Source organism: Phacochoerus africanus, chromosome 2, assembly GCF_016906955.1.
Source record: "Phacochoerus africanus isolate WHEZ1 chromosome 2, ROS_Pafr_v1, whole genome shotgun sequence".
In the NCBI taxonomy this organism is placed as follows: Eukaryota; Metazoa; Chordata; class Mammalia; order Artiodactyla; family Suidae; genus Phacochoerus; species Phacochoerus africanus.
Window position 1 is genome coordinate 9,140,663 of NC_062545.1, and position 115,149 is coordinate 9,255,811.

At 45.4% G+C, this 115,149-nt stretch overlaps 1 protein-coding gene and 1 pseudogene across 2 annotated transcripts; one reads left to right on the forward strand and one right to left on the reverse strand.

Moving 5' to 3' along the window:
• Positions 1–7,692: 7,692 nt before the first annotated feature.
• SNX9 (sorting nexin 9) lies at positions 7,693–114,875 on the reverse strand. 2 transcript variants are annotated; one of them, XM_047769847.1, is made up of 19 exons: positions 114,698–114,847; positions 72,769–72,855; positions 70,080–70,154; positions 68,614–68,739; positions 54,415–54,498; positions 47,095–47,260; positions 45,103–45,253; positions 39,406–39,490; positions 36,056–36,181; positions 35,818–35,935; positions 30,290–30,420; positions 26,087–26,190; positions 24,310–24,413; positions 21,134–21,211; positions 16,378–16,454; positions 14,664–14,753; positions 12,677–12,791; positions 10,501–10,592; positions 7,693–9,255 (listed from the first exon to the last, which is right to left on the reverse strand). In XM_047769847.1, exons 1-19 carry the CDS (start codon positions 114,707–114,709, stop codon positions 9,208–9,210), a joined length of 1,869 nt encoding a protein of 622 aa, XP_047625803.1. In that variant the 5' UTR covers positions 114,710–114,847; the 3' UTR covers positions 7,693–9,207. The 2 variants fall into 2 exon arrangements, with proteins under 2 accessions (XP_047625803.1, XP_047625804.1); XM_047769848.1 differs by lacking the exon at positions 54,415–54,498 and having other exon boundaries at positions 114,698–114,875.
• LOC125120968 (GA-binding protein alpha chain-like) lies at positions 86,797–88,179 on the forward strand (annotated as a pseudogene).
• Positions 114,876–115,149: the final 274 nt, after the last annotated feature.

Genomic DNA, 115,149 nt, shown 5'->3' on the forward strand with positions numbered 1-115,149 from the left:
TGGAAGCACGTTAGAAGCAGCTGTTATTAAAAGTACCTCCTTAAAAAAAAAAAAAAGAAAAAAAGAGGGGGAGTTCTGGTGCATCGGGTTAAGGGTCCGGTGCCCTGTCTTTGCGGCAGTGAGGGTTCAATCCCCGGCCTGGCCTGGGAATGTCTGTAGGCTGCAGGTGCAGCCAAAAAAAAAAAGTATTCCTTAAAAGTTCTCATCACCATCACGGAGTTCCTGTCGTGGCTCAGTGGTGAACGAACCGGACTAGCATCCATGAGGACACAGGTTCAATCCCTGGCCTCGCTCAGTGGGTTAAGGATCTGGTATTGCTCTGACCTGTGGTGTAGGTCACAGACAGCTCAGATCCTGCCTTGCTGTGGCTGTGGTATAGGCCGGCAGCTGTACCTCTGATTCGGCCCTTAGCCTGGGAACCTCCGTAGGCTGCCGGTGTGGCCCTAAAAGAGAAAAACACGAAAAAAAAAATTCTCATCACAAGAAAAAGACATGTGATGGATGCTAATTAAATGTATTGGGTGATCACCTCGCAATATACACACGTATCAAGTCATTCTGCTGTGCACCTTAAGCTCATGACAACATGCAATGTCAATCACATCTCAATAAAACTCAGGGGAAGAAGCTCTACAGGCGGCTGGGAAATAAACCTTAACCACAAAGGCACTTCCTCCAACACTAAAAAATGCAAAGCTAACCTAGGTAAAAGAAGGGGACCCAGGACAGAGAGCGCCTCCCAGAAAAATTTTAATTCCCTGAGGGCACGTCTTGCCCCAAAGAGGGCAAGTGTAGACAAATACCTACTGTTTATGCTAATTCGGTTTCCATGCTGTTGAGGTTTGTGGCAAGGTCCCTTCAAACTCCTCTGAATTACAATGGATTGATCCATCTGGAAATGATTTAAATGCATCAATAAAAGAACAGCGTCTCACAAAACACAATTTGTTTACTTTGGTAAATTTTTGTTTGGTTTACCTTCTTCCTGCTCCTCGTTTTATGGTGAATTGATGGGCGGCCTGCCCTTCCCCTTCCCCCCTCAGTCGTATCTGACGGCCAAGAAATCAATGGAAAGCCACCGTCAGTATCTGACTGCCGAAAATATATGGGCGCCACTTGGAGAACAGAATTGATTTGAAGAATGACCTAAGCTAGGCCACAGGATGAGTTCTCCTGTGGCTCCATGAGTTAAGGATCCTTAGCTGTGTCATGGGTTCGAACCCTGGCTGGGGAACTTCTGCATGCTGCAGGCAGCGGCCAAAAAAAAAAAAGTCTTGAGCTGCTTGTTCAGCCCGGGGGAGGGAGTGGGCCCGGCCCCCAGAACTGGGGCTCGATTTCAACAAGGCCCCTGGCTTCACCCTGGGCCTGTCACATGCCTCAGGTTGGCTTTCCAGCCAAAGTGCATCACATGATATTGAATTTAATGTGCAAATAATAAATAAGCTCACAGGACACATGTTCCCACTTAATGACTTTGAATTGACTCTTGACTCAGAAGCAAACAATCTTCTCCCCGGAGGCTGGATGACCTTCGGACAAACTCGCCCATTGTTGGTCTTTGAACTGTCAACAGCATCCAGACACCCTCCTGTGTGGCACGCGGACTATGTGTTAACCACGGCATGTCTCTCAAATCAGTGAAGGAAAGATCTTTCTTTTTTTTTTCTCCCTTTCTTGGCTGCCCAGAGGCATATGGAATTCCTGGGCCGGGGATCAGATCTATCTGAGCAGCAGCTGTGACCTATGCTGTAGCTGCAGGAATGCCAGGTCCTTAACCCACTGTGCAGGGCCAGGGGTTGAACCGTTGTCTCAGGGCTGCAGAGATGCCACCCATCCTGTTGCGCCACAGTGGGAACTCCCAAGAGAGGAGATCTTAAAATGTCTCATTTCACACACACGAAATTCTAACTATGTGAGGTGATGGATGTGTTCACTAACCTTACTGTGGTACTTATTTTATTTTTTATTAATTTTTTTGGCTTTTGACTTTTTAGGGCCGCACCTGTGGCATGTGGAAGTTCCCAGGCTCAGGGTATAATCAGAGGTGTAGCTGCGGGCCTACACCACAGCCACAGCAACGTCAGATCTGAGCCTCATCTGCGACCTACACCACAGCTCACAGCAACGCCGGATCCTTAACCCACTGAGCAAGGCCAGGGATCGAACCCGGAACCTCCTGGTCCCTAGTCAGATTCGTTTCCATTGCGCCACGACGGGAACTCCGACGTTGCACATCTTAAACTCACACAAAGTTCTGTGTCAAGTACAGCTCAATAAAGCTGGGGAAAAAAACCTTTCTGCTTTGCTGCAACTCCAGTTTGTTTCCCTGGTTCTTTCACACTGTTTGCTGGGGGAATGTGAAAGAGTTTTCCTTATCCTTTTATGGTCTATGCTAGTGTGTATATGTTTTGGTAGCTTTATTCATTTTCTGATTATTTTTAAAAAATGTTTTCTTGGGAGTTCCTGCCGTGGCTTCAGTAGAAACGAATCCAACTAGCAACCATGAGGTTGGGGGTTTGATCCCTGGCCTCGCTCAGTGGGTTAACGATCTGGTGTTGCCGTAGGTCACAGACGCAGCTCGGATCCTGCGTTGCTGTGGCTCTGGTATAGGCCAGTGTCTACAGCTCCGATTATACCCCTAGCCTGGGAACCTCCACATGCCATGGGTGTGGCCCTAAAGCAACAAAAGACAAAAAATAAAAATAATGTTTTCTTACAGAAGTAACTGCTGTGTCTGGGATTTTTTTTTTTTTTTTTTGTCCTTTTAGAGCCACACCTGCAGCATATGTAAGTTCCCAGGAAGGGGTTGAATTGGAGCTGTAGCTGCCAGCCTACACCACAGCTCATAGGGCAACTCTGGATCCTTAACCCACTGAGAGAGGCCAGGGATAGAACCTGATTCCTCATGGATACTAGTTGGGTTCATTACTTTAGAGCCACAATGGGAACTCCTGGGTCTGAGATTTTATTTTGTTCTATTTAGCAAGTACATTTGTCTGTATGTTCCACAGACACCACAGGAAAATGAGACTCCTGAGTCTGGGAAAAGGGGTAACTCGATTACACCCCTACCTGCCCGTGGCCCCCTGCCCTCCCCCTGCTCTTGAAAGTCCATCAGGGGCAACCAGGGGGCCCCCGAGGGGTGCCTGCTCATGCAGTGGTTTCTATGACAGGCAAGGAACCCAGAGCCTGGGAAACCCGCATTTTCTAGCAAACAGTAAGCTCGCCTGCTCTTCTTCCCTGAAGACCTTACCCCATCCACCAAGGACGGTTGCTGCAGAGTCCTGAGAACGAGCCTGGATAATTTTTATTTACTTCTGTGAGGACTCTGCATTCATGGCACAGTCGGCAAATCCAGCTAGAGTCAAGAGACCCTTGGGAAAGGAATTCAAATTCTCTTTACTTTCTCGGAGAATAGGATTTTAAATCAAAGAGGCTGAAAAAATTAAACACACACAAGAAAAAGTACCTTCCTCATTAGTGTTACCAGTTGCATTCAGTAACGACTCAGCCATAAAAGCAGTTGCTTGAGTGCTTTTACTACTTTAAATAATAGACATTACCAGTTTGGATTCCCAGCCTTCAGACAGGACCTGCTGAGTCCCTCCACTGAGGCTGTGGACCAGGAGTGTGGGGAAGGGCAGTGTCACGGGCCCCCTCTTCCCACCTCCGCTCGGCCTCCAAAGAGGGAGCCCGGGGCATCCCCGCTCCCGGCGCTTAAGAGCCCCCCGGCCTGTGCGGGCCTGTGTCTTCACCGGGGAGTGTCTTACCCTGGTCCAGACTTGGTGTGTACTTCTTTCTTCTGCTTAAGCACCAGGTCAATCTCACTGCTTATTTGTTCTCGGCGAGGAGGGTTGGGGTCTCGTGCTGCAGGAGAAGGGTGGCTACAGACCATCTCCCACGGGCCGTGGGGCTCACTCACTGAAGCTGATCTTGCCCCACCTCTGTTCCATCCAATACCTGTGTGCGTTGTCTTTCTCGATGCGCCCACACCTGCCCACCCTGGACTTCCTGGACCTGCTACCTCTGGGGATGGGCAACCGGTGTCACATGCTTAAGTAGACTGGACTTTTCCTCCACCTGCCTTCACCTCTTTGATCTAGATCCTTTTCTAGTATTTTTACATTGTCAAGGTTCTTTTTTTTTTTTTATCTTTTGTCCTTTTTAGGGCTGTACCCGCAGCACATGGAAGTTCCCAGGCTAGGGGTCCAATTGGAGCTACAGCTGCTGGCCTGCACCACAGCCACAGCAACATCAGATCTGAGCCGCATCTGTGACCTATGCCACAGCTCACGGCAACACTGGATCCTTAACCCACTGAGCGAGGCCAGGGATCGAACCCACAACCTCATGGTTCCTAGTCGGATTCATTTCTGCTGCGTCATGACGGGAACACCAAGATTCTTAAAAATGATAAATTGTTCTATAACGAAAGCTCTTCTGTGGTAGCTAAAGGCTGATATAAATAGTTAAAAATCAGACTATCCCCATGTAGGTCTGACTCCACAGAGAGGGACGTATACATCAGTCACTACATTTTCATCAGCTGAGGGAGAATCTTCCAAATACCAACATCCAGTGGATGCATTTTCACTTCCTTTCAAGCTCCCTTTACGGTTCCTGGCTCCCTGTTATCTAACATTATTTCGATGCTCTCATGTCATCTCCTTTTCTTAGACTCCTTTTTCGTTTTCCTGGCCTCCTTCCTCAGACCGAGTGAATCAGGATAAATGGGAGGTGGACACTGTGTGGTTAATTTATGTCAACTTGACCAGGTCACCCGAGCCCAAATATTCTGAGTGGGCCCCAGAATACAAGGCTCCTCACAGGTCAGGTTGCCATGTGACCTGCTCTGCTGCCCAGGTCATGTGATCCAGCAGATCCAGCGATGCCTGAAGCATCACTGGCAGAAAAGGCTGCTGTCTGGAGCCTCTGGCAGATGAATCTCAGTGCAGCCCCTTAGGGCTTTCCAGCAAAGCCCTGCCATCCTCCCCAGACAGCTACTCCCCCTTCAGAAACAGCTCTTGGCCTGCTACTGGGCCTGAGGACAGACTGAAGGCTTAACCAGGGGCCAGCAAGTCACCGTGTGACCTCAGCTGCCCACTAGGACCTCGGTGTTCCCTGACCCATCAGCCACAACATTGGGGGTGCACAGTAACACACTGTCATCAAATGAAACCTATATGGTACATATGTGATCCAGCCCAAGCAGGTCATGAAAATCCAAGTTACACAAGGAAGTGGCCCAAATGCCATGGTCCCCACTCCCACTAAGCTGCCTTCTCCTCGCAGACACACCTACTGCCTCAGGGGAGCTCCTATGATAAACTGAAGAGGAAGGAAGGAAGCCTGGGCCTGGCTCACAGAGGGTTCTGCCTGGTATGCAGACACTGCCCCCAAGCGGTCAGAGGCAGCCCCACAGCCCCTCCCTGGACACCCTGAAGGACAAGGCCATCGAAATCCTCCCAGAGGGCGGAGCCTGGACCAGTGCACCTGGCTGCTCACTTTCCTTGCAAGCAGAAACGGCCTGACCTTGATTACTTACCAATTCCTTTAAAACATTCTTTTAATTAAAAAAATTTTTTTAGGGCTGCACGCACAGCATATGGAGGTTCCCAGGCTAGGGGTGGAACTGGAGCTGCAGCTGCCAGCCTACAGCACAGCCACAGCAACACAGGATCCGAGCTGCATCTGCGACCTACACCACAGCTCGCAGCAACGCTGGATCCCTGACCCACTGAATGAGGCCAGGGATCGAACCAGCATTCTCATGGATATGAGTCAGATTTGGTTCCTCTGGGGCCACAACTCCCTAAAAAAATTTTGTGACTGAATTACAGTGGATTTAAAATGTGTTAATTTCAGGTAGCACAGTGATTCATTTGCACATATATACACATGTACGTGTGTACACACACACGTCCTCAGATTCTTGTCTATTCTTTTCCATTAGAGGTTATTACAGGCTCTTGAGTTTAGTGCCCTATGCAGTACAATAGGCCCTGGCTGTTTGTTTTATGGAGGGTCATATATTCTAATTTACCCCTCCTCCCTCTTTCCTTTCTGGTAACCATGAGTTTGTGGGGTTTTCTGTAATTTTTTTTCTCTTTTTAGGGCCATATCCACAGCATATGCAAGTTCCCAGGCTAGGGGTTGAACTGGAGCCACAGCTGCCAGCCTACATCACAGCCACAGCAACATGGGATCCAAGCCGTGTATGCGACCCACACCACAGCTCACAGCAACGCCAGATCTTTACGCCACTGAGCGAGGCCAGGGATGGAACCCAAACCTCGTGGGTGCTAGTCAGGTTTGTTATCACTGAGCCACACCGGGAACTCCAAGTTTGTTTTTTGTGTCTGTTTTGTAAGTAAATTCATTTCTATCATTTTTTTAGACTACTCACATAAATGACATCATGTACTCCTTGTCTTCCTCTGTCTGCCTTCACAGCAGTCAGGGTGATAATCTCCATACTGTTCTCCGTAGAGGCTGCATCAGTTGACACTGCCACCTCGGGTGACGAACAAAATATCAATTCCTGTCCCTCTGCTGGTCTATAGGTATTCATTCTAAAGACAGAAACGCTCCCACCTGAAGGCACAGCAATGATTCCACTGAACTGGAAGCTGGCACGGCCACCCAGCCACTTTGGCTCTTGTGTCCTGGAATCAAGAGCAAAGAAGGGAGCTGCTGTGCTGGCTGGTGAGGCTGCTGCTGCCCAAGGGGAGAGTGGACCCCACTCCACCCTGGGGGAAAGGTCAGGGGAGCACGTCTAAGGAGATGCTTAGGGCATCTCTTCAGGTCCCAGCCCCTGAGACTAAGCTCAACAGAAACCACAACCCACTTCAGGCGGGAATATGTACAGTATGGGGCCTCTTGAAAAACTAAACAGTCACCACATGACCAGCAATCCCACTCCTGCGCATGTATCCAGAGAAAACTGACATGAAAAGACACGTGCACCTGGATGTTCACAGCAGCACTATTCACGACAGCCAAGACACGGAAGCCACCTAATGTCCACCCCCAGAGGGGTGGGTAAAGGTGTGACACACACACGCAGGAATATTACTCAGCCATGAAAGAGAGTGAAATAATGCCCCCTGCAGCAACAGGAATACAAACGGCCCAGTCTCTTCAGGAGAGAAGGTCTGGGTCATCCCTCCAGGGAAAGAACCACAACCGTCGGGCACTTGCCGAAGGCCAAGCGACCGTGGAAGGGGTCGTGGAGTAAGGTGGGTACAAACACCAGCCGTGACGTGACACACAGAAACGAGCACTCTGTCGTGAATATTTCCTTATTATGTTCAGCATGTGTATGTATGAAGCAAATACCTTTGTCTTTCCCCTTATTCTCTTACCTGTCATGTAAGGTTTTTACAGCACAGAACTGTTACAGGGTATCCAGAAGAGTAAGATCACTTGAGGCATGAAGACACACGCTCAGCCTGTAGGTCTGTAGGTCGTCTCTCTAGAGACCCTAACACGCTGGGCGTCGGTCTGTTTCCTCACAGCTCTTCAGGTGACTGGGACATGATTCCAGGATTGATAAGGAATTAGAATTATTAATTCATGTCAGGAGAAGTAAGTATTGGGGAAAAACTCACTACCTGGACTCTTTTCAGCAGCTGGCAACAAGAAACAACCATTCCCTCCTCCCCCCAAAAATCACACAAAAACACCAGCAAGTGTCTTGAAAAAGTGCTTGAGAATTTACTGTACAGTTTTTTTTTAACAATTTATTTATATATGTTGGCTTCTACATGCTCTTACATTTGTGTAAAACATTTATACATATTCTTTACAATTTGTACATATATTAAATGGCTGTATCATAAACACTGCTCTATGAGTTTTTATAAAAGAAAAATCAAGTGGGGAAAATTACTTATAAAACAGGAACAAAGACCCGTGATACTGAAGAACAAGACGTTCTCATTTGCTTTCCACTTCTACTTAGGTTTTGGTTTCACTTTTTTTGTGCTGGCCCAAAATTGCCATTTTCTAGAATATAACCATTCGGTCAGAAAAGTGAAAGCGGGGGGGGGGACGACGACGACGATGCAGTAAGGCCGCTGTGGAGGACGGGGCGTCCTCGGGAGGCGCGTGTCTGTGAGGTTTGCTTTGTGCCCCTTGGCGACGTCCTAGCGGTGGGGACGAGGGTCTGCCGCGTGGGACACAGTCGGGCGCCGACTCTGCGCTCCTTCTCCGACGCCAGGCTGGGGGCTGCTGCGCGCAGGGCAGGCCGGCAGCCTCCGCATCCGCCCCTCGACGCGCCTCCTGCTGGGGACGGGCGGCTCCTCTAACCCGCGCCTTGCTCTTCAGGCAAAGGCCGGCTCCTCGACAGTCACGAGCAAGCGCAAATCACCAACGGTGCTTTCCCCGCACTCCTCACCACGACTCGGCCACAGCGCCAAGACGAAAGCGAGTGGGGGGCAGTGGCCCCGAGGAGCAGGCTTCCAGCACGCAGGTCAAAGGCCGCTCCTGCCTTGGGAGCAGGGGCTCCCTGCAGGGAGTCTTCCAGCGCCCAGCACACCCTGCCCGGGCGCAGGCTGAGGCCCTTGAGAAACTCTGCGGGGTGGGAGGCGGGCAGTGGGCCGGGGATCTGATCCTGAGCTCCTGCCCAGCCAGGTCCTCTGAAGGGACATGTGCGGCCCACCCACTGGGACTTGGGGTGCCGGGCCCCAAGAGCCCCTCTGCTTCCTCCCTCCTGAGTCATAAATATGTCAGTGAAAGGCATGTGGGTTTTCCTAAATAGACAGGAATCCCAAAGGGCTAGAAAGAGTTATAAAAATATACAAACATATATTTTTTATTCTGCATATTTCATATTTTTAAGAAAGCAATTAGTAATCTGACATTGGGTAAGGACTAGAAGATCATGGGTGATTCATAAATTAAAATTTTATGTAAAATATCAGTGAGGGAAATCCCTAATTTTCCCTTCAAAATTCTGCTGACTTTAAGTACTTTCCAAAAATAGACAACTTCCACCGGCTTAGGCGATGGATGTGGAAGGAACAAAAGAAGAATATCCCTAAATAACTGATGCATTTAGGCTGGTTTACAAAGTAAATGCCATTTTTTCAACTGTTTCTTTTTGGTTTTCTTTTGTTTTTTGGATGAGGGAAAAAAGAATTACATTGCATTGCCCCAAGTCAGGAAGAAGCACTTTGGCGGCGTGTCTTCACGTGCCGTCCGCGCCTACATCACCGGGAAGCGGCCGAGGGCCTGCCTCAGCTTTTCCGCGATCTGGCGAGAAACACAACTGTGTCATTCCGGCTGTGACGTCAGCGACTCTCCTATTTCCATCTCTTATAAGTTAAACATTAGCAAAATTCCAATATTTTAACTGGTCTGGGCCCCCAGACCCTTCCAGCACCAGGCAGTGCAGAGACCCCCTCAACCCGGGGGGCGGGCTGCTGGCGGGGGCTCCCGGGTGGCAGGAAGGCCACTCCTTCCCGTGGCAGGCGACGGCCCTGGCCTCTCCCGGAGCAGCATCTGCAGCCCCTCCGCCTGCCCTCAGGGAGCTGGGGGACTGGGTCTCTGCGCTGGGCCCACTCCGCAGCCTTCCCGGGCATCTGTGCAGTCCTGAGCCTCGGGGGACCAGCAGCCCCCGACCAGGCTCCACCCCTGCCCCACAGCATGGAGACAGGTCGCACCCTCACCTTGTCCCCGAGACCAGCTGTTTCCAGCCACAACCGACAATGTGCACGGAGCAGGTCAGTGCGGCTCCCTGCTGAGGACGGGCGGTGAGCACCCAGAGACGACACAGGCGAGGGCCTATGTCTGGGGCTTGCCCAACTCTGTCCCTGAACACACAGGAGATGATACCACGGAAAGAGTGGGAAACTGCGGAAGCCGCTCGGCAGCCAGCACGTGGTCGATGGTAAAGCCACTGAACCCGTCTTGGGGTCCACGTTCCCATTTACACGCTACACACTCTGGCAAACGACAAACCGCTCTGCGGAGGCCATGTGTTTCCACTTTCATTGCCGGTTCCCGTATGAAACTAAGGTCTCCCTCTCCCTCTCCTTTTAGTTCTCTTTCTGCAGTTCCTTTGGTTCAACCGCAAAGACCCCACTCTCCAACAAAGCCGGCCTGTGCCGCCTGAGCGGTGCCAGGCTCCTTCCCCAGCTGGGAGCCTGTGGGCGGCAGGGTGACCTCATCTCATTCACAGTGTTCCTGAGCGCGGGGCGGGGGGACGGGACCACACAATAAGGGCTTCTTGGGGCCACACATCCAGCATCTAATACCCTTTCTTGTTAAAAAAACAAACAAACCCAAACATACCCTTTTTTAACCCAGTGTTGTTCAAAAGGAGAAGGCAGAGGTGATGAAGAGAGATTAGGAACCCCCCCTGCTGACTATTTAGCCTCCTTTGCTTTATTACTTGACTTCCCAGAGTCAAAGCAAGAGAGCAGGGATCCTGCTTCTCCCCCCCCTCCCCCCGCCACCCCATGTAGGCAGAGGCCTGGCGGCGGCTTGGCAACTCACCGTCTCGTAGAACTGCACCTGCTGCTCCAGGTACAGGCGGATGACACTGTTGTAGTCATAGATCCGGTTACTGTGGAAGTGATTCATCTCGGCTACAACCAAAGCAAGACAGCGATCAGCTCCCACCACCCCGTGGGACCGCCCTGTGTCTCTGCCCTGTTCTGACGGATCATCAACTGGGTTTAATCAGGTTGGCCTGTGGCATTTCCAGAAAAAATGTTATAAAGAGGCTAGATGAACAATGGGAATAGCTAATGGCAAACGACTTTCCAGGAGGTGGGTTATTAGTGCTGATTTGCATGTGAAATCCTCTAAAGCCCAACACAGATCGTCACCCCAAGAGCGACCACTGTTTGAGCAGGAAACCAGCTCAGTCCTGCCGTCTACACAGGACTGCAGTGCAGAAGGTGCAGAGTCTGTTTACAGGGACCTACTGAGGCTCCCGCTGGGCCCTGCCACATCCCGTTGCCCAGAGGCCGTCCAGGTGGCTTTATCAGGTGCCTTTGAAAGGCTGGGCAGAGGAGGGAGCCACACAGGAGGCCCTCCTTCGGAGTGGAGCTTCATGCCGCTGAGAAGCAGGGCTGCTGGAACTCAGCCTCTCACCAGGCAGGGGTCGGACGCCCCCCTCATCTTTGCAGAATACATGGATTCAGGAGATGAGGCCCTTCTCAAAATCCGCCTCTCAGCAGGCGCCCCCCCCCCCACTCCCAGTTGCCACTGGAGACCCCAGAGAGGCCCCAACAGTGCTCCACCCACTTTCCCCTTATTCTCTGCGCCTACAAAGCCAATGGCTGGCATAAATTCCTACAAAAAGCTCATTGTTTGGAGTTTTACGTTGTTATCTGAAGTTGTACAAAGCTTCTCATTTATCTGTTTGGATGACCTCAAGCACAAGTTCAAAACCAACTTCCCCATTTAAAACCCTTCAAAGCCCAAAGCTTCAATCAGGCGTCCCGGTCCGCCCCGGATCGCCCGAGTCGCCCTAGTCCTGGCAAAATCTTTCACCTTCTTCTCTTCTCCCACTACTTCCCTGGTCCTGACGGCTGTCCCTTGGAAAAGCCCCCACACAGCACCTCATCTTCTCTGGGCCCTCAAAAGCTCAGATGGCAGGAGCCAGGTCTCTGGTTGAGGGGGCTGATGTCAACCCCCGGTTTGCACCCCCCCCCACACCCCGCAAACCTTCTCCCTTGAGCAGTGTTTTTGGTTTTTCCATCAGCACCTTTTAATTGTCTTCTTAATGCCTACAGTAACTCTAGACTCTTGGCCTTCAAGGCCCCCCCACAATGACCAGAATCCCACCCCCACCCCCAACAACCTGCAAGTGTGTTTATTTCCAAAGGCCAATCATCCAATCTGGGGCCGTTGTCTGTGTGCATGTTTTGTGCCCTCTAGAAACAGCCGACCCCTCCTCCTCTGCCATGTATGTTGTAGCCACAGGACAACTCTGTTCATTGTCCCTGTCTGCCGGAAAACACTAAAAAAACCTGTCTTCTTTTTACTAACAGTCAAACTGTGCCCAAAATGCTATGTCCAAACTCCCTTCACATTCTATGACATCGGGGCCTGGAGGTTACGTGCTGCTCAAAGCTGAACTCTGGATCTAACACAGTGTTAGGATGGGGCTGCTGTTGAAGGTCATAAAAGGAATCTCCAAGTTCTCTGAGGTTTAATCGAGGTACAGGTTTTTGTTTTTGTTTTTTTTAGGGACAAACCCCTGGCATAGGAAGTTCCCAGGCTAGGGGTTGAATCGGAGATAGAGCCACTGGCCTACCCCACAGCCACAGCAACTTGGGATCTGAGCCATGTCTGCGACCTGCCTCACAGCTCATGGCAACGCCGGATCCTTAACCCACCGAGCAAGGCCAGGGATCAAACCTGCGTCCTCATGGAAACTAGTCAGATTCGTCTCCACTGAGCCACAACGGGAACTCCCAGGGTAAAGTCTAATCAAGCTGTCATTCACGGTTATGTCAGGTAAATGTGTGAAAAAGTAAATAAATACTAAAGCTTTTCATTAACACTGAGATCCTGCAAACAAGAGGTTTATGAAGATATTTTAAATCAGTTCTAATTAGTTTCACTGCTGTTCACATCTGAATTTCTCTCCAGCAAGGAAAACAGAAAACTTGCTAGGGAAAAAAATCTCCACTAGCTGCGCATGGACCTCTTGTCTTACCTTGCAATGCATAAGACATCGTGCCAACGCGTTTCACCATGTTCTGTTTGTCCTGTGGGGTGATCTTACTAGTTGCAACCAGCTTATCACTTTCTTTCACTTTTTCTATTGCTCCCTGTGAAATATAAAATTAGTGGCATTAATAAAACCTATCTAAAAGAATTAGTCATTAGTTTAAAATATAACAAAGCTACCATATTCTATAATTGACTTGTTACTAAATAGGAAAATGCTCCCACAAAATAAAAACAGAAGGAAAGCATGTAACTTCCTCTAAGTCACTCGGGAACAAAAAGGCTGCTATTCTCTCAAAATATAACTAAGGTAAAATCTCTAATTTTATGCCAAAACAAAGCAGAAAACTAACTAGCACTCTAATTCTGTAATATTTACAAGCCATTGCCATGATAAGAGCAGCACATAAGAGGAGAACAGGCACTAGGTTTAGGATGTCATTTTTTTTTTTTTTGGCTGCATTCCCAGCATATGGAAGTTCCCTGGCCAGGGACTGAATCCAACCTGCATTTTCAACCTAAACCACAGCTGTGGCAATACCAGATCCTTAACCCACTGTGCCAGCCTGGGGATTGAGTCACCAATGCCACAGAGACTGTGCCCCAGTGGGAACTCCCTGGGACATCATCGGAGACAGTCTAGCACACGTGCACAGGCACTGTGTCTATCACGGAGTATTTCATAGGCTGGTGCTTAAGTGCACTGACCCTAAGCTTCACTGTGATTTTGGTAAGAAGCCTGAACTAATCTAAAATCAACGCTTAGATGGAAACAGCTGTGAAAGTTGCCGACACGTCCACGGCCGCAGCATGACAAGGCGCAGCCACCGAGGCGGCCTGGATAGAAGACCTTGAAGCTCACGCCCAAGTCAGGCTGCCCGCCAGAGCTCCAACCGCAGACCCGAGCTCACTGTTCTGAATCTTTCAATAACTGAGATTTTAATGATTTTATCCACCTGGTTTTCCTGGGATATAACTGACAAACACCGCTCTTGTGAGTTTAAGGTGCACAGCAGAGCGAATGTGACATGTATTTGCATGTGTATCACGGAGCAGAGTGACTACTACGGCAAAAGCATGTTCACATCTATCCCCTGAGACTCACAGGCGTTCTTCTCTCATGATGAGAATTTTTAAGACCTACTCTCCCAGCAATTCCAATTCTCAGCAAGAAAGCAAAATCACTGTCTTGAAGAGACAGCTGCCCTCCCATGGCCACTGCAGCAGGAGTCACAACAGCCAGGCCAGGGAAACACGTGCGTGTCCATGCTGTGCCAGTGCGTAAAAAAGAGTCCTGAGTTTTATGCCAAGTTCTCTGAAGCTGCACAAAGCTTATTTCCCTCTGCTCCCCCTGCACCATGCCTCCACCATAAAGCTGGATGTTAGACTGCCCCCAAGCCAGGGTTATGAGGGTGGGAGACCGGCTTTGTAGGGATTCTCTCAATAAATCCAAGTATGTCACACCATCCTAGAGTACAATAGCCGATAAAATGCCCACGGGTCTGAGGCCATACAGATTTTGAAAGGAGAGAAAAATAAACCAGAGTCAAAATCTGAGGACACCTCAAACCAATCTTTTATTTAGTTTTAAAAAAACCCCTTGTGATGGGAACTATAGTTCCCTTCTTATGAATAGAAACATAGAAAATCAGTATTGACCATTTAAATTTTTTTTTTTGTCTTTTCTAGGGCCGAGCCCTAGGAAGTTCCCAGGCTAGGGGTCTAATCAGAGCTGTAGCCGCCAGCCTACACCACAGCCATAGCAACTCGGGATCCGAGCCCTGTCTGTGACCGACACCACAGCTCACGGCAACGCCGGATCCTTAACGGTTAACCCCTGAGCAAGGCCAGGGATCGAACCCGCAACCTCATGATTCTTAGTTGGATTCATTAACCACGGAGCCATGACGGGAACTCCAACCGCTTTAATTTAAATTAGGAACGTCGTCCGTGAACCTCAGGGATCGCGTTACCTTGTGAGTGCCGATGATGTCAGGGAAGCAGCCGAGGAACCCTTTATACTCATGGTTACATTCCATCAGGAAGTGGAGGTCTTTCTTGGGCTGTAACAAGACGCAGACTGGTTATTCCTGACAGAGGAATTGGGGCAAACAAGGACCCCTGCCCTGTCTGAGGACTGTACCAGCCAAATCCACCAGGCACTACGTTACACGACAGAGTGTCCAGCACTCAGCCTTGTTTCCCTATAAAATCATCCCCAAGACTTCTGTATTCTCATCATCAGTTGTGAAGAAAACAGTAAAATAATTTTTAGGTTGGTTGGCAAAATCAGATATTTTTGAGGTGGCCCAAAATACCACACTGTGAGGAAAAAAATTAGTTCATACTGTATGTTTACATATAAGCAACTAACGTGTTATAGTTTAATGTCTAAATTTCAGCAAGAATAAACATTAAAAATCTGATAATCACAAGTGGCAACTTTAAAATTTTTCCATTTTTCTGGATTATCTTTTTTGGATTATCATTTTTAACAGTTATGGTGTGTATGCAATTTTCAACATTCATCTTTAACAAGTATCGGGAGGGTAGTTTATGGCCACTTGAACGTACACGCACACAAACGTACTTCAAGAAGTCATCTGAAAAAGGTTTTTAAATTTAGGAATTTGAGACAGCTTAGATGGTTATTCCCCTTCAGGAAACTTCATTTGTTATCTATAAACGTAACTGAAATTCGGCTTCTAAGGACTCCAGTAAAATCCACGTGGCTGTAACAAAACCTGCTCTGTGCTGGGAACAGGACCGGGTGCTCTCCCTTTATCAGCTGTCGGGTCCTGAGGTCCTTGCGAGGTCGGGGCTACCACGGCCATTTACCAGACCAGGAAACCAAGGCTCACGGATACGCGAGGGTCCAAACGGGGGCATGAGCGAAGCCTCTTCCTGTGCGTTCTAGCCCCCTGGTGGCTAAAAATGGACCCAAACCTTCGACACTGGAAGGTACTTGCATTCCTTTGATGACTTTTTTATCCATCACTTTAACTTAGCCTAAGAAATACTATTATCAGATGTAATTAACAAAGATACACAGGGATAAAAGACAATAGCCATTTGAAAAGTCTGTCTTACAACAGGTTTTATTTTATTTATTTTTGCTTTTTAGGGCCTCATCGGTGACATATGGGGGTTCCCAAGCTAGGGGTCCAATCGGAGCTGCAGCTGCCAGCCTACGCCACAGCAACTCGGGATCTGAGCCCCACCTGCGAGCTACGCCACAGCTCACGGCAGCGCCAGAGCCTTAACCCACTGAGCAAGGTCAGGGATAGAACCCGTGTCCTCATGGATACTAGTTGGGTTCGCTACTGCTGAGCCACGGCAGGAACTCCTACAACAGGTTTTAAATTAGGTATATGGATTGGGTAGCATGAAAATCTTTTTTAAAAAAGTTTTATTGAAGTACATTTAATTTACAAGCCTGTTATAATTTCTTTGGTACAGCAAAGTGGCCCAGTCATGCATACACACACATATCCATTCTCCCTCAGATTCTTTTCCCACTAGATGATCACAGAACACTGGCCAAGTTCTCTGTGCTGTGCAGCAGGTCCCCGTTGGCCAATCTTTCTATGTCCCTCAGTGCGCATGTGCCAGTCCCCAACCCCAGCCCATCCCGCCCACCCTGGGTGGCACAAAATCTTCGTCGGAATTGTATGGTTCCATGAATACCTGCTCTGCCACTAGACTGGCAATTTCTTCGTAGGTCTTTCCTGCTTCTGTTATTGCATCATTGAGATCTGTTTCACCTGAAAATCATCAGAGGCATGTGAGTGGTTGTAATTTATGTTTCATTTATTTATTTAAAAATTTTATTATAGAAAACTTTAAACTTATAAAAAGTACAGAACAGTAGTGAGTCCTCGGCTACCCATCATCTGACGTCCCAATTAACAGCCCATCTGTTAGCTGACCCCCAACTCTCCCTTCACTGGTCATATAACATTTTGTCCATACATTTCACCTCAAAGACAAAGGTTCTGCAGATAGAAAGGACAATACCAATCTCACACCTAAGACAAGACAGCTGGTCCTGATTGAAGCTGTCCAGCTAGTGTGCAGCTGCCTCGTGTCTCCAAACAAGCTGGCTGCTTGAATCAGGATTCAAAGAGGGCCCACGGGGCACAGAGCTGACGTGTTCCCTGTATCTGAGGGTCCTTTCCCCCCATCCTTCCTTTTTTTCCCTGCACTCTTCTTTCTGGGAGGTGCTGAGGAAATCGGGTCATTTGTCTTGGTATGGCGTCTGTTGTGCCGCCCGAGTCTCTGGGGTGATGACGGCCCTCTGTCCCCTGTGTCATCTGGATCTCTTATTATAACAGGTTTGCAAAATGGTGCTATTCCACTTCTATCACTGCTTCATTAGCTAAAATACTTCTATACAGAGAAACTTCCTTTATCAACGTTTGGGTTACCCTGAGGTATCGGAACAGGAAGAGCAGGTTAAATACTTCTTTCTCTTTACAGTTTGCAGAATAACAAGTTGATCCTCTTCCAGTCTCCAAAGGTAACTGAGGTTAACTTTTTTTTAGAAAAGTGTCCTTGCAAGTCTGGATTTAAACATATTTGATATGCTTCAACCCACAATAATTTCTGTTTCCATTAGTGCTTCAATCTTCTCTGCATCGGACGGTGGAAGGCTCTTCAGATTGGCATCTGAGTTCTTTTGCTAGGAACTCTGCTTCATTTCAGGAGGACGTAAAGTTTAGAAATAGCCATGTGAGTGGTGCTGGGGGTGCTTCTTGCTATTGGACTAGAAAATTGTTTCCAGGCCTTTTCAGTGAACAGTGCAAGGCAAATTGTCTTTTTTAAAAAAAGAGGAAAATACAATAAACTCATTGATGTTTTGGAAAAACATTTAGGATTTTAGTGTTTTTCTTAATATATTTAAAGAATAAAAAAAATTTTTTTGGGCCCCGCCCATGGCATGCAGAAGTTCCTGGGCCAGGGAGCAAATCAAGCAGTGGGCTAAGCCACAGGAGTGACAGCAGCAGATCCCTAACCACTAGGCCAGCAGCGAAGTCCTAAGACTTCTGATTTTTATGTTTATCTGTCTCATTTAAAAAAATCTTAGTTCCTAATAACAGTAATAAAGTTACCTATTTGCTTTGCCCTACGATATGTAAAATAGTTTTAGGAGTTTTAGAATAACAACACCAAGATTACATTGCTAACTACGTGGTTATAGAAAACAAAATTTTAAGTTTTTCTGACCGTAAGACATCTGCTCCTCAGCCTAGATAGTCAGAATACAATTTTTAAAGGTGATCTGAAGTAACCCCTCTCTGTGCAGTCATCTTGGTGTACCATGTCATTTGTTCTATTTTGCTTTCCCTTTTTAGGAATATTTATTTTACACTGTGATTTAAATTTGCTTTCTAATAATTATGTAAAACAGTCACATGGTTCTAAAGTCAAATCTACGAAACAAGACATAACAATCACAAGTCGAGTTTCTATACCCACTCTTATCCTCTTCCACAGATAAACATTTACATATTTTACTCGATTATACTTCCACAATAATCTCTAAGAAATGCCTCTTGGACGTGTGCAGAGGCCATGCTAATAATCTCGGCATTGTTCCACGGACCAAGGGAGCATGGCAAGTCATACTTGACACAATCCGAAGCGTCCTTGGCCATGGAGACCCTCTGCGGTACTGAGAGATGGAAGAGCACGGCGCTGCCCCGAGCAGCATGTCCGAGCAAGGAAGGCGGGTCAGACCCGCCTCAGCACGCTGACCTTCATCCTCCTCGAAACGGGAGAAGGAGGAGGCTGGATGAAGAGCTGGTTCCCCTTGTGGACTATGGTGACAGTGGAAGTGAGAGTGAGACTTAAGGACAGAGACATCAGGTGAAGCTTAGGGAAGGTCTGGATTCAGCTGAGTTCTGACATGTAAGGACTCGACTGGAACCAACTAGATGTTTTCCCAGCATCTCCAGACCCCAATGCCTCATCCTGTCAAGACAGCACAGAACCACAGAGATGAAAGGACTCCTGGAGACTGACCAGTACCTGAGCAGTGGGTACGGTTCTAGCCTTGGGGGGCTCCTCCAGCAGCCACTGTGGAACCTCGCCAAGATGCTTATCTGTCTCTTTTTTTTTAACTGAAGTACAGCTGGTTTACAATGCTGTGTTAGTTTCAGATGCTAAGTGCATCAGCAAGGTGATTCAGTTATATAAATATAAAATGACACACACTCTTTTTGGGACTCCTTTCCACTAGAGGTTATTATGAGATACTGAATAATATTGAGTGTAGCTGCCTATACTGTACCGTAGGTCCTTGCTGGTTTCCAGTTTACATGTAGTCATGTGTATCTGCTAATCCCAAACTCCTAATTTATCCCTCCTGCTTTTCCCTTTGGTAACCACAACTTTGCTCTCTCTGTCTGTGCGTCTGTTTTGTAAATAAGTTCATTTGTGTCATTTTTTAAGATTCCACATACAAGTGATATCATATGATACTTGCCCTTCTTTGACTTCCTTCACTTAGTATGATAATCTCTAGGTCCATCAATGTTGCTGCAGATTTCGTTCTTTCTTACAGATGAGTAGTACTCCGCTGCATATTATGTATATACACATACACCACATCTTTATCCACTCATTCATTCTTTTTTTTTTCTTTTTAGGGCTGCACCCAAAGCATACGCAAGTTCCCAGGGTAGGGGTTGAACTGGAGCTGTAGCTGCTGGCCTTCACCACAGCCACAGCAACGCCAGATCTGAGCCGTGTCCGTGACCTACACTGCACCTTACAGCAACATCAGATCCTTTAACCCACTGAGAGAAGCCAGGGATTGAACCCGAATCCTCATGGATACTAGTCGGGTTCTTAACCTGCTGAGCCATGACTGCAACTCTCTGTCTATTGATTTGTGATGGATACTTGGGTTGCTTCTGTCTCTTGGCTATTGTAAATAGGCCGCTATGACACTGGAGGCGTGTATCTTTTCGAATTAAGAGTTTTTGTCTTTTCCACATATAAGCCCAGGAGTGGGATTGCTGGGTTATATGGCAACTGCAGTTTTAGTTTTTTAAGAAGCCTCCATACTGTTCTCCATTGTGGCTGTGCCAATTTACATTTGTGCCAATTTACATTTGCACCAACAGGGTGGGAAGCTTTGCTTTTCCTCACACCCTCTCCAGCATTTATTATTTGTAGACTTTTTTTTTTTTTTTTTTGCTTTTTAAGGCCATAACTGTGGCACAGGAAGTTCCCAAACTAGGGGTCAAATCGGAACTGCAGGTGCTGGCCTCCACCACAGCCACAGCAATGCCAGATCCAAGCCACATCTGTGACCTACACCACAGCTCACAGAAATGCTGGATTCTTTAATCCACTGAGTGAGGTCAGGGATTGACCCTGGGTCTTCATGGATGCTAGTTGGGTTCGTAACCTGTTAATCCGCAACAGGAACTCCTGTTATTTGTAGACTTTTTGATGCTGGCCATTCTGACTGGTGAGGGATACCTCACTGCTCATTTTGACTGGCATTTCTCTAACTAGTGATGTTGGGCATGTTTTCACGTGCCTGGTAGCCACCAGATGCTCGTCTCAAAAACGAGGAGGTCAGGCTAACGAGTCCTCAAAGCTCCCACCTAGATGAAAAGTTCTGACGACAGACCTAATTCAGCCAGGCCAACAGGAAAGACTCACATACGGGAGCCCCAGCTCTTACATTCTGGTGAGGGGCTAATTTCTTATTCCTGAAAATACTCAGACACTGACCTCCAAAGATGTACCCTCCCTGGGCATCACGACATGTATCACAAAGTACCAAGTCTGTCATTTCTGTAAGTGATAGGATGCTCTCAAATTCAAGAGGTGCCGCTCACCTCACCCATACTTTTTACTTCCTATCTGCTCCACAGGCCAAATGAGAAAAACAAACCAAAATATAAAGGAAAAAGCTAACTTGTTCTGAGAAACGTTGTCAATGCAAATGCACAAGGAACTCAAAATACCACAACGGAGGAGGACAACACGGGAGGAGCTGACAGCGGTGGCGAGGTATGGGGAGATGGGAGGCAAGGCAAACTTGTTACTCGGTCAACAATTTTTCCTCCAAGTGACCTTGATAAGGTCTGGCTTTTGACAGTCAGTCTTGACTTCAGAGTTTGGCAGAGAGATGAAAGCAGGGCACAGAGTCACTTACCATTACCGTCTGTTTTCCCAAAATGCAAGAGCTGTATCTGAGCACAAGAAAGGTGAAGAAGCCGGCAAGAAGATACAAATTACAACAACCCACTGATCTTCTCAAAAGTAATAAGGTGAGGTTGCAAAAGTCCTTGCAGCAGTGTAGCCCATTTACACACCAGTCACTGACTAGGGTGCTTAAGTGCAGTCACGGTTTGCAAGAGCCTGAAGAGGCTGGTCTGTTTGCATAAGACATTCAAGGCCCAAAGGATAGAGAAAGCTGTACCTTGATAGCCACTAGAACTGAAGACTGTTGCTAAACTCTGCAAGGCCTTGCCTATCTTCTGATATTCCTTGGGTAATGCTGCAAGAGAAGGAGAAATAAATCATTAACTAGGCCTCAGAGCAAAATGAGATGATCCAACTATTTTCCAAAAGCGATTACGTTTATAATAAAATTTTGAAATGACTCAAGAAGTCTATATTCTTTAATAAAATATTGACATAAAATAACTGTCTTTAAAAATTAATGACTGTTTCTTCAATTAACTTTTTTTTTCAAATTTTTGGGGGTCTTTTAGGGCTAAGCCTGTGGCATATGGAGGTTCCCAGGCTAGGGGTCAAATCGGGGCTGCAGCTGCCGGCCTACACCACAGCCACAGCAATGCCAGATCTGAGCCGCATCTGCAAACTTCACCACAGCTCACGGGAAGTGGGGATCCTTAACCCACTGAGGAAGGCCAGGGATCAAACCTGCATCCTCGTGGATGCTAGTCAGATTTGTTTCTGCTGAGTCATGATGAGAACTCCCAGTTTTAATTAATCTACTGTCCCATTAATGGTGGGTGCTATTATCATCAACACCACATTCTCATTTACTGAATGAAATCCAAGTGGACCAGAAGATGATGTCCAGCTTTGAGCCCCATCCCCACTGACTATCACAACCCCCGGTACCAGATGCCGATGCCCCAGCTCTGTGTCGTGGGTTAGGAGAATAAGGGTCATGTGAGTAAACCGACTTGCCCAGGGTCATGTGGCGAATAAATGGTGGATCTGGCACTTGTGATTCCTAAATACACTGCTTTTCTCACTCAGTTATATATGTAACAAATGACCATTTGCAAAACCAAACCAAACCAAACGCCACGGGCTGTGGAAAAAAATAAGGCAATGGGATGCCACAGGACTGGGGAGGAGGGATTTAGTTTTCTCATCTGTATAATAATACAATTAATGAAATCACCACTAAGACTCCTTCTGGTGCTAAAATTCTAGGCTTGAGGGTCCCTCTGGAGGACTTAACCCAGGGAAGAGTCTGTATTTCAGGACACGTTTTCTGCATTTGTACACAGTCCCCTTAGACATGTCTGCTGTCTCTCAAAAGAAACCATTTTCTGCATTTGAAGACAGTGCAGTTTAAAAAAAAAAACAAAAAAACAGGAAAACGATTCCAATGTTTAAAAAAAAAAAAAAAATCTAGGCCAGAGAAATCTGACATACGGTCCAAAAGCTGCAGTAATCAGGAAGCACACATTCAAACTCTATTAGCTTAGTTAATTTAAATAAACCGTTTACCCTTTTGTGACTCGGTTTTTGCCTCTATATTGGGGATTAAAAACACTCACCCTGGGCTTCACCATGTGGAGTGTGTGCTGGATTCCTTATTTCACAGATTAGGAATTTTAAAAAACTCTTTTGTTGAGAGAATAGAAATTATGCCTGAATCAAACTCTAAACAAAGCACTTCAGCTGCCTCTCCCCGCCAAAGACAGCAGCCCTAAGCTATTACCATTTCATAAATCTGGCCTATGGATTATAAAGGACACGGAGTTGACCAGATGTTAGACATACAGGATTTAATCCTTCAACTGAAACAATAGTTCTAGATTTTTGTGAGATCCCTAAAAAAACTTTATTGGAAGATGTGTACTCATTTTAATTTTTTTTTTTTTGGTCTTTTTCCCTTTTCTAAGGGCCGCTTCCACGGCATATAGAGGTTCCTGGGCTAGGGGTCTAATTGGGGCTGTAGCTGCCAGCCTATGCCAGAGCCACAGCAACTGGGGATCCGAGCCGCGTCTGCAGTCTACGCCACAGCTCACGGCAACACCAGATCCTTAATCCACTGAGCAAGGTCAGGAATCGAACCTGCAACCTCACAGTTCCTAGTCAGATTCGTTAACCACTGCGCCACGATGGGAACTCCTTAATTTTTCTTTAAAAAAGGGGGAAACAGCTGAGTTCATAGTTAAAATTATTTAAGGAAATGACCACATTTATGTTTTAGAGGAGCGTCACTCCCCCTTTTGCCCAAGAGCTACTCTCCGTGACCAAAGGCTTGAAGCAGAGTTTGTTTTCTGATGCTGCATTTGCAGAGGTTATTTTTTCAGGCTCCGTTCTATTTTTAGGATTTTTTGCCTTGGGAAAGAAGCAACTGTTATTACTCCCAATGTCTGCCCACCAAGCACAAACAGCTGGTACACTACAAATGGCTCTGCTGATATAAAATACCATGGGAACTGAGGAGGGCCATTCAGGCTAAGGTCTGGCTTTTTCCTGCAAAGGGCTGGAGTGTAAATATTTTAGGCTTTGTTGGGGCTACAGGTTTCTTCTGAAAAGCACTCAGCTCACCCCCCATTTACACAACAGCAGCAAAGACAATACACAAAGAGACGGGCAGGGCTGTGTTCCGGAACACCTCATTTACAGAAACCGGCAGCAGGCCGGCAGGCTGCAGCTCGCCACTCGCCACTCCCGAGGTGAGGCTTCAGCTCTGGACTCAGCAGGTCTAGTGCTCCCCCAGGCAGCCTCGCCAGGCAGCAAGTCCCTCCACATTCGGTTTCGTATTCATTAAAGTTATTTTTTGACTTCGGATTCTGATTCTTTCCCCTCGTGTAGAAGAATACCGCCTTAAAAAAATCTTCACAAAAGCAGATCATTAAGCTGCTTCCTATGCTGAGTCCAAAGTGAGTATGTATTACTTTCATAATTCAAACGAAGAGGCATTTTAATTTATTTTTTAAACAAGAGCTGAACGCAACTAGTGCTCTCGTAGGGTGTGAGCTGAAGGCCAGAGGGTTCCGAGTGACAGAAGAGAGGGTCACACGCGTGATCTGAAACCGGAGCCCCGTTTTCGCCCTGGGCCTCAGAAGGCAGGGAGGCAGGCAACTCGGGAAATACGCGCCCTCTGACCCGGGAGGAAAGGCCAGGTCCTGAGGGCGGTCAGAGGCGACCGTGTGAGTGACTGGGGGAGTCTGGCCTCTGCAGCAGCTGCGCCTTCGAGCCCCACAGCTGACGCCTGACCGCGTTTCTCCCCTGGGGTCCTGGACAGCTGAGCGGCGCGGGTTCGGGGATGCGGGAAAAGCAGTTCGCAGAATGACCGTCTGCAGACGGGGCGGGGGAGCGGTGGCGGGCGGTGGGGGGAAGGATGGGCAGCTCCCGGGGAAGCAGGACGGCACTTACGTCCTGTGCAGCGCTTCCAGTGCTCCTGGCCCACGGTCAGCAGCTCCTTGACGCCGTCATCCATGGCCTTGGTGAACTTGCCAACAGCCTCGCACTTCTGTTCTCTGCGGGGCAAAAACACAAGGGGTGTGTCCTTGACTCTCAAACGTCCACACGGCTTAAGGGTAGGGGAGAGAAGTGCACGTGGTCGGTTGGGCGAGCTCAAGGCCAACGCAAGCACAGGGGCCTGTTTCCTGCATTCTCACAACCGCCCCTGAACTAAATTAGTCTTAAAATTAGGCTTGATTCAGGTTTTTAAAGATTTACGTCAAAGTGTGCCATTTCTATTTTAACGCTGCTTCCTTTCCCCCCAATTCCTTGTACGTTTTAACTAAAATTATTCTAACGTAAATAAAATCTTCATTTCTGGACTATCTTCCTTGGTGAAATCCAATCTCTGGGGGCACTGGAATCTATAAAAATGCGGTGTGGGTGCTAACAGGAGTCGTTCATTCATTCCAACAAGTACCTGAATGAATCAAAAGAAGAGCCTAGATGCACAGCATCTAAGTGACACGGAGCACAACCAGCTCCTCGAGGACGCAACAAGCGTTTACTGACTTGGAAAGAACGTCACAACATAATTTTAAATGAAGAGAGCAGGTTATAAAAGCGAACACGGCAGCACGGATGGACCCAGAGACGATCACAGTAAGTGAAGTCAGAGAGCGAAAGACAAACATCATGCGGCATTGCTTCCATGCGGAATTCAAAAAAAGGACACAATGAGCCTTCTTTGTAGAACAGAATCAGACTCACAGACCTTGAAGACACACTTACAGTGACCACAGGGGACGGGTGAAGGGGGAGGGACGGGGGGTTGGGACTGGCATGTGCACACCCAGGTCTGACTCGCCGACGGGGCCTGCTGTCCAGCACAGGGAACTCTGCCCGGTATTATCTATGTGGGAAAAGAATCTGAAAGAGGATGGCTGTGTGGACGTGTGCAACTGAATCACTTTGTCGTACAGCAGAAATGATCACAACCTTGTAAACCAGCTCGACCTCAATAAAACTTTATAAAAAAAAAAAGCAAATGCATAATGTGAGGTCACTTGTGGTTAAACAAACAATTTTTCCTTTAGATGCCTGTGCACAGAGAAGGGTTTGGAAGACCACTGACCTAGGTCAACATACTAACACTGATTTTCTCTCTGGGTAGTTGGAAGACTTATTTGGTAACAAATAAGCAATGATTTTATGTTAAGAAAAAAGCTACTTAAAATAAAAAAACAAACAAAAACCGCAGCCAAGATTTCTTATTAGTCTTCATATAGAAAAAGAACTCCAGATCTTTGACCAAGCCTATGTTAAAAAGATTACAAGATTAAAAACACCAAATTAAAAACAAAACAAAACAGAAAAAGCAGGTTTGGGGCTGTTCCCCTCAAGGCAATGCTCAAAGAGATTTTTGCCTTGTGGACTATTACGTGGGTGTCGGCTGGCTCTGCGCCACCCTGTTTCATCATACTTTACTGGAAATAACTACTAACCACTAGGTCAACGAGGAAATCACTGACTTCAAGGTAAAGAGGAGGCAGACTTTAAAGGGTGTTAGGGTTAGAAAGACAGTGTTTCATGGACGAGGCTGTCCGTGCCACCCGGCTACAAACCCCACTCATTTCACACACTCTGCTCCGACGATCCCACTTCCAGCTGCGGTCGGCCTGGCCGAGACCCACAAGCCAAGGAGGCGGACACCGCGTGAGGAGGAGGAAAGTCTGGCAGTGTCGCTTACATCTCCACTAAGTCCAGGTCAGGCGCCTCTGGTTCCATGGTGGAAAATACCATCACTCCCACCAGCTCATCTTTTTCAGCCTTCCTCTTCCCAGTTTTCCACTCCTGTAAACAGGAACATTACAACATCACAGGGGAGAGCAGAGCCAAACGGGTCTTTCAAAATTCCCTGAGAGAACTGGCTCTCTGATCATCTCTAGCCTCCTAATTTTCAGGAAGCAGCTCCACGCCACCTCCCTCTGCACGTGGGCCAAATGCCCATACCTCTCAACGTCACTTTGTATTCCAACAGTGTCACTGCACGCAACGGTCCTGGGGGCCCAGGTCATTTTATTTTTCTAATTGTTTGTCTTTTTAGGACTGCACCTGTGGCACATGGAAGTTTCCAGGCTAGGGGGTGAATCGCAGCTGTAACCGATGGCCTACACCACAGCCACAGCAACACAGGATCCAAGCCACATTTGTGACCTATACCACAGCTGACAGCAACGCCAGATCCTTAACCCACTGAGTGAGGCCAGAGATTGAACCTGCATCCTCATGGATGCTGATAAGATGCGTTTCCACTGAGGAGCTATGACGGGAAGTCCTGAAGTCGTTCTGGAGTGAGGTGACTCCGACACTTTGCTTTGCCCAAGGCCTATCCATATAAGCGTAGTCTATGAATCGGACAAAGCGCCTCAAATGTTTAGGTTAGCTATTTTCTATGAAAGACTGAAGCTTTTCTAAAATGTAAGATATGAATATTATAAACTGTTAACACACACAGCAGTGTCTAAAGCAAAAATACACAGTGCAATAAATTCCCACAAGGTGAAATCCTGTGTAACCACCACCAAGACCAAGAGGGCAGAGCCAGCATTCCTGCGCCCCTTGGCTCTGTTCCCAGCCCGCCCGCACCCGCTCCTGCAAGGGTCACCGCGGTCCTCTCTTCTGTGGGTATCGTTTCCTCACTCTACGGAGTTTCACTGCCTGAGTCACCATACCATGATTTCTCTGTTTTGAACTAGCTCAGAACCCTACACCCAGTACTGAGTCTGGCTTTTTTTCCTTCTTAGGGAACGGCGTATGGAAATTCCTGGGCTAGGGGCTGAATCAGAGCTGTAGCTGCCACCCACACCAAGGTAACACGGGATCTGAGCCGAGCCGGCAACCTACACGGCAGCTTGCAGCAACACCGGACCCTCGCCCTACTGAGCAAGGCCAGGGGTTGAACCCACATCCTCAGGGACACTAAGTTGGGTACTTAACCCACTGAGCCATAACGGGAACTCCTTTATCTGGCTTCTTTTGCTCAACCTATGCCGACTGCTCCGCTGTGTCACACTCCATGGGCGGACGGTCCCCAGTTTATTTACCCATTCTCCTACTGGCAGCCACCCCCGGCCCTGGCCCAGCTGTGAATAAAGCTGCCATGTACAAGTCCCCTGGTGCGTCCGTGCCCGCGTTTCTGCAGGTATAAACCCAGCGTGGAAAGCTGTGCAAGTGTAAGTAGATAAGGCCAAACTGTTTACCAAACTGGTCTCACCAATTTTCTCACCAGCAGCACCACCTGCGGGAGTCCCAGAAACTCCTCATCTCACCAAGAAGACACTTGGGATAGACAGTCTTTCTAATTTCAGCCATCTGGGGGAGGGTATTCGCTGCGGTTTTCATCTGCATTTCTCATTACTAATGAGACGGAATACTTTTCTATGCATTTACCAATGACTCAGGTTTCCTTTGTGAAGCACCCCCCCCCACCCCCCGTCTCCCATTTTTCTACTGATTTATCTTTCCCATCTATGTGTATGGGTTTTCCCGCACCTTAAAATCCAGCTCTTTGTTCATTATATACGTTCATATCTTTGACTTGTTTTTCCTTTTTATGTAGTCTAATTTGTTGGTCTCTTCCCGAATGGTAAGTCAGTTTTGCACCTTCTTTCCGAAATCCTTCCCTACTCCAGGGGTATGAAGATTTTTCTGTTACCTTCTAGAAGCTCTATTGTGTGATCTTTCACATTTAGACTTGTGAACCATCCAGAATGAATTTTTTTTAAACCCGATACAATGGAAACTTTCAAACATACAAAAGTAAAAAAGAAAGTACTTTCATAAACCTCTATACACTCAGCTGCAACAATGATCGACCTTTTCCCGATTTTGTTTCATCTCTTCTCCTCCATCCTACTTTTTTCTTGCTCATTTCAACGGAAATCTGACATATCACTTCACCTGTAAATGCTTCATTACATCTTTAAGAGATAAGGCCATGTCTTAAACACGTAACTACAACACCAATATCAAACCTAGCAAAATCGACAGACTCTGGTGAGGCAGTGACCACGTTTCACTTCTCCCAGTGATTCCATCCCACGGGAAGAGCACTGCTGGCTGAAAGGACTGTCCTTCCCTCACTACACGCAGTACCACCTTTGTCAGAAATCAAGTGCCCATTCCATTCTGTTCTACTGGTCTGCTTTTCAAGGAATTTTAGCTTTACAATAAGCTTTTTTTTTTCTTTCTCTTTAGGGCCGCACTCACGGTACACGGAGGTTCCTAGGCTAGGGGGTCTCATTGGAACCACAGCTGCCCGCCTACACCACAGTCACAGCAACACCAGATCTGAGCTGCGTCTGTGACTTATACCACAGCTCATGGCAACGCTGGATCCTTAACCCACTGATGGAGGCCAGGGATCGAACCTGCAACTGCATGGCTCCTAGTCGGATTCGTTTCTGCTGTGCCACGACGGGAACTTCCAGTAATAAGTCTTAATATCCAATAAAGTTCTCTTCCCACTTAGTCCTTTTTAAAAAGAATTTTCTACTGATGACGTTTTTTCAGTTCTTTAATCCATGAAAAATAACTGGAATACTTATTTAGGTCTTTTATTTCTCATGAAAATGTTTCATAGTTTTGTTGTTTTTGGCCAAATCCATGGCATAGGGAAGTTTGTGGGCCAGGGATCGAATCTGAGCCACAGCTGTGGCAACGCTGGACTCTGAGCCCACTGCACTAGGTGGGGATTGAACCTGCACTGCCGCAGAGACAACCCCGGATCCTTAACCTGCTGCACCGCAATGGGAACTCCCTCACAGTGTGGATCTCACTCTTCCTAGGGAAGATTCTTTGGGATTTTCTATATCCTTCCATCGCTATGAGCTATTACTGCCCAAAGAAGGAGTGTTTTTAAAAGCAGCTTTCTAGTTTTACACTGCCAGTTAGCAGGCAAGGAAACTGTGGCCGAAAGAAATTAAATACTTTGATCAGGTCACAGAGATAGCTGGCAACAGAGCCAAGACCAAAACCAAGTGCCCTGGCCCCAAGTTCTTTCTTTTTTCATTTATATTAAAAACACCAAAAAGGCTTATTAGATTTATTATTTTTGACAGTAATATCCTGCATCAAACAAAACCTTCAGAAGTGCTTCCTAAATCGCACCCTTGACAAATCCGTCAAGTAAGCCCTCGTTAAAGCCCTGTGGCTAAGCAGGAAGGCACAAACTCAGAGAAGGTTCCATGTCGTTTTTGTAAATATGAAGCCTTTTCACATGTACTACTCACCACGAAATGCAAAAAGACTAGAAATACGTGAGTGGAATGAGCTCTAACCCTGAGATCACACTAGGTGCTACCAAACAAATCACACACATGGGAGACTAAAGTGACACTCGGCTCCTTCCAAGACAGATACGAACAGCAGGAAGACCAGCAGCCAGCTTCTTCCTGATTTTCAAAAAAGAAGAGATGACGCCAGCAGGATGACTGCCCACGGGGCAGGCAGAGACAGACCAGTGTTTACTCTGGGCTCACAACAATAGTTCTGGAAAAACAATGTGGCTTTGAGAAAGCTGGTGCAATTCTGAATCTCCTTTTCCTTTCGAACGCTGTTTACTCTGCAAGGTCAAAATGTGATGCTAAGAGATCATTCGCCCACTTCCCTACCTTCACGCTGAGAATGTCTGGCATGGTCTGGGGTCTGCGTTATTTTTAAAAGCATCCAGGAAAAAGCCCCTTATCCTATCATACCCTTCACACTGGGCCAAGCCACTCCCGGTTTATGGGAAACCATTCTGGCAGTTCCTCTCACACAGGCCGTGACTGACTTCCTATTACTTAGAAATAATCAACTAGCCAACATGATTTCACCCCTTTCAGACTCAAAACTGGGGGTGAACGTGACAATTCTTAACATTCTCTGAGATTACCATAATAAGTCCTACCTTTTCATCTCGGAAATTTAGAAACTGCTGGAAAACCTCACTTTCTGAGATTACTGGATGGCGACACATCCTGGACATCCACGCCTGAAGTCTCTCCATGCGCATTTTGATAAATTCTTCTTCAAAGCGACCTGCAAGAGAAACGCAGACACTGACACGCAACCTTGTCTCAGATGAGTCACTGTCACACAAATGAAACGCTGTTACAGAGCCACTGGTTACTCGGTAGCAAGTTATTTACTAGAAGGTAAACCAAGGTCATTTTTTCACTAACCTAAAAACAAGCAACACAGTGAATGTTATCTGACAGAGGACATGCTTCCAGAATAAAGAATCTTGTCTCAAAATTCAGTAATAAGAAAACAACCTAACCAAAAAATGGGTAAAAGATTTGAACACTTTACAGAAAAAAATATGTGGAAGGGAAATAAGCACATGAAAAGATGCTCACCGCCTCTAGTCCTTAAGGAAATGCAAATTAAAACCATGAAGAGACACCACGACATTAGCCTAGCAACGTGTTAAAATAAAGAGAAAAGGACACTCTCAGAAGTGCAAGTAGGATGGGGAGCTCCTGACGCTCCCATCCACTGCTGGCGGGGATTTCAAAATGGTACAGCCGCTTTGGGAAACAGCCAGACAATTTCCTTTTTTTTTTTTGCTTTTCAGGGCCGCATCTGCAGCAGATAGAGGTTCCCAGGCTAGGGGTCGAATCGGAATCACAGCCGTCAGCCTACACCACCGCCACAGCAACGTGGGATCTGAGCCGCCTCTGTGACCTACACCACAGCTCACGGCAACGCTGGATCTCTAACCCACTGAGTGAGGCCGGGAATCAAACCCGCAACTTTGTGATTCCTAGTCGGATTCGTTTCTGCTGCGCCATGATGGGAACTCCCACAGCCTGGCAATTTCTTAAACATTAAATATATACCTACCATACGGCCCAGTCATTTCACTCCTAGGTATTTACCCAAGAGAAACGAAAACTTATAATTATATAAAAACTTGAATGCAAATGTTTAGAGCAGATTTATAAATGCCCCAAACTGGAAACCTCCTTCAGTGAGTGAGTGGACAGAAACTATGTGGAGCGAGACAGTGAAATCCGGCTCAGCAGTGAACCTATCGCTGCAACAGGAGAGGTGACTCTCAAAGGCATTATGTTAAGTGACAGAAGCCAGACTCACAAGACTCTAAAGTCAGACCACACACACCCTATACGCTGCCATGCAAAACACGACTCTGGAAAAGACAACACCCCAGAGACAGAGACCCGATCAGTGCTCTGCGTTAGGGCTGGGGGAGGCACAGCAACGTCAGCACAAGGCAGTCTGGGGAGAGGGTGGAACATTCTGTATCTTTTTTTTTTTTTTTGTCTTTTTGCCATTTCTTGGGCTGCTTCCGTGGCATATGAAGGTTCCCAGGCTAGGGGTCTAATCAGAGCTGTAGCTGCCAGCCTGCGCCAGAGCCACAGCAACGCGGGATCCGAGCCGCGTCTGCAACCTACACCACAGCTCACGGCAACACCGGATCGTCAACCCACTGAGCAAGGTCAGGGATCGAACCCTCAACCTCATGGTTCCTAGTCGGATTCGTTAACCACTGCACCACGACGGGAACTCCGAACATTCTGTATCTTGATCGTAGTGGTGGTTGCTAGACTGTGTGATAGCTGTCAAAACTCTTAGAACCATACACTGAAAGGAGTGAATTTACCGCATATAAATTTTTTTAAAAAAAGCAGCCTGGACTTTCCTTAAGAAATTACAGGTACAAATAAGCACAGGTATCTTTTCTTTTTTTTTTTTGCTTTTGGCCATATCTGTGGCATGTGGAAGTTCCTGGGCCAGGGATCCAACCCAAGCCACAGGAGCGACAACACCAGATCCTTAATCCGCCGCAGCGTCTGGGCTCTCCTAAGAACAAGTTTCTGTTAATGAGAAGAGTATTACAAACCCATGCATCAAAACCTCCTTAAAAGTGGTCCCTGGAGAGCATGATGGATCTAGACATCCCCTGGATATTAAAACACTTCAGCTTTTGCACTTATTGGAAGTAGAGACTAAGTACTACATACGCTTAAGGCCACGCAAAAGATGCCCCAACTCAGAAAGGAGCCAGTAAAGTCAGCACGGACCTAAGGGTTATACTGAATGGCTCATTATGAGCAAGTGAAGTACACCAAGAGTTTATAACCTATTCACTGGCTGAAATTAATTAATGACTCTTATTCCTCCTGAAAAAATTTTCTGACATAGTTGGTTTACTCACAAACTGTGTCTTCATATGTTATCTTGTGCTCATTAAGATTTTCATATCAGGAGTTTCCATCATGGCGCAGCAGTTAATGAATCTGACTAGCATCCATGAGGAGGCAGGTTCGATCCCTGGCCTCGCTCAATGGGTTAAGTGGTGTAGGTTGCAGACACAGCTCAGATCCTGCATGGCTGTGGCTGTGGCGTAGGCCAGCAGTGAGGTCTCCAACTGGACCCCTAGACTGGGAACCTCCATCTGCCGCGGGTGTGGCCCTAAAAAAATAAAAAAATTCGTATCAGGTGCCAGAGAATTAAAAAAGGGAGAGGGGGGATTTTCATTTCCTTGTTTTCTACAACCCTTACCTAGGCTTTCACTAGGTATGTGATATACCAGTCTGGCACTCAGAAATAAAAACAAATTTGTTCAATATTATTGCACAAAGGACAAAAGCTATACACCAATAAAAACTCTTAGTTGTAAGCTTTTCATGGCTGGATTATCAAGCCCACAGAAATGTCATGACATCGTCCACTTGGTATTCCTTTTTCTTTTCCTCCAGGATTTAAGTGAGAGGGGAGTTTACATAATAAGGACCCAGTGGGCATCACAGGCAGCAGGCAAACAAGAGACGGAAGAAATAAAGTGGCTTCTGTGTTTTTCAGTTTCCTCGGCACACGTCCCAGTCACTGAAGCGAGGCTCAGCTTCCTTCGGACTGAGGGGCCACTGCTGTCTTGCTTTTCTGTGACATCTCCCTGACTTAAAAAAGAACCTCAGTATGGGAGAACGATGACTCTATGATGCTTTAAGATACCCATGAGTTATCTGACCCTGAATAAACAATGTATCATAAGCTAAAAGACAGGAGAATGCCCACGACCCTAAGACAGCTTATTAATCCATTTATTTATTTTTAAATTTTTTTTTCTTTTTAGGGCTGTACCTGCAGCATATGGAGGTTCCTGAGCTAGGGTTGAATCAGAGCTGCAGCTGTGGGCCTACACCACAGCCACAGCAATGCCAGATCCGAGCTGTATCTGTGACCTACACTGCAGCTTGAGGCAATGCTGGACCTTTAACCAACTGAGTGAGGCCAGAGATCAAGTCTGCATCCTCACGGTCACTAGTCAGGTTCTTAACCCGCTGAGCCACAATGGGAAGGCCAATCCATTTACTGAAACACCACCATATATACGCTAATATATTATGCTAATCAAGACCATATATTATTCTATGAGTAATAATAAAAAATAAAAAAATATATTAATTTCCTGCCTAAGGTGGGGGGGGGAAGACCATATATTACTCTAAACAAGTTGCTAGAGGAGAAGAGTCTGAAATGTGAAAATGTGGAGAAAAGGAGTTCCTGCTGTGGTGCAGCAGAAACGAATCCAACTAGGAACCATGAGGTTGGGGGTTTGATCCCTGGCCTCACTCAGTGGGTTAAGGATCCCGCGTTGTTTTGGCTGTGGTGTAGGCCGGCAGCTACAGCTCCGATGTAACCCCTAGCCTGGGAACCTCCATATGCTGCGGGTGTGGCCCTAAAAAAAAAGGACAAAAGACAAAAAAAAAAAGAAAAAAAAAGAAAATGTGGAGAAAGGAAGGCATCTACATTTTTAAAAACAAATCTGTGATTTAAAACAAGAAAGAAGACAGAAAGGAGGGATGTGAGTATCTGAACTGGGCACCGAAGTGGGGGTGCGGTGACACGTCTGAGTGGAAGGAAGCCACCGCTTACGCCAGCCCGGCCACCCTGACGTGGCTGTCACTCAACCGCCCCGGCTCCATGAGGGGCTGCCCGGGAGTCACCCCGAGTGAGGGCGAGGATGCAGCCCCACCCTCCTGCGCTGACGATTGGAAACTTTTGAAAAGTGTGCCAAGGGAAAAAAAAATTAAGATCCAAATCAAAACAACTTTTTTGGAAACAAAGTTTCCATCTGCTCAAATTTCACAGAAACAAACATAAAACAAAGTAAAGTGCAAGCACGATTTTAAGGAGAAGAGCTTTCCTCTCGGGAGGTCACTAAGGCGAGCTGCAGATGGGCTAGTCCACGCCGCATGACCCGAAGCCAGCACGCTTTGGAATCACATTGACATCTGTATCTCGGCACCAAGTGAGCAGGGCCGGGCATCCCTGAGCTGAGAGCGCGTGCGGGAAACGCCCGGGTGACGCGTGACGCCTGGCATGTAAGGGACACATGTCACCACATGGCTGACTCAGATGCTTGGTCCCTCTAACCCCCCCCCCCCCCCCCCCCGCAGGGTCTTGGCCGCCTCATGGGCTCGGCCGGCCTTTCCATGACCCTTCGCTTCTCTTAGAGGCTGTCCTAGCTCTGACCTTTTAAGTCTTACTCTCATCTTTGATCCTTTCCTCTCCAGAGGTATAGTTTCATTTATCTACACATTATCTAGCAACATACGTAAATTCTACGTGAAGCTCGGTTCCTTTACAGACTTGGATTCCAAGACAGATATACTGACTCCTCAGTGCTAACATACCAGTTTCTAGATTAGCTCGGAGATTAAAAAAAATCAGTGACAGTTCTCAAAACAGATGCAGGAACAAATACTCTCCAATTGCATATTTACAAGGGGCTCTGGGAGCACCATGGGTTATTTACTAGAAGATTATATGGGGTGGGAGGGCTGGGGGAAACATGACAATTTAAATACAGAAGAAGCAAGGAGAGGGCAGTAATCGTGCTAAATAAAAAATTTAAGTATCAGTAGTCCCCAAAATAATTGCATAGAAAACTTGGTAACTTCCTAAACTAACGTGTGTGTACGTATGCGTGTGTATAAAACAAATATATATATATAAACATATTTAGCTCTATGGCTTCTATTTTTTTTTACATGTTTCTAATGAAAAAGAGCACAATTGGACTGTATAATGCGTTTACATCATTCGGGTCATACATTTTAATTTCCATTTTAAGCTATTTGGATTGGATCATTTCTGTTTTCTCAGGTGTCATTTCTCACATTTTAAAAACGCATGTATTTCTTTTATGGGAAAGGGTGTAGCAATAAAGATACAGTGACTTTACCAGAACTGTATGCATGTATATGGGAACTGATAGAAAATTTCATGAAATGTTCTTGCTTGGTGTTGAGGGAACTTGCACAGACATATATATGTCTATTTGGCTGTATGTAGCCACTATCTCCAAACCCTACATCTTGTTCCACTGGAGGACGGATGTACACTGGATACTCTAATGGGAGTCCTGTGACTTGGCATCCGGAGTTCAGTATCACACGCACTCACCTGTGACTTGCTTATCTGGGAGAGAAGGGATCGGGATGGCTAACCCAAACTTCACCAGGAGGCGCTCATACAGCCAGTCAAAGTGCTTATACCTGTGGTTTACAGATCGATTCGTGTTCTACAAAATAAGGAAAGAGAAAAAAGTTACCAGTGCCAACTACAGAAAAGGAAGAGGCAAGTGCATTGTTTGTTGCTAGCCATGCAGGCACGATTCTGTCTTGATAACTGCGATACTTACAGTGGGTGTTAACTGATACTCAATGTAGCTCTTCAGTCCATACATTTTGGAGCCTTTCCTGGGATCTGCTACCACACAGTCAAATGTAGAAGTAGGATAAACCCACATTGGGCCATAATCTCCAACCTACACAACAACGCAAGAAGAGTTCATTTCGTGACATGGAAAAAGAGTAAATATAATTGACATAAGTCACCGAATGAATCTTTTTAGGCCCAGAAGTCCTTAGGAGGATCATTCTGGTTCTTCTCTGAGAAGGTACACAAATGCTCACTGTTCCTGCTAAGCTTCTATTTGAAGAACGCACTTAAGGGGACCAGCCGTCTGCTCCCAAGCGGGCACCTCAGGCCACGGACAGGTGAGCTCTGCTTCCTCCAAAGAGTGCTGGACGGAACACAAGTTCTCTCTCCCAAGTCCAGCCGTCTCAGGAACACGTAATGAAGTGACAGTTTAAAATTGCAAAACTACTGCGGACGGATAGTTCTGTGAAATGTAAAATGACACACTTGGCTATCTCAAGAATGCCATCAAGCTCTCTCGACACTTAGTCTCTTTTCTGTGTACTCTCACCTTTTTTTTTCTTTTTAGGCCGCAGGTGTGGCATATGGAAGTTCTAGGGTAGGGGTCAAATTGGAGCTGCAGCCGCTGGCCTACATCACAGCCACAGTAACGCCGAGCCCCATCTGCAACCTACACCCCAGCTCATGTCAACACCAGATCCTTAACCCATTGAGTGAGGCCTGGGATTGAACCTGTGTCCTCATGGATACCTGCTGAGCCACAATGGGAAATCCTGTATACCCTGATTCTCTTATATAGTCCTAATTCTTTTTAAAGGTGAAAGGAGAAAAAGTGAGATGGGGTATGAAGGTTAAGAGGCTATTAAGTTAGGACAGTGACTGGGGCACAGAGAAGTTCAGTCGAGGACCAAAGATCTCTGACAACGAGGGAATTTGGGGAGAAGATGGAACTTTCTGTATCTTTTTTTTTTTTTTTTGGCCAAATTGAATTTGTGAAAGTTGCAGCCATTATTTCTTTTCTTTCTTTTTCTTCTTTTGTCTTTTTTGCTATTTCTTGGGCCGCTTCCTCAGCACATGGAGGTTCCCAGGCTAGGGGTCTAATTGGAGCTGTAGCCACCAGCCTACGCCAGAGCCGCAGCAACGCGGGATCCGAGCCGCGTCTGCGACCTACACCACAGCTCACGGCAACGCCGGATCGTTAACCCACTGAGCAAGGGCAGGGACCGAACCCGCAACCTCATGGTTCCTAGTCGGATTCGTTAACCACTGCGCCACTATGGGAACTCCAACTTTCTGTATCTTGATCGTAGTGGTGGTTACTGGACTGTGGTGGTAGTTGTCAAAACTCTTAGAACTACACACCGAAAGGAGAGATTTACATATATTAGTAAAAAAAGAAAAATGCAGGCTGGACTTCCCTTAAGAAATTACAAGTACAGGGAGTTCCCACTGTGGCTCAGCGGTAAGGAACCCGACTAAGATCCATGAGGATTTGGGTTCAATCCCTGGCCTCACTCAGTGGGCTAAGGATCTGGCGTTGCCATGAGCTGTGGTGTAGGTTGCAGATGTGGCTTGGAGCCTGCGTTGCTGTGGCTGTGGTGTAGGCTGGCAGCTGCAGCTCTGATTCAACCCCTAGCCTGGGAACCTCCATATGCTGAGTGTGCCCCCCCCCAAAAAAAAACAAAATTAAGCACAAGTATCTTTTCTTTTCTTCTTTTTTTTCCCTGGCCATGCCTGTGGCAGGGGGAAGCTTGCTGGCCAGGGATCCCCCCGAGCCACAGTAGTGACAATGCCGGATCCTTAACATGCCGACCCATCAGGGCACGCCTAAGAACAAGGCTTCCTTTAATGAGAAGAGGATTATAAACTCATATATCAGCAACTTCTAACAAGTGGCCCTTGCAGACCATGACCGGTCTAGACACAAGGGGGAGCCTGGCTGCAGAAAGTGCGGTGAAAGCCGCGGAGCAGGAATCCTGGAGAGGAGGCTCTTGGGAACCTGCCTCAGGGGAGAGCTCGGTGGGACCCAGAGACCATGTGGACCTGACTCGGGCCCAGTACCCGCGGGTCATGTTTTATCAGTTGGCAGGGTTACTGCACCTTAAAAGCAAAGAACCGGGCCTCTGCTTTTTCTTGGTTTTCTCAAGACTGGATGGCTTTTGTCAGCTTACTTTTCCACAGAAGAAACCCACACAGGCAGGACTGCCGACAGGGCGCCCGGGCCCAGTTCCACCTAAAACACGTGGGACAGCTCAAGCGCTGGGGTCCTTTAGCTCTGCTCCAACACCGACATGCTTGTGACAACCCAGGGGGCAAGGCTATGGGCTCTCAATCCTGTGGAGTGTCAACTTTTATGAAAAGAACAAGGGTCCATATTCCGCATTTACAAAAAGAAGTCTGAAGGAAAACAAAAAACTCAAATAACCTTTAACCCAACCACTCAGAAAATAACTTCCCCAAGTTTGCTTTAAGGGAGAAGGAGCCCAGGGCTCTTGGTGGTCACCTTCTCTCTGGAGGTTTCCAGCATTTCAAGCTTTCCACAGAAGGAGGAGCAAGTGATACACAACCTTCAATAACATTCTTGCAATGCTGTCAAGTTTCCTAGGACCCAAAGATTCCAGGGTAAGACCAGAAAGGCTCCTGGCCCCTCAACTTATAGTTACGGGATGAAACCAACAGCGTCAGGAGACAGCTTGGTTCTCTTTCCCGGAATTTCATCTGGAGATACACAGCTTGATAACATTTAGAGGGAAAATCTATCAGCCATCAACATCTGGGTGAAACCACAGGGCCTGTGTCATGTTAGGTCATAAGCTGTTCAAAGACAGGTATTCTTCATGGTGTCAATAACCCCCAGCTCTTAGTTGCTGGCTCCTGACAGCTGGTTTACTAAAAGAAAGCCTATTACCCACAGCGTGGGAAGGGCAAGGTATCCTGACCACATGTATGTACTCTGCCATTGGGAACCTAAACATGTGAATTAGGCTTATGAGCTAAACATCATGCCTAGTAGGAAAACAGCATGTAAAAGATACTTCAAGACACTTTAGAGAAAGAAAAATTATTTAAAAAATACATATATATATACACACACTATGGGTGCTACTGATTCAATTGTTAACAGTCTGAAAGGTAAAAATAAAGACTAAACAATACGATAGGCATTAATTTAGGCCAATTATTTTTAGTACTCTCAAAACACTAACCACCATTGGCCATTACTTACTTGGAGCACTGATGTGTTTAAAAATACTTTCCAAATGACTACTAACCCTCTTTGCTTTAAGAACTTAATTAGAAACAGAGGGGAAAAAAAGTGAACAAACTTACAATGATAGGAATTTTCTCTTTGGGTTTTGCTAGCTGCTTGGCCAACAAATACTGTTCCATTCCAGGTTTGGCAAATCCAGGAAACCTAATCATGAAGACAAATGCTTGTGAGTCTTATGTCTTTCCTTATGAGAATTCTACAGCTCTCATCCACACTTCCTTAACACAGCAGTTAGAACGTGTCCTTTCAGATGTCCTAGACTTCGGAAACTGCAGCAAATGAAACCGAACGCAATCAGGTTGTTCAATGGCCAATTAGTCATTTAATTAAGCTTCTTCTGGTGAGAGAACCCTTTGCCTCCAGGAGGTGTGACATTTATGGACTATCTCCTTAACTGGACCCGAGACACTGTCACCACACGAGGAGTGAAGGACAGACTAGAAAACGTCCCCCAGGCCAAAGGGTTGAAGGTAATGACCATTCAGTCTGAATGGACCACAAGCCACAAGCAAAGGCCACACACTGGCATTTTTATACCCAAATTAAGGCTGCCTTTCAATATTCTCCCTCGGGAGGCCACAATTTCCCAACAAAACTGCCACTGTTCATAAGGATATGTGCCCTTTTCTTTCTGAACCAGTTAATGAGACACACACACCTCCTTAATAAAGAGACCCAAAACATAACAGACTTGGCTATTTCCAGAAATCTAATGTACATCCAAAGCAAAGTTCTAAAATTGAAGAAAAGCTGGATAAATGCAGAGCCCTTAAAAGGACTACTTCTGAAGAGGGTAAGATTAATTTGGGTTTTGGAATTTTTTTCCTTTTAATAAATAGGGGGTGAAAACCCTCGGGGCGGGGGGGGAACCTAAAATAGGAAAAGAAATCTTGTTCCTACAAAAACTAGCTGCATTACTTCCAACTGCATTCCTACGCCAAGTTAAAGGCCAAGGTGACGCTCTCAGGGCCCACAGCTCTTCCTTCCTTCTGGACTGATCTCTCTCCAGGCTCTTTTCCCAGGACGTGCGTTAACACACAGCACATCAGAGAAAGTAGACGAGGAGACGAGGAGCTGGGTGGCCTTGGGTGGAATTCCTACTCCAACACCCAACAGCTATGTGACCTTTGAGGCTTGTCTTCTTCTGTGAAGAAACGGGACTAATGTGATCTACCTTTCAAGATGATAAAGGAATTCAATAAAAAGATTTGAATAAGGATTTATGTATATAAATCGAAAGCCCTAGTATGTACTCATAAATTAAAATTACTTCTAATTATGTCATCATCTCTTTGGAAGTATTCCCTACAGCCTCAGGTAGAGCTTCCTCTGTGCTTATTCAACCTTCAAAGTATATTTTTGCTCTACAACTTACAGTGCCTATATTTTTTTTTTTTTTTTTTTTTAGGAGCTGCACCTGCAGCATATGGAATTTCCCAGGCTAGGGGTCGAATTGGAGCTGCAGCTGCCAGCCTAGCCACAGCCAGGCCAGACCTGAGCTGCTTCTTCCAACTATACCACAGCTCAGAGCAACACCAGATTCTTACCCCACTGAGCGAGGCCCGGGATCGAACCTGTATCCTCCTGGATACTAGTCAGGTTTGTTACCTGAGCCACAGGGGGAACTCCTACAGTGCCTAATTGCCCTTATTCGTTATAGCAGATCACAAGCACCTTCAAGAAAGTACTTCTAGGACCTGAGGGATTCAGGGAATATACTACATGTTTGATGAGTTACAGGCTCACCTGGAAGACTTTTATTAAAGAGCCTACATTTTTTGGCTAGAAAACGCTAATGGATAAATTGGAGGACTACACACAGCAACAATTCCCTGACTAGACTGTGAGCTCTTCTCTGGGTGCAGAGACCACATTTCCCGCTTCCTTGGGGATTTTTAAGGACCAGAGCAGAGCAAGACTCTAGGGCTGACTATGTACTCACTGAATACTGACTCAACAGCAATGTAATCTAGTAATTCTTTGAGTATCATCAAGATGTGGTCTTGTCATGCTCAAGTGTGCCTAGGTGTCCGATCTCCTTTTCTGGTGTAAGGTTTACGTTCCATGATTGGAACACAGCTGTCATATAAAATGGATTAACTGCTGAAAAAATGTTGATATTAAAAAAGTTTCTTACAACTGTTTTATTTATACATTAGTCTAGATAAATAAAAATGTGGGAGTTCCCATGGTGGAGCAGTGGTTAACGAATCCAACTAGGAACCATAAGGTTGCGGGTTCGATCCCTGGCCTTGCTCAGTGGGTTAAGGATCTGGCGTTGCCGTGAGCTGTGGTGTAGGTTGCAGATGCAGCTCAGATCCCGCATTGCTGTGCCTGTGGCATAGGCGGGTGGCTACAGCTTTGATTAGACCCCTAGTCTGGGAACCTCCATATGCCGTGGTAAGCAGCCCTAGAAAAAGTAAAAATAAATAAATAAATAAATAAATAAAAATGTGTAGGATTTTAAATGGCTCCCAGTGCCACAGAGAGAGAGGGACACCTTCAGAAATGCAGGTACAAATTAGGACTCCTTCTAGAAGTTTGGTTTCAACCTGGACTGAAATTTTAGAGCAGAAAAAATTCTTTTTCTTTTTTGGCCCCACCCATGCCATGTGGAAGTTCTTGGGCCAGGAACTGAACCCTTAAGAGCAGGGACCTGAGCCACTGCAGTGACAATGCCGTATCCTTAACCCACTGCACTACCAGGACCACCAGGGAACTACAGAAAAAATTCTTTTTTTTTTTTTTTTGCTTTTTTAGGGCAGCAGGTGTGGCATATGGAAGTTCCCAGGCTAGGGGTCCAACTCGGTATCCCAGTCGCATCTGCAACCAGCTCACGGCAACGCCGGATCCCTACGCTGAGCCCAGGGATCGAACCCGAATCCTCATGGACACTAGTTGGATTCATTTCCAGTGCACCACAGTGGAAACTACTGAAAAAATTCTTAATTAAAGTCAATTCCTACACTTTAGAGATGAGGAAACTGAACTTCAAACAGATGATGCAACTTGCCCACGATCAGCAAACCAGAAGGCAGGCGTGGAGCCCTGGGAAGCTGGAGAAAGTGGAGTCATGGACCAGCTACAAAACTCAAGAACTTGGCTAGTCTCTTGTCTAGTCTCTGCTTCCTTATTTTCAAAACTGGGCAGAGAGATACGTTATATTAAAGTGGGTTTCAAATGTCCTTTGTTTGCAGGCTTAAACAACAACTGAAGGTAAGGTACACTCCAGGCCATACTGAGAACTTCCAATCGGACTCTAGAAATGATACAGTCAGTACACACACAGTATGATTTTATTATGCATGCAACTGAGCAGGAAAATACACAATGGAATAAACTGGACCGACAGACAGGAGAAGTGTGAACTAAAAGGTAACTCATTTAACCACCAGATGCTATTTAATAAGCAGAACTTGTGGGGCTCATTAAACTTTATACATGTACTTCAAGACATGGAGCAAACATGTTTACAATTTTTTTCTGGACAAAGATAACATTCTTTGATGTCTGCTTGGAATCACAAATTTGAAACACTGAGAAAAACTTTTTTTTTTTTCTTTTTTGGTCTTTTTGCTATTTCTTGGGCCGCTCCCACGGCATATGGAGGTTCCCAGGCTAGGGGTCCAATCGGAGCCGTAGCCACCGGCCTACGTCAGAGCCACAGCAACTCGGGATCTGAGCCGCGTCTGCAACCTACACCACAGCTCACGGCAACGCCGGATCGTTAACCCACTGAGCAGGGGCAGGAACCGAACCCGCAACCTCATGGTTCCTAGTCGGATTGGTTAACCACTGCGCCATGACGGGAACTCCAGAAAAACTCTTTTTTTGGCCATAGCGTACAGTGGCCTGATGTGGGATCTCAGTTCCCAGACCAGGGACTGAAGCTGGGCCACGGGGGTCAAAGCGCAGAGTCCTAACCAAGACACCACCAGGGAACTTCCCTAGAAAAACTGTTTTTTTCTTTTTTTTTTCTTTTTTGTCTTCTGTCTTTTGAGGGCTGCACCCTCGGCATGTGGAGGTTCCCAGGCTAGGGATTAAATCGGAGCTGCAGCCACCGGCCTACACCACAACCACAGCAATGTGGGATCTGAGCCGCGTCTGCGACCTACACCACAGCTCACAGCTAGAAAACTTTTATTTATTTTTATTTATTTATTTATTTATTTTTTGTATTTTGTCTTTTTTGTTGTTGTTGTTGTTGTTGTTGCTATTTCTTGGGCCGCTCCTGCGGCATATGGAGGTTCCCAGGCTAGGGGTTGAATCGGAGCTGTAGCCACCGGCCTACGCCAGAGCCACAGCAACGCGGGATCCGAGCCGCGTCTGCAACCTACACCACAGCTCACAGCAACGCCGGATCGTTAACCCACTGAGCAAGGGCAGGGACCGAACCCGCAACCTCATGGTTCCTAGTCGGATTCGTTAACCACTGCGCCACGACGGGAACTCCTAGAAAACTTTTTAAATGTAAGAAGAGTATTTGAAGATAAATCGTCTGGAAGTCACAGATTCTATGTCCTTCAAGCTCCACTGGGTGTAAACTACAGACTCATCCGGAACTCTCTACCTGGGAATCCCACAGGGCTGTGTCCACAGCCATCCTCTTCCGCACGCTTTCCGCGAGGCAGCGTTTCTACAGGTACCATTCAAAACAGGACAAACCTAAGGATAACCTCAGGGAAAACAAAGTCTTAGGCACATTAGGCAGAGCAGTTGTGAGTGTGTGCTCAGGAGGTGAGGGGCTGGCCTGAGTCCCGAGGAAATCACTTCTACTTGTGTGAACCTGGGCAGTGACTTCACCTCTCTGGGCTTCGGCTGTTCCCAGAGTGAAACAGAGGGTCACATGAGAATGTGCACAAACTGCTCTGCACAAAGCCTGGCACGGGACAAAAGACCAATGAATAGTGAAACATTTATAAGAAAGTTAACATTATGTTTAGCTTTGCTGTACATCAGCAATGAGTTGATAAAGATAAAACCAATATTTAGCATATCATTACATGGAACAAATATTTCACTTTAAGATGAAAAAAAAAAAACCCAAAACTTTCAAACAAACTTCCAAGCAAAGAGCCACATAAACATGAACAAACCACACCCAAAACTTGGTAGACCACTGACAAGAGAAAAGTGCCTCTTTATATCATCATCTTATTTCTTTTTCTTTTCTTTTTATGGCTGCACCTGCGGCATATGGAAGTTCCTGGGCCAGGGGTTGAATCAGAGCTGCAGCTGCGGCCTATGCCACAGCCACAGCCACGCCAGATCTAAGTCACATCTATGACCTACACCACAGCTTGTGGCAACACTGGACCCTTAACCCACTGTGTGAGGCCAGGGCTCAAACCTGCATCCTCATGGACACGATGTCAGGTTCTTAGCCTGCTGAGCCACAATGGGATCTCCTTGTTGCATCTTACATCTGTCTCTTTCTTTCTTTTTTTTTTTTCGGTCTTTTTGTTTTTTCAGGGCCGCACCTGAAGCATATGGAGGTTCCCAGCCTAGGGGTCGATTTGGAGCCATAGCCGCCGACCTATGCCACAGCCACAGCAACTCAGGATCCAAGCCATGTCTGTGACCTACACCACAGCTCACGGCAATGCCGGATCCTTAACCCGCTGAGCAAGGCCAGGGATCAAACCCGCAACCTCATGGTTCCTAGTCAGATTCGTTTCCGCTGCGCCACGACAGGAACCCCATCTTCTATCTGTTTCTACAGAGAGTTCATGTTCCCCCAGTGCTCTGAAACCTACTTGTTAAGCGGCAGCTTCATGGAGGAGGAGCCCGCCCGGCTGTTTCCCCGCTGGGCTCCTCCGGCTTCGGCCGACTCTCCGTCCTTGAAGTAGGGAGACGACGACTTGGGCTCGTCCCAGTCTTCGTCCCAGTCGTCATCGTCCCCAGTGGCTGGAGGGAGGCAAAGAAGATCGTCAGCAAAGGAAAACAAGATAAAAACGGGATGACACTTTTCTGATAATAACCGTCAACCGGGTTAACCACGTACGAAAACTCGGAGAAAAGGGGGCGGGGTCAGGACCACACTGAAGACCTGACAAGTACACGCTCCGCAGTCAGTTCTGAGGCTGGACGATTTTTTTAGAGCAAAAGACAAGCTGGAGACAACTTAAAGCGGGTTGCCAGTCCCAGTACCTTCAGGTAGATGCCAACTATTAACACGCTCAGTGGGCCAGGGAAGGGCTTCCAAAGGCTGGCATGCTGATAGATCTGGCTTTATAAACTTGCCACCAGGCAGATCAAACACCCTTCAAACAGAGAAGACTGGAGGGGCCAAAGGGGACCCTAGGTCTCTGAAAAGCAGCTGTTCAACACTGATGATAATGCAGGTGAGAAGGGCGAGCTGGCGGAGGAGGGAGAGAGGAGAGGGACAGGCAGCAGCCAGCTGGCGCCAGGGGCCCAGCATTCCGGGAAGAGTCTGTGTCGGGTAAGGCGCTGCCAGCCTCGCTGCCCCCGCCCTTTCTCTTCCACTGCTCCGTGCCTCTGTCTCCCTGAGATGTCCCCTTAGCATCAGGCAGGAAACTGCCCTGGACTTCTGCCCAAAGAGTGCCATCGAGAGAAGCTGAGAGACGAATGGAGAAACAGAAAAGGAGGGGAAAGAAAGTATTAGAAGGATCTGAGCCAAGACGCCCGGGCCATGCCAAGCTACTCGAGGAGCAGGTGTCAGCAGTCTAGTCTCGCTGTTTCTGCTCCACCCACAGCTCCTGGGCCGGCCAGCAGCCAAGCTCCTGTCCACGACTGGGAGCTTGGAACCAGCACCTGGGCCCGTACGGCTCCTGCAGGCAAGTCCCCCGCCATTCAGCACATTCAATTCTTGGCACAATGTACTCATATGGGAATCATTAAAATTACTGGGTGGATCTCTCCTTGTTTTATTTAATCCCAGAACAGACATAAACAGCCTTTCCTGATTCCTCAAGTGTTTCTCCTTTTAGAAATTCTGCTTTTGCCTCAATTTCTGTTAAGAACCTGGGAGTCAGAGAGGTAAAGAAAAGACAGAACAGCCAAGTGAGAGGTCATAAACTGGCCGGTGATGACCATATTCAATCCGTGTGCACATTTCTGGAGCCAAGATTTAAAAACAAGTGTGTTAGCCGCTAAGATTTTAAAGTGGGAAGATGACATAAAAATTGAGATTTCCAGTCTCTGGAACTGTGGAGGCCCAGAAACACCAGCTCAGCTCTGCAATGGTGTCAATCCACTCACAGAGCAGGGCTGCCCACCTCCATCTTCCGCATGGGGTGGCTCTGTGGCTTTGCTTTATGAACCTGGGCCCACAAGCGTTTCTGTTTGTGACTCCATGACAGATAACTGAGAGTGGACTAAAGGTCATAACTGAAGACCACTGGGAATTCCCATTGTGGCTCCGTAGGTTAAGAGCCTGACCAGTATCCATGAGGATGCAGGTCTGATCCCCGGCCTCACTCAGGGGGTTAAGGATCCAGCATTGCCATGAGCTAGGGTGTAGGTTACAGATGTGGCTTGAATCCCGATTTGCTGAGGCTTGGTGCAGGCCTGCAGCTGCAGCTCCAATTTGACCCCTATCCTGGGAACTTCCATATGCCACAGGTGTGGCCCTAAAAAGCAAAAAAGAAAAAAAGGCCAAAAGGCAAAACAGAAAAGAATGCCTACATCTGGATCCAGATAAACAAGTCTGCTGTTAGTGAATGTGGGCCACTGAGAACAGTTCCTGAGATGAAACCTGTCCATCGACGGCAGAGCCTCCTCCTCACCTGGGCCTTGGTAGGCCTGGGGATGACCGAAGGCAGCGTCCCAGTTGTTGGAAGTGTTTCTCTGAGCTGCAGCCCCCTCTGGCTTGGCTCCCCAGCCATCTGTGTTATCCCAGTTTCCAGACTTGGAGGGATTCCAGGCTGACCAGGGGTCATTGCCACTGCTGACCTGTGGTCAAGGGTTAAAAAGGAGAAAGGATTCGTGACTTCTAGAAAGCATTACTCAATTCAGTAGGACTCACATAATAATTCAACAGGGATGCTGAAAAAATAGAAATCTATAACAGTTTAAAATTTAAATAATACATTTTCGAAAAGTAGGAAAGCACAAAAAGTAGCCATCAACCGAATTTTAGTGATGTTAAAAATGTGTCATGTGGAGTTCCCGTCGTGGCTCAGTGGTTAATGAATCCGACTAGGAACCATGAGGTTGTGGGTTCGATCCCTGGCCTTGCTCAGTGGGTTGAGAATCCGGCGTTGCCGTGAGCTGTGGTGTAGGTTGCAGACTTGGCTCAGATCCTGCATTGCTATGGCTCTGGTGAAGACCGGTGGCTACAGCTCCGATTCGACCCCTAGCCTGGGAACCTCCATATGCCGTGGGAGCGACCCTCAAAAGAAAAGGCAAAAAGGCAGAAAAGAAAAAAAAAAAGTGTCATGTTTGCCTGGGAACTTTAAAACCAGTAACAAAGAAACTCCCTTTTTTTTCTTCCCTCAAATAACTACTTTTCTGAACCCGGCAGGTTCTTACACTTCCCTGAGTATGTAATGGAATATGTACCACATTAAAAATACCAACTGTTTTCTATGTTAAAAACTGACCTGAAGGACACAGCCCTGTATGTGTCTCTTCTTTTTCTTTTTAGGGCCACACATGTGGCATATGGAAGTTCCTGCGCTAGGAGTGGAATCGGAGCTGCATCTGCAACCTACATTGCAGCTTGTGACAACGCCAGACCTTAATCCACTGATTGAGGCAGGGAAAGAACCCGCATGCTCACGCACACTATGTCAGGTTCTTCACCTGCTGAGCCACAACAGGAACTTCCTGCATGCATCTCTTTGCAATCTTTTTTTTTTTAAATGTAATATCATGTGTTTTGAGATCATAATGCTGATAATAATCTATCTTACTCAATTTAACTGCTTTATAGTAATTGGTTGTAGTTATTTTTAATTGTCTTAATTTTTATTTGTAAAGGTAATATGTCCCCAGTAAAAAATTCAAATAGTACGTATAAAGGATTTGAATTTTTTTTTTTAGGCAAGAAATAGATTTAAGATAGGACACTTGTGAGAGATGAGCAGGCAAGGAGGCTCTCAAAAGGATTTGAATTTTTGCTTATTTTTCAGTCTTTTGTCTTTTAGGGCCGCACCTGTGGCACATGGAGGTTCCCAGACTAGGGGCTGAATCGGAGCTGTAGCTGCTGGCCTACACCACAGCCACAGCAACGCAGGGTCCAAGTTGCGTCTGCAACCTACACCACAGCTCACGGCAACGCCAGATCCCTAACCCACCAAGCAAGGCCAGGGATTAAACCCACAACCTCATGGTTCCTAGTCAAATTTGCTAACCACCGAGCCACGATGGGAACTCCATCTACCTGTTTTTTTTACATTTTTTTTTTAAACGGTCACAGCCACGACAACACTGGATCTGAGCTATGTCTGTGACCTGTGCTTGAGGCAATGCTGGATGCTTAACTCACTGAGGGAGGCCAGGGATGGAACCTGCATCCTCACAGAGACAACATCAGGTCCTTAACCTGCTGAGCCACAATGGGAACTCCTTATCTGTTTATTTTTAACATGCGGAATTTAGCATTGGCTTTGTGTTTTGAAACTAATCTTTAGTTTTAGCATTAGCATGTCAAGTTTAAAAAATGTGATGAGTTTCATTTGAATCACCTTAAAGTTACAGATAAATTCACTGGAAACGAACAGTACCTTTTAAAAAGAATTTCAATATTGGATCTGTTTATTCCAGAACATAGTGTAGCACATCTTTCCCTTTTACTACACTCTTCCTTTTCACATAAAATCCGAAGTTAGTTAAGAGAGAGAGGAGAGAGAGATTTGAAAGAAAATTACCCAAACTGCCTCAAATGCCTAATAGTTTTTTGTTGTTGTTTCTATTTTTTGTTTGTTTTTGTCTTTTTAGGGTCACACCTGTGGCACATGGAGATTCCCAGGCTAGGGGTCTAACCGGAGCCTACGCCAGAGCCACAGGAACACAGGATCTGAGCCGCGTCTGCAACCTACGCCACAGCTCATGGCAACACCAGATCCTTAACCCACTGAGAGAGGCCAGGGATCGAACCTGAGTCCTCACGGATACTAGCAGGGTTGGTTTGTTAACCGCTGAGCCATGACGGGAAATCCTGCCTCTCTAGTGTTTTATTTTTTTGTTTGTTTTTTTTTTTTTTTTTTTTTTTTAGGGCTGTACCCATGGCCTGTGGAGGTTCCCAGGCTAGGGTCTAATCAGAACTGTAGCTGCCGGCATACACCACAGCCACAGCAACACCAGATCCGAGCCATGTCTGTGACCTACACCACAGCTCATGGCAATGCTGGATCCTTAACCCACTGAGTGAGGCCAGGGATCGAACCTGCAACATCATGGCTTCTAGTTGGATTCGTTTCAGCTGTGCCATAACGGGAACTCTGTGCCTCTCTAATGTTTTAGAATGCTCTTGTGGTTGGTCTTTTCTTTACTCTTCTTCAGTTGACACAGGAGGTGGATAACTGCCTGCCTGCCCACCCACTGGAAGCATCAACAACCGAGTATACATTTTATAAGGGGAAGTATGATTTCTTTCTAACATCTCTTATACCTTCAAGAAAAGTGAAGTGACTAGTGATTTTGCTCAATGTCAAATATCAACAGCAGAAAAACTCTTCTGATCACTGTGAATTTTTCGAATATATGGCTTACAAGGAGCCACACTCAGGCCACCCTAGTGGAGACTGGAAATGCAGGCTTCCTTTGAGAGAATCCTTCCTCCACAGTTTTCTTTAAGGGAGAGCGTTTTGTTCAGCAATATATACTCTGTGTCCCCCAAACATTAAACTATGAGGCTTTGTTTTTAGAATAAAAACTTCGAAAGCTACAAAAATTTTGGATAATAAGATGACAACAGGTGCAGATATTCATTTGTCTAGCATATCTATAAAGCACTGAGGAAAAGGAACAGAAGGTTATAAACTAGAACTACAGGATGAGTGAGAGTCCAGCATGGCCACGACAGTAAGGCAACGAGTGTGAACAAGCTGGCAGAGGTTTTTATCGGCACTGAGAAGAAACGGGACGTCAAACTCATAGGAGGTATTCCAAAATGAATCAGCTTTATTTATTGATTTATTTAGTCTTTTTAGGGCTGCACCCGAGGCACCTGGAAGTTCCCAGGCTAGAAGTCGAATCACAGCTACAGCTGCTGGCCTGCACCACAGCCACAGCAACGTGGGATCCTTAACCCACTGAACAAGGCCAGGGATCGAACGCGTGTCCTCATGGATACTAGCTGGGTTCTTTACTGCTAAGCCACGATCGGAACTCCCAAATAAGTTTTAATTAGGACATAAACACATAACATGATTAAAAACTACTCTGTGGAGTTTCTGTCGTGGCGCAGCAGAAACAAATCCGACTAGGAACCATGAGGTTGCAGGTTTGATCCCTGGCCTTGTTCAGTGGGTTAGGGAATCTGGTGTTGCTGTGAGCTGTGGTGTAGGTTGCAGACTCGGCTCGGATCTGATGTGGCTGTGGTTGTGGTGTAGGCTGGCAGCTGTGCTCCGATTGGACCCCTAAGCCTGGGAAAAAATGCAACAAAACAAAACAAAAAAACTACTTTGTTTATACATTGTTTATAATAATTACTATATTATGTGGTTATGTGTATAATCGTAGCTCCTTACCTAGGTTATTAAATCCTTGCTGGCAAATCTAATCACTGTTTGCTTCCTTCTGTGTTTTTTTCTTGCAACATTCCTTCCATCTTGTTTCAACCTGACTGATAAATCTTTCGAACCTGACCAACTGGACATCTCTCCAGGTTCTATCTTTGACTTTTTACTCACTCTCCTACAGGTGACTTTACTAACCTCCAGGCCCTCCTCTAATGTCGTAACTAACACCGGCTCACCCAGCCCAATGGGGTCTGTTTCTCTGGACCCACCCTTCCTGTACTTGGCCTGTGGCTCCTTGGCTTTCAACGGCCAATAACCCTTTTTTTGTCCCCTAACTGCAGGCACACGATCACACCAGAGTCCCTACTTCTTCTAGCTTCCCTCCTCTCCTTTCTACAGCGACGCCTCCATCCTTTTCTTTTCCTTCCCTTTCTGGTACCCCCCACCCCCAACTCTATCAACCACATTCATCACTGACCTCTCTTTGGACCTCACCGACCACAGAACAGATTCCCAGCGCCTCACTCTATGCATGAAGAGCCTAACTTCTCCCTCCGCGCCGTTCCTCGTCCTCCTTGCCCGCCGCTAACCCTGGCTCCATGCTCCAGCCTGCAGTCGCCCTGACCTCCCGCCTCCCCGCCTCGGCTCACGCTCTCCTCCGTCTGCGCGTGGACCTCTTCCTCACCGTCCTAAACGCTGTCACTGAGGGCGCCGGCTGACACTCAGGATCGTGCTTCCGCTTCCTCCCAAAGCCAGTCTTCGGTTAGGGCTACGTGCACACCAGGGGGTCGTTCCCATAGCGAGTCGCGAGCACATGTTTCTCCCGCAAGACTCTCAAAATGCCTCACATAAAGCGGCCAGGACGCAGATTTGGTTTTTTACTTAATGTAGCTCAAGAGTATATTGATCTTGAACATTTGTATGAAACACATATTCTTCTCTGCTGGAGGCCTAGCCTTCATCACATTATCATTGTTTCACAGAGGGAGATCAGAGTTTCCTCATGTATACGGACTAGGATCTTTTCTAGGAAAACAACCAGCTGGGGACGACCAGAGAATGCGTGACTTTCGGCACTTGCATACTCTTAAGAGAACAAGGCCTTCCAAGCTATAAAAGCGCATCAGCACACTGCAGAAGAGTTGGAAGATGCTGACTGACGGGTACTGATGGGCAGAGGGATGGACACATGTGTGGCAAACCAAGAAGAGTAAAATTTTTTTCCTTTATTTTAGGCCTCACCTGCGGCACATGGGGATTCCCAGGCTAGGGGTTGAATGGGAGCTGCAGCTGCCAGTCTACACCACAGCCACAGCAACGCCAAATGTGAGCGGCATCCTGCAGCAACGCTGGATCCTTAACCCACGGAGCCAGGCCAGGGATCAAACCCACATCCTCATGAATACTAGTCAGGTTCTTAACCGCCTGAGCCTCAACAGGAACTCCAAGAACCGTAAAATGTTAATGGTGAGATCGATAAGTGGGTATATGATTATTCACTATGAATTCACTTAACTTTTCTATGCTTGAAGTTTTAGCAAATGTTGGAAAGTCCAACAAGCAAAACTTGTGCATACAAATGTTCTGTCTTCTGAACTCCTCTAGGACACACGCGACGGACAAGGAAAGGCCTGAGCCCGTTAGGGTCACCAGTGCCTTCTCGCTGCCTATGAACACGTTTAGTATACCAAGTATCTGTTAAATTAAAACACTCTCAAGGCAGGTTTGTCCAGATCTCTCTTATAGATGCATTTTCACCTGCCTTGTACCAGACTGGCTGATTATGTCTGACTGCCCCCCCCACCCCAATGAAATGCTCCCCAGGTCCAGGAGCAATGGATTCAGCACATTTCCCAATGGGTTCTAGTCCTACAAACTATCCTCTCCTCATAAGACCAACAAAGGAATACATTTACGCTGGCTCTATATCCTGAGGTTTATCTAAAGGTGTCCACTGAAAGGAGACTGGCTCGTCTCTACTGTACAGCAGGAAGACAGGGAGTGGAAGCAGAATGGCCACGAGGGCGTGGGCAGCAATGGGACAGTATTCCTGAGAGAATGGTAGGAAAGCCATACACATACATCATGTGTGGTAAAAGGGGGGCAAAGATAAGAACACTGGTCTACTGGCTGAATTTTAAATCCCTTTATGAAAGCGTAGAAATTTGACTCAATTTTCTCATGGGTGCAGTGGTTAAGAACTTAGGCTCTGCTGTCTGCTCTGGATTTGAATCCCAGCTTTCCCACTTACTACCTGCATGGACTTTGGGCAATTTACTCCATCTCTCTTAGTTTCCGTACTAACAGAATGGCTATAACACCATTAACTTCCTCACAGGACTTTGTTTTTTTGGCTGTGTCCGTGGCATATAGAGGTTCCTGGGCCAGGGATCAAACCTGCGCCATAGCAGGGACCCCAGCCACTGCAGTGATGCCAGATCCTTAACCTACTGTGCCACATGGGAACCCCCTGCATAGGACTTTGAAAAGATTAAATGACATGATGCATAGAAAGCACTCATTACCGGTTATTTTACTACATGGGGCTCACCCAGAACATAAAGAAACAAATGAAGACTGGCGATTAATCTTTGAGTAAATTCCCCTTAGTTTATGCTTTAGAGGAGAAGATCAGACAGTCATATTTCCAAAAGGTATCAATGCCAGATCACATTAACAGAGACACTTGCAATTAAATAGGTGGTTATAAGTGCTTAAGACACTTCCTGTTTTAGCCAAAGATCTGTTTCCTTCCGATACATGAAAGAAAGACGACGACAGACATGTTTTGCCATAAAGTTCAAAAGCAACTCTTAATTCTGGGGGTCCTGGCAGGTTTTCTTTGGGCTAAATGCTGAGATCTTGCTTTCTTCCAAGCCTAAGCTCTACTGCAACAAACCAGGCTGCACAACCGTCTGCGTTAATGACCCTCTGGCCTCTGACGTCTTTGTTCTCAATCCCAAGAAGCCCTTGTCCTCACCTGCAGACATTTGGTCCCACAGTAACGCATTCTGTCCCTCTGTGTAGGTTTCAAACCTGAGGGACTCTCCTCTTCCTCCAGCTCCTCCCCTTCTCCTTTCTACCGAGCAAAGCCATCATTCTCTTCTTTCTCCTCCCTTAACGGTACCAAACTAGCTGGACTCTGCCAACTCCGTGATTAAAAACCCTCCATCAGACCCCCCATTCCATGGATTCAATCCATCAACCACGTCCCATCGAAAGTCCTGGCTCAAAGGTCTCCAAGGTACAAACTGCGTTACCCTTCCAGCTTCTGCATGTCTCACAGCCAGTGTGGCCGGGCCCCGAGGAGAGCGGCAGTACCGCGCTTCACCTGAAACAATTACCTCGCTAGGGGGACAAAGGAGTACTTCTAGGGGCTTTAAATACGTATTTCCACTTGCATTCAAGTCTGAATTTTACCTTATTTATGGAAGGAGAAGGAGAAGATGAAGGTGGTGATTGGCTGAGACTTTCAACACAACCAATCTGAGCCAAAATATCCACCTTAAAATAAAAAAAGGTGCTCAGTAAGTGAAGTCATAAACCAAAGTTAAAAACAGTACATGCAGAGCAGGGCCCAGGTCGCCAGAAAATTCCAGCATGCCATTCATGCACAAACACTGCATGCAGAAAGCAAAGCCCCTGCTGTACAGTGGTGGGTTATCCTCAGTGCACTAGCATATATTCTAGAGACTGCTGTTCTCAGCACACAGTATCACTGAAGCACTAAAAAGCATCATAAGCAGCACAGAAGGAATGGAACATACACCACACAAGTCATACAGCCACTGGGGGGAAAAAAACCTCCAGAGGAAAAATACAGTAAAGCTTTTAAAAATGTTAGGATGCTGAACCAGGGCTTTCAAAGCCACTAGACATGCGAGATGAGCGAAGCTTCCCAGACAATGCGAAGGAACCTCAGGGCCACGGAGAACCTAGCACGCCCGGCTGGAGCACAGCAGAGCCCGCGAGGCCTGAACTCGGTGTGTGCTCCTGGGCTGCCGACTGGCCGGTGTGCAGCATCCACGTGTCGACACCTAACCGATACACCCCAGAGAGCTGGTCAGCGACCAAACCAGCGAGGCCATTAGGAGGACAACCCTGGAGCCCAATTTCTAGGCTCTGACTCCCAGCTCCACAGCTACCTCATAGGGAAGCCGTCACGACTGACATTCACGGGGCGGCGTGAGGACGGACCTCTCAGGTACAACGTTCTTATGAAGAAAGTTTATGGATGTAAATCAACTTAGTTGTGTGTTAGTTGGTTTTGGAAACCAACTAACACACAAAGATGACAATGAAGACAGAGTAACTAGGATCCAGTTTACGCTTCCACTTAAAACTGAAAAAGACAAAACATATGAAACTGACTTCAAATCACTAGGCATCTGGCAATAAGGGTGTGACCCCTGCCTGGAGAGACTTTCCAGGCCATGGTTCAGGGGTGGGGACCCACCGAGACCACCCGTCTCTGTGAGCTGAGGAGACAGAGCTGGGAGTCCGGGCAGGTGCAAGGACACGGGGCTGCACAGAGACCTCGGCCTGAAGCTGCGCTCTGATCGGGTGTGGCTGTGGGAAGCCACCAGCTGAAAGGGTTAAGTATCAATCCCTCCTGTAGGGTGGCTCTCACAGGCCAGGATGGAAAGGCTCAGGATTCAGAGGGGATATCAGGTTTGGTGCTGAAAAGCTTTTTGCGAAAACATCCCTAGACTGAAAGCTGCTCTGGTCCCACCTTAAAAAGCATAAACTGAGAGAATTAAACTATTTCTAAGTAACTTTCTTCTTCAAACTCCACTAGTCTGCAACTGCTAACCACAAAAATAACAGGGTCTGGTCTTGTTATATTTTGCTACTTTGTTGTACTTTGCTCTTCTTATGACATCTATGGGCCACCAGGATGAGTAGAATCAAACTCTTGTCCAGGAAAATGCACTAAGACCTGGGCAAAGGCCTGTCTGGGTAACAGTGAGATCGACTCAATTCACTGGTTTCCCAGTATGTTCTTCTGGTTTCAGAAGAAATAAGTTTCACTGGTTCAACTGGCTTCCCAGTTCTTCAAGACACGGCCCAAGAAGAATAACTTCCACCGCACAGATCATGGGACCAACAACACTGGGAGAGGCTGGAGGAAGATGGAGAGGTGGGCAACTGATGCTTTTACTTCTCGCCCAGTCCACGTGAACTAGGTCAGACGTCAAGGGTCATCTAGGTCTGAGAATTAATGAAAACGAGAACTTATACTTCATTACGGCTGCTTTCTATTTGGCCTTCTACAAACCAGCACACAAGAGGATAAAGAACATAAGGTTCAAAAGACATTGATGAGCGGGCACAGCTCCTGCTAAGCACCTGTTGCCTTACAGAGGCAGTCCAAAGTTCAGACAGGTCACTCGGTCTGATCAGGAAATGAGGACTAACGGCTCCCAAAGGGAGGGAGCTCTAAGTAAAACGAGGGACAACACTGGTGCGTTGGGTCCATGCTGCCTGAGGCCCCAGGAACGCACTGGCCCTGGAGTGACCTCATCTTTGCTCCTGCCTGGAAAACACTGGGCACCTGAATGTCTACAGGTCAGAAGAGGCCCTGATCATGGGCTCACCAGCTTGCATATTATCAGCTCGGGCCAAAGGCCCTGGCAGCATTCGGGGGTCCATTTGGACCACACAGGGGAGTTCTCGCTGTGTCTCAGCCCCACACATCTGCACGCTATCTGTTACCTTGTCACAGTCTATCACTCTACCACACCCTGAGTATGGTCTGCCTGGAAGGAAAGAAGGAAGGAAGGAACTTCTGGAGGGAGACTTAATCCAGGAATATACAACAACAATGAATGGGAATTTATTTGTTTTGTGAAAGCTGAGGTTATTGTGTTTGTTTGTAACTCATCTGCATGACTGAGGTATCAAAGTCTTTATCTGAAATTCCTCATTCATCAAACATTTAATAACCATGTACCAACTGTGTACGGAAGTGGGAAGAGAAAGTAAATAACATGATTTTTATAATCCAAGAACATTTCAATCAGTTTCTGACAAAGGTTTAATTCTTTTTCTCTAAAAGACCTTCAGAAGGTGTAAGATTTTCTTTTTATTTTTTGAATATGCCCTCAGCATGTGGAAATTCCTGGGCCAGGGACTGAACCTGCAGCAAATCGAGCCTCTTACCAGTGACAATGCTGGATCATTAACCTTCTGTGCCACAAGGGAAATCCCAGGGATAAAATTTCCTTATGTAAAAAGCCTAATCATTTCAGCTTAAAATACAGACAAATTTGTAAAATTTCCTATTTTGTTCTTCATAGATCTTTTACTCAAAGGACATCATCTAGTTCTACAGATGAACTTCTACTGACTTCAAAAAAACAACTAACAGAAATACAAAACTTACACATTCTTTTAAAAAATACGGTTAGATCACAGCAACAGATGAAATCCACTTGTACCCAGTCACATTGATACTACCGATGGGAAATTACCCCCCAAAAAGTTTAAATGGCCTAACAGATGCTTTATTAATTCACATTCTGAACACAAAGGTGTCCATTCCAAGTACTGTATAGTTGACTTACAACGTTAATTTCTGCTGCAAGTGATTCAGTTATTACATATGTGTGTGTGTCTATACATCCATATCTATATGCACATGCATACACACAGACAGTCTTTTAAAAGTTTTCTTTCCCAAAGCCTTTGACAAAATCCAACACCCGTTTCTGATAAAAACCCTTCAGAAAGTGGGTACATTACCTCAACATAATAAAGGTCATATATGACAAACCCACAGCCAACATTATTCTCAATGGTGAAAAGCTGAAAGAATTCCCGCTGAGATCAGGAACAAGACAAGGATGTCCACTCTCACCACTACTCTTCAACACAGTTTTGGAAGTCCTAGCCACAGCAACCAGAGAAGTAAAAGAAATAAAAGGAATCCAAATTGGAAAGGAAGAAGTAAAACTATCACTATTTGCAGATGACATGATACTATGCCTAGAGAATCCTAAAGACTCTACCAGAAAACTGTTAGAGCTCATCCATGAACTTGGCAAAGTCACAGGATACAAAATTAATACACAGGAATCAACGGCATTTCTATACACTAACAATGAAAGAGCAGAAAGAAAAATTAGGGAAGCAATCCCATTTACCATCATATCCAAAAGAATAAAATACCTATGAGTAAACCTACTTAAAGAGACAAAAGACCTGTACTCTGAAAACTATCAGACACTGATGAAAGAAATCAAAGAGGACACAAATAGATGGAAAGACATACCATGCTCTTGGATTGGAAGAGTCAATATTATCAAAATGATTATACTACCTAAGGCAATCTATACATTCAATGCAATCCCCATCAAATTACCAAGGACATTTTTCACAGGACTCGAACAAAATATTTTAAAGTTTGCTTGGAAGCACAAAAGACCCAGAATAGCCAAAGACATCCTGAAAAAGAAAAATGGAGATGGAGGAATCAGACTCCCGGACTTCAGACTACACTACAAAGCAACAATCATCAAAACCGTATGGTACTGGCACAAAGACAGAAATACAGATCAGTGGAACAGGATAGAAAGCCCAGAATTAAATCCATGCACCTACAGCCAACTAATCTACGACAAAGGAGGCAAGAATATACAACGGAGGAAAGACAGCCTGTTCAATAAGTGGTAATGGGAAAACTGGACGGCCACATGGAAAAGAATGAAATTAGAACATTCCCTAACACCATACACAAAAATAAACTCAAAATGGATTAAAGACCTAAATATAAGACCAGACACTATAAAACTCTAAAGAGGAAAACATAGGCCAAACACTCTCCAACATAAACAACAGCAACATCTTCTCAGATTCCCCTCTTAGAGTAATGACAATAAAAACAAAAATAAACAAATGGGACCTAATCAAACTTATAAGTTTCTGCACAGCAATGGAAACCCTAAACAAAATGAAAAGACAACCTGCAGAATGGGAGAAAATCTTTGCAAATGAATCAACTGACAAGGGATTAATCTCCAAAATTTATAAACACCTCCTACAGCTCAATAGTAAAAAAATGAACAATCCCATCCAAAAATGGGCAGAAGATCTAAATAGACAGTTCAGCAAAGATGACATACAGATGGCTAAAAAACACATGAAAAAATGTTCAACATCACTCATTCTTAGAGAAACCACTCTGAGGTACCACCTTACACCAGCCAGAATGGCCATCATCCAAAAGTCTACAAAGAGTAAGTGCTGGAGAGGGTGTGGAGAAAAAGGAACCCTAGTACACTGTTGGTGGGAGTGTAAAATGGTGCAACCACTGTGGAAAGCAGTATGGAGATTCCTCAGAAAACTGAAAATAGAACTACCTTTTGATCCAGCAATCCCACTCCTGGGCATCTACCAGAGAAAACCATGACTCCAAAGACACATGTACTCTGATGTTCACTGCAGCACTATTTGCAATAGCCAAGACATGGAAACAACCTAAATGTCCATTGACAGAGGAGTGGATCAAGAAGATGTGGTACATATACACAATGGAGTATTACTCAGCCATTAAAAGGAACGAAATAACGGCATTTTAAGCAACATGGATGGACCTAGAAATTATCCTGCTAAGTGAAGTCAGTCAGACAATGAGACACTGACATCAAATGCTTTCACTGACATGTGGAATCTGAAAAAAGGACAGAATGAACTTTACAGAACAGATGCTGACTCACAGACTTTGAAAAACTTATGGTTTCCAAAGGAGACAGTTTGGGGGGAGATGCGCTGGGGGTGTGGGATAGAAATCCTATAAAATTGGACTGTGATGATCATTGTACAACTATAAATGTAATAAATTCATTGAGTGATAAATAAAATAAATAAATAAATAAATAAAAAGTTTTCTTTCCCAGTATGGTTTATCACAGGCCATTGAACAAGGTTCCCTGTGCTATGCAGTAGGACTTTGTTGTTTAATCTCCTCCATGTATAATAGCTTTTTGAATTAGAACCTTTGTCTTTTCCAGGCATCTGCCCAGGGGTGGGACTGTATGGTAACTCTACTTTTAGTTTTTTAAGGAACCTTCATACTGTTCTCCATAGTGGCTGCTCCAATTTCCATTCCTATCAAGAGTGTAGGAGGGTTTCCCTTTGTCTGCCTCCTCTCCAGCATTTATTATTTATAGATTTTTTGATGATGGCCATTCTGACTGGTGTGAGGTGATACCAGATTGTAGTTTTGATTTACATTTCCCTAATAATTAGTGATGCGGAACATCTTTTTCATGTGCCTGTGTGTCATCTGTATGTCTTCTTTGAAGAAATGTCTATTTAGGTCTTCTGCTCATTTTTTTATTGAGTTGTTTTTTGTTGCTATTGAGTTGCATGAGCTCTTCGTATATTTTGAAAATTAAGCCCTTGTTGGTAGCACCATTTGAAAATATTTTTTTTCCCAATCCGTAGGTTGTCTTTTTTTTTTTTTTTTTGGTCTTTTGTCTTTTTTTAGGGCCACACCCATGGCATATGGAGGTTCCCAGGGGTCTAATCAGAGCTACAGCTGCTGGCCTACAACAGAGCCACAGCAACACCAAATCCGAGCCACGTCTCTGACCTACACCACAGCTCATGGCAATGCCAGATCCTTAACCCACTGAGTGAGGCCAGGGATCGAACCTGCAACCTCATGGTTCCTAGTTGGATTTGTTTCTGCTGTGCCAAGATGGGAACTCCCATGTCTTTTCATTTTTTAAAATGGTTTCCTTCACTGTACCAAAAAACTAGTAAGTTTGATGAAGTCCTATTTGATGTAAGAAAACACTGGTACAATTTATGCCAAAGAATGTTTTGTCTATCTATGATCTCTTCTAGGAGTTTCATGGTGTTATGTCTTACTTTTAGATCTTTGAGCCATTTTGAGTCTATTTTTATGGATGGTAAAAGGGTGTGCTCTGACTTCACATGCTTTACATGCAGCTGTCCAGCTTTCCCAACACCACTTGCTGAAGAGACTGTCCTTTTCCCACTGTATATGTTTGCCTTCTTTGTGAAAGATTAACTAACCACAGGTATGAAGGTTTATTTCTGGGTTCTCTATTCTGTTCCATTGATCTCTATATCTGTTTTTGTACCAACACCATGCTGTTTTGATTACTGTAGGTTTGTAGTATTGTCTAAAGTCTGAGAGGGTTAAGCCTCCTGCTTTGTTCTTTCTCTTCAGGATTGCTCTGGCAATTCTAGGTCTTTTGAGGTTCCATATAAATTTTAGGCTTATTTGTTCTAGTTTCGTGAAAACTGTCATGGGTAATTCGATGGGGCTCACACTAAATCTACACACGGCTTTGGACAGTTTGGCCATTTTAATGACATTAATTCTCCCAACCTAAGAGCATGGGACATCTTTCCCTTTATTTAAATCATCTTTAATTTCCTTTATTAATGTTTTATAGTTCTTAGCACATAAATCTTTCAGTTCCTTGGTCAAGTTTACTCTTAAGCATTTTATTTTGGGGGGTGCGACTTGAAATTTTTTTTTTTTACACATTCACTTTCTGCTATTCCATTGTTAGTATAAAGAAATGCAACTGACTTCTGCATGTTCATTTTGTAATCCTGCTACCTTGCTGAATTCATTTATCAGTTCTAATAGTTTCTGTGTAGAATCTTTAGGGCTGTCTAAATATAGTATCATGTCATCTGTATATAATGACAATGTTACCTCTTTCCTTTCAATCTGGATACCTTTTATTTCCTTTTCTTGTCTGACTTCTGTTGGCCAGGACTGCCAATACTACGTTGAATGAAAGAAGTGAGAGCAAGCATCCTCACCTTGTCCCATATTTTAGCGGGAAGGCTCTCGGTTTTCCGCCATTGAATATTACCATTGGCTGTGGGTTTGGCATAGATAGCTCATATTATGTTGAGACATGTTCCCTCTATACCCACTTTAAATGGCACATAGCTTTATGTGCCAAACAAGATGATGCTACAAATAGCAAAAGACAATTAATTTGCTTCCAGGTAGATCTAATTAATGTCCCTGTGAAAGAGGCTTTAAAAGACATTTCTCCGATGATGGGTTGTGTGTGTATAACAATGCTGACTAGCCTCTTACCATAGCAGTTTTAAGGGTTAAAACAAAACGACACAAAACAAAAACCTTTGCTTTTGCCATTTGTTTCCTGTTAGATAAAACCAAACAACAACAACAAAACATCCTAAACAGTAAATTTCACCAGCATATATTCTGAATGGGTCTCAGACATGCAAAGCTGCCTTTTACTAGGCAAGAGTCTGTGAAAGAAAAAGCATAGGTGTCACCAGCCTAGCACATTTTTGGAGAAAAATGCCAACAAATCCTTTGCACAGATATGTAGAATCTTCCTTACCTTTGAAGCCCTGTAACCAGGTTGAGGGATTCCTGTGGGGCTGGGAGGGGCAGGGAAATGAATAGGACCTTTGCAATAATGCTTTAGTAGAGAGGAAATCTCGATGCGCAATCAGGAGAAGCCCACAGCAAGACAGACTTTGAGATAATGAAATAAGCCTTCGTGAAGGTCTCTTTTGCTAATTTATTTTTAAATGGACTTCAAAATGGCCTTAACACAGGCTAAAGAGGACTTTAAGGGAAATGAGAAAGCAAAATGTAGTTGCAATATAAAATTATTATTGCCCTCCTCTCTTAATGAATAAGAATTCCTTCACAACAAAGACCACTACATTGAAAATCCTTACCTAATGAAAAAGATCTTATGTCTCTAAATTTGAACATTTATTTAACATCTATTTTTTTTTCTTTTTGCCATTTCTTGGGCTGCTCCTGCGGCATATGCAGGTTCCCAGGCTAGGGGTCCAATCGGAGCTGTAGCCACCAGCCTACACCAGAGCCACAGCAACGTGGGATCTGAGCCGCGTCTGCAACCCACACCACAGTTCATGGCAACGCCGGATCCTTAACCCACTGAGCAAGGCCAGGGATCAAACCCGCCACCTCATGGGTTCCTAGTTGGATTCGTTAACCACTGAGCCACAATGGGAACTCCCCATGTATTTAATATCTAAACTGTGAAAAATAATCCCGAACCCCAGAGGATTTTCTGTAAGAGAGTCTACCTGTTTTTAATTGGGTGACTCAGCAACTGGTAGAATGGTGGGCTAGCAACCGTCCTCGTCCCACAGCCACTGTGGCCAACACAAACCCCCTTTAGACAGGGGTTCAGGCTGAACTCTGTAAATCTCCTAACGTTCTCCATTCAGAATATCTTGTGATGTATTTATGACGGAACAAAAAATCATCCCAACACGTGCAGAACACCCTGTGACGGTGCAAGGCCTCCTGGAAGTTGTGGGAATAGAAAATACAAGGCAAAATCTCTGCTTCTCAGCAAGCGTCCAAGTTCCTAAGTACGACCATTTGTGAGAAGATCAGAAACAGCGCTAAGAGGACTGAGAGGAAGAGAAAACAAAAGGCTTCTTCCTAAAGGGCGTGATATTGAGCTGAACCTTGAAGGGTGGGCAGATGCCATCTCCCACCGTTCTTAGAAGAGAGCAAGATACAAAGAGAAGGTGGGGCGTATCTGGAGAAGAGCCTGTTTGGCTGGAACTCAATACGTAAGTGAGGATAAGGTAAAGATAGGCCGTGTGGAGGAATCACAGATATAACTGAGCATGAAAAAGGATCTGGCCCCACCCCAAATTCAGCCGGATTTCTTCTAGTCGCCCTTCCATGCATTGCTGAGTGTCTGCTTCCTGGTCAAACTGACAGGCCGGTGCCTATCTCCTGGCAATGCTTCCTTGTAACACGCAGACATGCTTACCTGCTTCTGGAGGCCATGGGGGAGCCCCTGAAGTTTTTAAGTTAGAGACAGTGGCATATAACTATAATCAACAGTTACTGGAGCTCCCATCGTGACTCAGGGTAATGAACCTAACTAGTAAGCATGGGGACGCAGGTTCAATACCTGGCCTCACTCAGCGGCTTAAGGATCCAGCGTTGCCGTGAGCTGTGGTGTAGGCTTGGATCTGGTGTGGCTGTGGCTGTGGCGTAGGCCGGCAGCTGCAGCTCTGATGTGCCCTCTAGCCTGGGAACCTCCATATGCCATAGGTGAGGCCCTAACTAGCCAAAAAAATAAAAAAGAAAGAACCCCCCCCCCAAATAATCATTAAACCCCACTAAGTACCAAGTGTTGTTCTAAACACTTAAGAAAACTAGTTTGTGAGGAAAGAGTGAGGGATTTTGTTCATGCGGAGTTTGACTGAGATACAGAGGCGACAGGCAGATGGAGCTGCTCCAACAAGAAGCTGGACGGGTGAGCAAACGGAAAACTCAAAACTGGAGAGAGATTTATGAGGGGCTCATCAGCACGGCTAGGAGAGAACCAAAGAGGATACGTGGACTGACATCATGCCTTGGAGCGGGAAGAGGTGAGAAAAAAAGGAAAATATTTGTTCGATGTCTTCCATGAGTCCGGCCCCACTTTATACAAGTGGCCTGGGGCTCCACCAGTTCAGGAGGCAGTCTGGGCTCTTGCGCAGCAGACAGAGCGTCAACCCAGTTCTAACGCCAAACCTCACACCACGCTTCCCGCTGCACCGGCTGCCTTGGGGAGGAGGAAGGAGGGGACGAGAAACTGAAACAGAAGAGAGGAGCAGAGGGCAGCTGGGAAACAGCGTGATCAAAAGCAGCAAGAACCTTCACGGAAGGAGAGGCACTTTACCCCAAGTCCTCTTTCCTTTCTGGTGTTTAAGAAAGATAGGAAAATAAGTCCCTCCAGTCAAATACCCTCAGATAAAACACCTGGCTTTACACAACTTTCAATTACTGTTTAATCCCTACTGTTCTTTGAAAAGTACAAACAGAAATGTCTCATTAATTTCTTAAAAGCAAGTTCTGCAAAGAGGCAGTGATCTAAGATTTTTAGGCGACCCATACTGAGAATCTTTTTAGAATCTATGATATAATTTAAACACTAATAACTGGGTGAAAAATAAGATGAGGCCAACTCTTAGCCCATGTCTGGTAATGACATCTGAGCTTCATCTCCACCAGCTGGTTAAGGCATTCTAGCGGCACAGCCACCAATAGGAAATGCTCCTAAAACTCTAAGACATCAGATAAATGACCAGTAACGAAATCAGTATTAACCACTAAAAACTAGTCTTTTCCAAAGGTACTGCAACAGCTGCCCTCATGAAACTTACAGTCTGTAACAGAAAAATAAAACAACCATCTGATTCATTTCTTGGGTATCTTTCAATTAGGTTTCCCCACGCTTTGCATCTGTGGTGTGTATGTATTTAACCGGAAGAAGAACACTGCACATACTGCTATGCCTTCCAAAGAGCCCGTCCATCTGAAGCTACCCTCATTCCTCAAAAAGCAGCACCGCTTTCCACTGTGCGGCTGTCCTCTCGTCTAGCTGGCCAGCCCCCTACTGACAACACGTCCATTCCAGGTTTGCTGTTACGACCCTGCTGTGGTCCAGCTCTTCTCTTGCCCAGGTGGCTGGGTTCTGAGGCTCAGCGCTATAAGATAATCTCTGAAGTGCTGCGTCAGAGAGTAGATGCACTTGACATATTAACCTATATTATCAAACTGTTCTCCAAAAAGCTTCTCCAATTCATTCTTTACCAGCTTTATCAGAATGCCTGTTTGAACGTGAGCTGCTAAAACATTTTAATTCTCTGCTAATTTGATAGAAGAATTTCAAAACGAGCTTTTCCCTAATGGTTATGGCTCTCTGTACCACTTCTCTCCCAGTGAAAAATCCGTTCACACCCTTTGCCCGTTTCTTCTAAGTTGCTCACCTCTTTCCTATTTACAAGAGTTCTTCGTATAGTAACAGAATTAGCTGATATCTCTGGCATATTAGGATTCTTTTCCTCCAGTTTAATATTAGTTTTTGATTTAAATGTACCAATTCTTTCCTTAATGGCTGCCAGAAATTGTGTTGTGCTTAGACAGGCCTTACATATTTCCAACGGTTATTAAAAAAAAAAAGTTGCCTTTATTTTCTCCAAGTACTTAAAAAAATAAACAGTGCTATCATTTTGCAAATTAAATTGTTCCAATACTTTTGAAGAATAATGCATTATGTTCCTTTGACCTTTTCGATACACCCGGCTCTTGGCTATAGTATAGACTATAGGTAAGGGTTTTACAGGTAAGGGTTCCCTCACACGCAGAAAAGGAAGAAAAAGATAATGGGAGGTTGGGGTGAATGCATCTATGTTACCCACTGCTACCACAGTTATTGCACTTACCCTGTGATTGCTCAGTAAGAAGCTAAAACCAGAAGGTACTCCAAGCAACATGAAATCAGGAGTTTTAAGAAAAACAAAAGGGAGTGCTTGATTTTACATATCAAGTTATACAAGTAATTGATAATGAACCGATTACTCTGAAATGCAGAAGAGCTTAAAAACACAAAGTTAAGGAAGGCTCAGGTAAATTCAAAAAGAGTAGGCTCGGAATAAGTGAGTCAAGAAATTCTGCAGACAGACATAACCTTTGAGAGAGCTCTTTCTAAAAAGATATGATTTAAAAGAAAGAGCAGTCGGAAAGTTGGATAACCCGGTGCTGGGTGTGGATAAGCTCTAACTCGGGACGGGGGGGGGGGGGGGGGGGGGGAGCCGAATTGAAAACACGTGGCGCTGAGACAACGGAGCAGACGGTGGCCGAGACGTCTGCACCGCTGAGGGGGTGCAGCCCGCCTGCCCCGACAGCTCAGAGGAGAGGCCCGGCTCCTCCTCCACGTAAAACTGTCCTCCGGGAGAGAACACCACGTCAGAATAACCAGAAAGTCCCAAGAGGCAGATCCCTGGAGCAAAATCGGTATTTCCTTACTGACCTTCAGAAAAGGAAATCATGGGCAAACCTGACGGCAACATTTTGAGAAGCTACCAATTAATAATGGTATTTATAAAATGTACCACGACTTGGCCCAGTTTAACTGTTCTCACATCTGGGATAACAGAGAGCACAGACGGCTGATGAAAATATTTTTACTTGATTTAAATTAAATGCAAGTGCTCAAATTAGCACGCTTTCTGTATTTTGTTCCTCTTGGTTTCAGTTCATTTCTCCTTTGCTTTCAAAGGATCTGATTAGATTTAATGTCAGGGTGGATCAGTAAAACTCAATTTTAAAAAGCTGGTTATATTTTCTTCTAAATAACCTGGAAGAAAAAAATTTAGACTTATGCTGATGACTTTATATCACTACACTTCAACACTGAGGAATCTTCTTCACAACAAAGTTTGAGTTTCACTTGGATTTGGGTTTATGAGCTCAAGTGCTTCAGTCTCTCCTGAGATAACGGCTGAAAGAGGCCCCTGAATTAAAATGAGGTGCACATTCCTACCCTGTGTTTCCTTGTTCTACGACCATCTCATTGCAATTCCCCTCTGCTGAGATGCTGTCTTCCACTGGATGTAAACCCTTTCAGTGATGTTTTTGTGTAACTCAGTGCGTCTCAGTCGGGTGGACTCTTCCCACGCGGCAACATGTGAGACAGTTTTGGTGACTGCAGCCCCGCCGGGGGCCCCCGGATCGAGCGGTGCCAATCACCCCGAGGAAGAGCGAGTACCAGGCCCTGACGGCTCTCAGTGCCCTGGCTGAGAATCCCTCGAGCAACGTCCAATAAGGTTCAACTACTTCTTCACATTTTATCCCGAGTAAAAGCTTTACCTGACCAGTGCTCTCAGGAATGACAGACGAACAAAATATAGGAAGATGCTCAACTGTGGTGATATCCTTGTCTCTGAATTTTAAATATCTGGGCCAGACTAATTTATAATTCAGAACGCCCACAAAAACTACTTAAAAATGTATAAAATGTGCAGCTAATGTATAGTAGCAGTACTTTGATAGACTCTCTTAAAAGGTTAAGATATAAATATCCTGCGAGCGAATAAATGACAGGATTACTGGGCTCTAGTAATCTAAACCTTTGATGTAGTTAAAACGATGACTAACACCCCCCAAAGCCCACTCATTTCTAAAGACGCAGGAGGCAATAACATTTCTGAATCCGTCTTCTCAGTCTCCTTGTTGACACTGGCTCTGGATAATCATTCGCAATCACTGAACTAGGCAGTCACCTCAACTGGTCAAATTCATGAAACTTTATGTAAAACTTCAGTATTCCACTTTCCTACATTTTCTAGAAGTAGAACAGTAACTGCACCAACCGCCGGATTTGCAGCCATGTTTACATGCACTGCATCTGCCAGAGGAGGGGCCGTGAGCTGAGAGCACAAGTCCGGGCCAAGGTCACAGAAACCGCGTCCTGTTCCAGCCACAGCTTTGACACGACCGTCTCGCCTCAGCAGAGGGCCCTTGTCTTTCCACGCTCTCAGCTGAGAGGTGTTTGCAATTTACGGGGTCTGTGTTCACAGCACACCCGACTTTTGAAAGCAACTCCCAATGAACGCCCTGCCTTCTGGCTCATAATCCACCCTAGAAACAGTCTTTAGCAGGCTCAACGGGCAAGTGCTTTGTTAAAACCCAGCAAGAAATGCCACACAAACATCGAACAGCTATTTTGTGGATGCTTTCAGGGAAGGGCAAAGGCTCTAACGCATCACGAGCTCGCAGTCAGGGCAGCTGCGTCCAGCAGGACCACGCCGCCCGCTTACCTGGTGAGCGCCGCTGGCCGCTGCTGAGTTGGCTTGCGCTGTACCTGCCGAGAGGGAGTCGAGGAAGGCTTGGTCGGCCACCGAGTTCCCACAAGAAAATGGATCCTTTCCATCACCGGGCAGAATCTGGACATCCGAAAGACCCAGGGTTATTTTCAGAGATGAGAGTCCTTTCAGAGTTAGAGTCGCCGGGGGCAAGCCAGAACTGGCATCTACTACGGAAAAGGGGTTTCTCTTCCGGGAGAAAGGTGTCCTCACGACTGCTTTCTGCAGTATGCACAGTTCCAGAAAATGCAACCAAGGCTAGTATCGACTTAAAACGCTCACTTTCTTCTCACTGCTGTCAATTTTTAGGATCTTGAACGCACAGAGGTACAACACGGCACAAACATGAGACGTGTGGACTGGGTTCGGCAGCCTGGGAGCCCCTGAAACTGTCTGGGAAAGGCTGGGGTGTCCGCATGTGCACGTAACTCTGAGATTTCATCAGATTCTGCAGAGTGTTCAAAACCACCCACCCAACTCTAGGTGAGGAAGGCCAGGCACGGAGCCTTCCCGTTCCTGACCTCACTCCAATTTGACCCACAAGGAACCCGGCAACCTTAGTTTCCATCAACCTGATGAGAGGCAAGCCACCAGGTACCCAGGGCTGTTTTGAGTGACCTACAGAAAACCAGCAGGGGGCGCTAGGAGGCTGACTCAGAAGAGGATCTGTCGGCTGAGTGGGTGTGTCCCAGGCAGGCATCTGGCACAGCAGCGCTTAAGCCAGGCAATAGCTCCTCACAGTAGCTCATTCAAAACCCTTTGGACTTTGGGAATGGGAGGGGGAACTGAGAGAGACGCCCTAAATCAGCACGGGGAGAAGCAAGCTACTTAAAAAACCTGCAATAAGCAGATTAATTTGTGAATTAATTCTACAATAAACAGTATTCTAGGCAGCAGCTATTATACAATAGCAAAGGAAAAATAGTGACTTTTATTCAGAATAATTAAAAGTTGCTATCCTTGGAAGGAACTTAATCTAAATATTTGGAATTGCTCTCTGGAGTTTAAGTCTATAACTAATATTTCTTAATTCTACTTTAATGTATTTTCCACATTTTATATAATCAGCATGTATTACTTTTTTTTCCTTCTTACAGCTGCACCTGGGGCATATGGAAATTCCTACACCATGGCCACAGCCACACCAGATCCAAGCCACATCTGCGACCTACATCACAGCTTGTGGCAATGCTGGATCCTTAACCCACTAATCGAGGCCAGGGATAGAACCTGCATCCTTACAGAGACAATGTCGGGTCCTTAACTCACTGAGCTACAACGGGAACTCCAGCAATGTATTACTTTTACAATGAATTTTTTTTAATTAAAAATAAAGTTATTTTCCAATCTTGTCCTTTAAATTTACGAAAATACGTTTTACAAAGACCAGGTTTAATTAGTAAATGACATTAAGTTCGCACCTCAACATAGTCTGTGGGAACGAGCCCTCGTTCTCCTTTGCTGTTTCTTCCTTCCAGCCATCCTCCACCAACGTCCTCAGGAAAGTAAAAGAGAAAAAAGAAAAAAGATTACAGTTGGAATTTTCTGCAGAAATTTTTCTTTGGGAATTGTTACACATAAAAAATTAACATTAACCTTTCATTCCCAGAGAGCTAACACTGTTCAAAATTTTAAATTCTTAAGCCTTCTTTGCACCAGAAAATGATGTAATCTAAAAACAAGAAAAGTCAAACTTCAACAATAATTGATCAAAGACTGAAAAACAGGATATTAATAGAATGGCATGATTTTATAATTCTTTTCTATTTGCTGGTCTGTGGTAGATTAAAAAATGGTTTGCAGCTCTGATTGTCAAGAGGTAAAAAGCACACTCCCCATTTCTAGAGTCTGCACTGACCTTTGGCCAACAGAACGCGGTAGAGGAGTTCTCGTTGTGGCTCAGTGGTAATGAACCCGACTAGAATCTATGAGGACGTGGGTCCAATCCCCGGCCTCGCTCGGTGGGTTAACAACCGATCTGGCATTGCCATGAACTGTGGTGCAGGTCGAGAATGCGGCTTGGATCCTGCATTGCTGTGGCTGTGGTGTAGGCTGGCAGCTGCAGCTCCAATTTGACCCCTGGCGTGGGAACCTCCATATGCCACAGGTATTGCCCTAAAGAAAAAAGGGGGAAAAAAAAAAAAAAAAGAAGGAGGTAGAGGTAACATGGGGTGAGTTCAGAGCCTTTCCTCAAGAGGCTTTTTGGTACACTTCTCCTTGCTCTTTTTTCCAAAAGAGCTTCTATGAGGATAAATTTGGACAAGGCCTAATCTCTCCACTGCCCCTTCCAAAGCAGCCCACAGCCAGCAGGAGAACTGCCAACACGAGGCCACACTGGAGGGCCCTGCCCCAGCCTCACACTGGTGACGGGCCCATCAGGAAAGCCATCTGGCTGACCTGAGATTCCCAAAGCAATGACAATCAAGTATTTGTTCAAGCCACTAAGCTTTGGGATTGCCTGGTATTGAGGAAAAACAACCGGTCCATGCTTTTGTAGCTCTTCCGGGTAAGTCATAGCAATAAACTAAAGAACCAAATACTCCATACCAAGATTCCTGTTTTTCAGTATAACCTTAGCAAAGTCCTACTTCTCCCCTTAAAATAGTAAGCATTGTCTTAAATTCATAAACCATACCCTAGTCAATAACTACCCAAATCTAGATGACAGTGTTTCTAAAAGTCCCTTAAGCCACAACCTTGTCAATTTTTGACCACAACAGCAACTTAAAAAATGTTTTATCAAGAAATGAAGAATACTTCATTTAAAACAAAATTCAATGGTAGATAAACGAATCTTTAATCTCGTCTGTGATTAAAAATAGAAGCTATTTACTTATATAATCTGGTATATTACCTAAAACTACCAATATATTTTCTAACTAGTAATTCTTTAAAAAACAAAATAGGTATAAAAAAGTACTATCGCGACTAAGAAATGGCCGTCCTCTCGGCCACTCCCCGCTCTCCTTCCCCGGGCTCTGTGCCGTCCTCGGCCCCAGCCGGTGGGGCAGGTGCAGCCCCTCCTCCCTCCGCGGAGGCTCCTGGCACCTTTCTTCACATGCTTCCTCCCGAATGCGTCCAGAGGGCCGGCCTGTCTCCAGTCCTCATTTCTAGCTCTGCCTTTCTAACCTCATGCAAAGCTCTAGGGTAGGGGTGACTATTTACTAGTCTCTAAATTCAACATTAAAAAAAATAAGCTCATTTAATCTTTCCGAAGAAGCGCTTCTTCCTGACTTTCATGCTTTAATAAATCCATCGTTTTCTCAGGTACAAAGGCCAGAAACCTCAGGGATCCTTTCTCACCAAGAGTATCGAACTGGGCACTGAGTCCCCCGTCCTCCCCTGGCTGCCCCATCCAACTCTGCACGGCCTCCTGAGTCTCTCTTCTTTCTACTCCTGTTGCCACCACCCAGTCAAGATCCTAGACTCCAGCCGCACCAACCCATTCACTTCCTTGAAGTGCAGGTTTCATCACGTCACCTCCCTACATTATCAACAATGAAACCACGCAGTGAATCCACTACCTCCCAGATGAAATCCAAGTCTAGAGCTGTCGCCTGGCCCATGGGACCTGCTTGTTTGTCTCTCAGAGCCTGTTTTCTTAGCCCGTCTCCTACTAGTGTATATATACCCACACTCCAGGGACACTTGTTTACAAGAGTGTCCCCAGCAAAGAAGAAAAAGCAAGGCTTAAAGGCCAAGAGATGTGGTTTCCAATCCCTGTTTTGCCACTTATGAGCACTACCCTCATCAGTAAAAAGAGATGAAAAGCAGCAACCTCACAGCGTTCACAAGAAGAGACAGAGATCAAAGAGCATATGTGTGCACTGTACTGGGCCAAACACCGACCCCGGGCCGGAGCTGAGGCTGCTGAGCGGGGCTGCTGATCACTTTCCAACCTCTACACCCGCGTCCGGCTGCGGCTCCAGTTCTGCCTCACGGAACCCCATCCAGCTATTTTTAAGGAGGTCTTAATTGTTCTCAATGTTTATATAACAGAAGATTATCCCACCATCAACAATGCAGTGTGGGTTTGAATGATTAACCCCAAAAATAAAATCTTAAAAAGAAGTCCTTAAGGGCCAGATTTACACGTAACGGTTTTCTTACTGGATTTGTAATTGTGATGATCTCTCCTTCATTAACTGTCAGTTCATTATTTCCAGGCTCAGCAGCAAAATCGTACATGACCCGAGCCTGTTGGGAATAGAGAGGGGAAAAAAAAGGAAGTTGTAAGTGTAAAGTTAACAGTATGAAAACCACCCCCCCCATGCCATTCCCTCTGTAACTTTGTGCTGGTGTGAACGACACTCACGACAGGGGCTGTGGTTGTTTTGGAACAAAGGAAGACATGGCACCAAAATGATTCATGAGCCCTCCTGGGGCTCTCGGGAAGGCGTGCGAGGCTGCCCACACTGCACGCGGGGATCGGCCCCCAGGGTATTCAAAATACACCCATGTCACCGAGAGGGGAAAGCCGGCCTTCCTTGCAGCGGGGCAAAGTGGTGGTTCCGCTGTCCACCCTGGAAACTCTCACTCGGGGCGGAGGGCCCTCCCTACAGACACACGGACGTGCGCACACCTAAGATGCAGAGTCCTGAGATTAACCCCTTGCTACTAAACGCACTCCTCTTCTTCTTTTTTTTGCTTTGCTTTTTATGGCCTCATCTGCGGCATATGGACGTTCCTACGCTAGGGGTAGAATTACGGCTGTGGCCTCTGGCCTACACCACAGCCACAGCAACGCCAGGCCCAAGCCGCATCTGCAACCTATACCACAGCTCACGGCAACGGCAACGCCGGATCCTCAACCCACGGAGCGAAGCCAGGGATTGAACCTGAGTCCTCATGGATGTTAGGTTCATTTCCACTGAGCCACAACGGGAACACCTTGCGGCCTACCTTACAGAAGGAAGTCCTTCTTAAAAATTGGAGATCACAGCTGCCTAGGAAACACACAGTTTGTCATAATAATAAATAAATAATAAAAGCAGCGGTTTGTCCTAGGAGGCAAAGTGAAGTCTGCCTACAGGGCTAGTCACACGGGACTAAAGGAAGTGCACCATTTAACAAATATCTGCCTCACCCCTGCCATACGGTCAGAACCGTGCGAGGCCCCTGTGCTGGCCAGTGCCCCTTCTCCACACCTGCTTCATGATGCCTGGAATCCTTGTGACAAGGATCAAGGATTCATAGCCAGCGACGGAAGATTACGGGGGAAAATACTATTTACTTTGAAATACATCCAAAGTAATAAGATGAACTAAGAAGTAAAACCTTATGTATAGACTCTAGATGGCGGGTTTATGGTATTCAATGGGAAATGATTTCACCTTTTCCACGTTTGAAAATTTTCCTAACAAAATGTTGGAAACAAATAAATGGCAGTGGAGTTCCCTTCGTGGCTCAGCAGTCAACGAACCCGACTAGTATCCGTGAGGATGTGGGTTCAAAGCCCAGCCTTGCTCAGTGGGTTAAGGATCCAGTGTTGCCGTGAGCTCTGGCGTAGTTTGCAGATGTGGCTTGGATCTGGCATTGCTGTGGCTGTGGTGTAGGCCGGCAGCTGTAGCTCTGACTGGACCCCTAGCCTGGGAACCTCCATGTGCCAAGGGTGTGGCCCTAAAAATCAAAGCCAAAGAAAAAAAAAAAGAAAAAAACGGCAGAGTACATTCTATCTGTCAAGAAACAGCATTGGCTCCTTTACACTGGGAGGCTGGGAAGGGGACTGAGCACCAGACTGCAGGCAGGGTGAGAATTCTGGAAGCATTACAGGTCTCCTTAGGCCACACCACAAAGGACAAGGAAATCATGCTGAGGAATTTTTCTCACACAGCTGCAGAAGTACACAGAATTCTCCTTGTCACAATGAGGACTAATTTTTTTAAAAACATGTCACACTAACCTCAACCCCTCATGCAAGGAGGGCAGATGAAGGATAAAGGCCTGGGGAGAGAGAGGAGGGTCCCCGAGCCTGGACACCCCCCAAGACAACCAGCTTCCTGGGGGTGGGGGGCTGGGGTGCCGACAAGAGGAGCCTGCTGCTTTGTTTTTGTTCCCTAATGATCCTGGGTGACAATTTTTTGGACCCAGTTTAAGGCAATGAGCCCACACACAGAATATCAACGCCTCTTGTTTACTAGACTGACAACGTGGTGAAACAGAATGTGAAACAAGTCAAAAATAAAAAAAACGGAAACTCCCTTACACATTTAGACATTACTGAACATTTACCCATGGAAAAATGTCTATAAACACTGTTGGTTTATTTAAAACGTTGACTTAGGACTTTTTTCTCTTAACCTAGAGATGCTTCTTAAAAATTAGAACTGAGACTAATTTTAGAAAAAAAAAAAAAGAAAAATTTAAAAAGCACATCCCCAAATGAGCGTAACATGTCAACAGGTGGAAAAAACAAAACCATTCAGCCTAGAGGTGCAACTCTTCTTCCAAAGTTTAGGCAAGCCTGGAAAGCTCTGGACGGCTCGCCCCCGCCCTCCCCTGACCTCCCCGGCCGGCTCCCTGCCCCCGCTTCCCCAGGACAGCATCCAGACAGATGAAGATGCTGACCCGGGCCTCAACCGCCCATTAGCCCAGATGCGGCCTTTGAATGACCAGGTCTGTTTCTCTACGCCTCCTTTTCTGCTGTTAGCTGCACTTTCCAAAATGACTCCAAGTATTTTCACAAGCTAGACGGCCACACAGCTCCCGGTCCGTAGATAACGTCCTGCTGCAGTAACACACGCTGTCAATCACAGCTCATCTCCTCAACAGCAACTTCAGAAAGTACCTCGGAGGAAATGAAGGGCTGGCAGACGGCACTCACAGAGATGAGCTATGATCCAGACACAGTAAAATGAACACCGGTGGGTGCAAGGCTTCAACTAAGTGTTTCAGGCACTGGACTATTAAGTGTGCCCCTCACACCTGCCTAACGTATGCGGAACCCACCATCCTGAACGCACGTCTCCTTTGGGCACAGGAAGGAATATAAAAACAGTCATGCTTTTCGGCCCACGTTGTCAATAGCGGTTACTCTGTCTGTCCCACATCCCCTCCTTCTGGAAACGTCCTTAAAATCACCCCAGAAACAGATATTTACAATGTGGGCCAAAAAGCATGACTAAACCCAATGGCGAGTCTATAAGCCGGACAGGGAACATCTGCACTCAGCAGGGCTGCTGCGGAGAGAGGGTCTTTTCGCTGGAAATGGTGTCAGGGGTTCAATGCCTGAGGGGGCGTGGGGGGCCTGAGGACTGAGGCGGAGGAATGTAGAGCGGAACGAGGGAGAGAAACAGCGTCGCAGTGACAGTACCTGAAAGACAAGTCCGGAGCTGTGTTTGCCCTGCGGGATGTTTCGATCACCAGAGCCAACACATCTCCTGCCGTGCTGGAGCCACGGTGAGTTCAGACCATCCCTTGCAACCAACAGGGTCCAAGGTGATACAAACCAACAATCCCAAGCCAAAGAACTTGGTAAAATTTTTATTGGGGTACAGTTGACTTATAATGTTGTGTTAGTGTCCAGTACACAGCAAAGTGAATCAGTTCTGCATGTGCACACAGCCATTCCTTTTCAGAGTCTCTTCCCATGTAGGTTACCGCATGGTACTGAGTAGATGTCCCTGTGCTAGACAGCAGGTCCTTGTTCCTCATCTGCTGTGGATACAGCAGTGTCTATGAGACCAGAGCTGCCACGAAGAACATGTCTGACTACAGATCAGAAAATTCCAAACCCAAGAATTTTTTAAGAAAACATCCTAAGTAAAGAAAAACACTGTATATAATATGTTCATTGCTATATTTTCTATTTTGCAGAACAAAACCAAAAAACAACCTAAAGTGTACAACAGAGAATTAATAAGTTCCAAATAGCAAGAAAACTGACAGCAAAAAAAGTTCATATGGGGATTAGAAGGTGGAAGGCAATTCTCAGACAATTCTAACAATTCTCCCTTTTTTTTTTTTGTCTTTTTGCCATTTCTTGGGCCACTCCCGTGGCATATGGAGGTTCCCAGGCTAGGGGTCAAATTGGAGCTGTAGCCACTGGCCTACACCACAGCCACAGCCACGCAGGATCCAAGCCATGCCTGCAACCTACACCACAGCTCACAGCAATGCCGGATCCTTAACCCACTGAGCAAGGCCAGGGATCGAACCCGCAACCTCATGGTTCCTAGTCAGATTCGTTAACCACTGTGCCACGCCAGGAACTCCACAATTCTCCCATTCTTAACACGTCTACTTCTTTCACATGAATCACCATTAAATCTCAGGAAAAAACAGTAAACCTTTAGCAATGTGGCTCTCCCATCTTTAAAACAGAAACACTCAACCAAAAGAATAAGCAATCTAATATGAGCTTTCTGAATTCGGAAGCCCTTATCCAATTATCCCTTCTCCTTTCCTCCTGAGGGTCGTCAGAAAGCCTGATAAACATGTTTCCCATAGTCTCACCTGTGCCACCGCTAACATATGGCCAGGCTGAGGTCTAAGCAGCTGCATGTGATTAAAAAGACTCTTTCCCAAGAGATGTGGATCAATTATGCTTGGGGCATGCTGCTCTTAAAATTTCCAAGTAAGGAAATACAGTTTGTTTCTTTAAGTGTTCACGAGCAATGTGTCTGATAGTCTATTCAAGAATATAGTGAAGATGACAGAGTGAAGGTTTTATTTGAACAGTTGTTCTAATAAGAGATCTTTTCCCAGTAGAAGAAATTCCTACAAAGAAGTGGTAGTAGCCATTAAGAATGATGAAAGTTTATTTTCTTATACAAAATTTTCAAGAATAACCCACCAGTAAAATTGATATGTTCTCTTAAAAATGTTCTTCTTAAGGAGTTCCCTGGGGGCACAGCAAGTTAAGGATCCAGGCTTAACTTGGCTTGGGTTTGATCACTGCTGTGGCTTTGCTGCTATGGCACGGGTTTGATCCCTGGCCTTGGAACTTCGGCACGCCTTGGGTGAAGCCCCCCAACCCCCAAAAAAGTTTTTCCTAAAATGGATCTGTATCAGTTATGCTGAAATGATGCATTGAAAAGGAATTTTTTCTAAACTGGTCAACTAGAAAAGCAGCTTGGGAGATTTCCAAAACAAACAGAAATGTAAACAGAAATTCACTGAGTGTAGGAATTTAAGTTTCCAAGGAACATTTAGAGTAATCTTAAACCTGGAAGTGATGGAGAGTAATTATACAGGGGCAAAGGGGAAGAAATCCTTCCAAACACTTAACAGTAAATCAACCAACTGCGCCATCCGCTTGCTCGGTACGCCTCCTCCCTCTGCCCCACTCGCACACGGCAATGGGCCAAGGGGATCCTCCGAACTGAGGTCAAGTTACAAGCACACTGCTGGAGGTTGGGGTGATTTTAAGAGACTTGCTACCCAAACTCACTGTGGTCAAAGTTTCCTTAGGTATAGGAGAACAATCAGACAAAAGCATTTTAACAGTTATTTGATGTGGCGGCATCAAACTGGCATATCACACACACATTAGTTTACCAAAACTCACTAATATATAAAACACGAGCTACAAAGGAGAAAATCTTTGCCATTCATATCACAAAGGGTTAACCTGAGGTTCTAGAACTCAAGAAAAAGGGCAGCAATCCATCAGAAAATGGGCAGAGGAACACACACACACCCCGCAGAAAAATATAAAGGCCCGTAAGCCTGTGGGGAAAACGCTCAATTCCACTCACAAAGGAAGACAAATTAATTCGGTAGCTACAGCCAGGTCTCCCTCCACTGGGGACTGCGTCATTTAAACCTCTGCCAGCAAAATGCATGAGAGTCATGGTTGTCCATAGCCTCAAACAGAACAAATCGCCCAACCGCTTGCATTTTTGCTCATCTGGAGAGAAAAATTAATGTAGTGTTCAAGATACATTTTACGCTGAGATCCGGAAGTTTCATTTTGAGAATCCATTCTCCAGATGCACCTGTCTGCACTCTGAGTGCCAGGCTGTTTCCTGAAGCACTGTCCGCAGTATGAGAAGACTGCAGGCAGCCCTAGTGTCTACTAAAAGGGAATCAAAGAGTGGAATATCATTTCAAGAAAATATTATGTAGCAATAAAAGAATGAGAAGGAGTTCCCATCGTGGCTCAGAGGTTAATGAACCCGACTAGCATCCATGAGGATGCAGGTTTGATCCCTGGCCTTGCTCAGTGGGTTAAGGATCTGGCACTGCTGTGAGCGGTGGTGTAGGTTGCAGATGTGGCTCGGATCCCGCGCTGCTGTGGCTGTGGGTGTAGGCTGGAGGCTTCAGCTCTCATTGTACCCCTAACCTGGGCACCTCCATATGCTGTGGGTGTGGCCCTAAAAAGACCAAAAAAAAAAAATCCCCCCAAAAAACCCTTAAATGCTCACAGATATTTTCAGGTGAATATGGTGATGGCACAGAGTGTCTCGTTAAAAAAAAAAAAAAAAAAGATTGAGAACAATCTCTATTACTGACATGGAATTATTATTGAGAAAAATAAGCTGTGGAATAAGGCATGTAGTATGCTACGTTTTCCCTAGGTAGGAGAATATTTATATTTGCTAGTATTTCCATAAAGAAGCATGAAATAAGTAAAAGAAATTCTTTTTAAATCAGTTACCTAGAGAGATGGGAGAGGAAAATGGATAAGATCAAGAATGGGAGTGAGATTTCTCTATTTCTTTTCATATCATTTTAACTCTGTACATAAATCACCTGCCAGAGAATTAAAGTGGAGGGGGAGACACCACTTATGGTAGCAGCAAAAGATAAAACACAAAGGAGTAAAGCTGGGAGAGACGTTTAGGGAAACTTTACAACATCCCCGAAAGACACAGAAAATTGGAAAAACTGAAGAATATGGCAGATTGCTTGCAAAAATGGCCACAATAAATCTTCCCATCCCTATATGAATGTCCCTTGCAAGGTGGCTTTGTCACTCCTCCCACTGAGAAGTTTTTCCCACCTCTTGACTTTGGACTTGCTCATGTGCTTTGCTTTGGCCAAGAGAGTAACAGCAAACGTGATACAAGCCAAGGCATGAGAAGCACCTGTGCACTGGAGCTTGCCCTTCCCTTCGGCCAGGAACACATCACGACGGCTGAACCAGCCTGCCTTAGCCTCTACAGGTGAGAGGCCACCATCTACCCCAGCCATCCTGGCTGCACAAGGGGACACCCCAACAGAGAGTGAAGGCCCCCCAAGGCCATCAAGCCTCAGCCAGGCTTTCCAATCCACGAGGACCCCTCACAGCCAACATGCAGAACGATAAGAAACAAGGATGTTGTTTTAAGCCCCTAAGTGTGGGGTAGTTTGTGATGCCACAAAAACTGATTCATACAAAGAACCTCCCCATGCGTTTAGATAGGAAGACCCAAGATCATCAAGACAGCAACTCTCCCTTCCTTCAGTAATTCTAACAAAAACATGCACAGAATTTTACTTTTCTGAAAAGGTTAAAACTGATCCTAAGATTCATTTGGACATATAAATAAGCAAGAATAGCCAAAAAATACCACCCCCCCAAAAAAAAAAACCCAAGAAAGACAAGAAAAGTTGAAAGTCTATAACTAGTCCCAAAGACATAGAAATCTAGTAGTATGATAAAGGTGGCATTATATTGTTTTAGCACAAACAAGTAGCCATCTGGAAAAAGACTAAAATGAATTCAAAGTGCATCAAAGATTTACAGTGAAAAAAATAAAAGCAACCACATATTTAGTGCCCAAATTGGAATCAACAAATAGTACTTTTTTTTCATTAAAAGGAAATAGATTTACTTAGAGAAACAGCCGATTCCAGATTTCAGGAAAGAAAATCAGAAGAAAACCTGTACACAGCAGAAAAGCTGAGCCCAGAATACCTCCTCCTCCCAGATATCAAAGACTCCGGCAAAACCTACTGTGACTGTATCAGAAGGACTTGCAGAGGAGCCCGCTGTGTCCAAATAAGGGACAACATGAGCATCAACCAGGATAACAACTGCAGTAGACGGAAACATCAAACGTTTAAATCCACAGTCATAAAACTAACTGGTCACCAGTGGAGAACACCAGGCCATCAATTCACTTTGAAAATTGGTAAATAAAGGTGAAAAAAATATCCTGCCTCTCCTTTATCAACTATACCACTAACAAAGTAGCAGATAAGAGGTATCTCTTTACAAAAACATTACAGCTAATGCAAAATGGTGCAGCCACCGTGGAAATCAGTATGGAGGGTCCTAAAAAAAACCGTTAAAGTCCTACTTTAGGAGTTCCCGCTGTGGCTCAGTGGAAACGAATCTGACTAGCATCCATGAGGACGCAGGTTTGATCCCTGGCCTCGCTCAGTGGGTTAAGGATCTGGCGTTGCTGTGAGCTGTGGTGTAGGTCACAGACACAGCTCAGATCTGGCGTGGCTGTGGTGTAGGCCAACAGCTACAGCTCCAATTCCACCCCTAGCCTGGGAACCTCCATATGCCATGGGTGCGGCCCTAAAAAAAAAAGCCCTATTCTGTACAGCACAGGGAACAATATCCAATCTCTTGGGATAGTCCATGATAGAAGATAATATAAGAAAAGGAATATATATATATATGTGTGTGTGTGTGTGTGTATATATATGTATGTATATGTATATATACGTATGTATATATATATGTATATATATATGATTGGCTCACTGTGCTGTACAGCAGAAATTGGCACAACATTGGAAATCAACTATACTTAAATAAAAAATTAAATAATAAAGGGAAAAATTAAAAATAGTACTACCACATGATGCAGCAATTCTACTTATGGGTATTTATCCAACAGAACCGAACTCAGGGTCTCAAAGAATCACTGGCCTTCCCAAGTTCACTCCAGCACTATTCACAATAGCCACAATATGGAAATAACCTAAAGTCCTTTGACAGATGACTGGATAAAGAAAATGTGGTATATACACACAATGGGATATTATTCAGCTTTAAAAAAGAATGAAATTCTGTAATATGCAAAAGCAGGGATGCATCTTAAGGAGAGTTAATGAATGAAACAAATGAAGAAGGAACAACAGAATCGGAACATTGTTTTTCAATCCTTAATAATTCAGTGCTTCTAAGCCCAGTGCATCCAAAAGGCGACCAGACATTACTTGCTTTTGATGGCTACAATGCCAGTTACATACTTGAAAAAAGAACCTGAATCTTATTGACCCTCTAGACCCGAGTACCAATCTGCAGGAAATACAAAGGAACTTATTTCATTATGCAATGAGGATGCAATAAAAAAAAATCCAGATGTAGGAAATTATAGAACATTTTCTCTAAAAAAACAAATCTCGAAGACAAAAGCAAGCCCAAGAATGGGGAAAGAGGAAGGGAAGCAGGGGAACCTATAAACTAAGAGGCTAAGACATTGATGGCAACTGCAATATACAGACTTCATTTGTATTTTTTTATCTGCTTATCTTTGTCCTACTCCTTTTAAAACTGAAGAACAGTTGATTTACAATGTTTAAGGTGTACAGCAAAGTGATTCGGTTATGCATATATGAATATGCATACTTGGTCATATTCCAGGTTATTACCATGTCAAACACAGTACTATACAGTAGGTCCTTGCTGTTGCATTTGTTTTATACATAGTAGCAGGTATATAACTAAGCCCAAATTCCTAGTTTATCCCCCTTCCACTGATTGGATTCTAAGGCCAACAAAATACAAAAGAGATTATAATATTTGAGACAATTGGAAATTTGAATACTTCGAGGTGGTATGATTTTTTTCGTTTGTTTTTTAGGGTGGCACCTGCGGCATATGAAGTTCCCAGGCTAGGGATCAAATCAGAGCTGTAGCTATTGGTTTATGCCACAGCCACAGCAATGCCAGATCCAAGCCACACACAGCTCATGGCAACACTAGATCCTTAATCCACTAAGCGAGGCAAGGAATCGAACCTGAGTCCTCATGGATGCTAGTTAGATTCATTTTTGCTGAGCCATGATGGGAACTCCCCAGGGCAATGTGATGTTTAAAGTAGTAAATTTCAAGTATCAAAATGGTATTGTGGTTCTATTTTTAAAAGGCTTCCTATCCTTAAAGATATACACTAAAATATTTATGGATGAAGTGGTAAAATATCAGGCATTTCTTCAAAAATAAAGCAAGAGTAAAGGAAGCTGATGCAATGTAGGCAAAATGAGATGAGAGGTGCTGAAGCTGGGTGAGGGGTACAGAGGCTTTGTTACACACCCTTCTTTTGAGTATGTTTGACCATCTCCATAGAAAAAAGGCTTTTAAGAAAACTATAAAAAGTTCCAAAGGAAATTTTGGAGAAATTTTAAAAATTAGGAGAATTTTTAAAATAATCTTTCAGTGGAAGAGGATTTCAAGTATGAAACAAAATCCCTAAGTCCGTAAACGGGAGAGAGGGAGAAATTTCTCTTCTCTCCATTTTGCCTGGAAAAAGCCAAAATGAACAAGATTAAAAACAACAAACAAAACCCAGAAGACAAACTGGGAAACATATTTGTAATTTTTAATCAGAGAGTCTCCTATTCTATGAAGGGTAACTACAAATCAGTGAGAAATAAAAAGCTCTCGAAATGCAAAGCCTCACTGATGGAACTAAGTAAGTATCATTTCCCACCTATCAATGGGCAAAAAGGCAAATACAAAACTCGGGCTCAGCATGTGGAGGCGAGGGCGGAGGTTCAGAGAAATAGGAATTCTCCCGTGGTGCTGGTGGCGGCCACAGGTAACTTGGCGACGCCTGTCAAAATTACCAACGCGCACGCTCTCCTACTGGGAGATGCCGCTGCCAGGAATTCCTCCTCTAGAAACAGTCACACATTTGCCAGAGGTTATTCACCGCAGCCCCGTTCGGAAGAGCAAAGGACCAGAAAGGCAGGGATGGTCGGCCAAGAAGGGCACCTCCACAGAATGGAGTAACCACCACGCGCTCCAGCCCCAAAGGAGGAGGGCTGGCCTACTTTTCACGTGTGGAATTATCTCTCATGCGTATTAGATGAGAAAATAAAGCGAGGTACACCTTTTGCATAAAAAATGCACCTGCTTATGTATGGAAAAGAAGAAATCCGCTTCTAAGCTTTGTCAGAAATTAGCAACATTGCTTCTGAGGAGAGGAGGGGGCTGGCTGAGGGGAGGGAGAAACAGGAGAGGGATTTCAGTGTGAACCCCTCAGTACTTTTTTGGTGTTTTGTTTTTTTTTTCTTTTTAGGGCCGCACCTGCGGCACATGGAAGGTCCCAGGCTAGGGGTCCAATTGGAGCTGCAGCTGCCGGCCTACACCCCAGCCACAGCCAGATCCAAGCCACATCTTCAACCTACACCACAGCTGGTGGCAACACAGGATCCTTAACCCACTGAGTGAGGCCAGGGATCAAACCTGCATCCTCATGGACATTATGTCAGGTTCTTAACCCACTGAGCCACAACGGGAACTCCCCTTTTTGGTGTTTTTGTTTTTTTAAACATGAACTTAATGCCTAATCAAAAAAAATGAAAAATTAAAAGCACCATCTTGGGAGTTCCTTGGTGGCCTAGTGGTTAGGATCCACCACTTTCAATCCCTGGTCTGGGACCTGAGATCCCACCCACATCAAGCTGCTGCACCCAAGGCAAGAAAAAAAAAAAAGAAAGCACTGTCTTGCATCTCTACTCAAGAAGGTCAGCATCTATTTGAGAATGCTTCCTCAATTATAACAAATCATACAATTCTTCAGAGTGTAACAAAAAACGATTGGAAGGCAATCAGAATCTATATTAAAGGCTACACATGCCTGGAATTCTCATTCTGAGTCGTTATTTTCACTGCATATACACACACACGGGAAGGCGCTTTTATAACAACAAAAGTAATATAATGACGTTAAGAAAGGAAACGTTAGAAAATGTTCCTCTTCTTCCCAAAGGGCCCAGGGGTTAACATCACGCACTTGACGGTGCCTCTGCGAGTCACGCAGAGCCAGCGAGAACCACAGCACACGTAGCCCTCCACGTCTCAGGCTTCAGTCGGCTCAGGACTCTTCCTGTCGCCGCATCTAGCTTGTTCTTTACCCCAGCCGCGAGGTGACTAATCCACTCCTCCACCTCCAGGGCAAAGCACAGGAAAACTCAGCTTAGCTGTGGTTGGTAACCTTGCCCCCACTCCAAATTAAAACAGCTCTACTGTTTTTCCTGATTTTAAAATGACATGTGCATTGTAGGGGAAGAAAAAAAAAAAGATAACAATTTAACAACAGACAGCACCCCAAACTGCAGCGACAGCAGCAGAAAATACACACGCTGCCAAGAGCGGCATCCGTCCCATCCGTCCCGGCCGCCCCGCCCCGTCGCAGTGACGGGGTTTTTCATTTCTCGGCCCGAACCCGGGCTGAACTGTACTGACCGGCAACACGGACGGGGATGATGAGCTGGCTCTGGAGCCCGACTACACGGTTCAACTCCCAAGCCTGCAGTTTCACCGCCCCGCCAACTTGGCTGAATTCCTTCAAGTCTGTCTCAAATTCCTCAAGAACACGATAAGGCAGCCCGCAGGCGCCTCGAGATAGGAATGATTAATGAAAGTGATAAATACAAAGTGCTTACGACAGGGACGGGCACAAAGGGCTCAATACATGTGGGCCATCATGACCTTCAGTTTTGTGAACGTTATACATACATTCTGCACCTGCTAAAAATTGTCGCCTGACTATGCCCTCTCTACGGCCTGCCAGCAGGTCTGGAACTGGCCTGAGGGTTCGAGGAAAAGAGCCAAGAGCTTATTCTCACACAAGGCCGTTCTGGAGTTTGCCATGTCACCAAACTGTACTGTACGAGAAGCGGACCCACCTGGGGGGAGGGGGCAAGGGGGGATCCTCCGAACTGAGGTCAAGTTGCACACTGCTGGAGGTTGGGGTGATTTTAAGAGACTTGCTACCCAAACTCACCGTGGTCAAAGTTTCCTTAGGTATAGGAGAACAATCAGACAAAAGCATTTTAACAGTTATTTGATGTGGTGGCATCAAACTGGCAATATCACACACACATTAGTTTACCAAAACTCACTAATATATAAAACACGAGCTACAGAGGAGATCAGGTAGAACTAAAAAGGCTATAATACAGACCAAATAAAATTTTTAAAAGAGAAAAACTAGAACATTAAATGAATAAGTGATACATCAAAACCTAGTAATTAAAATGACTAAGCTAAATCAAATAGCAGAAAGCCATAATGTAGTGACTGGTATTAGACTTGCTCTGTTACCATCTACAGCAAGAAAACTGGACAAAATACATAAAACAACAGTTCCTATGACAGTGGGCAGAAGGACAGCAGGGGAGTGAACTCTGAGAAAAGGGGAACACGAGGTGAGCCCCGTGAAGGCGCCTGCTTTCTGCCTCGTGGCACTTTCAGATCCAGATGCTGGGAGAGCAGAGAGCCCTGCACAGCAAGGCCAGGCCCTGCGGAGCTGAAGAGACAGAGACCAGGATTCCAGGGGGTCAAAGCACTGAAATGTGAGGACAAACCACGGGAAAGGAGAGACTCAGCGAAAAAGCTCCAGAAACCTGTGCCACGGTCTTCTTGAGCCTGTTGATAAATACGAAACTGCACATAGTCAAGAAAACTGCTTTAAAGCCAAGCCCAGAAGGACTCCTGGGAGCTGCAGGCTGAAAAACTTCTCCAAGATCAGGGGGGCACGGAAGGCACTAGAGCTCTGACTTAGCAGGGTGGGGAAAGGCCACCGAACACACCCAGAGCTGGTGGTCAGACCCCCTTAGGGCTGGGGTAGGGCGAAACGTACTCAGGATAAGGTTACTCTGGACCCTCCCGAGCAAACGTTAGAAATAAGCCTTGAAAGAATCATACTGATTCACAAGTAACTTGACTGCCCACCAGAACACACCTTAACACCTTTCAAAGGGAGACAGCAAAATCCAGACACTCAACAACATGCCAACACAATGTCTAGTATCAATAAAAAATTAACAGACAAGCCAAGAAACGCGAGGAAATGTAATGCAGGACCAAAATGTCAGTCAACAGAAACAAACCAAGAAACGACAGACAGGTGGTTGACACTTGTGGAGGCGTTTCAGGGACACTCTCCTACTGGACAGCTCTAGGTGAGATGGAAGCCCAGCGGGAGGAAGTAGACAGGCTGAGATTTAAAGTAAAATTCAACACTGGTGAAAAGGGAAACAGAGGGGCTGACAGAAACTGGGACTGATGAAACAGAGAAAGCAGAATGCACAGAAGAAAGCGCTGTAGAACAAACCCTACCCCAGCTGAATGGTAATCCTGGCCATAGACATCAATGAGCCAACGGACAACTTAAAGAAACTACTAGAACCAAGACTACAGTATTCTCTGGATGGGGCTCATGGCCTGCAAGATAGTCAACTGGATCCAGAATGAAGTTTATCTGACCAAGGAGTAAAGACAGATGGAACTGTATGGCTTAGTGTAACAGGTAATTTCTTACCAAGGAAATGAACCAAAGCTAAACATCCTGGAAGCTGGTACACCTGTGGGAAGAGCTGAAGTCATTATTGATCCAGATGCCCACCACGCTGAAGCAGAAGCACATCTTACTCAGGAAGCTCAAGTGATAACTCATGATGGCACAACACACATTACAATCATTTCAGGTGAAACCTCCGAACAAGTGATGAGATGGGCTGTTGCACTTGAAGGTTACAGGGAAGAGCAAGAACGTCTCAGGTACCCAAGGCTCTCAGACAGTGGTCCACAGACCAAGTCCTGCATTGGGTGGTTTGGGTAAGGAAGGACTTCCGCATGACAGAGACACACCTCACGACGCTGAGTGTTTCCAGAAGAGCACTATGTAGTCTCAACCGAGGAGGTTTTTTTCAGTGGGTCCTTGGGGCAGAAATCCTCTGGAGTCACCTGGAGCTTCTTGTGCTGGCCAGCCAAGAACAGCTGAGTGAGACAGTTAACAACTAATCAGCCTGTGCAAATTATTCCGGCATCAGTGCAGTCTGTGATACCAACTACCTAAAGCTATAAACACTAGTGCGAAGGCAGGTAAGAGCACAAAGAGCTCCAAGGATTTCAGAAGTTCACCTGAGAACAGAACAGAAAACAATGGTCAAATCCAACTGGGGCCGCTTCTGCTACAACTTCTCACTGACGAGGATGCTTGAGATTGCACTTCTTGGGTTGGTGACGAAAGAGAATTTAAGCTAAATCAGGCTGAACCGGATGCAAAGAAATGGGGACACTAAAAATAAACCCACAGTGCACCATGAAAAACTCAGTCATGCATTAAGGTGGTATGATGATAGGGATTTGATTTGTAAAGTTCAAGACAAGAGATCTGTATACAAGTTTGTTTGTGACTTGAAGATTCTTATTGGATCCAGAGCAGCAGAATTAAAACATTTGGTCACAGAATGTGAACAGAAGAAACTTGCAAAGACGTAGCTCCACAGAACAGTCCAGCCACAGCAGAGCCCTGGCTACTGCATCTCTGCAAACAGAAAAGGATAACTGAGCCCAGGACATTCTGGGATCCAAGGTCTTTTTTAAATGCTGTAGCAAGTTTTATTCTCATCTTTTTTATTGAATTTGAATCTTTTTTTATTTCTAGACTGTATAAGCTGATGCATGGGTTTTTAAAATAAATACTTTGCACCCCTGTGAATTTGGATCTTTTTACTTGGAGCATATATGTTAGAAGAACGTGTATGCTAAAGGATCTCCACCATGTCGTGAGGCCAGTTCCCTGTGGCATATAGTGTGTTAACAGTCAGGAAAGCTAAACTGGCCAGTGTACATGTCTGGCCCTACCAAAAATAGCCGGCAGCATCTGAGGATGAAAAATAAATGAAGTATCTCCAGGAAACAGTCTAGTTTAACTATTTTTGACAATATAACTGCTTCCCCTCTCTTCTGCTTTAGATGTTGCTTTTTACACAGAACCAGAAAATAGAATTTTTCACAGCTAAAGCATGTATGCCTATTTCATCTAATCAGAGTTAAAATAGTCATATCAAATAAAACTATAATGTTAATAAATTACTAACTTTAATAAGCTGATAATCTTAGGTATTTATCTATCTGCAAGCAAAGGACAATAAAAGACTGGCAGAAACACAGTGCTGAAGGAGATCCAGGTTTAAATCTGATTTTTTTTTTTTATCTTTTTTTGCCATTTCTTAGGCTGCTCCCAAAGCATATGGAGAGTCCCAGGCTAGGGGTCCAATTGGAGCTGTAGCCACCTGCCTATGCCAGAGCCACAGCAACACTGGATCCGAACCGCGTCTGCAACCTACACCACAGCTCACGGCCATGCCAGATCCTTAACTCACTGAGCAAGGCCAGGGATTGAACCCGCAACCCCACGGTTCCTAGTCGGATTCGCTAACCACTGAGCCATGAGGGAACTCATAAATCTGATTTTACTCAAGCCAATTTTAAGGCTACACTGTATAGATTATTCGTAATGTCAGGCAGAGAATTTAAATTATTATAAGAGGCATTAAATTCTAACAAACCAACTATTATAAAAATTCTCAAATTATTTCTTTTTCCCAGAGATTTTAAAAACTGAAAAAATATACCTCAATCAGAAAATGAAAGTTTGGTTTAGTTTGGGAAAAAAAAAAGAAATGACAGACATAATAAAACTGACAGACACTTTGGAATAACTATGATAAATATGTTCAGGGACTAAAAGGAACACAGGATCATAATAAAGAAAATGGATGTTATAAAAAGAAGTAAATGGAATGACTAGAGCCATAAAATACAATTTCTCAAATGAAAAAAATTTACTGGATGAGCTTGATAGACGGATGATTAAACATTCCACAAAAAAAAATCAAGGAAAAAAAAAAAGAAATCATCAATGAACTTGAAAATACAGCAATAGGAACTATTAACAGAAAGAAAAGAGGCTGAAAAAAATGAGTGACCTGTGAGACAGTAACCTGTAGTCTAACATGCATGCAACAGTAATCCCAGAAGGATGGGGCAGAGAAGAGAAAAAAAGCAGTGACGGCAGAATTTCCCCAATTTTATGAAAATCAGAACCCACAGATCCAAGAAGCTGAATAAATCTCACAAAAGAAAAACACACACGGGAAAACTACACAAGGAGGAGTTCCTACGTGGTTCGGAGGGTTAAGGACCCAGAGATGTCACTATAGCAGCTTGGGTTACTGCTGTGGTATGGGTTCGATCCCTGGCCAGGGAATTTCCACGTGCTGCGGATTTGGTAAAACGAAACAAAACAAAACAAAACACCCACAAGAAAACCTACACAAAGGGATACTGTAATGAAATTGCAGAAAGAGTACTCTCTTAAAAGCAGCCAGGGGAGCGGGGGAGGACAACTAGATATATGATATACTCCTCATCAGAAACAATATAATCAAAACCCATCTTTAAGGTAGTGAACAACAATAAAAACTATCAACCTAGAATTCTATATCCTGGAAAAACACCCTTCAAAACTCAAGGTGATATAAAGACATTTTCAGACAAACAAAAGCTGAGAGAATTTGTCACCAGCAAACTGACACTATAAGTAATGTTAAAGGAAGCTCTTTAACCAGAAGGAGAATGACACTAGATAAAAATCTGAATCTACACAAAGGAAAGAAGAGCATCAGTAATGAAAATATGTGTGCCATAAAAAACCTCTCATGGTTTAATTTTCCTAAAAGACAACTGACTTTAAAAAGATAACTGAATAACAGCAGTGCATTGTGGGGCTTATAATACTGAGAAATAAAATGAACAACAAAAAAGCACAGAAGACAAGAGGGAGACAGAGAAGTATACTGTTACAGAGTGTTAAGTGCTGTAATATTGTTTGAAGTTAGAATGTTAAGGTATCAATGCATACCGTGAACCTGAGGGCAATTATAGAAAGAAAGAAAAAATAAATAAACATATATGTGTGTATGTATGTATGTATAATAAGCCAAAGGTGAAGATAAAAGGGAATAATACTCTTTTTAAAAAATGGAACAAAGAATAGATGGGGCAAATAAAAAACAAACAGTAAGAAAGTGCACTTGAAACAAATCACTAATTTTATTAAATGTGAACACTCCAGTTTTATTTTATTAAATGTGTATGTACTCCAATTAAGAGAGATTGTCGATAAAAAAAGACCCCAACAATATGCTATCTACAAGACATGTGCTTTAAGCATAAAGAGACAAGACTTCGAGCAAAGGGATGAAAGGTAAGAAAGATGGCAGTCCTGCTGCCGAGGCGCTCGCTTCCACCAGCACACGGGATGCGACAGCAGAGGGAAGTGGCCCGGACCGAATCACCCTGCTAGCCGGCTGGGTGACGGCATCAAACACGTGCCTAACATAACCAAGATTTAGGATCTCTGAACATCTGTCCGATGTGACTCTGGATGTGTGTGGAAGAAAGAGACAGGTACATGTCACTGCGAAACTACCCACGAGAGACAGGAAAGGGTGAGCAGCGAAGAGAGAAGGAGGATACGGGGGCGGGCGGGGGGCTTTTATCCTGAAGTTGACGGGTCCCAGAAAAAGGCCAATAGAACAAAATGTACCTCAGAAAGTAGACAGCATTTCAAAAACAGGGAGCAAACTTGAACTTGCGAAAAAAAAAAAAAATTTGTATGCCAGGTACTAGATGTACTTTCCAACTTTAAACAACTCAAATACTGACCAAAATCCATGAAGGAAGAGTTTTCAGGCAGACAGGAGGGAGCCTTGAGAGATGGCGAAAAAGGAGGTGAGCCCCAAACTGCCACAGTCGGGGAGGGGAACGCAGGCAAAGCGACGGCGGAGGCTGGGATTCTGGGGAGGCCCAAGAGGTGAGCGACCACGGGACAGAGTGTGGGAGAGAAAGAGCTGCAGGAAGACTGTTCCGGATCTGCAGAGGGACGGTCCCCAGGCGTCTCCAACTGAGACCTGATCAGCACTTGCAGCAGGAAAACAGCCCCAAGGCGGAGGAGCAGGCAGAACCATCTCCAGAGTCACCCAGAGTTGCTTATGTATGTTATTCTTCTAAATCATAAAGAGAAATGAACATGTAAGCAGTATTATGAATTCCTGATTGTTGGTAAAATGACGAAATTGAACAGATAATTAACTAAATTTTTTGTCTTTTTAGGGCCGCACCTGCAGCATATGGAGGTTCCCAGGCTGGGGGTTGAATCTGAGCTGTTGCTGTCAGCAATGCCACAGCCACAGCAAATGCCAGATCCAAGCAGCATCTGTGACCTATACCACAGCTCACGGTAATGCCGGATTCTTAACCCACTGAACGAGGCCAGGAATCGAACCCGCAACCTCATGGTTCCTAGTTGGATTCATTTCCATTGCACCCCAACGGGAACTCCCCCAAATTTTTGAAAATAGTATGAAATAATATTATTCGGTGACTCTGAAGGTTTACTTGGCCAAGGTTAACCGAAAGGCCATATAATTGCAAACTCTAGTATAGTCTAGTATAACGAAATGTCATAGTAAAGAAATCAGAAGTCAGGGAAATTAGGGCGATATGTCACAGAGTCAAAAAGGATTATGAATTCTGAGAATCATGACCTAATAAATAGTAATCTTTGGTGTTTGGTAATTTTGATATTTCATTAATTCAAACTAACTTCTACTTTCATTAGTTCAAACTTTTCTGGCTTTAGAATATCTGTAAAATGGAGACATAGTTTTAAAAAGAGTTCAGGAGTTCCTGTTGTGGTGCAGCAGAAGCGAATCTGACTAGGAACCATGAGGCTACAGGTTCAATCCCTGGCCTCGGTCAGTGGGTTAAGGATCTGGCATTGCTGTGAGCTGTGGTGTAGATCGAAGATGTGGCTCAGATCTGGTGTTGCTGTGGCTGTGGTATAGGCTGGCAGCTGTAGCTCCAATTAGACCCCTAGCCTGGGAACCTCCATATGCTGCAGGGGTGGCCCTAGAAAGACAAAAAAAAAAAAAAAAAAAAAAAGTTGAAGGAAAACAAAATGAATTGTTGGCAGGAATGTAAAATGAGGCAGCCACTGTGCAAAACAGTTTGACGGTTCCTCAAAAAGTTAAACATAGAATCACCAAAATTTACCAGCAATTTCACAACTAGGCATATACCCAAAAGAACTGAAAGCAGGTTCTCAAACAGATATTTGTACATCAATGTTCACAGCAGCATTATTCACAACAGCCAAAAGGTGGAAGCAGGCCAAGTTTCCATCAACCGGTGACAAGATAAACAATGGAACACTAGATAGCCATAAACAGGAATGCAAGTCTGATAAATGCTAAGACACGGATGAATTCAGAAAACATACTACGTGAAAGACGCCAGATAGAAAAGGTCAGATATATAAGGTACCTAGCCCAAGACAAACTCATAGAGACAGAAAACAGAACAGATCTAACCATGGGCTGGGAGAGGCAACGCCAAGTTACTGTTTAATAACAGTATACTTTCTGTTTGGCATGATGAAAAGAATTCTAAAAATACAGTTGACGGTTAGAGGGACCCTGTGCATGTATTTAATGTCAAAGAATGGTGCATCTAAAAATGGTTAAAATGGTAAAGTCATGTTATGGATACTTGAACATAATTTTTAAAGTTCATATGAATAAACAGTACAATTGGGAAAAAAAACCACTGGTACACTAATTACACTTTCTTCCTTCTATGGAATTGGCCTTCTGTGGCTGACCGTGGGCTCACATTCCCAGCTACCAGCAGCTAGCAATGAGGGTTGAAAAGGCAAAGAAACAAAGATATGGTCTCAGAAGTAGTCTGCCAGAAGCCTCAAACAAAAGTAAAAACTCTACAAACAGACGCCAAGCATATAAAGCAGATGTGAGGAGCTTAGCACTGAAAAACCACTTTCAAATTTTTGCTTAAGGACACTTTGGGGGTTTACCTGTAAGCACAGGACCTTGGCTCTAACTTAAGAAAACCAAACAAAACAAAAATAAAGAAAGGAGAGGTGCCAGGAGGAAACCCTCAGCAAACTACAAAGACAACCCTGCCTCGCCAGCTACCCTGGGCTGCTGGCAGCCACCTCCTTCCTCAAGACTCCATGGCTTTCAACTGCTCTGCTCCCACCTTCCCATGAGCACTTGACCACTCCTGTCTAGCGCCTCTTTAAGAAGAAAAAACGCCTATCTCAATACCAACTATTCCTTTGACCAATGCCACCCTTAGCATCTCCAAGAAACTTAAATTTTAAGAAATTTAAATTCCAAGGAAGCCAGGCAGGCAGGCAGACAGGCTGTCCATGGAGTTATCTGGTGGCCTAGCAGTTAAGGATTTGGCATTGTCACTGCTGTGGTTCCAGTTCAATCCTTGGCCCGGGAACTTCTGTATGCCAAGGGTGCCGCCAAAAAATTAAAGTAAAATATAAAAAAAAGGAAAAGCTGTCCACATTCACTGTGTCTCCTTCACAGGCTGCTCACTCTTGGCCCCCACTCCCCCAGCAGTTGAGCTCTGCACTGTCACACCTCTGCCAAGGCCACCAGCGACCCTCCTGCAGGGCAAGCCAGTGGACCCACGGGCCCTGGCTCACTGCACCTCCCGAGAGCAGGCGGCACTGCCCTCCGTTTCTCCTGGAAACACGCAACACTCTCCCCCCTCGCTCTGCCACGCTTTCCATCTCTCCTTTCTCAGGCTTCTTTTTGGAGACAGGCAAGGCCACCCTACATCCGGTCATGTTTCCCAGGGTCACGTGCCTTCCTAACCGACACTGGATGACATTCACCCTGACAGCGTCCACCTGCCATCTTTGATGACTCCTAGATCTGCTCCTACTGCTTTCTTCGTCGGACCAAATCCTAGTCATCTTTCAGGGAGATCCCTCAATCCCCTTACATTTCCCGTGTGGGAAACATTCTTCGACCTCGGAAGCCGCCGCCGCCTGCCTCTGGGGCTACGCTGTCCCGCCCCATCACTGTCTTGGCACGGTGTTAGCTTTGCTTATGTACCTGAGGCGCATTCTCTGCTAAACGCTACGTTCCTTCTCTAGCTTGTTCAGCACAGAACCTGACACAGCAATCACTCACATGCACATTAAGTGAATTATTAATCATTTACCCATAGCACGGTATCTCCTATCGAATAGGTGTTCAAGCTAATGAACTCATTGCCATTTCTGAGTAAATTTAATCTTGCTATTTCAGTTTTGAAATTACAGAAAGTACAGTTTCTTTGAGATGAAAAAACCTCATTTAGTCTAGGTTTACTATCACAGATAAAGAACCAAAAACCATTTAACAGGCAACCATAAAACTCAAGTTTATAAAGTGAACTCTATTTTGCAAAATGCCAGCGCTTATTCCGAATTTTTTTTTTTTTTTTTTAAAGGGCTGCTCCTGCGGCATTTGGAAATTCCCAGGCTAGGGGTCAAATTGGAGCTGCAGCTGCCAGCATGCACCACAGCCACAGCCACGCCAGATCCGCATCTACAACCTACACCACAGCTCACAGCAATGTGGGATCCCCCACCCACTGAGAGGGGCCGGGGATCAAGCCTGCTTCCTCATGGGTACTGGATAGGCTCTTAACCTGCTGAGCCACAAAGACACTCCCCTGATCATTTCTTAATTATGTTTTTCCTAAATCTCCACCTTGACTTTGGGGAAGACCTTTCCCCTAGTATCCTAGCTTCTTCTGCTCAGAGCAACCAGAGGCAATGGTTAAAGTCTGCACTCTCCCCAGATGCTCTGCGGTTGCTAAACTGATAACCGGGAGCCCAAACCCAAGCTGGGTGGCAGGTGTGCATTCGTTTTGTCAACAAACACATAACAGGCAGTTCCTGGCACGAGGCTCTCCTCTAGGTGGGCGCAGTGGTGGAAAGCATAAAGGTGCCAAACTGCCCTCAGAAGCGTTTCTTTCAGGAAGAGGGGACATTCAACACACAAGGCAGTGGCGGGCAGGCGCTGTCAAAAGCTTGTCAGGTGATGTGATAGAGCTGGCGGAGGCTGCGCTACAGGAGGCGCTTGGCTTGGAAGGTCACTTGCAGGAGCTGTCATGAGACCTATGAACGAGGGCGCCAGCTTTTGCAGGACGGGCTGGGGAGAAGGAAGGCCGGGTGCGGCAGAGGAGCAGCCGATGCAGAGGCTCAGAGGAAGGGCTGTGCAAAGCTAAGTGCGAAAGTACCATCGGGGGTCAAATAATGCTAAGGCACATTTACCAGGACAGGTTTAAAAATTCACCCTTTGTTTTTTGCAGGGCTTCTCTGCTGTGTCTATGTACATGAACCTTCAGGAGAAATAAGGGATATTGTTTACATAACACGTGAATAAAATATGCTGGAAAAGACTTCCAGGAATCAGCACTACTAAAACCAGAACGGAAGCGGTGCAGTGTATTGCGCAGTCGTCCCGCCTCCTTCCCGGGCCCGCAGTAGAAAGGACCAGTCCAGTAAACAGCACAGTCTGAACACAGCCTCAGTCCCTCTCAGCAGCGCCTCTCTAGCAGCGCCTGCTTGCCATCTCAGGCTTGAAAGTGCAATAATCCAAATGGATCAAATTAAAAAACATTTTTTTTAAGTTAGAAAACTAGTGAAGAATATATGCTTCATTGTCCTTCTTTTATAAAGATGACACATTTTCCTGGTTTGAAAAAGATTACCTTGAAAGTCTAATTCCCGAAGTCTTTTCTTAATAATTGAGAATCTCCACCATAACCACGTATTGGTGGATGCTTATTTTCTAGGCCTCATCTTTTTCACACCTGAAAAATGACAGGATGACCTGCAAGTCCTTTGGGGTCTATCTCAAGAATTTAAGTTAAATATCTTACATTAATCTATTTAAAGGACACCACTAAAGTGAAATGTACAGGTCTTTAAAATTAATGTCTCTCCTTAAAGTCATCTGCATAAATACACATACGACTGGGTTACATGAGGAAAGTGGATGTCGGCTTTAAAGTGACACTTGGATGAAGGCCAGTTCTCTGAGCTATGATTTATTTTTATCAGTGGTTCCTCTTCAGGGAAATTTCTCTCCTAGACTCATACAGCTAATCGCAAACTCACCACAGCACGCCAGCTGGTTTTCACTGCATCACAAGTGTAAAGGTACACAGCAAAGGAAGACTGCCAAAGCGAATGAATCAGTGAAGTAAAATACAATTTGAAGAACTGACTGAATGTTCATTACACCAAAAACGGAAGAATCCTAGTCAAATAAAGAGATTTAAACTCAAGAGCAACTGAGAGACAGGAAACATTCAGAATGAGGAGCCGTTATATGCAAAGACAGAGAAGCCAGAAAAGCTCCTTGGTGTGTCCTCACCAGGCACCTTCTACGATGCACTAATGACCAGGTTTTTGCTCGCATCCTCTCTTCCCCTTCTAGCTAGTTCTTCCTGCAAACTAAAAAGCGCTACAAGAGAAAGCCATCCGATGAGAAAGGGTGAGTGGGACGAAGCATCTCTAGGCAGAAGGCACTTCACAGAGGTCCCTGGTTTCCCTTCTCCCTTTTTTTAAAAACTCGAGTAGAGCTGATTGACAGTGTTGTGTCAATTTCTGCCACGCAGCATAGTGACCCAGGCAAACACGTGTATATACTCTTTTTCTCATCCTATCTTCCATCATGTTCTGCCCCAAGAGGCTGGACCGGTCCTTAATTTTCAGAACAATTCTCAATAGTGGTATTACTCAGTTTTGCAGGAGAAACAGCAGCTCACACCAATTACATAGATCAAGTAACCCGTCTTGAGACAGATGCCCAACAAGTGGAAGAAGTGGAGTTTTAACCCCATTCTTGGCCCTTTACCTTCTGTGATATCAGTGCCCTGGAGCAGGTGGTATCCTGCCTCTACACTGATCTGGGCATAATCTTTCCCGTGAGCCAGTCAAGCCCCCTCACTGCTGACAAAGGCTCTGTGGATAAAACAGGCATTGCATCACATAGCAAAAAGTCCTAAATACTCCCGGTACCCTGGGATCAAGTTCAGATGCACTGTCCCTGGCGTTTACAAGCCTCCATAATCTAACTCCATCCTAAAAATCCAGCCCCATCTCCCACTGTGGCGCGGTTCCAACCGCACACACATCCCTGCTCTCCTCTGACCCGGCAGCACGTCACGGGAATCAGCACGGCAGAGGGCTCACAACTTCCACGCTCTCCTCCTCCCTCTTCCCTGGGTGGTTAAAACCCGCCATTGGCTCAGGTTTTCATCCTTCCCTCTTGTGAGTCAGGTAAGGTGACCCCACGTCCAGCTTGAGGGACTCAGCCGTGGTGCAATCAGCATTTGGGCGGGGGGGGGGGGGGGGGGGAATAATTCTTTACGCTGAGGCTGAGGCTCTCCTGCAAGTCACAGAAGTTTCACATCCCTGCAAGCGCAGGACAAGACAGGCTGTGGCGTAATTATAGATGAGGAGCCACAGCTGGAGTGAGTAATCTGCTTATGGTCACGGGGCCAGAAAGCAGCAAAGCGGGGCCTGCATGCAACCCAAGCCTGTCCCTCTCAGGACGCCCAGAAGGCTCCCAGCTCTGAGTCCAAAAATCAGCTACTGAACACCCGCTGCTGATCATTCCATGGGGATATGAAAGCACGTGAGGAAGAGCCCCTGCCCTCGGAGGCTGGGGAGGGGGAAGCGCACCGGTGACAAGAGAGGGCGGTGTGAGAAAGAGGCTGCCTGCCGGCAGGACAGAGCACAGGGGGCGGGGAAGGAGGGTCGCCAGGAGGGCACGAACCAGAGAAAGCCAGCGAGAGGGTCTTCTGAGCCTTCGTGACTGGCTGGTACCTTTCATTTTGCCATTGAATATGGTCTTTAGAGTTGTTTTTAAAACACTGAAACCACGAGCGTCTCAAGAACAGAAGCTATGCTTGTCTGTCTTTTACATGCTCTACGGTAAATAAACCTCGTCACTTCAGCTGCAGATGATACTAGGCACTGATCACAGGCTAGATTCAAACACCAACGGAGACCTGTCCCATCACCACCAGCAGAACACCTTTTTGCAAAGGGATTAAGTTTTCTCCTACTTCTAGAGCAGAAGGAAAGACAATGCAGAAGCTCTATTAAGTTCCCATGCTTGTGAGATCCTCTCAATTTAAAAAGCTGATACCATTTTCTTTTCTAAAATAGAAAATTATATATTATTTAGTAAACTACGTTTTGTTACTTTTTGGGTAACTGTCTAAAATCCACTTTGACTGAAAATGTTAAGAAAGCACTTCGGGTAATTGTTGAAATCCTGATACGGCACTGGGATGCTGATTTATTGAAAGCAGCTGATCAAGTTAAAACAGGAAGGAACAGGAGTTCCCATCGTGGTGCAGCAGAAATGAATCTGACTAGGAACCATGAGGTTGCGGGTTCAATCCCTGGCCTTGCTCAGTGGGTTAGGGATCCGGCGTTGCCGTGAACTGTGGTCTAGGTTGCAGACATGGCTTGGATCTGGCATTGCTGTGGCTGTGGTACAGGCCAGCAGCTGCAGCTCTGATTCAACCCCTAGCCTGGAACTTCCATATGCAGCAGGTGAGGCCCTAAAAAGCAAAAAGACAAAAACAAACAAACAAAAAAACCCCAAAAACCCAAACAAAAAACCAGCAAGGAACAAATCCTAAATCTATCACCCACCATCAATTCTCCTTAAAGCTTGATGAGTCCACGAGAACAATACTCTAACTAAGCAACCCCAGGTCACCAGCTACACACACATCTCAACCATCTGATTCATTAATGGGAATGTACCGTGCGGCCTGTATTCCACGGGGCCAACTTAGAGACTCACTGCCACGCTCTGTGCTCGCTATGAGACATGGGGCACCCTGAAGGCACTCTGGCATTTGGCAGGCTACTCCCCAGTGCAGACGGGAAGTTCTGATCCCACCAGCTGAAGCTGTACTTACTGCTGTAGCTGAGCAACTGAATTAGCCACATAAGCGCGTGCGTGGAAACAAGTGTGGGAAAAAGAGTAATTACTTCTAAGAAAACTAAGTTGAGTGGTTTGAGGAGCCTTGATAAAGTATAAGTTGCTAAAAAGCTTACTGTCAAAATAAGTGTTGCTGCGACAACAGTTAAGACAAATGGGAAATAAATTTTAAAAAATCTAAGATATTGGAGTTCCCGTGGTGGCGCAGTGGTTAACGAATCCGACTAGGAACCATGAGGTTGCGGGTTCGGTCCCCGCCCTTGCTCAGTGGGTTAAGGATCCGGCGTTGCCGTGAGCTGTGGTGTAGGTTGCAGACGCGGCTCGGATCCCGCGTTGCTGTGGCTCTGGCATAGGCCGGCAGCTACAGCTCCGATTCAACCCCTAGCCTGGGAACCTCCATATGCCGCGGGAGCGGCCCTAGAAGAGACAAAAAAAAAAAATCTAAGATATTGCATTCACAACACTTTGATATTGTTTGTAAATTCTTTAAGCTCTTTAAAAGAAATTAGAACTGGAAACCATAGGCAATGCATTATATTATACAAGAAGAGTCACTCAGAACTACAATCAGAGGTAGAGACAAAGACAGGACCGTGGCTTTCTATCAAAGGATTGGTAACTACCCGGATATTTATAAATTTTAAGTTATAAATAACTTATAACTTAAAATTTAAAAGTTAAAGTAAGTTAACTTACTTTAACTTTTAAGTTAAAGTAAGACGGCCACTATTTCCTTTTCAATCTTCATTCTCATCAACTTCTGGACCAAGGACAGGAACCACCTGAGGCTGAAGGTCAGGCATGCCTTTCTCAACTCTGATAAGTGCATTTATAACCCCGTTCTTCTCAGCTCTAGTTCTAAGCATCCTCCCACGGCCTGCACCAACCAAACTGCACAGAAAGGCTTCTGAAGGCCCTTGTCTGTTGAGGATTTTGCTACGTGTGGAGTTGAGAAGAGGAAAGCAACACACACACGTATCCTAAAACCTCTGGGTACTGTTAGCTGTAGTCACACTACTGAGAGCAAAATTCATTTTAAGTTAACACAGGCAGGTTCACACAAATGCCAATTACTAATAGTTTTAAACATCATCACCTAAGCATCTGGCTAAACTAGATGGCACTGTCCTTACATCGGTGCACATCAAGCCACATAAATACAGCAAGCTATTAATTTACGAAGTTTACACTGCATATCAGACTGCATATTTCAAGATATTAAGGCTTTATTCTTAATTTTTAAGTATGATAACAGAAATTGTTCTGTGTTGTTTAAAAAGCTTTTTATGAGGTGTATACTGAGATAATTACAAAATGTCTGGAATTTGCTTCAAAATAATGAAGGAAAATGAAAGAGGAAGGTTAGAGGAAACTGGCTGAGGTTGGTGATTGGTATCTAATGGGTTCACTGTACCATTTGTCTTCTGCCTGTTTGCGATTTTTATAAATAAAGTTAACATAAAAAAATACTGATTTACTCAAATTGTTTAGATAACATCTTAAAAACTGTTTAGATAATATCTTTAAAACTTTGACATGGAGTTTTTAAGCAGACATAATATTAAATTTCATTAATATATTTCATACCAAAATAAACAAACCAAAAGACCACTTGATGGAACCGGGAAAAGAAGAGAGATTCACTGAATCTCCAAATCCTGAGCCCAGATGACGCTGTGTCTTCCGAGCCCATGAGAACATGCTGACCCAGCTCGCAGGGTCCACTTACTTTCTGTCCTAAGAAAGTGCTTTGGCGAGCAGTGATTCCAATTAGAAAAGGAAAATAGTCGGCTATAACTGGTTATGAATATTTCTGTATCTACTTAAAATTCACCAGTCTGGAGCTATTTTACTGTCTGGGTAAACACCAGTCAACAGGATGGTGACAGCCAAACTATCCTACAGCCCAAAGGGGCAAATGATCTGACAGGTGTACATATTCCCTTTCAGTTTACCCAGGAGACATGATCCAGACGTTTCCATCAGATAGAATATAAAATTCAGTACATTCGAAATGCTTGCAGCTTCACTTAAAAATTATTTTCAAATGACTGGATTGGGATAGCCCACGTACGGATATAAAAGGATAATCTGCTGATCCTTTTGTGCCCTGATTGGCTTAAGGAGAACACAGGCTTTCCCTAGTATGGCTTTAATTAGATAAAATCAATTAAGGCTCAAGAAGGGATAAAATAAGACCTGAGTCTAATATGCAAGTGAACAGGGCATTAACTCCCTGCAGTTAGCTTTGGCCAATAAAGGCAAGCTCCACTCCTAAGGAAAAGAAAAGAGTCAGGTATCCTAGGTCTGCTGAAACCCCTCCAGTGGTTTCACAGCTCACTGAGAAGAAATGCCAAAGCCCTCACATCATGCATCGCCTCCCACTCTCGCTCTGACCTGGGGTGGGGGGCTGCACAGACCTCCAGGCACCATCCTGCCTGAGGGCAACGCTCCTGAAGCCTTAGAGGTGCAACTGCGAACCTTCCATGAGCCCAGAGGCTGCCCTGGCCACCCTATCCAACGTGGGGGCACCCACCAGCAGTGCCCACTGTGTCCACTGTCCCAGGAGAGGCTATGGCGTGGCCAGAGAACTCGGGGGGCTGGCAGCATGAGAAATACTGCGAGGGAGAGACAGAGTAAGGCCTCCGCTTCCCGCCCCGCCTGCACTCCCCAAGCCTGGACAAGAGGACCTGGGCTGGGGGAAGAGACAGCAGGGAAGCGCAGAGCCCCGTCCTGAGGCAACAGTGAGACCAGGCAGCGAGAGAGTCTCATCCGGTGCCAGGGCCCCGGGAAGCAGCTCACTGCTGCATCGGGGCAGAAAGGGGCTGGGTTCTGCAGGGCTTTGGGTCCCCCAGCAGCTGGACAACAGCAACATGGCCTTCCCGTTCCCTCAGGTGCAGCCGGGGGTGGGGGTGGGAGTAGGGGGAGGAACACGTACCCTGAGGGGTGCGGCCTACAGCAGAGGAGTCTGTAACCATTCCCCACCTTGAAGTCAGACGCACCGTGGCCAAGAGGAGGAGGCCTCGAGCTCACAGGTTGACGCTGATTTCCCCAGTAGGCTGCCAATGTCATTTGCTGTCATTACAGAAAGAGTTGGTTTTTTTCCCCCTCCCCAGCCTGTGCAGTGGAACTTACACTTAAAGAGTTCACATTATGGGAGTTCCTGTCGTGGCGCAGTGGTTAACGAATCCGACTAGGAACCATGAGGTTGTGGGTTCGGTCCCTGGCCTTGCTCAGTGGGTTAACGATCCGGCGTTGCCGTGAGCTGTGGTGTAGGTTGCAGACGCGGCTCGGATCCCACGTTGCTGTGGCTCTGGCGAAGGCCGGTGGCTACAGCTCCGATTCAACCCCTAGCCTAGGAACCTCCATATGCCGCGGGAGCGGTCCAAGAAATAGCAACAACAACAACAAAAAAAAGACAAAAAAAAAAGAGTTCACATTATGACCTGTATTTTACAGATGAGGAAACTGAAGCATTAAGTAACTTTCCAAAGTAATACGGCAGAATTTGATTGGGATTTGAACCCAGACTCCCAATCACTATGCTATTCCACCACTACTGCATTAAATACATACATTCCATAATCATGGAGAACTGATTTCATTCATTCATTGGATCTCTAGCAGAAGAGATGACAAAATTTCTCTTCTAAATATGCAGTTCAAGGAAAATCAAACAGAAATAAGGGAAATGGGCTTTTATGTAGCAGCTAACTTGATTCGTAGGGGAATGCCAACGTCAAAATCCATTTATTACATACATATGTCACCCACAAACACAAGTAAATACATAAAAGTCAAATTCACTGAGAAATATTTAATGCCAAAGAGGTACTACAAAGTCATTAGCATTTTCAAATGTATCCAGATTTTATTACTAACATAAATCTACATACATTTTTAAAACAGTGTTGCAAATGTGAAGAAGGTACAGTCGGGAACAATGTCTGCTCTTTCAGATTTAAGGATCCCCTGAAAACTCACCAGCTGGGAATCTTTAATCCAGAATAAACTCTGGGTGTTGTAAACCAGGCACATGAAACACTCCAAATATTTTAACAACTGCTAACGTGTAACTCGAAAGGACCAGATCCGTTTTAACTATCCCAAGACACCCTGTCCAAGGCGCCAGGGGGTTGAGAAGGAGCTGAGCCACAGAAACAGTTTATCTGCTGGGCACGCCTTGCTTACTGGTTTCCAACTGGCTTAGCGTTTCATCCCAGATAACATTTTAGATCACAACCAGGCCTCCTGGAAACGTATGCCTTCTCTGAACGGTACTTTCTGTCCCGCAGGGGCAGTCAGTCGCTCTAATAAAGAACTGCTACAAAGACCGCCAAGGTCTCAATGCATCCTCACCTAATTCCTTCATCTCAAGCAGAGAAATCATCTACACTGTGACTGGGGAACGTCAGGGGAATTAACCAGTTTTTCTCTTTCCGTAAAATTTCCAAACTGTGCCCTCTACTGACATAAACTCTTTTTTACTCTTAAGTTTCCAGTGACAGTGACTGCAGGAAAATGGACAAAGAGGCTCACTTCTGACGCCAGATTCTGTGCCACTGCTGGACACTGTGTGTACATCTACCATAGCAACCAGAATGCTTAACTCAAGAGGTTAAGCAGTGTTCCTCCCATCAGACGATAAATTCTTTGAAAGTAGGAAAACGTGCACTCCCTGTTCACTTAGAGTATTTAGAAGTCCTGGAGAGAGACTGTTGCATGAAAAAAACCAAACGAACATTCTTTTGATTTCTGGTGGCACACTTAACATCTCCCGTTAATATCCCTTGATATTTATGTCTAATAATATTCGAATGTTAACCACAGATGGTGAAAAGTAAAGGCGTTCCTTCCATAACCAATAGCTATGCTGTTTATGGCACAGGAAAAAGACTGTGAGCGGTTTAAATGCCAACAGGATTTCATAATATTTTCCTGCACTATTCTTGCACAGACACTTGCTAATTCTTATTGGTAGTGCACAGGCAAGTTACAGGAACACAGCCTCTTAATCACAGGCTGTTGTCTAAAGCACACCCTCGCCTCCATACATTTGAGTCCTAAATCAACTTAATTTTCCAAAGCTAGGTTTTTCGTCTTTAGGGACTATACTTACTCTTTTCTCTGGCTTTAAAACGTTTGTTATTTTGCTTCTTGAGGTGTCTAAGTGGGCAAACTGTAAAGCTGAATTTGGTGAAGTTTAAATTAATCAAAATTAAGTCCAGGTGCACACCACCGGAAGTAAGTTTTTTTTAAAAAATGGATTTACACAGATACAGATTATCTACAAATAATAAAAAAGGATTCTTTTAAATAGTAATCCTTGCTTGTGAATTAAAAACTGTTCTCATTATACAACCACTTTGGGAATATATAATACAAAGCAAATAAATCTGGACTGGTTACTGTGAACTATAACGATACTCAAAATTGCATGTCACGTTGTTCTCTGGTTAACCAAAAAGCAACAGCAAAGTCATAACCAGCCACAGTCACCTCACCACCACACTAATCAGAGACCCTAACAGAGTAAAATCATTTTGCACATAACGCAAATAACCAATCAACACAACACCGAAAAATTACCGAAAACCACAAATACCTTCCGAATTAGAAACTCAGAAATCATAGAACAATTTGTCACTTAACAAGCTCTCCAGGTGAGACTGTGGCACAGCCGGGGCACCACAGCTCCACCATTAATGCCTAAACTCAGGAAACATGATCGCCACTCATGAAATGTTTATGCACTTTAGTCAGAGTCCAATTTCGCCCTTGGATGGATGGATGCTTGTCACCATTGCCATAATCTTTACAGCAGAGATTCCTGACGAGTCACAGAAGAGGGGGAGCTGGGGAAAACAGTCAGCACTTGGGTTTTAGGGAACAGTCACCTATCGCTTTTATAACACAAACCACAAGAGAGCATGGGGTGTTTTTACTTATCAAAAAGGGGAATGGGTTTTTAAATGTTATAGTAGGAAAGACTAGAATGAGAAGTAGCTTCAAATGTCAGAATTTTAAAAAACCACCTCCATGTTTTTGGGTACCACCTTGGCTCTGAAGGATTGGGACGACCCATCTAATAGAACTGCAGATCTCGGCAGTCTAAAGCCTACTGATTTTCTAGGATTTTCTGGTTATAAGAAATGGAATATATTTATTGGTAATGGCAATCATGAGACAAAGTAAGCCTGACACAACAACCAAAGGCTGTAAAATCTTAAATTCAACTCTTGACTCTGAAATCTGAAGTTTCATCACGGAAGTGATGAAACTACTGCTGACTGCAAAGGATTCCTCTGAGCTCCGGAGGAAAAGGGTGTGGAGAGGTAGGTAAATAGAAATGTATTTTAAAAGAGCAGTTTTTAAGAACTTCATGTTCAGTGCTGGTTGTTCGGTAAGTTTTTAGTTATTTTTAAGAGTTTTTTAAAAAAACATACTTTTCCTCCTTTAGAAAGGAAAATATGGTGCTTAAGGAAGTAAAATAAATTTTAAGTTCTATTTATAATACTGAATGCATTAGCATTTTTCTACTGAGGTGCTAACTTACTATGTATAAGCATTAATTAAAAATTTTTTTTCATCTTAGCATACATAACTCAAAACAAATTAACAGAAGGTGGATACATTTGGGAGCCCGCTTTAGAGGCCTAGTTAATCGACAGTAAGTTTTTAAGTTAAAAAACATTAACTTGTTTTTTCCCTTATTACAAAAGCAATGAATACTCATTACTTAAAAGCTGGAGAATACAAAATAGGCTAAAAGATGAAAACAAGTTCCTAAGTGTGAGATAGACAATTATTATTAACACACATATTTACACGTTTTAGCCCTCTTCTGTGCATTTGCATTCGAAATACACTTAAACTGGAATTTAACTCATACATTATAAATAGTCCATTAACTTTTGAAGGTCTACTCTCTCAGAGGAGGATCCAAACCTTAGTCTTACCTCCAGTGTGAGAGAGGCACCTAAGAGCCAATGAAATGTCTGCTGACCTGACAATCCAGGATCCCCTAAGACAGAGTCTAGACTTGCAGTCTGTCGGGATTGCACCAAGTATTTTTTTTAAATGACGGATGTGATAAACTAAGAGTTAAAACTTCACTCAATAAGTTAAAGAAAAAAATGGATATTTCAGGACTCCGTTCCTTGGAAAGCCTTGCTGGCTTGAGAAGCTGTGGCAGGAGCACCCCGGTGCCCTGCAGAAAGCCTGCCCTCTCCTAGGCCAGCACAGGCTTTTCAGATTGACACCCCAGTATGGAGCGGAGGGCTGGGCCCTGGGCTCTGCCAAAGCTCAGACAGAGCCGTCGGTGGACGAGGATGGGCAACAGTTCCCAGAACAAACTGGTGCATTTTTTGCTTCATTAACTGATGTCCAAAGTTATATGTCTCTCTGACTTAATGAACAAACACAAATAGGTGACTTTTGAATCCTGCCTCTGCAGGTAATACGACTTACTATATGACTCCATTTTCAGATACTAAAAATAGCTTAGAAAAATTGAGTCACACTGAGGAGCATCCTCAAGCACTGTACCTACGATGCCAAAACAAACCGGTACAGTAGGACATGGACAGCACACTGTAAACCAGCTATGACGGAAAAAATAAAAATCATTAAAAAAAAAAAAAAGATGGGCTAAATCTACCACATGCTTTTGATAGTCAAAGGGGTGAAAAGAGATGAAAAATACCAACTGGAAACTGGAAATGCCCACAGTGTGTTATTTTAGATGGCTGAGGGTTTCGTGTCAACTAAAATGCTTAACCATTTTGCTTTTCTGCTTTTTCCCCTCCAAAGAGCAGATTAACTCCTTGTGTGCAGACAGCCCCTTCCTTCACTTTATCAGCTGTTATGAAAATGCCCTGACATGGACTCTGTTCTGGCACACGAGGGGCAAGCGGATACCCTGAGCCACCACTGGACTGAAACACTGAAGTGCTGAATAAAATATTACGAGCAAAAGACAGCCACACACACAAACACCTTTTAAAACACATCGCCAAGTCAGCACAAAAGGAAAGGCTCTAGAGAGGTCGGCAGAAGTGGGAGCAGAAAGCCCAGGAAGAAAAGGTGCTGAGAGGGGATTGCACCCTGGGCGGCTGGCGGCCCCTCTGAGTCTTTGCTTCACAGGCTGTGCTGGGGAGGTGGGAGGTGAGAACAGAGTCCCGGCCCTAAGCTCAAAGCTGAGACCCCAAAAGGACCTCAACAGAAGGGAAAAGACCCTACTGTGCAAAAGGGAACAGCAGGGAAACTTGTCTTGTCACTGACCCAGGGGAAGGAAGAAGGGTGGTTTCCCCCGAGATCGGAGGTCCATTTTCAGGCCCCAGAGTGACTGGAAAATCCTTCAGCCAGGAATTCAGGTTGCAGTGACCCCAAGCATGTGGTGTCCCCGGGAGATGGGCATAAGAAAGACAAATTCTCTCTGGAAGAATGTAAGTTCAACTTAGTTATCAAAACCCTTAGATAAAATACCAAGGAAAATGAGCAACGCACAGAAAATAAAACCACAAAACACACAGGAAAACAAGGCACCATGAGTGAGAATGAGCAGAAGCAGCGGAATTAGACCTCGGATATTAGCATTAATGGACACAAACTCTAAATGTTTAATATGCTTCTGAGAAGCATAAAAATATGAGCAATGAGAGATTATAAAGAATGATCAAGCTGAAGTAGAGCCAAATTAATTGAAAATTAAACGGATGGATAAAAGTGCAAATTAGGCCCAACTAAAGAAAGAATAATGAACTGAAGGTAGGAACCAAAGAAATTTTCTAGGATGCAGAATAAAAAAACCCCACGACAGGTGGAGAATTAGGAAGTCAGACATCTGTTGCACCTTTTCATGCTAATTAAGGTTCCAGAACGAGAGAATGGGGAAGAGGCCACCTTCACGAATCACTGGAGTTTTCTACAGCTGCACTCCCAACTATGCTAGCCAGTAGTCACGTGTGAACATTTACGCCAAAATTTAAAACCCAGTTCCCACATCACACTAACTACACTCTGAGTTCTTGTTAGCCACGTGTGGCAGGTGGCTACTATGGGGCTGCACAAATGTAGAACGTTTCTACCACCACAGAACGTTCCAGTGAACTGCACTGTTCCAGAACTACCGCAACCCCTACTGCCACATTCAAGCTGCCCAGTAAACCCCAGGCTACATAAGTAAAATCCACACGTGATGACACTAAGGTGAAACCGCAAAATACTAAAGACAAAGACAAGGTCTTAAAATAGGCACAGGGAAGCGTCAAACTTATTAGCTGTGCTGTTCCCACCTGTATCCTTTTTTTTTTTTTTTTTTAAAGGGCCGCACCTGTGCCATATGGAAGTTCCCAGGCTAGAGGTCCAATCGGAGCTGCAGCTGAAGCCTATGTCACAGCACGGCAATGGCAGATCCCGAGCCACATCTGTCACCTACACCACAGCTTGCGGCAATGCTAGATCCTTAACCACTGAAGATCTGTGGCAACTATAGAGCAAGTCTGCTGGTGCCACTTTTCCAACAGCATCTGCTCACCTTGTGTCTCTGTCATATGTTGGTAATCCTCCCAAGATTACAAACTTTTAAATTATTACTACGTGTTATGGTGATCTGTGATCAGACTCTCTGATGTAAATAACTCAACATTTTTAGCAATAAAGTATTAATCGGGATGTATACATTGTTTTACAGATACAACAAATGCTATTACATACGAAATAGACTACCATATAGTGTAAACATCACTTTTAAATGCACTTCGAAACCAAAAAAATCGTGTGACTTGCTTTATTGCCATCTTCACTTACTGCAGTGGTCTGGAACTAAACCCACGCCATCTCTGAGGTCTGCCTGTAAAGCATAAACCTCTAGGAGTTCCAGTCATGGCTCAGCAGTAACAAACCTGACTAGTCTCCATGAGGTTGGGTTCGATCCCAGCCTCACTCAGTGGGTTAGAGCCAGCGTTGCTGTGAGCTGTGGTGTAGGTTGCAGACGTGGCTTGGATCCTGAGTGGTGTGGTGTAGGCCGGCAGCTGCAGCTCTGATTTGACCCCTAGCCTGGGAACTTCCATATGCCACAGGTGTGACCCTAAAAAAAAAAAGACAAAACAAACCTTCCAAAAAGTTGAGGTGATGGGATGAGGGTGGATGGATGGATGGGGGATCCTCAGTCAATCTATAATACAGAAGCCAGAAATACAAACATATCAATCACATAAATAAAACAAAACGCTACAGCCACAAAGATTGCCAGACGAAATGAAAGGTAAAATTCAGTTTCAGGCATTGAAAATATTTACCAAAAATGGAATTCCTGTGGTGGCTCAGTGGAGACAAACCCGACTAACATCCATGAGGATTAGGGTTCCATCCCTGACCTCACTCAGTAGGTTAAGGATCTAGCATTGCCACAAGCTGTGGTGTAGGTCACAGGTGTGGCATGGGATCTGCCATTGCTGTGGCTGTGCTATAGGCCTCAGCTGCAGTTCCGATTCAACCTCTAGCCTGGCAACTTCCATATGCTGCAGGTGCAGCCCTAAAAAGTAAAAAAAAAAAAGAGAGAGAGAGAGAGAGAATTAAGGATACAGATGGGAACAGTGTAACTAATAAGTTTCTATGGACATACACTGAAAATACACATACAGACAATGGTCAGAGAATATATATATTCTTTTTAGACACAGGTGGAACACTCATAAAAACTGACTATATGCTAGGCAGAAAGTCAGCCTCAACAAATTTTCAGATATGGTTACTAGTATCAATCAGACTCTCTGATCAGGGTGAAATTAAGTTTGAAATCATTAACAGGAGCTCCCGTCATGGCACAGCAGAGACGAATCTGACTAGGAACCATGAGGTTGTTGGTTCGATCCCTGGCCTCAATCAATGGGTTAAGGATCTGGCGGTGCCATGAGCTGTGGTGTAGGTTGCATGCTTGGCTGGGATCTGTTGCTGCTGTGGCTGTGTCATGGGCCATCAGCTGTAGCTCCGATTGGACTCCTAGCCTAGAAACCTCCTTATACCACAGGTGTGGCCCTAAAAAAGCAAAAAAAAAAAAAAAAGAAAAAAGAAATCATTAACAAAAAGATAAATAGTAAACCCTCTGCTTTCAGAAATTAAACACATTTCTAACAATTCGTGGGTTAAAGACAACTCTTTAAAGTCTCAGATGTATGATGTTTGTTCCAACTACCTAAAAACATAAGAACAAATATCTCATGTAATCATTAGTAAAACTGAATCATCATATTTAAATAACATTGTTCAGGAGTTCCCGTCGTGGCTCAGTGGTTAACGAATCCGACTAGGAACGATGAGGTTGCAAGTTCAATCTCTGGCCTTGCTCAGTGGGTTAAGGATCCAGCGTTGCTGTGGCTGTGGCGCAGGTTTGCAGCTACAGCTCCAATTCGACCCCTAGCCTGGGAACCTCCACGGGCCCTGGGTGTGACCCCAGAAAAAGACACAAAGATCAAAATAATGATAATAATAATAATAATAACAACAATAAATAAATAAATAACACTGTTCATACCTAAGCTGTAGATGTGTATTTTCCAATGTGCAGGCATACCTTACAAATTTCTACTAGAAGGCACAATTAAAAGAAAAAAGCTTCCAGGTGGAGATAAATGCTTTTAACAGCCACGTATCTCACTGGAGAATCTTTTTGCTCTTTCAAACTGGAGAGGGAGGCATCAAGGCAAGAATATCCAACATTCATTCATGGAACAACAGTTTGTCAGACTCACAGAAGACAGAAAGATGAGCAAACACATAGTCCCCGTCTCCTGGGGCTGAAGGCATCCTCAATGAGACAGCCGCTGGTCAGAGACACACGCATAAAACGGCGGCAGTTTGGACATTCGATGTGACCCTGGAACGGGGGGTCCCGGAGATCAGAAAGCTTTTTGTAGAAAGTAATGCGCTGAGCTGAGCCACCATGTGTGAAAGAGAGTACCTAGATGAAAAGCCCGGAGAACAGCATTCCAGAAGAGAGGAAAAGCATGTGCAAAGTTACAAAGTTTCTGGTGGGCAAAGTAAAACTATAATGAAATTTTCAGATGGCTGCTGTAAAAGCAGAACAGTAGAAAACTTGGCAAAATTGTGACGCTTTCTCAGTTATTCCTCCTTTGATAAGAAATTGGTTGGCCCTTCTACTGTCGTAGAATTTTTCTGAGACTCTACAAACACTGTCTAGATAGTCTCTGTATGAAGACACTTTTAACATTCCTCACTCGCTTAACTCAACCAGACAAGCACTATAACACTAACATGTAACTTTAGATATCGGAGCTGGAAAGAAAAGTTTAAAAAAAAGTATCCGAGCCTCCTGGAATCTGGTTCTAACGATTACTCCTAAAAGTGACTATGTAAGCACAAAAGGATTCAAACTAGTTATCAAAGGTTAACTGTGACATGGAAATTACAGCTAAATTATAGGGCTATGGATTAACTTCCGTTAACTATTTCCTTCATGTCCCTTTTGCCCAGGTTACCAAAAAAATGTCTTCCCAAGACTTAATAAAGCTTAACTTATTTCTAAATTCACCGTAAGACTGTGTCAAAATATAACCTGGCGTTTATAGAAGTCAGGACTCTACACGCTCATATTAGCCTTTTGCTGTTATTTATAAAATGAAACAAGACTGGGAGTGAAAATGAATTCAGTACGCAGTGATTAGAAACAATGAACACACAACTTCTTTAAAATGTGCAGCTACTGATTAATTTTCTCTGGCAGTGAAGAACTGCTCAATTCAAGTATTTCTTCCAAAAGATCATTTCTTTCTATTGTGAATATACCAGTGTAGTTTTTTAAAAAGAATGATAGTTCAAAGATAACTGCGTCTTCAAGAGATCATGTAAGAACAATGCCTGAGAAAAGGGGATCTGAAGAAAACAGAAGCCATTCTCTAGTAAATTCAAACCCAACACTTTGAGTAAAGGGAAACCCAATACTACCTAAAATGGCCAGAAACTGTATTTATTTCTCATCACTTAATGCTGTGGCAGGAGCCTGAGTGCCATATGAATCTTCAATTTTTAAACAGATGTTATTACTTACTAAAAGTACGTTCTCTCTGACAAGTACCCACCCAATTAAAGAAAGGGAGGATAAAACCCCCATCTACTCAGACGTTGGTAAGGGCAGGGATCCAGGAACGACAAGGTCAAACTTACTCCCTGGGAACAATGTAAAAATGAGACTTTGGTTGGATCCAAGGGTCACCAGAAAGTAGGAAAAAACCAGAGAACTGAGGAAGAGCCCTATATAATAAGTGCTTCTCTGCTCTTCCATTTATTAAAGAACAAAACTGGAAATGGTTTGTCACAACGTAAACATGGCAAGGAGGACCATGTGGAACAGTGATTACAATGGGGAAAGAACCCAAAGCTCAGAATTACTGGAATTTGCCTTCAGAGGCGTGCAGATAATAAAGTAGGAAGTGGTTACACATGCTTCAAGGCTCATGCCGAGTGAGGATATATGCAACTCAAGTTGAGTACAAGTCACTCTAATTTTACGGAAAAACTAAGTTCAGGTGTAAAGTATCAAATAAAACTTTCATTCCATATACCAACACCAGCTGCTGAGTCCCGCTTGTCTATATAACTAGCCCCAGTAGATCAGGGTGCAAAATAGCACAACACCGACCACCACTGAAAAGATAGCGACAACAACAAACAGCTTTTAAAGTTGCGAGTTGAGTGTCTATAGGACCTGTAATTGGTCATTTCTGGGCTGTTTGGGAACAAACCTCAAAATCAAGTTCCCTTAGAAATCCTTGGCTTACCTCTTGTTTTTAAAAAGACCAAAGACAAAATGATACATGTTAAAAGGGCAGCAAAGTTCTATGGCATCTAATAACACCAAAGCAAAGCAATGCCAATAATCCATAAACCAGAAGGTAATTATTTCAGTAACAGCAACAGGTTCACTGGAGAAGAGTCTCCATTAAAAATAATAATAATAGTAATAAACACTGCACCTAGACAGAGACAGAGCACAACATTTAACAGACTATCAATCTGATCCTTCAAAGGGATGTGACATTTATTATTAGTTTTCTAAGTTCTCTCTCTACCCAAAACAAAAACCCAACAACAAACTTCTAAGATTTCCACCAACCCAGGAGTAGCTTCCAGGTTTCAAACATAAATATGGAAGGGGGTGCTGATGTTTTAAAAGGGAACATTACAAAAACTATTTGCAAAAAGCAATCAGATAAAAAAGTCAACTCAAACCACATCACTGGCTCCAGACGGAGGGGACTCCCTACCTCTAGTCCTCATTCCGTGACCGTGGCATTTTTTTTTTTTTTTTAATTACGAGCCTGCATCAAAATCTAAAGAAAACGCCCCAGCCCAGGGAGCGGGGGAGGGTGGCTCCTGCAGACTCAGGTGACAAAAGGTGACCGCTAATCCCACTGACAATACCGTGAAATAAGCAGACCAGTCCTCCTGGCCAATTACCAAGCGCGAGTCAAAGTTCCACCACGTAATTCGGGCCTGGACCTTTATTCAAGCAAATACGTAACTGAAAGCAGAGTCATTTCCCTCTTTGTATTTTATTCATGCTAGAAATAACATTCAAACTGAAAAGGTAGCAAGACAAAAGGAAAACAAAAACCAAGAAAACCGAAGGCAGTGGGAGCGCGGGGCGTTCAAGTGGCGTTTTCCGTCCTCGGGAGCCCCCGTTCACCGGCCCGAACTCAAAATCCCCAGCGCGCTCGGGCCGGGGTCTCCGGGGGAATCGGCCCCCCGCCAGCGGCCCGCGACGCTGGGACTCCCGCTCCGGCGGGCGGCGGGGTCGACGCTCTCCCGCGGCGGCCGGACGCGCGGGGCGGCGAGGAGTGGACGCCGCTCTGGACGGAGTCGGGCCCCCGGGGGTCGGACGGCGCTGGGGAGCCGGCGCGGGGGCTGCGGGAACTTTGCTTCCCTCCCGCCCGCCGCGGCCCCCGCTCAGGAGCAAACTTTGCAGACAGCGCGGCTCGCGTCCGGGGTCCCGCCCGGGGACCCTCCCGCGCGTCCAGCCGACCCGGAGCGCCCCAGCCCCGGCCGCCCGTCCGTCCCGCGCCACTCAAGCCCCTCAGGGACTGTTGGCTGGGCCCCGGCGCGCCCCCTCGGCCTCCCCGGCGGCCGCCGCCCCCCGCGCCCCCCGCGCCGACCCTTCCCGCGCCGCGGCGGGGCCGAGCGGCCGGCCGGGCCTGTGCCGCGCGCCCCTCACCTTGGTGGCCATGGCGGGCGGCTCCCCCGACCCGGGACGGCCGGCTCCTCTCCCGCGTCGCGGCTGGCGGCCCGAGGCGGCCCGGCGAGAGCGAAGGCGACGGCGGCTACGGCTGGGCCCCGGCGCGGCGGCGGCGGCGGCTCCGCCTCGGCCCCGAGTCTCGGCGCAGGGCGACTCCTGCCGCCGCCCGTTCCTCCAGTTCCTGAAACTCCCCGGCTGCGCGGCCCCCGCCCCCGCCGGCCGAGCCTCCCATTTACCGCGGCGTGCGCGGCGCGGCCGGCGGAAGCGCGCCCGGTGCCCTCGGCCGGCCCGGCCTCCTCGCCCGCTTTCCGCCCCCGCCCGGAGCCTCCGCCCCGGGCCCCGCCGCCGCCGCCGCCGCCGCCGGGAGCCCTTTGTTCCAGTGCTCGGGGCCGCGTCCCGAGTGGCGGCCGGGGCCCGGGGTCACCGCCCGT

Bases quoted from the DNA above. Each gene is read 5' to 3' on its own strand.
- SNX9 (XM_047769847.1), bottom strand. The intron at 70,155-72,768 runs GTAAGAAAACCG...TACTTTCCTGAG, and splicing joins TCATCACAATTACAAATCCA to GACGTTGGTGGAGGATGGCT. The intron at 68,740-70,079 runs GTGCGAACTTAA...TCGGATGTCCAG, and splicing joins TTCCCACAGACTATGTTGAG to ATTCTGCCCGGTGATGGAAA.